Source organism: Homo sapiens, chromosome 4 (assembly GCF_000001405.40).
Source record: "Homo sapiens chromosome 4, GRCh38.p14 Primary Assembly".
Lineage (NCBI taxonomy): Eukaryota > Metazoa > Chordata > Mammalia > Primates > Hominidae > Homo > Homo sapiens.
The window spans coordinates 74,703,889-74,848,067 of record NC_000004.12 but is presented as its reverse complement, the minus strand read 5'-3'; the positions used below and the strand labels follow the sequence as shown (position 1 = coordinate 74,848,067).

General features: G+C 38.4%; 1 protein-coding gene and 1 long non-coding RNA gene across 7 annotated transcripts, besides 1 other annotated feature; both read left to right on the top strand.

The window, feature by feature from the left end:
• The first annotated feature begins 12,415 nt into the window (after positions 1-12,415).
• On the top strand, positions 12,416-16,948 carry LOC105377278 (uncharacterized). Of its 2 annotated transcripts, none has more exons than XR_938880.2 (3): positions 12,416-12,472; positions 14,165-14,318; positions 16,622-16,948. It is a non-coding gene; the product is annotated as an uncharacterized LOC105377278 (long non-coding RNA). The 2 variants fall into 2 exon arrangements; XR_938881.2 differs by lacking the exon at positions 12,416-12,472 and adding an exon at positions 13,210-13,325.
• A 36,596-nt stretch (positions 16,949-53,544) lies between these two features.
• Positions 53,545-103,309, top strand: BTC (betacellulin). Of its 5 annotated transcripts, none has more exons than NM_001729.4 (6): positions 53,545-53,806; positions 77,912-78,010; positions 92,092-92,209; positions 97,349-97,495; positions 99,919-100,028; positions 101,393-103,309. In NM_001729.4, exons 1-5 carry the CDS (start codon positions 53,743-53,745, stop codon positions 100,025-100,027), a joined length of 537 nt encoding a protein of 178 aa, NP_001720.1. In that variant the 5' UTR covers positions 53,545-53,742; the 3' UTR covers position 100,028; positions 101,393-103,309. The 5 variants fall into 5 exon arrangements, with proteins under 5 accessions (NP_001720.1, XP_011530513.1, NP_001303892.1 ...); XM_011532211.2 differs by having other exon boundaries at positions 100,746-103,309; NM_001316963.2 differs by lacking the exon at positions 97,349-97,495.
• Positions 93,564-93,623: a silencer, noted in NCBI's record as "silent region_15478". NCBI's record gives its function as "represses an Ori minimal core promoter by ATAC-STARR-seq in GM12878 lymphoblastoid cells {active_cell/tissue: GM12878}" and the evidence as "EXISTENCE:reporter gene assay evidence [ECO:0000049][PMID:35858748]".
• Positions 103,310-144,179: the final 40,870 nt, after the last annotated feature.

Below are 144,179 nucleotides of genomic sequence, written 5' to 3'. Positions count from 1 at the left end.
TTGACCTAATTTCAGTGTTATTGTGTGTCAAACAATAGGGGCTTCTGAGAAGATGGAGAGAGAGCTGGTTGGTGGAGCAGTCAGAACATATACATTTAGTGACTAAGTTTGCTGTCTTATATAGGCATGATTCATGGCGCCCCAAAACAATTATAATTGTAACATCGAAGATTGCTGATTATATAGATCACCATAGCAGATATAGGAGACATAAAAAATTAGAAATATTGTAAGAATTACCAAAATGTGACACAGAGACACAAAGTGAGCACATGCTGTTGGAAAATTGTGCCAATGGACTTGCTAGACACAATGGTGTCACAAACTTTTAATTTGTTTAAGAAACCCACATTATTTGTGAAGCAGAATAAAGTGAAGTGCAAGAAAAAGATATATGCCTGTGTTATCAGAGTAAGTCTAAAAGACAGTTAATAATCTTTATCATTCTGTTAAATATATAATACTCTAGCCAGCATGGCTTGCTTCACCAGCTTTATATAAATAACTGGCCTAATCTCTTTCCTTTCCAGCTTAATCACTGTAGCACCCAGGTATAAAGAAGTTCCTTTTTGATTGTTCCAGAATTCTGAGGGCTTATCTGGTTTTAAGAAGGCCAGTTCAGCTCTCATAGGCCAAGCAGAAAGAGAAACTTCAGAGCCTTGTCAGTCCACAAGCACCATTGTTGTTTTGCTTTCAACCCTATGGTGTCTACGTTGTTGACTGTTGGTTCTGAGTGGTCCCATGTGTAGGCACTTGCTCTGCAGCCACACTCTTGCTGAAGTATGTGTATGTTCAGCCTGTGGTCTTTCCCCATGCTTATTTCACAGTTCATATTCACATGGTTGGCTAGCGTTCTTTTTGTTATGATGCCACATAAGGAAGTCTAGGTAGTTGCTTTGGAGATATTTTCAGTCTCAGGCATATGCTGTGCTGGAATCAGCTTCTCTCATAAAACCTTAGGGTCTTATGTTCATCATGGGCTCACCCTTTCCTTTTGAGGAGTTCTCACCTCTCGTTTGGGTTATGTTCTAGCAGTAGACTTTGGTTAGGGCCACCTTGTCCTATCTGACAACTTTTCCTAACTAGAAATCTCAAACAGTAGAAGTTGTTAATTCACTCATGCAACAAATATCAATTTTGCACTTATTATGTGCTAGGCACTATTCTTAGCAGATTACAAAAGAGATTCTGTCTTCATCAACTTATTTTGAACAAAAGTGGAAAATGAACTAATAAAAAATCGAACACATAGAATATTACGTTGTCATAAGTTCTATGGAGAAAAATAAAGCAAGTATTGGGGAGGAGATGGGGGAAGCAATAGTTGCTATTTTAAATAGGGTAGTCAATGCAAGACTCATTGAGAAAGGGCTATTCATTGAAATGCTTGAAGAGGTTGAGAGAGTCAGTAATGTAACTATTTAGGGGAAAACATTCCAGGAAGAGGGAACAGAGATTAAAAACAAATCTCTGAGGTGTGAATGTGCTTTATGTATTCTGAGAAGAGCAAGGAGGCCAGGTTGCTGGAGCAGGGTGAAGGGGAGGAGTAGCATGAGCTGTGAGTGAAGAGGCAGTGGAGAGGTAGTAGGGAGCCAAATTGTGGGACTGTGTAAGCGTGGTAAGGATTTGGCTTCTACTCAGAGTGAATTGGGAAGCTACTGAAGGGTGTTGAGCACAGAAAGATACAATCAGACCTAAGTTTCCACAGAATTACATGGCTTCTGGTGGAAAATAGACTGCAAGAGGATGTAGGAAAAAAAAAAAGAACAGACTTCTCATTAACCCCAGTGGACTGAATATATGCATTTATCTTGTGTGTCCCCTGAAATTCCACTAAAATAATAGTATGTAAATAAAACTATTATAAACCCATAAGGAGAGAAAGAGGTGGGGAGAGAGAAACTACTTCAGCAGTCAAGATGCATAGTTAGATTAGATAGACACACACATATATACATATACATAGTCTTATGACTAACAGGTATACATTCTGAAACATGTCATTAGGCAATTTCTTCATTGTGGAAACACCCTAGAATGTACTTACACAAACCTAGATGGCATAACCTACTACTCACCTAGTCTATATGATATAGCCTATTGTTCGTATGCTACAAACCTGTACAGCATGTTACTGTACTGAACACTGTAGGCAGTTGGTAATACAATAGTAAGTGTATTTCTAAATATATCTGAACACAAAAAGCATACAGGAATGGATGAAATAAAAATTTTTCATCTCCATTATAATCTTATGGGACCACTGTTGTATATATAGCCCATTGTTGACTGAAACATCATGAGTCCCATGGCTTTAATGCAAAGCACATACAAAGTACTACCAGCCACTCTTCTTAGTGAACAAACCAGAATTTCTGCTAGTTTCCACTGACTTATATTTTGAAGGAAGGTGGAAAATAATTTTTTAAAAAATAAATACAGATCAGATCCTGAAACTTAATACAGATTTTGCAAGTTAGCATCTTTCAGGGGAGGATAAAGACCAGGAAACCTACTCACTCCAGAGAGCCCTAGAAGGGCTTAGGAGTTGGAGTAGCTGTTATTTCAGAAGTTATGGCAAGGGATGGGATTGGAAGTAGGGGAATTGATTGAAACACTCTATATGGAGCAAGTGGATCCTTCGATTCCTTCCTTTACCCTGAAAGGAAAGCATGAGTTTGTTTTCTAGAGAAATTAAACCTGAGGACATTGGTCATGTCAGAAAGTAGGTGTGAAAACTGGAAATTAAATAAATGTCTACCCACTGAGTGGTGAGTTCCACAATCCTCTTTTCCCAATTCTGCTTTCAAAAAGGTGCAGCCAGATGTACTCCCCCAGCCAGAAGTGTGAAAGGTTAGTGTCTGAAAGAAACTTCCATGCCTAAGAAGACCTGCAGATACTGCTGACATTTGAGAACCCTTGACCAACAAGCTCGCCCATTGTCTGATTATCCTGGAGTTAGCTGAGTTAGTCATTAAGCCCTGCCTGAGCATAGAGAGCTTCTGCTTGGCTGTTATTGAGTGTCATTGCTGTATGGAAATGAATGAAGTAGACCAGTGCTGTCGTGAATGGATTTATGAAGAAGTTTATCCTTAGTCTGGATGAGGGTGGATAGATGGCATCTTATTGGCATCTCCATAGTCAATAAGAGGGTGTTTCAGGGAGAGGAAGCCATAGGAATGAAAGGGTGTGCAGTTAGGACTATGAGGAGACCAGAGAGCCTAGAGCTGTAAGGTGCATTCCATAGAAAAGGGAGGGGGGAAACTTTGGATTGGTTTGGATGGCCAAATAATAAAAGGCTCTATGGGGGCTGGGCGTGGTGGCTCATGCATGTAATCCCAGCACTTTGGGAGGCTGAGAGAGTGGGTTGCTTGAGTCCAGGAGTTCAAGATCAGCTTGGGCAACATGGTGAAATCCTGTCTCTACAAAATAAAAAAAATACAAAAATTAGCTGGATGTAGTGGTGTGCCCCTGCAGTCCCAGCTACTCAGGAGGCTGAGGTGGAAGGATCACTTGAGCCCAGGACGTGGAAGTTGCAGTGAGTTGAGATCGCATTACTGCACCCCAGCCTGGGCAAGAGAGCAGGACTGTCTCAAAAAGTAAAATAAAATAAAGTAAAATAAAATGAAATAAAAGTAAATAAAAGGCTCTATGGCAGCAGTCCCCAACCTTTTTGGCACCAGGGACTGGTTTCATGGAAGACAATTTTCCCACGGACCAGGAGTGGGGGTGGGGGTGAAGGGTGAGGACGGTTTCAGGATGTTTCAAGCACATTACGTTTATTGTGCACGTTATTTCTTTTATTGTTACCTTGTAATATACAATGAGATAATTATACAACTCACCATAAGAATCAGTGGGAATCATGAGCTTGTTTTCCTGCAAGTAGATGGTCCCATCTGGGGGTGATGGGGGACAGTGACAGATCATCAGGCATTAGATTCTCATAATGAGTGCACAACCTAGACCCTTCCCACGCGCTGTTCACAATAGGGTTTGCCTTACGATGAGAATCTGATGCCACTGCTGATCTGACAGGAGGCGGAGCTCAGGCAGTAATAAGAGCAATGGAGAGTGGCTATAAATACAAATGAAGCTTTGCTCGCTTGCCTGCCACTCAATTCCTGCTGTGCTGGCCTGGTTCTTAATAGGCCATAGACCGGTACTGGCCCCGGGGTTGGGGAACCCTGCTCTATGGGCCACAGAGGAATTGATGCTCAATGTAATGTAGAGTTGAACGAACATTTTCTTTGAGCAGCCAAAGTGCTTGTGTAGACGTTGAGGGGGGAATGAATCAGGCATGTTTAATGTCCTAATAAGTTCAAACTCTAGTGAGGTAGAAAGATCCACAAGTAGCTGAGGAAAATTCAGTGCCATGTAAGCACTGTAAGAGGGCCAAGGTACCATGGTAGGGATTCACATAAGGTGCCTCTCTGAGTCTGGCAGTTCAGAAAATGTAACCTGAGGTTGGAGGTAGGGCTTGTACTAAGCTTTGAATGATGTTGTGATGGGAGGTTGAGAAGAAGGTATTCCTAGTGGAGGGGGCAACGTGAGTAAAGGCAGGGAAACATGAAGAAGTTTAGAGACCCATTAGATGTGCAGTCTCACTGCTGAGTATTGGAAGGGGAGGGGCAGGAGTTGGAACTCCAGAGGATATGGGGGTCAAATCAAGGAGAGCCAGCTATCATATTTAGGGGAAAAATGGAAAGCCCTAGAAGGGTTTTCGGAAAAAGAACGACATGGTCAGGTGGAAGATTAGTCTATGCAGATCCTGGGGAATGGATTTCAGCTGAGATTGATCTGGGGAAATTGTAATTATCTAGATGACAGCCTAAACAAGGCCAGAAGTAACACCAACAGGACTCACCAATGTATTAAACATGAGGAGCAGTATTATAACAGTCTGGCAGGGACCTGGGTCCAAACTCTGGCTCTGCCATTTATGCCCTGTGTCTATGTAACCTTAGACAAGTAGCTTTACCCTCGCTCCATATGCCTCAGTGGGTCATAGATTTCTTGTTCACGTTCCTGATTTTTTTTTCAAGCTTCTATTTGCCTTCCTTATACTGTTGGTACAATTTTCCTTATTGTCCCATATTCACCCTCAATCCTGAGCACCCCTCACATCTCTCCTTTCTTTAAACCCAGGCTCACTGACATACTGTTAAAGCAACAGGAGTTTCCTACTAAGCCTTCCCTTTCTTCATATGGATTCTTTGCAATCAAATGCTTAGAACTTCATTTCTTAGAGTTTATTTTCTAATGTTACCATTTCAAATATCTGGCTTCTGTAAACATCTTTGACTGTTGTCTGCACATGCACCCACTCTCTGAGAGATTCATAGAATTCGGGACACTCAGTGCCACATCCTGGACACCAGGAACATATACACTTTTTCTGCACCACCTGTGAGATGACCAGGGCAGGTTGGCATGGTGTTGGGTAGGAATGAGGACTCTAAGAGTAGTGAGCAAGAAATGTAACTTCAGGGAACACCCAGAGTGAGCTCATAATAAGGCACAGTCATACACATATGTGTGTGCTACAGAGTGTGTGCATGCATGTTCCCCCAGATATGTGCATGACCACATGCGTAAGTGTGGGTTTATGTAAAAGGATGTCTTGCCTTCTGTGATGGTTAATACTGAGTGTCAACCTGATTAGATTGAAGGATGCAAAGTATTGATCCTGGGTGTGTCTGTGAGGGAATTGCCAAAGGAGATTAATGTTTGAATCAGTGGGCTGGGAAAGGCAGACCACCCTTAATCTGGGTGGGCACAATCTAATCAGCTGTCAGCATGGCTAGGGTAAAAGCAGGCCGAAGAACGTGAAAAGCCTAGACTGGCTTAGTCTCCCAGCCTACATCTTTCTCCCATGCTGGATGCTTCCTGCCCTCAAACATCAGACTTCAAGTTCTTCAGCTTTGGGGCTTGGGCTTGCTTCCTTGATCCTCAGCTTGCAGACAGCCTATTGTGGGAACTTGTGATCATGTGAGTTTAATACTCCTTAATAAACTCCCCTTAATATATCTATCTATCTTATTAGTTCTGTCCCTCTAGAGAACCCTGACTAATACACCTGCCGATCCAGGATTTGGCAATTAGGTTAAATCTCTACATTGGCCCACATACCCTCAAATGTTATCATGTGTCCATGATGTGAATGGTGCTCCCGTGGTTGTGGCATACCTGAACATAACACCTGAACAGTGCACAATCTGAACATATGTACTGGAAGGAGAGTGGATTTTTAACATATCCAAGTAGGGGATCCTAACAAAGTAGGCTTTGGGGTATATTAGGTCTGATACTTAGCGTACAACTACTAGTTCCTGAGAAATAAAAATTATTCTAATATCCATCTTTTCAGTGATGACAGATCATGTGACAGATTAGACCTGGAAGCCCATGAGAAGTGTACGTGGACTCTTTTTCTCCACTTGGATATCTTTATAGTGTACATTTTCTCAATCGTGTTCAGACATTTTCAGAACTTGACAATCCCAGAGGCATTTACCCAGGTAGGTGAGTAATAGCCTGCATTTCTTAATTTAAGGCACAGTGATCAGAAAAGGCCTATGACCCCTAACAAAAAGTGTGGTCAGTGACCCGGAATCATGAAGCTTTGTCCAATCTCCTTGGTTGAGATAATTCAGTCCGAGATAATTCATTGCTTAGTGCATTTCCCTCTTGGCCACTCAGGGGCCACACCTCTTGGGTGCAGTCAGCTGCCTTTTGCAATGACTGTCAGTCTAGAATCATGAAACAGCTAATGACATACTGCTGTCCCATATGTTACCCGAATCAGCGTGACTTTAATTATTTCTCCTGGGATGAGTTCAAGGGCTCATACATTCTCAGAAAGCTTGGAATAAGACTGTGACTTAGTTGCAGCCAGACAGGGTGTGATAGATCCCTGGTAAAGCTTAGCAGCTGTGGCCTATCCGCACTGAAGCAGTGATGTGCACAGATGTTGCTATGGTGACTTCCATAACTCAGAGGGTGTGAGAATTTCGGGATTCCCAGGGGGAACGCTGTATTTTCTCACACCAGACTCTGTAACCTGGCATTCACAAGCCCTCAAATACAAGCAGTCCCAATTAAGATCCCTAAAATTCTGGTCCCTTGCTATTTATATGTAACAGCCATGTGAACTTTAATGGAGGAGTTTGTGTGTGTGTGTGTTATAAAAATGTGATGGGAATTTTCTAATATTTGTACTAATGTCTTACAAGGCAGAACATGACCCATGTACCCCATCTTATTTACTTTTCCTAGAATTATAAGTTTTCTTGGTATCTCATTAATCACTAGAAGTCTAAAATTTTATTCTCGTTATTGTTCAATTCCCACCTAAGAGTGAGAACATGCGGTGTTTGTTTTTTTTTTGTCCTTGTGATAGTTTGCTGAGAATGATGGTTTCCAGCTTCGGACAGAGGATGGGGAACATCACACATCGAGGCCTGTTGTGGGGTGGGGGGAGGGGGGAGGGATAGCATTAGGAGATATACCTAATGTAAATGACAAGTTAATGGGTGCAGCACACCAACGTGGCACATGTATACATATGTAACAAACCTGCACGTTGTGCACATGTACCCTAGAACTTAAAGTATAATAATAATTAAAAAAACCTCTCTTAATAAAAAAAATTTATTCTCTTTATACTCTGCTGCTACTGCCTTGCAACAATCTCAGCTTTAGTGTCTAAATTTTTTTTTATTATACTTTAAGTTCTGGGATACATGGGCAGAATGTGCAGGTTTGTTACATAGGTATACACGTGCCATGGTGGTTTGCTGCACCCATCAACCTGTCATCTACATTAGGTATTTCTCCTAATGCTATCCCTCCCCTAGCCCCCAACCCCCTGACATGCTCTGGTGTGTGATGTTCCCCTCCCTGTGTCCATGTGTTCTCATTGTTCAACTCCCACTTACGAGTGAGAACATGCAGTGTTTGGTTTTCTGTTCCTGTGTTAGTTTGCTGAGAGTGATGGTTTCTAGCTTCATCCATGTCCCTGCAAAGGACATGAACTCAACCTAATTTAATTGGTGTGTTTTACAAAAATTATTGAATACCTACTCTGTGTATAGAATTATACTTTATGGTTATATCTCCTTTATGAAAAAAATGGTATGGAAATAGAATTAATTTCTATTGAAGTGATATCTAGTGTTTTCTTGTGTAGTTTCATCATTGAAAATCTCTAAGTACCTTGAAAAATCAAAGGGTCTAATTAAGTAATGTGGATATGCAGAAACAATGTATATCAGTGTTTAAAGTCTTAAAAGAAAATTCTTTATCTGGTTGATAATAAATTGCCCCTGGGACCTAGACAGTCAATTAATCGAGAAACTAATTCATTCATTCAACATGTATTTATTGAACACTCTGTGCAGGGTGCAGGTCCTGGGCATACGTTGATGAATGAAACTAATTAGAGTTCCTCTTTTCATGAGCTTATGGTATAGAAGAAGAGAGAGAAAACATTGTGTAAACTAACATGAATATATAATTGCAACTGGAAAAATGCACGCAGGAATTAAATAGGGCAAAGTGGTAAAAGATAGCTAGAAGGCTACTCAAATGTACGTGAAATATCAAATGCAATTACATGTATGACTAAAAATAGGGCATACACAGAGATTTATGTCTAGAATGGAGAAGAAGGGCACTTTTGTATCTGTACTTCAGTGATACATACCTGGCTAAAGTCATAGTCATCTGCGTTCAGGGCCTGATGATTTAGTAGTTGAATGATATGGGTACGTAAGGAAGGGGAGATATCTATCTGCAGCTTCTTCTGGGATGAAAATGAATTTTGTTTTGTCACCCTGGGAGCAAGAGAGCTGACAGTGGAGGTGGGAGTGGGGGTGTTGAAAATGAGTCTACCTTTATCAAAGGTGCTGGGGAATGGCAGAGTTAAAGCATTTGCATAGGACTGATTCCTAGGAGAAAACTGGAGAAAAGGGAAGGAAAGCTGCATTTACTGTACACCTACCATGCGCCAGGCATTTTATACGTCATCTCACTTATGCATGGATATTGCTTCTATTTGGGAGATTAGGAAATTCAGGCACAAAAGATTAAGTAATTTGCTCAACATTTCATAGCCTGTGAGTAAAGAGTCTGGAATTCAACTCTTTGTCTGCCTGACTTCATAACTTTCTAGTCCCTGTTTTTTTTTCCCACTATCTTTATGCTCTCTAAGCCATAAACAAGCACAATCCCTGTGTACAGTTTACAAAGAAAAAGGGTGACAGTATAATAAATTTATGTTTGTATCTTTCCCATAAAACATTTTATTTACTCCTGTGTATACCAGTAGGTACTATAACAATTTAACATACTATCATAAAATGTCTTTAGATAGACCTTAGAAAATATAATGTAGAGAAACACCATATTCATGGATTGAATGATTTATATTGTAAATATGTCAATTTGACTAAAATTAATCTATAAATTCAGTATAATTCCAATAACAGTACTAGTAGGATCTATTTGGAAGAAAGCTGACCAATTTTTTAAATTTATATGGGTGAGCAAAGGTCTATAAATAGCTAAGAAAAATCAAAGAGTAGAAATTCGCACCTCTAGTTATATTTTATAATTAAAGTGGCACTAGTGCAGGAATAGAGAGTCCAGGAACAGATTTATATTTATTTGGATATTTATTACATGTCAGAGAGAGCATCACATATCAGGAAAAATTAGTTCACTATATGGAGAGAAATACATTTGGATTCCTTACACAACACTAAAAAATGGATTTAAGATTTAATTATACAAGATAAAACTGCAAAGCTTTTGTTGATCTAATGACCAGTTAAGCATTCTTAAATAAGACCTCACAAGTTCAAACACTAAAGATGAAAGAAAAAAGAGAAAAAAAAGAGTTTTACTAAATAAAGCCAAATTAAATATTTGTGTGTGTGTGTGTAATAAAGGACCCCCATAGACAGTTTATACTTGGAAGGGAATATTTCCAATACTAACAAGTGATTAATATTTAGTATATATAATACCCTTATGCAAATCAACAGGAGGGAAGGACATTCAAAAGAAAAATGGCAGAAGACATGAAGAGGCAATTCATGAAGTAGAAAACCAAACGATTGGTAAATACTTAAGTGCTCCCTCCTCCCCAAAAAGCTTCACCTAACTATTAGTCAAGTAAATACTAATTAAATGAGAAAGAGGTATCATTTGCCACACACCATTTTGTCAAGAATTAGAAAGTTAGCTAATACTAAGTGCTAGCAAAGGTATGTAGGACATGCAGCCCTCATGCATAGTGCTGGGAGTGACAACTGGTACATTCACTCTGGAGACCAATGTAGTACAACTCTATGAAAATACTCTCTAAGCAAGCAATCCCACATCTGGGTGTATATTCCAAAAAGAAACCTTCACATCAGACAGATCTATAGTTCTCCTCGTAGGTAAGTAAATAGCAAAAATGTGTACATAGATTCACCAAAAGCTTTGTTCAAGAATGTTTATATGGACACTATAAATAACAGCTGAAGACAATATATATTTCCAATTACAGTATATAAATAAATAATGATATATATTTATATAACAGAATGTGATAAAGCTATAAGAATACATAAACTACAAGTACAGACAATAGTAAGGAGGAATCTCACAAATATCATGTGAGGGAAAGAAGCCAGACCCAAGAGAGTATACACTGCATGATTCGGTGAAAAAGGGTCCAAAACCAGGTAAACTTAATCATTGGTGTTAAAGATCAGGATAGTGGTTACTCTTGCTTGAGAAGGAGGTGTCTGGAAGGATGTACAGAGGGCCTCTGTGAGGATCTGGTGGTGCTCCTTCCATGGATGCCGATATGCCTGTGCTCATTTTGGAGACTTCACTGAACTGTACATCTATGATTTGCATGCTTTTCAGTATGTATGTCGCACGTGAATAAAATTTATGTTAAAAATAATTACATATATAAAATACCATTACATAATCTTCAAGTACACATTTCAGTCTAAGTAACCATTGCCTAGCTAGAAAATTAGAAAATACTGATAATTTCCAATGATGTCAAGTAGCAGATTACATACAAAATACAGCAAAGTTGATGTCTTGCCAGTAGTTAGAGGAAGGCAGGTAGGTATGGGGGAAATGTGAGTAGGAATAAACTAATTGAGTGGGAAACATGAGGAGGATACACTAAAGGAAGGCCTGCATGGGCCAGGATTGATTGTGCATCATGAGCAGAGAGAAATGATTGATCCAGTTGTGTGTACCTGAGTGTGAAGGAAGAAAACTGTATTTATCAAAGCCCTATGAACACCAAGCTCTGAAATACAACAGAAAACAAGGAAGATACAGCCCCTGCCCTCAGAGACTTAATGGTCTTGTGGAGAGACAGACATTTTACAAATAAGAGCCCAAATAATAATGAATTAACATTCTGATAAATGAGACAGCAAAAAGATACAGGTTGCAATGGAATAAGAGGGAAGGAGAGAAAATGTCAAACTGTGCCCGCTTCTTCAGTAGACCTGGAATAGATAGGTCTACAGAATAGAAGAGTAAGGTAGGTGATCTGGGAAATGGCCAGAAATGTAGGAATGAGCTTAGGAGTGTTATTTGTACAGCAGAAGAGGCTGAATGATTCTAACTATAGCGTATTAAAACTTGAGGTATCTCTTGCCAAATGGGATTTCTAAGTACTTTATTTTAGACAACATTTAGATATCTGCCTATGGATTTTGCCAATATGGCAAAATGATTTCATTTTAATTTGAGGTTGGGAGTGGGCAAGATACAGTAGAGATACTATCTCGTTTAAATGGAGATTGTCTCTCCCTCGTCTGATTACTGAGTTTGGTAAATATAGACTCACAGTGAACTTTTTAAAAATTCTTGTCCAGGCGCGGTGGCACATGCCTGTAATCCCAGCACTTTGGGAGGCCAAGGGGTGGGCGGATCACAAGGTCAAGAGATGGAGACCATCCTGGCCAACATGGTAAAACCCCATCTCTACTAAAAATACAAAAATTAGCTGGGCGTGGTGGCACATGCCTGTAGTCCCAGCTACTCGGAAGGCTGAGGCAGGAGAATTGCTTGAACCCGGGAGGTGGAGGTTACAGTGAGCCAAGATCATGCCACTGCACTCCAGCCTAGGCAACAGAGCCAGACTCCATCTCAAAAAAAAAAATTATTAAGGAGACCGATTTAAAGTAATAACTGATTTAAAAGTTAAATATTTTCCTACCTCTTCACAGTATATTTTATGGAATTTTTCTGTAAAGTATACATGACTTGTGGTCATAATCTCAAAGTAGAAGCAAACACTAAAATGTGTAAGATGGCAATATTCCATTTAGGAGCACAGAATTTTATCTTAACCTCTGTGAATCTGTTTCAATTGCAGCAACATTAATGGACTGAAAATCCAAAGTCATTAAAAATGTCTGGTATAATGCAAGGTGTGATATGTGTGAGTAGTACTTAACAAACTGTTTCTGTAGAGATTTCATGGGTTGTTAAGCTGTGATATGATTAACAGCATCCAAAATAAGTACTTAGCTTTTCATGCTTAGAAACAATTTTCATTTGGTTATGCAGGGGTGATGGATCTATTGTGTGCCGATGCTTCTTAAGAAGAGTGAATAGGTAGAATGAACCTCAGTTCTTCCCTAGTTCCATGATTTTGTGATTTTAGGCAAGTGAGTTAACCTCACTGTGGATGGGTTTCGTCAGCTGTATAATCAGGAAGTGAGCCAGTAGCCATACTGCTGGGATGGTCTATTTGTTCATTTCAATGAGCCATCTCTTTCCCTAGTGATGTTATTCTTTGAATTGGCTTTCTTGATTACTTCTTTTCTAGTATTGGGGCACCTACTAAACAGAGAGAGCCATCTGAATGCTGCTGGATGCACATGAATCCAGGACTAAAGGGAATTACTTGGAGATACTTCCCCTTGAATGCAGCAGATCCTAAGGAAGAGCTCCTACTCCTTGCCGAATACACCTTGTGAGACAGCTAAGGGCTGTCCCACTTGGGTCTCCTTTCATGAAATATTTTGCTTCCAACTGCAGAGAGGGCAGTTATCTGATAGCCTCCAGTTGCAGCACCCTGAGGATCCACCAAAGCTTTTCAGCTGAGGCCAAGCTTTTTCTGGGCAATCCTGAAAGCACTGGCAGAATGGAATCCATAGGGCCAGGGTGCTTCTGCCCAGTGGTTCTGAGTAACTCATTGGGTTGGCAGAGCCTTGTCAGATCTGCATCACAGCCTAAGGCTGCCCCAGTCCAATGCTGCTTTCTCCTCCCTTTCTTATCACAGAGGACTGGTAAGCATCAGAGCTGAAAGGCTTTTTATGCCATTCCTGCTTCTTTGCGCTGTGTTTCAAGGGTATTCTTTCCCTCCACCAGCTTCCCAATGAACCTCTTGCATTTCTAAATCTGTCTCGGTGTCTGCTACCTGCAGAACCCAAACTGATATTCCTTTCCAGTGACTAATCAGTATGTCTACTGGATTTCATGTCCCTGTATCCTGCCTAATACAAGCAATGGTTACTTTTTCACTAATTACAATATTAACCTCACTCTAGTCTTCCCTCTCTATAAAGGTTTATTAAGAAAGCCAATCATAGATTTATACCCACTTTCTGAAAACACCCAATCCAGATCAAATCCCCACTTTCTTAAGCCTTTCTCCAAAGTCTCCTAACCCACAGCCTGAATCCTGTAATAGGTTCTTTCTAACACTCTTACTGAGATGCCCCACTGTTCCCCATGGTATACATTCCTCCCGGCCATGGAGATAAGAAATCCAATTTGTTTAGCTACAGGTGTATTCTTTGTGGTCTTTGCCTAGAGGACATTGAAAACAGTATAATTTATCTAAGAAATTACTATGTCTCCTGTATCCATTCATTTGTTCATTTATTCACTTATTCATCCCACAAACATTTTTTGAGCACCTCCTTTGTGCTGGAGACTGCTAGACACTATTGATTTGAGATTGACTGTATACTGCTGGCTAGAAAAGCCTGGCAGAGATAAGAGCTGCTATGTATTACATACTGATTATATGTCTGGCACTGCTCTCAATGCTTTATATAGGTTACCTATGTAAGGGTGCCTTACCTTAGCCTCCAAGGTGAGAATTGTTATTTCATTTCTACAGATGAGAAAATTCAGGCTCAGAGAAGATAAATCAACACAGCTGGAAAGTGGCAGAAACAGGATTTGCACAGCTTCAAAGTCCTCCATGAGTTCTTTCAAGGAGGCTGAACTCCCTGAAATCAGGCTGTGCACAAAACTGCCTCATTTTATTCCAAGTAAGGTTGGCCATATGTAGAATGAAAGAAAAATGATAGCCGAAATTTGTCATTTAAAAACCAGCTTTTTTTTTTTTTTTTTTGAAATGGAGTCTTGCTCTGTCGCCCAGGGTAGAGGGCGGTGGCACAATCTCGGCTCACTGCAACCTCCAGGGTTCAAGAGATTCTCCTGCCTCAGTCTCCAGAATAGCTGGGACTATAGGCATGGGCCACCATGCCTCCCTAATTTTTGTGTTTTTAGTAAAGACGGAATTTGACCATGTTGGGCAGGCTGGTCTTGAACTCCTGACCTCAGGCACTCTACCCACCTCGGCCTCCCAACATGCTGGGATTACAGATGTGAGCCACCGTGCCCAGCCAAAAAACTCAGTTTTTATTATTTATTTATTTATTTTTATTGAGGAGGGATTTGTGTATGTTCAGAACTATAAAATCTGTGGAAACACATCCTTTTTCTGTGTAACTAATGATAACGACTTCATTATCATTAGTATACCAACACAAAGTTTGTCATTATATTAATATTTTAGCATGTTAGTATATAATTAGTCATTATATTAGTTAGCTCAAGCTGCCATAACAAAACACCATAGGTTGGGTGGCTTTAACGACAGAAATTTATTTTCTTACAGTTGTGGAGGCAGGAAAGTCTAAGATCAAGCTCCAGCAGAATTCAGCTTCTGGTGAAGGTGCTCTTCTTAACCTATAGAGAGTCACCTTCTTGCTATGTGCTCATATGGCCTTTTCTTGGTGCATGGAGAGAGAGAGAGAGAGAGAATGCACAAGCAAGCTCACTGGTGATTCTTCTTATGAGGGCACTAATGCCATCATGGAGGACCCACCGTCACGGCCTCATCTGACCCTAATTCTATCGCAAAGGCCCTATCACCAACTATCATCACACTGGGGGACACGGCTTCATACGTGTGAATTTTGGGTGTTACAAACATTTCGTCTGTAACACATGGTCTCATCTCTGATGAAGCACCTGAGATTTTAGAGTATCTGTTTTACACATGGCACCCAGCGTTCACAGGGGTGTTGGGAAAAAGCCTGCAGAACAGAGTGCCCTTCAAACTTTCTTGTTTCTTCTTTCTAAATCCAAAGCAACTGCACAGCACCATAGATTCTGAAATTGTGCTGTATTTAGTGTGGGCCTTTCATGAATATTTCATAAGCAGTTCCATTTCCATGGGTGGTGAGGAGACCACTGGATAGAAGGTAGTGGCATGACTGTCTAACTCAGTTCCAGCTTTATTCACGGAATTGGGCAGGTTCTAGCAGCTAAATAGAAGGGAAAAGGTGAAGAAAGGGCAGAGCATTGGGCCTCTCAAATAGCTCTTGCAAATTATGTGATATTCTAGCCAAACCACACTCCTTTTAAATTCTGTAACTCCTAGTTACAAAATTCTCAAATTAAACATGTTAAATTATCTTTTTCTTTAATTTTAAAAATTAAAATTAAATACACATACAATGATATTTGTATGATAACATATATAAAACACAAAGAATAAGAATAAAATGAATACCCATAGACCCAGTTTGAAAAATGGAATATCAACATCATTTTTGACACTTCCTATGTGCTCTTTCTGATCCAATCCCTCCTTTGTTCTCTCCCCAAAAGTAATCACTGCCCAGAATTTTGCATTTTTAAAAATCCCCTTGTTTTTCTTCATAGGTTTTACTGCATATGTATACTAAAATCATATACTTTTAGTTTTACATGTTTTTGAACTATATAAAAATAGGAAACAAGACTTTCTTTAGCTATTTACTATGATTACATGTCCCATTTCGAAGTGTTACCAGAAACATAATTTTTAGAAAACTTCAAAGACATCTCATTTCAGAAAATGTTCTTTTCCTCTGCTTCTATTAAGTGTAAATTTGAAGAAAAAAAAGCAATAGCTATGCTGAATGTTTTTCATTGTAACTATCGACCCATCAAGTCCATGGGGTGTGTGTGTTGCAGGGGTGGAGGGAGGATGAAAGTGGGAGAGGAAGAGGGAAGGAGATAGGGAGGGAGCACACACACCTTTTCCTTGACTCTTTGCTTGTGAGATGATACAAGACCAATAAATCAGTGTTCCATCCCCCAGCCACAGAGGTAGGTTCAAGGGTAATCATATGACCCAAGTTAGGTCAGTAAGCATCAAACCTTGGCCTTTTGCCAGAACTATTAGGGAGGCACATTGTTTCCACTGAAAATACAATTACGCTTTATTTCTTAGACTTTTGAAATCATGTCTCAAATAATTAAAGAAACCAATGACTAACAGAAATTCTTGAGTTTGCAGGATGGCAAATAAGAAAAGAAACAACTTGCTGAAATGCTGCAACTCCCTCCACTTGTGAAATAAAAGAACCTGCTGAAATTGAACCAAGATGGCCACCAGGAGTTTGGGCAGAAGGAGCTTGTTGATGTCACAGCCTGAATTTCCACTGCATGTTTTATACTAACTCCCCTCACATTTGCACATGAAACCCATGAAGTAACATGAAGAAATAACTGTGCACGCTCAAGTACTTTCCAAACTTCTCCTTTGTTTCCACTAATTACCCAATAATCTCAGAATCCACCTCCTAACCTTTTCTAATAAAAATACTGCCTGAAAGCCAGCAGAGGGAGACAGATTTGAGCTTGACTCATGTGTCCTTGAGAGTTGACTTTCTTTCTTTTCTTTTAAGCCATACTTTTTTTTTTTTAAAACCATTTGTTATAGGAATAAAACAAAGATGTGTGAGACCTATATGAAGGAAACTGTAAAACTTTACTGAAATTCTTTTTTTTTCTTTTTTTTAAAAATTATACTTTAAATTCTGGGATACATGTGCAGAATGTGCAGGTTTGTTACATAGGTATACACATGACATGGTGGTTTGCTGCAGGCATCAACCTGTCATCTACATTAGGTATTTCTCCTAATGCTATCCCTCCCCTGGCCCCCCACCCCCGACAGGCCCCAGTGTGTGATGTTCCCCTCCCTGTGTCCATGTGTTTTCACTGTTCGACTCCCACTTATGAGTGAGAACATGTGGTGTTTGGTTTTCTGTTCCTGTGTTAGTTTGCTGAGAGCGATGGTTTCTAGCTTCATCCATGTTCCTGCAAAGGACATGAACTTATCCTATTTTATAGCTGTATAGTATTCCATGGTGTGTATGTGCCACACTTTCTTTATCCAGTCTATCATTGATGGGCATTTGAGTTGGTTCCAAGTCTTTGATATTGTGAAGAGCACTGCAATAAACATACATGTGCATGTGTTTTTATAGTAGAATGATTTATAATCTTTTGGTATATACCCAGTAATGGGATTGCTGGGTCAAATGGTATTTCTGGTTCTAGATCCTTGAGGAATCACCACACTATCTTCCACAATGGTTGAACTAATTTACACTCCCACCAACAATGTTAAAGCGTTACTATTTCTTCACATCCTCTTCAGCATCTGTTGTTTCCTGAGTTTTTAACGATCACCATTGTAACTGGGGTGGAGGGTATCTCCTTGTGGTTTTGATTTGCATTTCTCTAATGACCAGTGATGATGAGCTTTTTTCATGTTTGCTGGCTGCATAAATGTCTTCTTTTAAGAAGTGTCTCTTCATATCTTTTGCCCACTTTTTGATGGGGTTGTTTGTTTTTTCTTGTAAATTTGTTTAAGTTCTTTGTAGATTCTGGTTATTAGCCATTTGTCAGATGAATATACTGCAAAAATTTTCTCCCATTCTGTAAGTTGCCTGTTCACTCTGATGATAGTTTCTTTTGCTGTGCAGAAGCTCTTTAGTTTAATTAGATCCCATTTGTCAATTTTAGCTTTTGTTGCTGTTGCTTTTGGTGTTTTAGTCATGAAGTCTTTGCCCATGCCTATGTCCTGAATGGTATTGCCTAGGTTTTCTTCTAGGGTTTTTATGGTTTTAGGTCTTACATTTAAGTCTTCAATCCACCTTGAGTTAATTTTTGTATAAGGTGTAAGGAAGGGGTACAGTTTCAGTTTTCTGCATATGGCTAGCCAGTTTTCCCAACATCGTTTATTAAATAAGGAATCCTTTCCCAATTGCTGGTTTTTGTCAGGTTTGTCAAAAGATCAGATGGTTGTAGATGTGTGGCGTTATTTCTGAGGCCTCTGTTCTGTTCCGTTGGTCTACATATCTGTTTTGGTACCAGTGCCATGTTGTTTTGGTTACTGTAGCTTTGTAGTATAGTTTGAAGTCAGATAGCGTGATACTTCCAGCTTGTTCTTTTTGCTTAGGATTGTCTTGGCTATATAGGCTCTTTTTTGGTTCCATATGAAATTTAAAGTAGTGTTTTCTAATTCTGTGAAGAAAGTCAATGGTAGCTTGATGGGGATAACATTGATTTTGGGCTGAGACGATGGGGTTTTCTAAATATACAATCATGTCATCTGCAAACAGAGACAATTTGACTTCCTCTTTTCCTAATTGAATATCTTTTATTTCTTTCTCTTGCCTGATTGCCCTGGCCAGAATTTCCAATACTATGTTGAATAGGAGTCATGAGAGAGGGCATCTTGTCTTGTGCTGGTTTTCAAAGGGAATGCTTCCAGTTTTTGCCCATTCAGTATAACATTGGCTATGGGTTTGTCATAAATAGCTCTTATTGTTTTGAGATACATTCCATCAAAACATAGTTTATTAAGAGTTTTTAGCATGAAGGGGTGTTGAATTTTATTGAAGGCCTTTTCTGCACCTATTGAGATAATTATGTGGTTTTTGTCATTGGTTTTGTTTATGTGATGTATTATGTTTCTTGATTTGCACATGTTGAAGCAGCCTTGCATCCCAGGGATGAAGCTAACTTGATAGTGGTGGATAAGCTTTTTGATGTGCTGCTGGATTCAGTTTGCCAGTATTTTATTGAGGATTTTCACATCGATTTTCCTCAGGGAGATTGACCTGAAATTTTCTTTTTTTTGTTGTATCTCTGCCAGGTTTTGGTATCAGGATGATGCTGGCCTCATAAAATGAGTTAGGGAGGAGTCTCTCTGTTTCTATTGTTTGGAATAGTTTCAGAAGGAATGGTACCAGCTCTTCTTTGTACCTCTGGTAGAATTTGGCTGTGAATCTGTCTGGTCCTGGGCTTTTTTCATTGGTGGACTATTAATTACTGCCTCAATTTCAGAACTTGTTATTGGTCTATTCAGGGATTTGACTTCTTCCTGGTTTAGTCTTGGGAGGGTGTTTGTGTCCAGGAATTTATCCATTTCTTCTAGATTTTCTAGTTTATTTGTGTAGAGGTGTTTATCGTATTCTCTGATGGTACTTTGTGTTTCTGTGGGATCAGTGGTCATATCCCCTTTATCATTTTTTATTGTGTCTATTTGATTTTTCTTTCTTTTCTTCTTTATTGTCTGGCTAGTGGTCTACCTATTTTGTTAGTCTTTTCAAAAAAACACCTCCTGGATTCACTGATTTTTTGAAGGGTTTTTTGTGTCTCTATCTCCTTAAGTTCTGCTCTAATCTTAGTTATTTCCTGCCTTCTGCTAGCTTTTGAATTTGTTTGCTCTTGCTTCTCTAGTTCTTTTAATTGTGATGTTAGGGTGTCAATTTTAGATCTTTCCTGCTTTCTCCTGTGGGTATTTAGTGCTATAAATTTCCCTCTAAACACTGCTTTAAATGTGTCCCAGAGATTCTGGTGCATTGTATCTTTGCCCTCATTGGTTTCAAATAATGTATTTATTTCTGCCTTATTTTCCTTATGTACCCAGTAGTCATTCAGGAGCAGGTTGTTCAGCTTCCATGTAGTTGTGTGGTTTTGAGTGAGTTTATTGATCCTGAGTTCTAATTTGACTGCGCTGTGGTCTGAGAGACTGTTATGATTTCCATTCTTTTGCATTTGCTGAGGAGTGTTTTACTTCCAGTTATGTGGCCAATTTTAAAATAAGTGCGATGTGGTGTGAGAAGAATGTATATTCTGTCGATTTGGGTGGGGAGTTCTGTAGATGTCTATTAGGTCCGCTTGGTCCAGAGCTGAGTTCAAGTCTTGGATATCCTTGTTAATTTTCTGTCTTATTGATCTGTCTAATATTGATAATGGTGTGTTAAAGTCTCCCACTATTATTGTGTGGGAGTCTAAGTCTCTTTGTAGGTCTCTAAGAACTTGCTTTAGGAATCTGGGTGCTCCTGTATTGGGTGCATATATATATTTACAATAGCTCTTCATGTTGCATTGATCCCTTTACCATTATGTAATGCCCTTCTTTGTCTTTTTTGATCTTTGTTGGTTTAAAGTCGCTTTTATCAGAGGCTAGGATTGCAACCCCTCCTTTTTTTTCTTTCCATTAGCTTGGTAAATAATCCTCCATCTCTTTATTTTTAGCCTATTCGTGTCTTTGCAAGTGAGATGGGTCTCCTGAATACAGCACACCAATGAGTCTTGACTCTTTATTTAATTTGCCAGTCTGTGTCTTTTAATTGGGGCATTTAGCCCATTTACATTTAAGGTTCATATTGTTACATGTGAATTTGATCCTGTCTTTATGATGCTAACTGATTATTTTGCCCGTTAGTTGATTTAGTTTCTTCATAGTGTCAACGGTCTTTACAATTTGGTACATTTTTGGGAAAACACACCAAAAGGTACCGGGTTTTCCTTTCCATATTTAGTGCTTCCTTCAGGAGCTCTTGTAAGGCAGGCCTGGTGTTGACAAAATCTCTCAGCCTTTGCTTGTCGGTAAAGGATTTATTTCTCCTTCACTTATGAAGCTTAGTTTGACTGGATATGAAATTCTGGTTTGAAATTTCTTTTCTTTAAGAATGTTAATTATTGGCCCCCACTCTCTTTTGGCTTATAGGGTTTCTGCAGAGAGATTTGCTGTTGGTCTGAAGGGCTTCCCTTGCGTAACCCGACCTTTCTCTCTGGCTGTCCTTAACATTTTTTTCTTCATTTCAGCCTTGGTGAATCTGATGTGTGTCTTGGGGTTGCTCTTCTCGAGGAGTATCTTTGTGGTATTCTCTGTATTTCATGAATTTGAATGTTGGCATGTCTTGCTAGATTGGGGAAGTTCGACTTTCAATATAAAGCTTTTCTTTTCTCAAAAACCTGATGTCATAGTATTGACTTCTAATGCATTGGGCAGCGAGCCCCTTTTACTCCATAATACTTTTAGATGGTCACCGTCAATATAACCCAAATTATGTAGATAATCTTGACTATAACAGCATAATGATTTTGCTGAAACAAGGCAAATAAGTATAAACAATTTTAAAGAGCAGATTTTAATAACATAAAAATTTTCTCTTCATTTTATTACCCAATCACACATCACTAACTCACTCAGATTGAGCCACCATCTACAGAACACCCAGATTTGTGCAATAACAATTAAATTCAGTCATCCTTAGTCATATTCTAGATATAGCTTCACATACTTTTTAAAATTTTGTTGTTATGAATGCATATTTATTGAGATAGTAGGATAGAACATATTTTATTTGACAGCATTTTGGCTTGAGTTCTATTTTTATAATATTTGGACATATGAAGTATGGGCCTCCATTTTTACTTTTGCCCTGGGCCTATGAATTGTTAAGTCTAGCTGACTGGAACCGGTTTCATCACTACAGAATCCCTAAATTCAATCCTTAATTTTTCTGCAGTTCTTCCTCTTCATCTCCCTCTATTTCCGTTAGCATTTCCTGGTTTTTCACAAATTTAGCCATGTGTCTACTCCTGCTGCTTCTGGTGGCTTCCCATATGAATCTGTCAGGTCGTGCTGGCCCCTGTGATCACTGCTGCCTGTGCAGAGACATCGGGCTTCACCTCCGGAGGGCAGAGGCTAAAGAGGATTGTTTTGGGGGCACCAGTGTGTGTGTGTGTGTGTGTGTGTGTGTGTGTGTGAAAGAGAGAGAGAATTGGAAAGAGATGGGTATGGAACAAAGCTAGAAATAATGAAAAGAAAATGATGATGAGGAGATACCTTGAAGGAAGGAGTAAGTAAAAATAAAATGTACATATATACAAAATGATGATGGATGAGGATTTGTCTGTCTTAGAATTTCAAAGTGAAAAAAAAGAGCAGATGTGAGTGTAGGGTTTGGAGCATAATAACAAAGGTGGCATTGAGAGCTATCTCTACATCAGCAGTCATGGGAAGCTCACTTTTGGAATTGCAGATATTCAGACTCAAAATTTCTTTAACTTACAGAGCAAATGTTAGCCAATTTACTTTAACGGATAAAGCAGAATTTTACTTATATTTTAGCCAAAGCCCAGTCAGATTCATTAAGAGGGTATAACCACTGCTTTATGAAAATTTGACCCTTCTTGTCTTTCTCCCCTGCCTTACTTCAGGCTAAGATTCCTAATAATGTGAAATCCTCTCAATGAATTGGTCAAGAGAAGTATGGTCTCATCAGTCCAGATGTCCTTTTGAAAGACTTTTAATAATAAAAATCAGAAGTCGGCCGGGCGCAATGGCTCACGCCTGTAATCCCAGAACTTTGGGAGGCTGAGGCGGGCAGACCACGAGGTCAGAAATGGAGATCATCTTGGCTAACATAGTGAAACCCCATCGCTACTAAAAATACAAAAAAATTAGCCGGATGTGGTGACATGCACCTGTATTCCCAGCTACTCGTGAGGCTGAGGCAGGAGAATCACTTGAACCCAGGAGGCAGAGGTGGCAGTGAGCCGAGATCACGCCACTGCACTCTAGCCTGGGCGTCAGAGTGAGACTCCGTCAAAAAAAGAAAAAAAAAAAAAGGTCTGGGCAATGGCTTGGGTCTTCAGAACATCAGTAGGCACTAAAGGCATTTAAAGATGAAAGGAAATACCTACACTCTCTTCTTAACAGCTGTAGTCTCAGAATCAGCACTCTGCTTCATAAACAGAAATGGGGAGAAATGAGATAAAATAATGTTAATAAAAAAAGTTCAGGGGAACAACAGAAACAAGAGGAAATATACAAAGCAGGGGGTTGTGGAAGCATCCTTACATTGTCACCCTAGTGTTGTGACTCCAGTATGGGGACAATTAGAACCCCAATGAACACTATTCCGGGACCAGAGAAAATGTAATAGGATAATTATGCCGCAAACTATGATTGTTATGTTTAGAATTCCTGCCTAGGAAAGGAGATATAGGAGTGCATTGAGAGCTCTCCTACTGTGATCTGAGAATCAAACACCTGCATTAGCATCACCTGGGTTCTTGTCATCATTATTCTTGGGCCCTACCTGAGACCTACTGAAGCAGAAGCTCTGAGATCAGCGTCTGGGGATATGCATCTTAAACAAATTCCCCAGGAGGTTCATATTCACAATGAAATTTGAGAATGACTTGCTTAGAGGATAACTAAGAACACAGATATTATTTTACCTGCCTCCTAATATCTTTTCTTGTGTTTATCTCCTTGTGCTTTGACTGATGAGAAATCAAGTAGCACTAAAGGATTCCATGGTAAACTCAGAAAATCTCTGCGAAACAGAAGTTTACTTTCCTACTGTGTCTTCACGGAAGAAGCCAGCTTGACATATGGAGGTCTGTTTGAATATCCTCATTGACATGATCTTATCTAATTTTGAGTTTGAATAATTACAAGTTACAGACATTTATTAAGCTCATGAGCATGGAAGAGCAATGAATATAAGTAAGATATGATGAAGTATTTAGTAAAAATGCCAATATAAGCTCTGAATCTGTGATGTGTGGATAGGGTAACTACAGTCACCCTTATCTGTTCAATAAGGCCAAACTCAGCTGAGCTATTCATTAAAGCTGGATCCAGCTATGTAATGGTTGCATAACAGGATATTGAAATAGAAGCATCAGATAACTAAGTGACTTGTGAAAGAACACTGATTGAATTTGAAAAACGTAGGTGGCTGAGAACTAGTTGACATATGGCCAGATAAAAGAGGATTTAAGGGACGAAAGCACTTTTTGGAGAGAACGGTTTATGTGTTGTGAGCCCTACCTTCCTCCAAAGAAGAAGGATAGGGCTTTCCTTTTCATCTCAATGCAAGGGAGGTATTGCAATGGACTGAATGTTTATGTTCACCTGAATTCATATGTTAAAGTTCTGGCCCCCAAGGTGATAGTATTGGGAAATGGGGCCTTTGGGAGGTGATTAAGGTCACCCTTATGATAGGATCAGTGCCCTTACAAAAGAGACCGAAGAGAGACCTCTTGCCTTTCTGCCATGTGAAGTTAGAGTGAGATGTCCCTCTGTGCAGAAGCAGGCCCTCACCAGACATTGAACCTTCCAGCACCTTGATCTTAGACTTCCCAGCCTCCAGAAGAGTGAGAAATAAGTTTCTGTTTTATAAGTCACCCAGTCTGTGGTATTTTGTTATAGCATCCTGGACTGATGAACATAGGTGCTCTAAAGAGATCACTGAGAGTTTACCAAGATTACTATGAGTCACTGGTAGTTTCAGTGGTTCACAGTTACTATTTGGGGACCTTGCCTGAAAATATAGTGAGCAAAAGTCCATCTGCTGATGGATGAGCTGATGGATCAATGTTCTGGAATTTGCCTGCTACAACAGGGTTGCTCTAAAACATGCCCACGTGTTTCCTTTGCTTCAGATGTGCACCACATGCAGAAAAATTGCTGGACTAGAGTTGTCTTAGGTCCAGAAGACCCCCTGATGACCAAACAGGACTCATTTTTTTTTTTTTAAAGATGCTGAGGATATAGTCAAATTCCTAGGATCTAGGTGACTAAGAGAATAGAGATGTACCCTCTAATATCAAGAAAACTTCAGGGAGACCATCCTGATAATGGAAGTTTTCTGAACAATCAGTGAATGTGCCCAACAAAGGAAAAGCCAGCTCCTGTGATCTTCTAGGCTCTGAATGCTCTAGGCCAGCTTATCATCAGGCCAGTCAGGTGAGAACTTTGATGTCTTCCTTCTGTTTTCTCCTCTCACCCCCCACACCTCTATTTGCAAAGCCAGAGGCATCAGTAAGAGCAGCTGTCTGTTGAGGGAGAATATGAGAGAGGAAGGGAGGAGCCAACCACACTCTCTCTCCCCAGCTTCAACATTGCTTCTGGCAGCAAGATCTGGCTACAGGTGAAGGGAGAAGCCGCACCTTTGAATGAGGATGAGACATCCTGGATTTGAACCGGCACTTTGCTTTGTAACTTTAAGTGATCATCAGATTTCAAATTATTTTAAGAGACTTACAGGAATATAAAAAAGGTTTTGATTTATCATCCAGGAACAAGAAGAACAAAAGGAAACAAACAAAAGCAAAGACTGTAAGAGACAAGAAAAAAAATAAAGTAGCTTTGTAATTGCATCTCATGAGATGCTCTTGATTGGTGCAGTGGTTGTATTTGGTTAGTGTAGCTCTAGAAGTTTTGTGCTTCAGGTGTAGTTTGAACAACTTTTTCACTGTTAGTGTTATCCTTTTAATTTGATTAGTCAGGCTGAAAAATTGGAACTAAGGAGGATTTAGGTTTTGTAGAGCTTGAAGTCTTAGAGGTCCTTTTTTTAAAACAAAGGTTATGAAATTACAAGTACAAAATTGCCAGCATCCCTCTGAAATGCTTGAAAAATGTCCTTTCAAGTGAGTGGCCTTGAAGTTTGAGCTTCTGTAGCTTCAGAGCACAGTAGATCCACCTCTTTCTAGAAGTCAGCTTCTCTCTGCTGCACCCCATCACTAAACCATCAGCAAGGCTTGTGGGCTTTACTTTAAAAATACATCCCAAATCCCATTACACGATAATATCTCACTAACTCTCGGCCAGACCCACCCTCATGTCTCACCTGGACTGTGTGGCCGCCTCTGACTTGCCTCCTGAGTCCACCTTTGCCCCCTTTTGCATGTTCAATAGTCAGAGCTATCTTGTAAAAGCACAAATTAGATCCTCATATAATTTCTCTCCTCCAGTGGATTCTTATCAAACTTTGAAGAAAACCCAGAGTCTTTCCTATGTCTTAAGTGGTTTTATGTGACTTGGCCCCTGGCTATTTTCTGACCTCACCTCCTGTCATTCTCCCCCTTACTCACTGTGCTCCTGCCATGCTGGCATTCTTGTTCCTCAAACACACCAAGCCAATTTTCACCCCCATGGCCTTTGCATTTGCTGTTTCCTCTGCCTGGAATATCCTTCTCTTGGATTGTCTCAAAGTTTGAATTCCAGATTTGGTTACCAGGGCAGCCCTGGAGATATAGTTGAGAAAGTTCATTATTTTCTTAAACAGTAAGTAGCTGAGAAAGCTCATATTTCTTCTTAAGCAGTTTTTTCTAGTCTCTTTGTCTATAGGTGTGCTTGCTTAAAAGAACTTTAGATGGCCTGAGGCCACGGGAGCTTCAGGCCACTTCAGCAATTACAAGAAGAAGATAATGCCAGTGTGAAACAGGCACAAACCAGAACTGGGGACCCCTTGTTACCTTTAAGTCATTAACATATCATCATAATGTTAAAATCCCTGCCCATAAAGAAAATCACCACCTTTCTAAACATACGTTGTATGAAGAGGAAGGCTTGTTATCTGTGCCTGCATGTCTGGAATTCTTCCCTGCCTGTGTTTACATACCTCCTTGCCCCACATCTAACTCCTTAATATTCACTAGCTTCCCACACCTGGGAAGAAGGTGAGAGCAGGAGCTCTCTCCTTCTCCACTACTGGCCAGGAATACATTTGCTTGTCTTTTGTTCCTAATAGGGTATTCTTTCTTCGCAACAGATAGAAAGTAGAGGAAGAAGTCAATTTACTGGTGACAATTTCAGCTTCTCAGAAAGGCCTCCCCTGAGCACTTTTCCTATAGGTCCAGTCCCTGCTCACCCCATAACCTGATTTCAGTCTCTACTCGCCAGTGCTGCTTTAGTACCTTCATGGCACTTAATATGGTCTAAGATTGCGTTAATTCAAGTTCGTTGTGTATATCCCTGTATTGGCCAGTGTTCTCCAGAGGGACAGAACTAATAGGATAGATGCATATGAAAAGGGAAATTTATTAAGGAGTACTGACTCACGCGATTACAAGGTCCCATAGTAGGCTGTCTGCAAGCTGAGGAGCAAGGAAGCCAGTCTGAGTCCCAAAGCTGAGGAACTTGGAGTCCGAAGTTCAAAGGCAGAAAGCATCCAGCATGGGAGAAAGATGTAGGCTGGGAGGCTAAGCCAGTCTAGTCTTTTCACGTTCTTCTGCCTGCTTTTTATTCTGACTGCACTGGCAGCTGATTAGATTGTGCTCACCCAGATTGAGGGTAGGTCTGCCTCTCCTAGTTCACTGACTCAAATGTTAATCTCCTTTGGCAACACCCTCACAGACACACACAGAATCAATGCTTTGTATCCTTCAATCCAATCAAGTTGACATTCAGTATTAACCATGACACTTCCTCACTCTTCCATGAAGTAGCGACCTTGTCTTTTTAAATGCTCTATTTACATTTGATTTGAATCTTCAGTACACAAAAAATGGTCAAATAAATTTGTGAAATAAACAAATATAAGTCTTAAATACATTCTAAGATGGAGACTTTCCACTAATACAGAAGACTTCCTATCCAGCAGCCTTCACTGCATAGATTTCACTATAATGAAAGACTTCTTTAATTCTTCCCAGTTGATTATTAAATTAGAGGTGCCTAGAGGTTAGTGTGGAGAGAGCATGGAACTTGGGCATTCTAACAACAAGCATTTAAAACTGAGTGAGGCTCAACCTCCTTTCTCACAGAGTTTATATTCTATAAGGGCATAGATTCTCTGTGTCAAAGAGCCAAGTCCTCTGGGCCATCTTAGGACCATGATGGAGGCCAAACATTTCTAATGGGCTCAGAATTTGTCTGCTGCCCTTGGGACCAGAGTGTGACTCAGTGGTCATCCAGACCTGAAGAGGCTGTTCTAGAGAGAAGACCCTTCTGTTTATGTCCTCACCACCTAAACCTGTAGAGTCTGGTCATTCTGTAACCACCTGCTGGCAGGAAATGAGTTTGACAGCAATTTACCTATAACACCCAGATCTCAGTGATGATACCAGAAGGGCACATGACCACACAAGAAGGAGCCTCTTTCCTGTTGCTGCCTGATGCTGAAAAATCCTAATACACACTGCAAGTTGCCTACATCTACTGAGTGGCTACTGGGGGTAGCAAAGGTAAAGAATATTGAGTTACGTGATTTATCCCTGTGAAGACTTGCTGTGTTGCTATGGAGACACATCTGTATCCTAGCATCTGCATTAATGATCTACTAATAAAGAACATATATATGCTGAGGACAGAGAGAAAAAACAGTGGTCAAAATAATGTTGTATTAATGAGGGTGCTCCAAAGAAATAGAACCAGTTGGAGGATATATATATATATACACTCTTTATTGAAAATACACCTGGTCACTCAAGAGCTCTGATGGAGATGTACAAGGAGCTTGATGTTGTTTTCATGACTGCTGACATAACATCCATTCTTAGTCTATATATATATATATAGCCTATGTACATGGATATAGGCATACCTTATTTTATTGTGCTCCGCTTTATTGCACTTTGCAAATACTGCCCTTCTTACAAATTGAAGGTTTATGGCAACCCTTAATTGAGTAAGTCTATTAGTGTCCTTTTTTTTCCAACAGCATGTGCTCACTGTCTCTTTCACAATTTGGAAATGATTGCAATATTTCAAATGTTTTCATTATTACTATATTTGTTACGATGACCTGTGATCAGTGATCTTTGGTGTTACTGTGGTAATTGTTTTGGGGCACAATGAACTGCACTCATAGAAGACAATTAACCTGATAATTTGTGTGTGTTCTGACTGCTCCACTGACTGGCCCATCCCCCATCTTTTTCTGTCTCTGTACTCAAGCCTCTCTATTCCCTGAGACACAACAATAGAGGCATCGACAAATTAATAATCTTACAATGAGCTTGAAGTGTTCAAGGGAAAGGAATTGTTGCATGTTTCTCACTTTAAATCAAAAGCTAGAAATGATTAAGTTTACTGAGGAAGGCATTTCAAAAGCTGACACAGGCCCAAAGCTAGGCCTCTTGTGCCAAACAGCAAAGTTGCGAATGCAAAGGAAAAGTTCTTGAAGGAAATCAAAAGTGCTACTTTGATGAACACACAAATGATAAGAAAACAAAATAGCCTTATTGCTGATATCAATAAAGCTTAAGTGGTCTGGATAGAAAATCCAGCCAGCCACAACATTTTCTTAATCCAAAGCCTAATCTAGAGCAAGGCCATAACTCTTCAATTCTATGAAGGCAGAGAGATGAGGAAGCTTCAGAGGTTTAAGGAAAGAAGCCATCTCTATAACACAAAAGTGCAAGGTGAAGCAGCAAGTACGGATGCAAAAGTTGTAGCAAGTAATCCAGAAGATCCAATTAAAATCACTGATGAAGGTAACTACACCAAACAACAGATTTTCAATGTAGAAAAACAACCTTCTATTGAAAGAAGATTCCATCTAGGACTTTCACAGGTAGAGAGGAGAAGTCAATGCCTGGCGTCAAAGCTTTAAAGGACAGGCTGACTCTCTTGTTAAGCAATAATTCAGCTGATGACTTCATTTACCATTTTCAAAATCATATGACTCTTAAGAATGATGCTAAATCTACTGTGCCTGTGCTCTGTAAGTGGAACAACAAAGCATGGATGACAGCACATCTGTTTACAGCATGGTTTGCTGAATATTTTAACCCTGCAGTCAAGACCTATTGCTCAGAAACAAATTCATTTCACATTATTACTGTTTATTGAAAATGCACCTGGTCACTCAAGAGCTCTGATGGAGATGTACAAGGAGCTTGATGTTGTTTTCATGACTGCTGACATAACATCCATTCTTAGTCCATAGATCAAGGAGTAATTTTGACTTTCAAATGTTATTATTTAAGAAATACATTTTGAGATCTGGCGTGGTGGCTCATGCCTGTAATCCAGCACTTTGGGAGGCTGAGGCAGGTAGATCACAAGGTCAGGAGTTCGAGACCAGTCTGACCAACATTGTGAAACCCTGTCTCTACTGAAAATACAAAAATTAGCCTGGCATGGTGGCACGCCTGTAACCCCAGCTACTCACGAGACTGAGGCAGAAGAATCGCTTAAGCCAGGAAGCGGAGGTTGCAGTGAGCCGAGATTGCACCACTGCATTCCAGCCTGGGTGACAGAGCAAGACTCCATCTCAAATAAATAAATAAACGAATAAATAAAGTTAAAAAAAAGAAAAGAAAAAGAAATACATTTTGGAAGATGAAAGCTCCCTAGGTAGTGAATTATCTGATGGATCTGAGCAAAATAAATTGAAAACCTTCTGGAAAGGATTCATCACTCTATGTACCATTAAGAACATTTGTGATTCATGGGAGGAGGTCAAACTGTCAACATTAACAGGAGTTTGGGAGAAGTTGATTCTAATCTTTACGGATGACATCGAGGGGTTCAAGACTTCTGTGGAGGAAGTAACTGCAGATTTGGAAATTGAAAAAAGGCTAGAATAAGAAGTGGACCCTGAAGGTATAACTAAACTGCTGCAATCTCATGATCATATTTGAATGGATGAGGAGCTGCTTCTTATGGAGGAGTAGAGAAAGTGATTTCTTGTGATTAAATCTACTTTTGGTGAAGATGCAGTGGACATTGTTGAAATGACAGCAAAGGATTTAAAATATTACCTAAACTTAGTTGATAAAGCTGCAGCAGGGCTTGAGAGGATTGACTCCAATTTCGAAAGAAGTCCAATTGTGAGTAAAATGTTATTAAATATTATCACATTCTATAGAGAAATCTTTTATGAAAGGAAAAGTCAATTGATGTGATAAACTTCATCATATTATTTTAAGAATTGCCACAGATACTTCAATCTTTAGCAACCACCACTGTGATCAGTCAGCACTCATTAACATCCAAGCAAGACCCTCCACCTGCAACAAAATTTACAACTCCCTGAAGGCTTAGATGACTGCTAGCATTTTAAACCAATTAAGTATTTTTAAATGAAGGTATGTACATTTTTAAGAGTCAGAAAACAACAGATGCTGGCAAGGCTGTGAAGAAATAGGAATGCTTTTACACTGTCGGTGGGAGTGTAAATTAGTTCCACCATTGTGGAAGACAGTGTGGTGATTCCTCAAGGATCTAGAACCAGAAATATCATTTGGCCCAGCAATCCCACTACTGGATAAATACCCAAAGGATTATAAATCATTCTACTATAAAGACACATGCACCCTTATGTTTATTGCAGCACTATTGACAACAGCAAAGACTTGGAACCAACCCAAATGCCCAACAGTGATAGACTGGATAAAGAAAATGTGGCACGTATACACCATGGGATACTATGTGGCCATAATAAAGAATGAGTTCATGTCCTTTTCAGGGACATGGATGAAGCTGGAAACCATCATTCTCAGCAAACTAACACAGGAACAGAAAACCAAACACTGCATGTTCTCACTCGTAAGTGGGAGTTGAACAATGAGAACCCATGGACCCAGGGAGGGGAACATCACACACTAGGGCCGTCAAGGGGCCAGGGGCAAGGGGAGGGAGAACATTAGGAAAAATACCTAATGCATGCAGGGCTTAAAACCTAGATGAGGGGTTGATAGGTGCAGCAAACCACCATGACACATGTATACCTATGTAACAAACCTGCATGTTCTGCACATGTATCCCGGAACTTAAAGTAAAATAAAATAAAATAAAGAACATGAAAAGAAAGACACAATTCTACTGAATATTTAATAGTGTATGCAATATGGTATAAACATAACTCTCATATTCACAAGAAAACTAAAGAAAATGTGTCACTTGTTTTATGGTGATTGAGCTTTATTGTAGTAGTCTGGAACAAAACCCACAATATATTTGAAGTATGTCTAGTTGTGTGTGTGTGTGTGTGTGTGTGTGTGTGTGTGTGTAGACAGAGAGACAGAGAGAGAGAGAGCTTTATTACAAAGAATTTGTTCACATAATTATGGAGGCTGAGGAGTACCACAATCTGTCTTCTGCAAGCTGGAAGCCCAGGAAAACCATTGTTGTAGCTCCAATCTGAGTCTGCAGGCCTGAGAACCAGGAGAATCAATGGTATAGGTTCCAGTGCAATGTCTAAGTTCAAAAACAGTCAGGGAGAAAGAGGTATTTCTTCCTTACCCTACTTTTTATTCTATTCATGCCTCCAACAAATTAGGGATTGGAGGAGGCTCACCACACTGGGGAGGACAGTCTGCTTTACCCAGTCTATTGATTCCAATGTTAATCTCATCCAGAAACACCCTCATAAGCACACTCAGAATAATACTGAACCAAATTTGGGCACCCTGTGTCCCAGTCAAATTGACATGTAAAATTAACCGTCATACAAATTAAGGGGGAGACTTCTTGAGGAAATTTTTGAGGATGGTTTTGAAAGAGAAGAGAATTGTTTAAAGAAAAGTAATGAGGATGCAATACGCCCAGATAACAAACCTGCACATGTACCCCTGAATCTAAAATAAAAGTTGATTTTTTTTTCAAGTGGCGAGGAATTATCTCTGCCTTGAATGTCTTTCCAGAAGTCCTTCCTGCTTGTGGTTAGGCAAACTCCTCCCTTGTGATGTCCTCCGTAATCCTGATCACAGATACATGTCTACTTGCTGCCTTCTGCCTCTTTTCTACCTTATTTATACCTTTCTTTATGGGCAAAGTGCACCATTTTAGTCTTACGTCTTTACATGGCTCTCTACTCCCCTTCAACTGTTAATGTTTTAGGCAGGCTTTGTGTGTGGCACACAGTGAGTAGTTTCTGTGCCACAGAAGTGATTGCCAGCAAGTCAAGAGCAGAGGTTGCCAGTTAGATATATCAATCTAGGGTAGAGTTAAGGAATGGGGTCCTGGGTCACTCAGTCTAATTTAAATGCCAGGGATATGAGTAAGATTGTCTGGGTTCAAATCAGGGCTTGAGTTAATACATAAAACAGAATGCCTGACTATTATGTAGTAAAAATTCAAAAAATTGTAGCGACTCTAATCATTCTTGTTATTATTACTATCATTCTGTTTGTCAGATCTCATAAAAACCTTTGATTTACTTTTCTGTTCATTAATTACACTGTCTTTCTGAGAGCAGAGGCTAGTCTTATTTAATACAAGATGCCCAGAGCCTTTCAATATACTGGCACATAGTGGGTGCCTTCCTCTGACTGTTGAGTAATTTAATTGAATGTATCCAGGTGTGAAGGAGGTACTGTGAGATGAGAGGTCAGAGGCCTCTTTTGAACTGTTTGCTCCAGATGTGTATTTTGCTGGAAGAGTCTGGACAGAGGAAGCAGAGCTGTGCCAGGTGTGTTATAACACGTCTGGCAAGATAAACTGAGGGTACAACTGGATCATATTTGGGAGAAATTTTTCAGCAGTAGTACTATGGGCTTTTATTATTCCTTGTCTCTTGGCATACAATTTGAAGTTTAACTGACCTTCACACACAAAATCATAGTAATGAATTCAACTCATTTTTGAACAGAAGGTGATAAAAGTAATACTGTGCATCAGGAAAGTAAGAGAATTAATGAAGTAATTAACCTTAGTCAGCATGTTATATGACCCTGGCCCAAGGAACAGATAACAAAACAAGGAAAAGTGCCTGAGCCAAGAACTTAGTTTATGGTCAGCAGAAAAAAAATAGAGACACTTGAAAACCATGCTAAAAGGGTACTGATAGAAAAAAAAGCCTTATGGGACTAGTACTCAGCAACTGTTCCCATTGAAAGGAAGTGGTTTGAAATTTGGGCTAATGACAACCAGAGCATTGCAAGGACAGTTCTGGTAAAAAAACCATGCCCTCCACCCCCAACCTCAAACCCAATAATTCTTTTTTTGTTATTGTTCCCTCTTCTTCTTTTTCTTTCCTCTTTCTGGTTTCTCTCCTTGTTCCAACTTGAATATTTGATCTAGCATACAATATTAGAAGCTCTGTGGAGTCATCCTCTCATGAGTGATCACCCTTCCCTGGATTCCACACCTCTGCTGGCATGAGTCAAGAGAGACTCCCTGAAGTAAATGTAATTCAGGAAATATCCAGAAATCTGGGTGGTCCAGATATGACCCTCCTTCGACTTCCATGTTCCCATCAACGGATAGGAAGACAGTACCCCTGGGCTCTGTGTGTTCCTAGCTAGATCCCTGACCTTTCTCTACCTGTCTCTTTCTGCCTCACCTTTGTTATCTTCCGTGAGAGCATCATCAGTAGTCTCGGGTTCATTTGAAACACATAGGCAGAATATTTGACCTGGAGGAGCTTTGACTTTCTAAACTTTCTGCTGTTATTAGGTAGTATGGGAATCAGCATATCCAATAGACATCTTTCAGGCATTCCTATGACTATTCAACAATATAGATTGAGTATCTATAATCCATATGGCCTATTTTGCACTGAACATAATGCTGGGTATATGAGTAAGTTCTCTGCTCACATGTTGTCCACAATGTGGTCAAGGGAGATAGGCATGGAAACAAATGAAATCAATACAGTGACTTTATTGCTGAGCTAGAAATCTCTTCAGGATATACCAGGGGCACAGAGGAGGGAGAAATACCTTCTGCAAGGAATTGGACGGTTAAGAAAAGTTTCTCAAGTGAGGTGACATTCTGAAAGCTGAGAGGTGTTTACCAGGTGGAAAAGAGAGCACAGGCATTCAGATCAGCAGGAGATGTTTGGCTGCATGGCCAGGAAACTTTAAGTAGCTCAAATAGTTCAGTGTGTCCTGAGAGTGCACTGTGTGTGGGTCACTACTAGAGATCAGGGCTAAGGGATGGGCAGGGGCTGGATCATTAGATGTACCTGGCTAAGAAGTCTGGACTTAATTTGGCAGTGGGGAGATATTGAAGGGTATTCAGCAGAATGGCAACATGTTCATTAACTTGTTTATTCATTGTTTTATAGGATAAATGGGTATTAAATATGTTACATGCCAGGGATTCTTCTAAGCATTAAGGACACATCAATAAACAAACAGATAACAATCTCTGCCCCTGTGGAGCTTACTTTGTTACTGGGGATGGGGGATATATGTTATCAACAAGTAAATTATACAGCACACGTATGTTTATTGTGGCATTATTCACAATAGCAAAGACTTGGAACCAACCCAAATGTCCAACAATGATAGACTGGATTAAGAAAATGTGGCATATATACACCATGGAATACTATGCAGCCATAAAAAATGATGAGTTCATGTCCTTTGTAGGGACATGGATGAAATTGGAAATCATCATTCTCAGTAAACTATCACAAGAACAAAAAACCAAACACCGCATATTCTCACTCATAGGTGGGAATTGAACAATGAGATCACATGGACACAGGAAGGGGAATATCACACTCTGGGGACTGTGGTGGGGTGGGGGGAGGGGGGAGGGATAGCATTGGGAGATATACCTAATGCTAGATGACGAGTTAGTGGGTGCGGCACACCAGCATGGCCCATGTATACATATGTAACTAACCTGCACAATGTGCACATGTACCCTAAAACTTAAAGTATAATAATAAATAAATAAATAAATAAATAAATAAATAAATAAATAAATAAATAAAAATTACACAGCACGTCAAAAAGCCATATGTACCATGGAAAAATATAGAGGAGGTTAAGGGGTGTCAGCACTACTGGGGTAGAGGAAGAGTTGCAGTTCTAAATAGGGCAGCCAAAGATTGGAAAGAGATAAAGGAATAAATGATGAAAATTGTATGGGAGAGGGGAGAAGATGTCACAGGAAGAGGGAACTGCTGGTCCAAAGGATCTACAGTAGGAAGAGACTTGGCATGTGTGGGGTATCCTGAAGAGGCTTGAGAGGCTGAGTTAAGTAAACCGCGAGAAGTGGAGGTGGAGGTGACATCAGGAAAGTAAGGGAAAAAGGGTCATGGACTGTGCAGGGCCTTGGAGACCACTGTAAGGACTTTGATGTGTACTTGTAATGACATGAAGAGTTGAGAGAGAGAGGGAAAGAGAGCACAGACTAGTGACATAATCCAACTTGAAATTCAAAAGGATCACCTGGCCATTGGGTTAACAGACCAATTTGGAGTCTATTGTAATAATCCAGGGCAGGTGATGATGGTGGCTTGGACCAGAATGGTAGCAGCAGAAGAGATGGGAAGTGGTGGATTCTGGGTGCATCCAGATTTTCACTGCAGAATGATCAGCCTTAGAGAAGCATAGAAGATAAAATTTCATATGGGGTTAACATTTACTGAGAGCTTACTATGTGCCAGACACTAGTCTAAACAGTTTCTATGTAGTCACTCATTTGTTTTTCATAGCAATCTATAAAAGAAGGTGCCATCATTATTCTCTACTTTACATACAAAGGAAGTGAGGCAGAGAAATAATATTGGAGTCAGGAAAATCAGTTAGCAGACTATTCCATGCATGAGATGATAAGGGTCTGAGTTAAATAGCATTGGAAATGAAGTGGGAAGTCAGGCTGTGAAGGGGTGGGGGGTGGAGATTATCTTTTCCATCTTTAGTTATTTCCTTTTTTCTGAGCAGGACATTTCATAAGTCCCTATTAAGAGGGTGAAGACAGCTTGAATCTCTTCCCTGGACAGAAGGGCTTTTGGGAACATTTTCTCTGAAAAGCCATGAGAGACATTTATTGTTGGCAGAGCTATCATTTTGATTCATGAGGGAAAGTATTTTAGATGTTAATAAAGGAGATAGTTGAAAATAACTGCAGTGTAAATAATACCCTTAAACTGAGAGAAATGATGGAAGTATAAAAATTGAGAGAGTTGAGGGAAGTTTTTTTTTTATAATAAATGATTTAATTTCTTTTCCACAATATCTTCTGCTAAGCAAATTTCTAAAGAAGGGCATAATTTTTTTTCTTATCCCTGAGATGTTAGGCAATGACAATTTGCAAGTCTGGATTGACTTGAAGGGTTTTATTAATGAACTTGTCAGCCCTAAGGTGGGAGAAGATTATAGTGTGCTAGATTATATATTGGGTCTGGTCACAAAAGACCTTGATTCTGGTTCTAATGCTGAGACTTCACTTACAAAACTTATTTGTGTCTTATTTATAAAACAAAGGCCAAAGACGGCAATAGAGATGAATACTTCCCAAGCCTTATTGAGGATGAAGAAGATGTGAAATGAATAAAAGGTACATAATGAAAAATTAAAAACCCAAATTATAAATATTTGAAGGGAGAGAATTAAGGTTATTTAGTCACTGGTGTATTTTCTGAGGAATTTACCATTTTGACAAGGGATATAGCAGTTAGAAGTTATTTAGAAAAAAGGGATATAGCAGTTAGAAGTTATTAAGATTTATAAATATCATTTGTCATCACAGCTGAAAGTCTCAAAACAGCTTTTCAGTGTAGACTACATTTAAAATCTCATCCTTCACCTTCTTAGGGCATTGATTGAAGTTATTATAGAAAGAATCCTTCCTTTAGATTCCTTTGTTCCTGGGAATATTTACTCTGCTTAAATGCAGTCTTATGTTCTTATTATGGTGTCAAATCTCCATGTTGTGCCCTCAGCCATACATTTAAAAATATATTCTAGATGGCTTAAAGATGTTGATATGGACTGCATCAAAATTTAATGTGATCTAATTCACATTTAAGTGCTTTAATAATTGATATTAGCTTGTAATTGTTGATAGGCTACAGAATGCAGAAATTGTTAAATTGTGTCCCTTATGGCCAGTGATGATGAACATTTTTTCATGTGTCTTTTGGCTGCATAAATGTCTTCTTTTGAGAAGTGTCTGTTCACATCCTTCACCCACTTTTTGATGGGGTTGTTTGTTTTTTTCTTGTAAATTTGTTTGAGTTCATTGTAGATTCTGGATATTAGCCCTTTGTCAGACGAGTAGATTGCAAAAATTTTCTCCCATTCTGTAGGTTGTCTGTTCACTCTGATGGTAGTTTCTCCTGCTGTGCAGAAGCTCTTTAGTTTAATTAGATCCCATTTGTCAATTTTGGCTTTGTTGCCATTGCTTTTGGTGTTTTAGACATGAAGTCCTTGCCCATGCCTATGACTTGAATGGTATTGCTTAGGTTTTCTTCTAGGATTTTTATGGTTTTAGGTCTAACATTTAAGTCTTTAATCCATCTTGAATGAATTTTTGTATAAGGTGTAAGGAAGGGATCCAGTTTCAGCTTTCTACATATGGCTAGCCAGTTTTCCCAGCACCATTTATTAAACAGGGAATCCTTTCCCCATTTCTTGTTTTTGTCAGATTTGTCAAAGATCAGATGGTTGTAGATATGCAGCATTATTTCTGAGGGCTCTGTTCTGTTCCATTGGTCTATATCTCTGTTTTGGTACCAGTACCATGCTGTTTTGGTTACTGTAGCCTTGTAGTATAGTTTGAAGTCAGGTAGTGTGATGCCTCCAGCTTTGTTCTTTTGGCTTAGGATTGACTTGGCGATGCGGGCTGTTTTTTGGTTCCATATGAACTTTAAAGTAGTTTTTTTCCAATTCTGTGAAGAAAGCCATTGGTAGCTTGATGGGGATGGCATTGAATCTATAAATTACCTTGGCCAGTATGGCCATTTTCACAATATTGATTCTTCCTACTCATGAGCATGGAATGTTCTTCCATTTGTTTGTATCCTCTTTTACTTCATTGAGCAGTGGTTTGTAGTTCTCCTTCAAGAGGTCCTTCATGTCCCTTGTAAGTTGGATTCCCAGGTATTTTATTCTCTTTGAAGCAATTGTGAATGGGAGTTCACTCATGATTCGGCTCTCTGGCTGTTATTGGTGTATAAGAAAGCTTGTGATTTTTGCACACTGATTTTGTAAAAAAAAAAATTGTGTCCTTTATGAGACCAATAGACCACAATTTGTAATAAAAACACTTTAGAATTTATTTTATATTTCTTTAGGAGCAGATGAGCGTATGAATATTACAGAATATTACAGACCATAAATCAAAAGTACTAGTTTTAAATAAAGTTGCAATTAGAGAATAGTTTAGAACATAGGAAATTCTCAGCCATTAGTATGTTAATGAATTTTTAAAATTATTATTATTTTGCTTTATTTTTAAAATTTGTATAAGTTTAAGGTGTTCAGGTGCAATTTTGTTACATGGTTATATGGTATACTGGTTAAGTCTGGGCTTTTAGTATATCCATCACCTGAATAATGTACATTATACCCATTAAGTAATTTCTCATCATCCATCCCCCCAGTCCCCAAAATTATTTTTTCAGTGGCTGGTTTCATGGGATATTTAAGCAGAAATAATTTATTAATGACCATTTGGTCAGTTTAAAACTATGTTGAAGGAAGAAATCTTGACTTGCATTAGCATTTTAGGGCTGAAAAGACTGTTTGAGGTCCTATAGTCTTGGAGCATCCTAATGTCCAGTTTAGGAGGGAGATGAAATTATTTTAGTTTCCTTTACAATACACAGCATGTGCACTTCCAGTGCCAGGGAACTTACTATTTCCCAAGGGAGTCTATTTTCTCATTAAAATTTTAGACAGACTTTCTTATATTGAATCCAAACTCATCTGCCTCTAAGCGCTAGGTCCTTGTTATAACCACTGGGACTCAGCAGTTATGAATATAATTCATTCTCCACATGACAACTCTTCAAATATTTGAAGACATCTGTCATGCAAGCCACTTTCCCTCCCTCCTTGCCCTGTCCTGTCTGCTTAAGGCTAAACAACCCAGAAAGATCTGTCACTTGTGAAACAGAGGCAAGAACCCACCCCAGTCTGGTTAAGTTTAGCAACCTATCATTTATAAATACATGTTCTTCCCTTTTGGGATCACTAAAAATATATTTCTTTTCTTCAGTCTTTTGGAACTGATTTCACAGAGATTACCAAGAGCTTCTCACCAGCACCCCCCTTCCCCACTATCTTTGGAATGTGATCCATAGGAATAAAAAATACTCAAATTCATTAAGGGAGTTGAGAGCAATTTTAAAATCTCTACACGCATCTTGAGTTTTCATACTACTTCAGGTGTTTTTTTCCTGCTCCTTTTGTTCTCCTTGGTAGAAAAAATAAAATCACAATACAGGTGAAAAATTTAAAAATGTATGTGATTCGTGTATGTTGCACCATTGGCATAGAACAGGAGTGCTAGGCCTTTTTTTTGATATTTTCATTATAAACATAATTAGGGTAACCTTTCTGTGGTCCTGAATCATTTTCACACACCTCAGCCCCTTTTGATGCTATTTTAAGAGGTCTGTGACTGCCTTTAACTGAAATTGTTAATAATTACATAATTCGAATCATGTTTTCTTGAGCACTTTTAACTCTTGAAACATTCATTCACCTCTTTTAGCTTCTTGTGTCCTATTATTTTAACATGCCTGTTTTCCCTGATATGCTTTTGCAAGTCTGCCTTCTTTCAACTGAAGTTGCAGAGTGGACTCCAGCTTTCCCCTGTGTGGCCATCACTAATTCTAGGGTTGCATAGTCATTTTTCTTCTATAATTTATTTTGCCTTAACTGTATAACCAATTCCTCCTGTGAGTTTCAATTACAACCAAAGCAATAATTGTCCCATCTCCTCCTCTATATTGTGAAGAGATATGATTTTTCAGAAAGGAAAGTGAAGAATTCATTAGATACACTGTTGTTCCCAAATGCGGCTTTCAGCAGGTGGTCAGAAGGCTGACCTCACCCCACACTATTATTTGAGGTCTTCAAAGTCAGAGTCAGTGATTTACTACTAGGTCATTGGATTTGAAGTGTGTGTTCAGAGTTCAGAATTTGCACGTATGTAGCACATATAGCAAAGCTCTGCCACATTTTACCCACGTGATCTTGGGCGAGTTATTCAACTTCTGTTTTAGTTTTTCTCAATGGTGAAATGAGGATAACAATAGTATATAATTCACAATATATGTGGTGAACATTTAAAAAAGTTAATGTACATAAAGTGTTTAGAACAGTGCCTGGTACACAGTAAGCGTTCATTGTTGTTATTATACTAGCAGAGGAATAAGGCACTCACATACTCTTAACTGAAGGAATTCCTTCCCTACCTGTTAAGGTGACCTTCTATGGAATAGCTAGGTGGGCAGGAGCATCCAGTTTGTTCAGAATAAGTGTGTCTACAGTCTAGTGAAAGATGCTACAGGCAGAGGGCCCTCATAGATGATGTTTTCATTTGAGTAATAACAGCACTTCCTAATATAAAGCCTAGTACAAGGTAGATATTCAGTATATATTTGATGAGCTGGAATAGGGGCAAAAGTAGAAAGAAAATCTTTTCTTTCTAATGATTTTGCCATTATATAGGTTAGGAAACTATTTTTTATCTGGCCAGTAATTTGCAAGATATTTTCACAACAGTGTTACTTCTGATTTCTATCCCTCACCATCTCTTCCAGCCCCACTTTTTTTTTATCTTCACCCTGATACTTTCCACTGTACTTCATAAGGTCTGCTTTCAGGACCTGAGAGTCTCATACAGGTGTAAATCTCTACATCTTCTAACAAGGCTGCTTCTTTCTAATATACTCTTCCAGTGATTGCTACAATTGCACCAAATCTTGGGATAACTTTGAGGCTATCTTGTGCATAATTATAATAATGAATAGTGAATATTTGTTATGTACCAGGCACCATGCTACAAGCCTTTAATTTCCCATTTCAATCTTACAAGAACCCTATGAGTAGTTCTGTTATAATTTTCAATTTAGAGCTGTGAAAATTTGGGTTGGATAAAGCTAAGTAATTTGCTCAAGGTCACATAGCTGGCAAAAAACAATGCTAAGTTTTGAACCAAGGCTGTATCTTTACTTAAGATTTAAATTTTAAGATTATACTGTTCTCCTTGTTTAACTTTTTAACTTACTTTTCTTGTGATATTAGCACATATAAAGTAGTATTTTCTAAAAACTCCTCCCAATTATTTTTTTCCTCATGGGATTTATGATAATGCTTATGAATCAATTGTTGGTCACTTACATTACTCTCTAGGGGGTGCTCTGTGCATTCTTTCTTACATCATTCCAAAGGAGGAATGTTAACATGAGTCAAGGATGTAATGGAATCCTCACAGATCCACAATTGGGCCACTGTGCTAAGAGGAGGAGCAAATAGGGCAATGTTTGGAGAAGCAAATAGGGCAACATTTTCTTCATAGTACTGTGTATTTGCTTGGAGAGGGCTCGGAGGCATTACAGAACCGGAATATGATATGGGATAAATGAGGCAGACAGGATAGTCTAGCTTTGCCCTATGTCTAGGGAATGTGGCTCTCTTGTCCTTGGGCTTTGTCTTCTTACCTCCTCTCAAAACCTGATAAAATACAGAGAACAGGATCAGGATGTGACCTAGAGGAAAGGCACCAGGGGCAGGTATGACATTCTTTAGTGTCACTCTGCTTGGCTGATTGTAGGTTCTCCAGGAAAATTTGCCAAATAGAATAATGAAATGATGAACTAATTGTTCTGACAATTCAGGTGAACAGGAGTTTAGTGACACTTAGTGTTTTACTTCTACATCTATGTGTTCAAAGTACTCTTCTTTTTCTTGATAATGAATCTAGAAGCTGGGATGGATAATAAAATTTCTAATTTTTTATAGGTTTTTCAGAAATGTTGGTTCTTAATGGAAGAAGAATCAGTCATTGCGATTATTCTTGGTAGGTTCTCTAGATTTTAGTTTTCTTGATTTAGAACACCCCAAGCCCAGATGCATCCAGTTTTGTAGAGTCCTACCCTTTTTGTTGTAGTCTGTAAAGCTGTTCTAAGATTTCTAAGAAGCTTAAATGTTTTTCTATCATGATTGCAGTGGTAGGATGCCATACCACCAGTGTAGACCTCCTGCACTCAGGCTCAGGTGAGCAAGAAAAACATATCATGGGCCTGGAGGATTCCATTGTCACAATATGTGTCACCACCTTCCAGAATGGAGAACTGGTTATTGCATGTATGTGGTTACCTATAATACCTCCCCTACAATTTTATTTTACCTGCACTGCTTAACATCCCAAAAGAGAAATCTGGCCTTGTGTTAGAAAATTCTACAGTTCTAAATCACAGGATCTGAGAGTGAGACCAAGTTGTATCATGTACTCTCTATGTGTCCTCAAGCAAATAATTTAACTTACTTTAGCCTTAGTTTTTCCTCTTGAAAATCGGAGAAATAACATTTCACAGGGTTATGATGAAAATTAAATAAGAAAATATAGAAATAGATTTTTTGTATATTATTTCCATAGAGGTGCTTTGTGAAATTATTTAGTAGAAGATATAAGCACAATTGCAATGCTAATCAGATTTTACCTTCATAAATATGAGGCAGAGAGGAAAGGCAGGGTTTGCTTTCTTGAGGTTCACTTCTACCCAGGTCCTCAGGCCAGTGTTATATCACTGAGATTTGTATTTCTAATGAAATTCTACAGATATTTCTGCAAGAATAGAGGAGCAGAAAGAAATACTATAATGAAGGCCAAAGTGGAGTATAAACAAAATGGAGGGTAAGCAAAAATTGTCTCGGTTTTCCCTCCTTTGCCTTTTGCTGTGATTTTTTTTTCCCTTTCTTCCTACTCAGCACATTTGCCTATAGTAAGCTGACCCAGCTTTGAGTTTGATTTCCCAGCCTGTAGTCTTTAATGATACTTTATGCAGCAGACAGAAATTTCCTGTCATATCTCACTAAGTGACTGCCTATCTCTTATACTAAATTAGTTCATCTACTATTTAAAGGATGTTAATGTCTTAATGAGTTAGCTCTCTTGGATAACAACTTTACATTTTTTATGAGCTTCTCTAGGAAATATACTTAAGGGAGAAAATAATTTTAGTGAGAATTTTAGCAAACCAAAGAAGGGGATTTGAGCATATATTTTGGGCCATGGCTTGTGTTGTGGTTGAAATAACATAGCTGAGGCATCAGCCAGCTCTGCCAAGCGTGCCAGTCCAGACTAGAGAATGTCAAGGAGTTTATAATTTTGAGCGCCAAATGCCATACTTTGTCTGATATAAAATACTATTGTTTATATGATGTATCATTACTTTATGGACGTTAAGGAAACAATTTTTTAATTAAAAATTAAACAATGACAAATATTTTCTTATTACTTGGAATTTTAATTTTATCCTAATTGAAAGAAATATTTTAGATTTATACATAGATTATTATATACTGGTATTATGTATGCATAAAAAGAAATAAATAGGCAAATGTTAAATACGAAGTCTTACTTTTCCTAACTAGTTTTAACTTTGAATTATTGCTATTTTTGTTATTCCACACAATTTTTTTCATGCTTTTAAAGGTATTGGTGATATAGCATTACTTAAAAGGGTGTTCCATTTTGGTCTACAGGATTATTTGTTAAGCCTTTGAGAATATGCTGAAGGAATAACAACTTTATTGTAACTGCTGCGTGACAACATGGAGAGATGCGTCCTGATGTCAATGATGATAAAGCATCAAAAAGTGTGCATCTTAGAATGAACAAATTCTAAGTTAGTTATGATTGTTGGGGCTAACACATTTTCAATATGTATTTTTTTTCAATGCATGAAGCTAAAATGAGAAATAATTATAACACTTCACACTTGTTTACAACTTTACAGCCTCCAAAGCATTTCCCTACACATTATCTGATTAAAATTTCAGCCTAGAACCAACACTAGCAACAGCATCGTTATCTCTGGTGGTAGATGACATTTTTAAAACCATGTCAATGATGTTATTCTGCAAGTTTGTATTTACACACTTCTTCATTTCATTTACTAGTTGTGGCAGACTGCATGTCCACCAAAATCCATTCTCCCTTTTTTCCTGGTACAACTGGGCTGTATTTTCCAGGCTCCCTGAAGAGTTATGGCTGTGTGACTGAGTTCTAGTCAATGGAATGTGAACATACAAGGTATATACTACTTTCAGGCCTGGCCCATACAATTATTCAGTACATGCTCTCCCCTCCATTTAAACATTGGAGACATTTTACTGGGAGACAAATGTGAAGATGGTATAGCCTCCATCACTCTAGGTCTTTAAATGGCTTTGTAGTTCCTGTTATCCCCACCCTAAGCAGTTACATAAAAAAGTAATAAACATTGTTCTTTAAGCCATTGAATTCTGAAATTTATGTGTCATCATGTCTTAGCTTGCTTTTTTAATTAAAAAATTTTTAAACTTTTATTTTAAGTTCAGGAGTACATATGCAGGTTTGTTATGTAGGTAGATTGCATGTCATGGGGGTTTGGAGTACAGATCATTTCATCACCCAGGTAGTAAGCATAATTTCCAATATGTAGTTTATTGATCCTCACCCTCCTCCCACCTTCCACCCTCAATTAGGCCCTGATGTCTATTGTTCTCTTCTTTGTGTCTATGTGTACTCAATGTTTAGCTCCCACTTATAAGTGACAACATGCAGGATTTGGTTTTCTGTTTCTGTGTTAGTTTGCTTAGGTGAATGACTTCCAGCTCCATCATGTTGCTGCAAAGGACACAATCTCATTCTTTACTATGGCTGTGTGGTATTCTATGGTGTACATGTACCACATTTTCTTTATCCAGTCTACCATTAATGGACATTTAGTTGATTCCATGTCTTTGCTATTGTGAATAGTGCTGCAATGAACACACATGTGCATGTGTCTTTATGGCAGAATGATTTACATTCTTCTGGGTATACACTCGGTAAAGGGATTGCTGGGTCAAGTGGTATTTCTCTTTTAAGTTCTTTGAGAAATCTCCAAGCTGCTTTCCACGATGACTGAACTAATTTACATTCCCACCAGCAGTGTATGTGTTCCCTTTTCTCCGCAAACTTGCAGGCATCTGTTATTTTTTTGACCTTTTAATAACAGCAATTATGACTGGTGTAAGATGGTATCTCATTGTGATTTGCATTTCTGTAACTACTAGTGACATTGAGCATCTTTTTATATGCTTGTTGGCTGCTTGTAAGTCTTCTCTTGAAAAGTATCTGTTCATGTGCTTTGCCCACTTTTTAATGAGTTGTTGGTTTTTTGCTTGTTAATTTGTTTAAGCTCCTTATAGATTCTATACATTAGATATTTGTTGAATGCACAGTTTGCAAATATTTTCTCCCATTCTGTAGATTGTCTATTTACTCTGTTGGTTGTTGCTTTTGTTGTGCAGAAGCTCTGTAGTTCAATTAGGTCCAATTTGTCAATTTGTGTTTTTGTTGTAATAAAATCTTTACCAGAGCCTATGTCCTGTCTTAGCTTACTTTAACAAATACAATAGATCGAGTTGCATGTTTTCCTCCAATGTAACCTGTATTCCATACATGACTGCAATGAAGAGCAAAGGAAAAATAACTCATACTCTATTAAAACGTGCATTCAGCAGGTGGTAACAGAGATCCAAGTTGTTTTGGATTATAGGGCAAATATAAAATAATTCCATTAATTCATAACAATATAAATGAATGATTGAATAAATAAATATAAGAGAATAGAAAAATCTTTGCAAAAAATGCTAAATAATTTATGTTGATACTCCTCCCTCAGAAAGGTGGAGCATAACTCTCCACCAGTAAGTATGGGCTGGACTTAGTGATTTCCCTCCAGAATACAGTATGGGGAGTAGGAGGAGGTAAAGAATTACTTACTATGGAGAAACCTGACAAAATGAACTCAACCAGGTGACCAAGGTCAATATCAAGAATAGTTATCATGTTGACATTATTCACCCTTCATAAAATCAGTAGAAATGATATTTTATCATTGTGGTCTTCTTCCACCAAACCAGAAAAACCTAACCATGAGAAAAACCTCAGAAAAGACACAATTGTAGAACATGCTATGACATACCTGATGAGTACTCTTTGAAACTTTCAAGGCCAGCAAAAGCAAAGTCTGAAAAACTGTCACAGCCAAAAGGATCCTTAGGACAAATGACGACTAAAGGTAATGTGGTATCCAGGATGGGACACTGGAACATAAAAAAAAAAATTAGACAAAAACAAAGAAAATGTAAGTAAAATATGGACTTTAGTTAATAGCAATGCACTAATGTTTGTTCCTTAGTTTCAACAAATGAACCTTACTAAGGTAAGCTATTAACAATAGGAGAAACTACATGCAAGATGTACAGAAACTCTCTGTAACATTTTTGAATTTCTCTTTGAATCTAAACGTTTTAAACATAAAAAGCTTTATTAAAAAGAAAAAAGTGGCAGAGCTAAGCCTGTCTAATTCCCAAACCCAACTCTATGTTATGAACTGAATGTTTGTATTCCCTCAAAATTTATACATTGAAGCCCTAACCCCCAGGGTGACTTGGATATAGGATTTTTAGGAGGTAATTAAGGTTAAATGACGTCATAATAATGGAGTCCCAACCTGATAGGATTGGTGGCCTCATAAGAAGAGAAAAAGCGAGATCTCCCTATCTCTCTTCATGTGAACATGATGAAAAAAGGCCATGTGAGCTCACAGTGAGAAGGTGGCCATCTGCAAGCCAGGAAAAGAGACCTCACTAGGACTGAATCACCGGATCTCATACTTCCTAGCTTCTAGAACTGTGAGAAGATAAATTTTTGTTGTTTATGCCACCCAGTCTATGGCATTTCGTTATGATAGCTTGAGCCTTACTGCCTTTAGACCTTGATTCTAGGAGTTACTTTGAAAGTTGGACCAATCACTTGACTATGCAGACATCTATTTCCTCTCATTAAGATGAGAATAATAATACTGCCTGCCTATCTCAGCAGCTACTTTAAATTCAAATCGTTAATATATGGGAAAGTATTGTACAAATGTAGATAATTAATTCTTATTAAATTAAACGGATACTAGTTTTTCTTATCTCCCAAAAGCCTAAACATAGTAAATTTAGAGAGTAATGCTGGTTTTATTTTCTAAGGTTTAAACTTGTTTGCATTTGTGGATTATACTCCTTGGATCTCAAAACTAACTAGTTATGTGGACCATTATTAGGTGGTAATGCTGGGGACAAAATTATTAAAAGTATCTTACAGAGATTCATAGGGACAATAATAAGAACTTTCAATATACCTTAAAGACAAAGGACAGTAACTTCAGAATATTTTGTAAGCATGATATCATATTTTCTGCTAAGTCATTTCTGAAGAGTTTACATTAGTTTTAGCGTTTTAAAAATACTGTATTTATGGACAGATGGCAGGTATATATTATAGGGCTAAAGAAATATTTCCGAAAAAATTACACTATGAGAAATATAAAAGCAATTTAAATGTATCATTAAAGGAAGACATGTAGTTATCTCTGAAAAAATCTTAAATTCCAAGGATTGTTAGACTAAAGATATAACTGAATTGTTTGGGGGAATCATAAGGACCATTAAATTATTTTGAGGTTAATAACATGTATATTGATGTCACCTTAAAACAAAGGAAGGATGAGAAACGAAGATGATACAAGAGGTAGATTTCACCTTTTTTTTAACTCCTTTAACATATCATTCTGCATCTATGAAAGATTTTTTGAAGAATTATTTTAAGCTCATCCTCCCTCTCTTCTCCAGCTTTGCTGCTTCTCATTTCTTACTCTTTCCTGTCACCATTTCTCCTTACCAAGAAGTTGGGGGAAGGAGGGAAAATGACCACGTAAAGCTGTGTTAGTTTGTTGTAAACTCATTAAGCATTCATTATTTGGCTGGGTGCGGTGGCTCACACCTGTAATCTCAGCACTTTGGGAGGCCGAGCTGGGTGGATCACCTGAGGTCGAGAGTTCAAGAACAGCATGGCCAACATGGGGAGACCCCGTATCTACTAAAAATACAAAAATTAGCTTGGCGTGGTGATGCATGTCTGCAATCCCAGTTACTTGGGAGACTGAGGCAGGAGAATCACTTGAACCCGGGAGGCAGAGTTTGCAGTGAGCCAAGATTGCGCCATTGCACTCCAGCCTGAGCAACAGAGTGAGACTCCTCTGTCTCAAAAACAACAACAACAACAACAACAACAACAAACATTCATTTTTTGAGTTAATTTTTGAATTTATTTCTTTGCATTCTGGGAAACTAGGTAGCTCATTTATTTAAATCTTCAAATCACAGTACTTTGTTTATATTCAACACGTTTTTGTATCCTGGGTTACGTGCTATCTTGGTCTCTAAAGAGAGTTGAAGGAGGAAGGAGAAATAAAAAGGATGGAGAAGGTGGTCAGAGAGGTGTAAGGGAGGTGTAAGGGCATATGAAGAGGCAAAATTGTACCCAAATCCATGGAATTTTAGCTCAGTGTTACTTTCCCAGCAGAGCCTTGCTCTGTGCCTTTCTTTCTCTACTTCAACTATTAGTAAGAGAGGGTTAGTAAGGATGCCTTTTCCTACTGGTTCTCTCTATGTACCATGTAAAATTTTATAATGACATAACAACTATCAGTGGAACATGGTGGCTCATGCTTGTAATACTAGCATTTTGGGAGGCTGAGGAGGAAAGATTACTTGAGGCCAGGAGTTCGAGACTAGTCACATAGTGAGACACCCATCTCTACCAATACTACTACTACTAGTACTCCTACTCCTACTACTATCAACTATAATTCACTGAACAGTTTCTAATACACCAGATTTTTTCCTTGAAGATATGTATTATTGGGAATCATAAAAACTGTGCAAGTCATTACCATCACATTTTATCAATGAGGAAACTGAGGTTCAGAGAGGTAAGTAGTTTGTGGTTCAGTCATTGGGTGACACAGATCCAAATTGAACAGACTGAACAGATTCCAAAACCAATTGTACATAATATTCCAGCTCTGTTGTCCCACCTAGAGGAGTGTCTACCTTGCTGGAAGTCTGGGACCAAGTAGGAAGAGATGAAGCCACTGTGGCAAGGACTTTAGGAAGAGATGTCTAGGGCCACATAGGTGCTTTCTCACTTAGCCTACAACTAGGGCCAGCACAAAAGCCCAGATTTTTTAAAATCAGAAGTTACTTTTTGAAGTATGTTTCAATATGGCCAAAGAAAAAGATCATCATGGTGAACTGAAACTAACAGGTATAATGTCACAGAGACAATTATTTTTGAGGTTTAATAACATATGTTAAGCTGCCATTTAAAAGAGATAGCAAGTCAGCCGGGCGTGGTTGCTCACGCCTGTAATCCCAGCACTTTGGGAGGCCGAGGTGGATCTCCTGAGGTCAGGAGTTCGAGACCAGTCTAGCCAACATGGTGAAACCCCATCTCTACTAAAAAAAAACCACAAAAAATTAGCTGGGTGTGGTGGCAGGTGCCAGCAATCCCCAGCTACTTGGGAGGCTGAGACAGGAGAATTGCTTGAACCCGGAGGCAGAGGTTGCAGTGAGCAGAGATCACGCCATTGCACTCCAGCCTGGGGGACAAGAGCAAGATTTTGTCTCAAAAAACAAAATAAATAAAAATAAAAGAGATACAAATCAAACACATTGAGAAATACATATAAAAAGTGGATCCCCTAGACTGAAGAGGAAGATACAAGAAAGTAGGCAGGAAAAAAAATAACTACCTCCCTCAGAACAACTAGATTATAAAATACAATTACCTGAATACAACTTTTGAGCAGTGATTTTTCACTGATACATTCTTAGAAACCAATTCAGTAGTTTTAAATAAAATATTTGAAAGTTCTCTCTATGTAACTGTACCACTAATAATCTACAATGCATGATGCTTATCATTACTATAAAAATTACAATTTTAAAAATGCCTTTCATCATTTTCATTCACCCACTCTTATTAAATAAAGTTAATGGTCATTAGGAAATTTTCCTATACTACTGAATGCCTTAAAGCCTTCATTTGGAGAATACATGTTGGCCTAGAAGGAATGCATTCCAAAATTTTCCTTTCCATCATGGCGTGTGTCTGTTTATGTGTTGTGCCCTATATGTAACTACAAGTTTATTTTGTCCTGTCCAGAAGACGGGGAGGACGGTCCCAGCTGCAGGCTGTTCTGTGTGGGAAGAGAAAAAGGCTGATGCTTAAAGGCCCTCCAAAGGAATCTACTTAAGCCTCATACCAGATTTGGGAGGACTGGTTATACCTGCCTAAACCTGGCACAGGAAGAACAGCACTCAAGCAATTCCTACCTTGGGGTTAACTAGGAATACAAGTTTCACCTTGTGACTCTGGTGTAACTTTGGTTTATTTTTCTCTTAGTAACAGCTCAGCTTGCAAATGAAAGCACTGAGACGCAACTCAGTTACATGTTTGAGGACTCAGGAAAATCAATTCTTACCTTCCACTCTTCCAAATGTAATGGTTGTATTCCAGCTTTACCATGCCCCATAAGCAAATGACTTGAGAGAGAGAGGTGGTTGGGGGCTGGGGGAGAAAAAGAAGAAGGAGAAGGAGAGGGAAGAAGAGGAGGAAGAACAGAGAGAAAGAAAGTGAGGGGAAAAAAAAGAAACAAACAAAAAAAGACAGGAAAAGTCTCTTAACATTGAAGAGATTGGATATCCAGTGTCAGAAAATTTGGATTTTCTTGGGAGTACTTATTTTATTTATGGTGGTAAATAAAGCCCTCAAGGAAGGTTATTAATTTATCTGTCCTATTTAGTATATTAAATTATACTACTTCATATTCTAGTGGCCTGAAAAAGTTAATTTACCACTTGAATGGCATAAATGATGAATACTTACACCAAGTCCTGGAATTTTCCAATGCTCAACAAACATTTAGTACTTTTTGTTTAGGTCTCGCTTTTTTTTTTTTTTATTAGTATCTACGAAAAAGGAAAACAAAATTGTAGCATTCTGTTGGGGCTAACAGGACAGCTGTTGGCTAGGCTAAATGCCATCTTGGAGTAAGAGATACTTTAACTTAGGGCACTGGTGCTGAGAGATGGAGAGAATATCAGAAAAGAAAAATGCAGGGTGGAAGTGTTGAGAGGGAGGGAGATGATGTCAAAATCCATTGGCTTCCAGTGTTTCTGCTCTTTTTAGCTGGGGTGCAGTAACCTTCCATCTTACAACTTTGGGTTTCTTTAAACTTCATGCCTGCCCTCTCTACCAATGTTTTATGAGCTGTCATGTGGGACTAGAATGGGATTCTGAAAATTAAGAGCTGATTTTTATTCCACCGGATATATCAGTTGCCTGGGGCAGTAAAATAATTTAGTTTTGAAATGAAATGTTATTCGTGGGAGACAAGTGCACAACAATTTACTTAACTTAAACAGTAGGATGAGGAGGAAGAGGCAGACACCCAAACTACATTTCATATGTAAAATAAGGCTTACATGACTTTTGGATGCTATAGAAATAAAATTTCTGTACTGAGGGGCATAATTATCCACATAAATCTTATATGAGGAACACAGACCAGTACAAAAGCAGCTGTATCTTTTGGTTATCTTGGAGGCAATATATAACCACATAAGGTAAAATTGGATGCTGCTTGCTTTCTCTAAAAGCTGTGAGGATGTCTTTCTGTTCCAGAAATTGCTTAATGCAAGTAAATGAAAATATACTGAATACATGAGTAAATTCATAAACAGAAATACAAATGAAATTTCTAAAGTAGGTCCTGGTGAGCCCCAATTTTATGAATTATTAGAAGACAATGCACCCAGAAACTAAGACACTAGCTTGAAGACTTTTTTCATTTCTTTTCTTTTTTTTTTTTTTTTTTTTTGTTGCTGATGTTGTTGTTGTTGTTGTCGTTGTTTTGAAACAGTGTCTCACTCTTGCGCCTTGGCTGGAGTGAAGTGGCTCGATCTAGGCTCATTGAAGGCTCCATCTCCCAAGCTTAAGCGATCCTCCCCACCTCAGCCTCAGGGAATGGATGGGACTGCAGGTGCACACCACCATACCCGGCTATTAATTTACTTTTGTATTTTTTGTAGAGACGAGGTTTCGCTATGGCTTCAAGACTTTAAAAGGCAACAATGACTCTTTTGAAATTGCCTGCATTATCAAATGCCTGAAGTCAACCACAATGAATGGTGAGTCTGGTTTCTCCATGACACTAGCAATCCTCTGAAATAAAGGAAGTTAGAATTCCAGAACACGTTTGGGTCTCTGACTCTTCCTCGGTGGCTTCCAGGAGTTTAGGTCAGCCTGCAGGCCCGACCGGAACCCCCGACACCCCTCCACGCGGATTCTTTACATCTCCCTCCCTACCTTGTTTACGCCCTAGGGGGTAGGGAAATGAACAGTCAGTCAGGTGAGACCCAGCAGGGGGAGTGGTGAGCTGGTCCGAGGGCAGCCCGAATATGTCCCTGGGTGTGGGTATGGGTGTGGGGCAATTTGGGTGGGAGCAGCGTGGAGGCTCCCAGGACCAAGTCCTGCGCCTCTTTGGCGGGGTGTGTGCAGGAGGAGGGGGGATAAATAGGAGGCTCCCTCCTCCCGGCGACATTCACGGAGCCGGCCGGCCTCCCGCCCTGGGTGTTTCCCTGCCTTGTAGCCAGGGTGCCAGCCTGGGAAGTAGTTTCGTTTCCTTCTGCCTCCGGGATTAGTTTCCAGGCACCCTCTCAGGCGCCCGAGGCCCGGGAAGGGGGCGAAGAAGGAGGGAGACTTGTCTAGGGGCTGCCCGGCCCGGCAGAGCGGGGTTGATGGACCGGGCCGCCCGGTGCAGCGGCGCCAGCTCCCTGCCACTGCTCCTGGCCCTTGCCCTGGGTAAGTGGCCGTGCTGGGCACTGGAAACCAGGAGGAAAGTCTGGGGCTGGAGTCGCGGGGAGGGCGAACCCTGAACCGAGCTGGCATCTGGACAAGAGGGCGCGCTGGGGCTGGCAGGCGCGGGTTGGAGAACTTTGAAGGCTGGGAGAGCGCGAGGTTAAAGATCTGGCAATTGGGCACCTGGGGCTGCACCTGCTGGAGGCAGTCCCTAGACGCGTGAGAAGGCCCGAGGGCGGAAGCGATTCCGAGGTCCTCGCTGCCAGTGCTGCGAGCAGGCCGCCAGCTGCTGACTTGTGCGCACAGCAGAGGGCCTGGCGGCGCCGGCGGGCTGTCCACCGGGGTGAGGCGCTGTGCTCGCAAGTGAGGGTCGGGGGGTGGGGGCAGGGGCGAGCAGGGAAACCCACTAAAGAAGCTCACGTGGTAGTATAGACCAAGAAGCATATCCTGCAGGAGGCAGAAGAACGGGAACTCTTTGACTGAAGGTGTGATCACCTGGCGTTAGGGAAGAGTGCCAGCGGGAGGAGGAGTAGCAGGATGCCTAGAGCCCTCCAGAGGGTCTCTCCTGCCTCCTTAGGAGTCAGAACTCACAAAGCAGAGCTGGAACTTCAGATGTGGCTGGAAGCAGGCTTCCCCTTCCCCTCCACCGAGGGAAGGTAGTGAGAAGGCTTCTAAGTAGGAAAAAATCCCAACTCTTCAAAGCTTGCTCTCTGCATCATGGTCATTTTGCGGGGCAGAGAAGGGAAGGGAAACCAGTAACATTTTCTAATCTTAGCTGGGCTGTAGACACATCTGGGTTTGGAGCATTTATGTGGTAGGAGGAGAGTCTCCACAGCTGAAGTGTCACCACGATATCACTCCTACCTTCAAGCCTGGGAAGGGGACACCACAAATGAAAAAGAATGGGAATTCCTCTTATTGAGGAAAGAGAGGGGGAGCCTAAATGAAAACTTTCATTTGACTGTGTCCTTGGAGTAAGAGAGGTGGCTAAAAAGGTACAGTGAACTTGCTTGGAGGTGGATCAGACTTAGGACCAAGGTTAGAGAAAATAAACTTATTTAACAAACGCTGAAGAGGAAGGAGTCAGTAACAATTTAGTGGTAGAGTGAATGTGTACATTCATGAAGAAGAGCAATGGGGTTGAGACTTAACCCTAGAAATAGTACTGATGCTTTTGCCAGCATTGCTTGCAAGTAGCTGACATTCTCTTCCTCCACCGTGTCTAAACTATCCAACAGTCAAAGTATTCCCTGAGAATCTGTCGTAGTCAGCAAGGTGCTGAGGTATGTAGCAATGGAGGTGGGGAAAGGGCTCATGAGATTCCTAAAATAAAACATGATTCCTGCCCTAGAACTTGCACTGAATTTGGATATGCAAGCCCAGCAGGGTAACCTGTGGAAAAATTCACGGAATCAGAAAAGGGAGAAAGAGCTCAACAGCGGGGGCTGGAATAGTGGGGAAAGGCTGAATGGAGGACACGAATGCGTGCCTTGAGGCTTGGGTAGAGTTTGCAATAGTAGAGAGGAAAGAGGGAACAGAGACAAGGGAAAAAGCATTTAGTAAAGGGTTGGCGATGCGAATGAGCATGCTTTACTGGAAAGAGTAGAATTTCTGAGAGGCAGACAGATTATGAAGAACTGAAAAAGCCAGATTAGAATATTTGGAACAGAATCAATAAGCTATTAAACACACACCATCACAGGGCTTGACTGGGAGTGATATGATGCAAACAATGGTTTAAAGGTGATAAATCTGTCAGTGAGGTGCAGTATAGGAAGGGGGGGCGCCTGTGGGCCAGAGGACCTGATTGTCTCGTAGGTATAATCTGGGCATGAGCTACTTGGGGCCTAAATTAGGGTGATGTTTTAGCAGAGGTGTCATAGTAGAAATGACTATTGAAAGTCGATGGACATTCTTTCCCCTTTACTATCACAAAACTTGTCAAAAGACAGAAATGAAAATCAAAAAGCAAAACTCGAATCCAGTGCTATTGTACACTCAGGGTAACCTAAATGTACAACCGCCCTGTTAAATGATTGGCTTGGGAAATTGAATTTGGTCTCTAGATCCCCTTAAAGCTCTATTTCTTGCAAAATGCTAAGGAACGTAATTTGTTGGCATCGCTGTTTCCATTAAGTGGCCCTATTTCTGTCATACACACTTTACTTTTAAGTCCCCTTCCTAAATTATGTCACATGTTGTTCTATTTACTTTTTGAAAAGAATGTGAGCAATAAGATGCATGAGACACTAGTGTTTGTGTGTGTGTGTGTGTGTGTGTGTGTGTGTGTGTGTGAGATGGTGGAAATGCGATGAGAGTGGGCATTGAGCAGACATGAGCCCTGGTTCCAGCTCTACCACTTCATGACTCCGAGATGTCTGTAAGTTACAACTTTCTGGGCATTGTTTTTCTAATTTGTAAAATGAAGAGGTTTCATTAGATGGTGATGCCCTTTCCATGTCACATTCTTTTCAAAAAGTAAACAAAATAACATGTGATTTAAATTAGAAATGGCTTATGTCTATTACAAATGTAGATGCTCCTTAAATACATCTGGCATTTAGTAGATGCATCTTTACAGGATAATTTCCATTCTAACATATGCAAATTAGGTACTACTTTCTTTGAGAAATTTTATAAAGACAGAAGTGGGGTTGGAGATATAAAAAGAAGGTATACCATAAGCAGATTATATGGTACAAATACATTTAATATAAATATAAATTACACGTTTATGTGTTATCGATATTCTTTATATGCATTAATTTGGTTTAATTTTCTAAAACTGTTTAAAGGCATTTTCTAAGTCAGTAGAAATCCTGAGCCATTTAATCTTACTTTCTCAAAAAATGAGATTTTCCAAAATGGGCTCGTATTTCTCTACTGTATTTTCTTTTTCTTTTTCTTTTTCTTTTTTCTTTTTTTGAGACAGTCTCACTCTTTCGCTCAGGCTCAGTTACAGTGGCATGATCTCAGCTCACTGCAACCTCCGCCTCCAGGGCTCAAGTGACTCTCCTGTCTCAGCCTCTCGAGTAGCTGGGACAACAGGCACTCGCCACCACGCCCAGCTAATTATTGTATTTTTTGAAGAGACGGGGTTTTGGCATGTTGGCCAGGCTGGTCTTAAACTCCTGGTCTCAAGAGATCGTAGCAGATAAATATTTGTTGCTGAATTAGGTAGGGAGAGATAGGACATTCAAGTGCAGAATGTCCTGTCTAGGGAGAGATAGGACACTCCAGTGCAGAGACGTTGCGTTGCATATAACAGGAAAAACCAATACTGGAAACCATTTCTTTTGACTTATTTAAAAAGCATGTAAGCTCATCCTAGCTGTCTCCTACACCTTTGCTTTCCCTACTGCCTACCCATACATCTGTGCCATCCCTGGCTCTGGCTATTCTCTGACAGATTCTTGGACTCCTGGCTCTTCCTTGCTTCCAGGAAACCCTGCTTCTCCTAGCTCAGGGCCAGGCTAGCCTGACTAATAATGTTCAGTTGGTATTGGTCAGACCAGGTGCTTTATTTTGGACTGTGTCTGGCCTGTGTCACTCAGTGTCTATTCTGATTCTATTCTAGTCTGACTCTATCCTTGAATTTGTGGGTGACTCCTGTATATTCTCCAGTCTGCTTAGTGCACCAACACCTAGAGGATGCTCCTTTGGGCAGATGGAGAAGGGGTGACATCGCTTCATAGTCTCCCTGATAGAACCCACATGGCAATTACTGAAAATGGGTAAAAAGAGCATATCTTGAGGCAGGGTCATGTAGTGGTCAAGCCTGTAAACTCTGAACCAGACCTTTGGGGCATGGCCTCCTGGTGCTGTGACTTGCTAGCTCTGAAACTTCGGGCAAGTCTCTTAAACCTCCTTGGCCCAGTTTACTCACCTGTAAAAGCTAATAGTAATAGGACCAATGCAATTACGTGAATTAAATGCAATACTATGTAAAGCCACTCAAAATGTGCCCCAAACATAGAATAAGCATGAGTTATTATAATAGACAGTAGGAAAGCACAGGACAAATCATTCATTGTTATCAATACCTCTTAAAATTTTTTGACATTTTGATTCTGGATACTTCCCGAATGTCATCAGGCTCTACTAATTAATGGGAAGACTTTCTGTTGCCTTCATTTCTCAAATTCCTGCTCCCGCTAGTTATGAAATAGGTAATAGATAAAAATCCTCAAAAAAGTTTTATTTTGACTGGGTTTGTCAAAAAGGAACAAATGTAAAAAATAAAGCTGCAAAAGTAAAATGCATATCTACTTTTGAAAAAATAAATGCCTCTACAGATTCTTCTTCCTCTGCCAATTTTGATCCTAATTTCATGCAATGAAGAGCTTTACTGCACTTGCCTAGCATTGATATCAGACACAGAAGTTAGACTGCACTAGCAGAGTAAAATAAAATATTTAGAAGGTAATTTTAATATTTTAGGAAATCTCATGAAAATCGGGTTGTCAGATTTATTTGAATTATATAAATAATTGCCTTAATTAAAAATAAATAAAACTGTCATTTTAGAATAATGGATGATGATGCAATGTCAAAAGTTGTTTCTCTATAAGAAAAATACATTAATTTAGGAAAGTTTTCTTAGGACAAAATAATTTTTTCAGATGCTCAAGAACAGATAGCCATGCATAAATATTTTTATTCTATAATGGTTGCCTTGTAACATTGAGAAAGTTGCTTAAACTCCTTTTGTGTAATTTTCTCACCTATAGAATGTTAATAAAGATAACTATCATTTAGAGACACAGAATTATTTTGAGGATAAAATGAGAAAATGCAGAAAAAGATTTTAGAAGAATAATTGGCAGGTAATATTCAATGTATTATTACTATTTTAACTTTGTGAATATTCAGATAACTTTTCAATTATTTCATAGGTATTTGTCTAAAAAGAACTAGAATCAGTGTTTATTAAGCTAATTGGAGTGTTAGAGTTTGTACTTTGATCAAAGGAAACTGCCATAATAGTCACCACTATTATGGAGGCAAGCAAAAGGAAAATAGGGCAGGAATTTGCCCACCATGGCCATGCTTTCAAAAGTGCTTTGAATTGTTTCCTTAGAATGTAAGCTCCACGATGGCAGGGATTGTTTACAGTTATAGCCCAGTTCCTATGTATAGTAGGTGCTCAATAAATACTTGTTGAATGAATGAATGTCAGTGGGGATAGTCCAGGAAGTCCTTCTAGGTCAGTAGCTTCTCAGAGTGTATCACAGAGATCTTGATGTGAACTTTTGTGTTTCCTCACATACACACTCACATCCACTCCCTCTCTCCCGACACACACTTCCTAGCTTTGATAATGAAAATGTAAGAATCGCTTTCTCCCAGAACTCAGTATCCTATCTTTAATGTCTTCAGATTTGCTAACGATGACTTACTTTTGATACACAGCTCCTTGCCAAGATGGCAGCTGACTCTGGTTTTGCCAAATAGGCAGACCAGGTATGAGTTTTGTTCATGAAAGTTGGTTGCTGACTATCGCAATTAGCAAAACATTAACATATCCAAATGCATAACTCTTTTGCTCATGGCACGGTGCTTGGCAGGTTGATGAAAAGTACTATCATTATTTCTAAACACGTGATAGTGAGGAAGGCAGACCTAAAAATTTTTACCATGTTAAATTTTACCATTTTAAAGTATGTCTAATACTGTTTACAGTGTGTCTAAAACTGTATTAAACATTAATGAGAAAAGTCTAATTGTAGGCCATTGTCTTTCTAGAAAGATTTACATAGAATAGAAATGTTCATTCCAAATGAAACATTGTATAATAGTTCAATCCTTAAGGAAGTTTAAATTGCATCGTACAGATTAAATATGATCTCAGAAAAGGATAATTTATTACAGGCTGGAGTGATTAGGGGAAAATTCACTAATAGTGACAATTCTTCCTTGGTAGTGGTGAAGGAAAAAATGGGAGAAGAATTAAAAGGTGGACAAATTAATAGCTACCATTTTTTTTGTGTAGCACTAAGACTCAAATATCTCAAACAAAAAGTTAATTTTGTGCAGTTCTAAAGGAAATATTGTCTGGATAAGAACATGATTTCCAAAATGAGGGCATTAGTCGGAATCCTGAATTATTGATACAGTTCTATCTCTGCAGGATATCCTAGGAATTGGAGGCAGGGGGTTTTGTAATTTAGACAAATTCATGCTTTTTGTTACAAGATAGACTTAAAATATTACATGGTTTCCTATCTGGGGAATTTGTTAAAATACTCTGGAAATATCTAGACTTCCTTTTACCTTATTCCCTACAGCTGGGGGACAAGCTGGCCCCACCTTTTGTGTAAGGTCCAGATGAGTGGTTTGCTGGTTTGCTTCATGATTCTTTTTCCCTGTTCCCTAATCATGTATTGCTAGGCTTTCTTAGGTTGGAGATGGCTCGTAATCAGGAGGTCCTCCAGGTCCATCTTAGAGTAGCAACAGCACCTGGGAAAAAAAAGACTTTACGTATGTGGGAACTAACACTGTGAAAGATTAAGTAGCTTCCCTAAAACATAGTATATGCCTAGAACTCAAATTCTGATCTTTTTGACTCCATATGTGCTTTCAACCCTACCCTATCCTGCTTTTATGCTTATTGATCTTAGGCAGTGCCAGACCCCAGCTGATACTGGATCTGCAAAGAATCACACATAAGTTGGTCAAGAATGCTCACAAGTCAAATTTAAGAGGAAAGCAATTGGATTAAAATTCATATGTTTTATATTGCTCAAGATGGCTAACCTTTCCAGATATATTTATATCTTAAAAAAAATCTTAGTATTTCAACTGTATATCTAATTGTTATAATTTAAAGAAACAATGAAAGACCTTTTTAGATGGTTGGAGGGAGAGGCAATATTTAATCTTAATTCACATCAATTAAACAAGGTCAAATAACCATGAAATGCTTTCATTTATTCTCTACATTTTCTTTCCTGAGGATATGTAGTATGTTACTTACCTGACTCATAGACTAGAGGTATTAATTACAAAATGGGGATGGGAAGTTTAACAGTATTCATATTCAGCCTCCTTGTTTTAAAGTGATGAGCTAGTTGCATAACAGGATGAACTACTAATATAACATTTTCGTCTTCGCAAGACTGTGGATTCATTCACTTGTTTAACTTTATTTAGTTTTTGAAGAGTTGCATAAGGAGTGCCTGACACATAGTAGGACCTCAAAATGTATTAATTAAATGAATGAATGAATGTAAGTGGCTGTTGGTGGAAGATGCCCAGCCAGTAAAATAACAACAGGTTAAGTAAAAAAAAAAAAAAATTGTATTTCTTGTTGGCAAAACACTGAGCCCAGATTCAGGGATGTGGTAGAAGGACAGGTTTCTCCATCCCTTATTATATGGGACTTGCTGCTGGCAGTGCTAGAGATTCTTTCACAAAAGGCTTTTCTTTTTCCCATAGCATTTCTTCTATTTCTCATGTTTTGTATTGAGGATTCAGACTGCTACATGTTTGGTTCAGGGCAGATTTTACTGGTCGAAATGTAAACTTTTAAAATAAGTGTCTAAGTTGGGGAGGGAAGGGCAATGGACTCAGGACACTCTCCAGTGGTTTATTTAAAAACACCCTTGAATTCTGTGAGATGTCAGATGATTTTCTCTCTTGTGTGATTAGAATTGTTTTCAACAGAAATGGTTTTCATTAATGGCGAGTAATCAAATTGTTGTATTCATGGGTTTATGTTTAGTATTAAAAAGAAAAACAAACTTTTGGCGGCTCCTATAGAAATGGAGATAGCTTCGCTTTGGAGGCTGACTGCAGCCTGAGTTGTTAGTGTTGAGAATCTCTAGCTTATTTAGTATTACATATAACGATTTCATAACAATCAATTGTCTGAACTCTTTAGTGGTTAAATTTAAGCACATTACACACAGATCTTTGTTCTCTAATCTTTGGAGTGAGCTGCATGGTCCAGGCCATCCTAGAATAGGCGAGAACCACTTCCCTCTGTCTTCTGGTGCAGAAAGCCTGTAGCACCACCAGGAAATTGTCATCAGAGCTGAATTAAGCACTTTCAGGACACTTACACTTGACTTGTTCACGATCACCTTCCTACTGAAATGCCATCTGAGTTTCTGACACTCAACTGGTCTCATCTCAGGGTGACAGACACAGGATGTTACTACGTATTCAGGTATCTCCTTGACCTTCTCTATAGAATATCAACATAGTTACTTACATTTTGGGGAAGCTTTATAATTGTAAAAGCATTTTAATACCCATTATCTCATTTGATCTTCACAATAAAAATAATAGCAGAACAGTTGTGTAATATGTGCCAGACACTGTTCTAAGAGCATAATAATTCATTTCATCTACATAACATTCATCTAACACAGGAGCTAGGTTGATATCATTATTATTCCCATTTATAGAGTAGGATATGAAACACAAAGGGATTAAGCAACTTGCCCAAGGTTCTGGCTTTAGGAGAACTATATGTGTGAGGTGATAGTTTTTTCTTAGTCCTGATAAATTTACCACAGTGATATGAGATGATAACATTAGAGGAAGCTGAAAGTGGGTAAAGGGTGTGTGAGAATTCCCTGCACTTTGCAACTTTTCTGTAAATATAAAATTGTTCCAAAATAAAAAGTTTACTACAAAAAAAGACACTGCAGGAAATTCCAATTACTAGCCAGTTTGGCTATTCGTCTGCTTAGAATGTAGGGCTTGACACATCAAAAATCTAGAAAGATCTCAAGTTAACAACCTAACATTTCAGCTAAAAGAACTAGAGAACCAAGAGCAAACAAACCCCAAAGCTAGCAGAAGACAAAAAAATACCCAAGATCAGAGCTGAGCTGAAGGAGACAGAGACATGCAAAAACCTTCAAGAAATCAATAAATCCAGGAACTGGCGTTTTGAAAAAATTAATAAAATAGACAGCTAACTAGACTAATAAAGAAGAAAAGAGAGAAGAATCAAATAAACACAATCAGAAATGATAAGGGGGATATCACCACTGACCCACAGAAATACAAACAAACATCAGAGAATACTATAAACACCTCTATTAACATAAACTAGGAAATCTAAGATAAATGGATAAATTCCTGGACACATACACCTTCTCAAGACTAACTCAGGAAGAAATTGAATCCCTGAACAGACCAATAATGAGTTCTGAAATTGAACCAGTAATCAATAGCCTACCAACCAAAAAAAGCCCAGGACCTGAAAGATTCACGGCTGAATTCTACCAGAGGTACAAAGAAGACTTGGTACCATTTCAACTGAAACTATTCCAGAAAATTAAAAAGGAGGGATTACTTCCTAACTCATTCTATGAGGCCAGCATCATCCTGATACCAAAACCTGGCAGAGATACAAAAACCAAAAAAGAAAACTTCAGGCCAATATCCTTGATGAACGTTGATGCAAAAATCAACAAAAGACTGGCAAACCAAATCCAGCAGCATATCAAAAAGCTTATCCACCACGACCAAGTTGGCTTCATCTCTGGGATGCAAGGTTTGTTCAACATATGCAAATCAATAAATGTGATTCATCATATAAACAGAACTAAAGACAAAAACCACATGATTATCTCAATAGATGCAGAAAAGGCCTTTGATAAAATTCAACATCCCTTCGTGTTAAAAACTCTCAATAAACTAGGTATTGAAAGAATATACGTCAAAACAGTAAGAGCCATATATGACAAACCCACAGCCGGTATCATACTGAATGGGCAAAAGCTGCAAGCATTCCCCTGAAAAAGCAGCAAAAGACAAGGATGCCATCTCTCACCACTCCTACTCAACATAGTATTGAATGTTCTGGCCAGGAAAGAGAAAGAAATAAAGAGTATGTAAGTAGGAAGAGAGGAAGTTGAATTATCTTTGTTTGCAGATGACAGGATCCTATATGTAGAAAACCCCATGTCTCAGCCCAAAAGCTTATTAAGCTGATAAGCAACTTCAGCAGGCTCAGGTTACAAAATCAATGGGCAAAAATCACTAGCATTCTTTTTTCTTTTTTTTTTTTTTTTTCGAGAGAGAATCTCTCTCTGTCAACCAGCCTGGAGTGCAGTGGCACTATCTCAGCTCACTGCAACCTCCGCCTCCCAGGTTCAAGCAATTCTCCTGCCTCAGCCTCCAGAGTAGCTGGGATTATAGGTGCCTGCCACCATACCCAGCTAATTTTTGTATTTTAGTAGAGACAGGGTTTCATCATGTTGGCCAGGCTCGTCTCGAACTCCTGACCTCAAGTGATCCATCTGCCTCGGCCTCCCAAAGTGCAGGGATTACAGGAGTGAGCCACCATGCCAGCCTAATCCCTAGCATTCTTATACACCAACAACAGTCAAGCCAAGAGCCAAATCAGGAATGAACTCCCATTCACAATTGCTACACAAAGAGTAAAATACCTAGAAATATAGCTAACAAGGGAAGTGAAGGACCTCTTCAGGGAGAACTGCAAACCACTGCTCGAAGAAATCAGAGAGGACACAAACAAATGGGAAAACATTCCATGCTCATGGACAGGAAGAATCAATATCATGACAATGGTCATGCTGCCCAGTGTAATTTATAGATTCAATGCTATCCCCATTAAACTACCATTGACATTCTTCACAAAATTAGAAAAAACTATTTTAAAATTCATATGGTACCAAAAAAAAAAAAAAAAAAAAAGAGCCGAATAGCCCCAGCACATTCCCAAACAAAAAGTACAAGGCTGGAGGCATCATTCTACCCAACTTCAAACTACACTGCAGGGCTACCGTAACCAAAACAGTATGGTACTGGCACAAGAACAGACACATAGACCAATAGAAGAGAATAGGGAACTCAGAGATAAGACCACACAGATACAACCATCTGATCCTCAACAAACCTGACAAAAACAAGCAATGGGGAAAGGAATCCTTATTTAATAAACGGTGCCGAGAGAACTGGCTAGTCATATGCAGAAAATGGAAACTGGACCCCTTCTTTACACTATATACAAAAAATAACTCAAGATGGATGAAATACTTAAATGTCAAACCCAAAACTATAAAAACTCTAGAAGAAAATCTAGGCAATAACATTCAGGACATTGGCATGGACAAAGATTTCATGACAAAAACACCAAAAGCAATTGCAACAAAAGCAAAAATTGACAAGTGGTATCTAATTAAACTAAAGAGCTTCTGCACAGCAATAGAAACTGTTATCAGACTGAACAGACAACCTGCAGAATGGGAGTAAAATTTTGCAATCTATCAATCTGACAAAGGTCTAATATCCAGAATCTACAAGGAACTTAAGCAAATTTACAAGAAGAAAACAAACCACCCCATTAAAAAACAGGCAAAGGACACGAACAGGCACTTCTCGAAAGACATACACGTGGCCAAGAAACACATGAAAAAGAGCTCAACATCACCGATCATTAGAGAAATGAGAATCAAAACCACAATGAGATACCATTTTCACACCAGTCAGATTGGCTATTATTAAGAAGTCAAAAAACTACAGATGCTGGTGGAGTTGCAGAGAAAAGGGAATGCTTTTACACTGTTGGTGGGGGTGTAAACTGGTTTAACCATTGTGGAAGACAGTGTGGCTATCCCTCAAAGACCTAGAGGCAGAACTACCATTTAACCCAGTAATCCCATTACTGGGCATATACCAAAGGAATATAAATTATTCTACTATAAAGATACATGCATGCATATGTTCAGTGCGCGGTATTCACAATAGCAAATATACGGAATCAGCCTAAATGCCCATCAGTGATAGACTGGATAAATAAAATGTGGTACATATACAACACGGAATACTATGCAACCATAAAAAGGAATGAGATCATGTCTTTGCATGGACATGAAAAAGTTGGAAGCCATTATCTTCAGCAAACTAATGCAGGAAAAGAAAACCAAACACCATTGTTCTCACTTATAAGCGGGAGCTGAATGATGTGAACACATGGACACATAGTGGGTAACAACACACACTGGGGCCTGTCGGGGGATAGGGAGAGCATCAGGAAGAATAGCTAATGGACGTTGAGCTTAATACCTAGGTGATGGGATGATGTGTGTAGCAAACCACTATGGTACATGTTTACCTGTGTAACAAACCTGCATATCCTGCACATGTACCCCTGAACTTAAAATGAAAAAAAAAGAAAATAGGGCTGGAAATATACCTGAATCATTTCACTGATTATAATTTCAGGGTCTAGCATAGTGCCTGGCATGCAATAAATCCTCAGTAAATGTTTGATCAAATATTGATTCCATGGATGTTTTGTGAGACTATGTGACATTACAAAAAAGAAAATGACTGACTTTTTTGGTCATGTCTGTGACTGAGACAAAGTCATAGAGATGGAAAGCAGAATGGGGGCTGGGAGGAGAGGCAAGTAGGGAGTTATTGTTTAATGGGTATAGAGTTTTAGTTTTGCAAGATGAAAAGAATTCTGGAGATGCATGGTGGTGATGGTTGCACAATGTGGATGTATTTAATGCTACCTTAAAAAAGGTTAGGATAATAAATTTTTTGTTATATGTATTTTACCATGACAAAAAAAAGTGAAAAAAAAAGACAGAGGTAGATTATTTGTGGCACACATATTTGTGGTGTGGGAGTCAGAAAAAGAGCTGGCAAAGTTGAGTAAAAAGGAGAGAATAAGCCAGGAAGCCAACAATGGGGGTGGATTTTAGATGGAAGATTTGGGAAAGTCAACCATATCAAATACTCTAATGTGGATGTGAAGGAGGATGAGGCTAAAGAAGAGGCCACGCTTGAGTGAGCTATGAGGAAATTACTGGTGCTCTTGAAAGACAAGGGATAAGAGATTGTTGGTAACTGAAGCCACACACACACACACACACACACACACACACACGTGACGAGAGAATAGAAATTGGGGTTGTGGATGGAAAAGAGACAAGCTTTGGCTTATGAGAGTCAACTTCAAATATGTGAAAAGTCGTTTCAACCAAGGTTTCCCCTGTATAGTTCAGAGAACACAGCTTACATTAGTGAACTAAAATTCCAGGAAGGCAGCATTTGGAAGAAATTTATTCCCCAAATGGAGCTTGGAAAAAAGTGGAGCCAGATGCCTTGGGATGTGGTGAGCTTCCCCTGCCTGTACACACATGTGGTCTGGATGGTACATAAATGGAGTTGTGTAAAGGTGATTCCTAAGCTGGGTAGGGAGTGGGCCATGACCATCAAGTTTTCTTATGTTCTTATGAGTACAGGATGATATTACTGCACTTTGGCAAGGTTTTTGAGGTTGAAAGATAGAATTTCAAAATACGAAACTCTCACATTGTGCACATGTACCCTGAAACTTAAAGTATAATAATAATAAAATTAAAAAAAAAAAAAGAAACTCTCAGTAGACTTCCCTGGGAAGGACAGAAGACTCAGGCCACTTGGAACCTGGGAAACCAATAACGAAGAATTTTTAAAAAGACAATTGAGCTTTTCCCCCAAAATTGAATTCAGTAACTGTGTTCTCTTATGGTCCTCATCTTGGAATATAGCACCAATCCTATGCCCCAGGCTTAGTTTTTGCATTAAAGACATTGCATATTTCATATTTTACCATCTATTAAAATAAGGATGACGGACTGATATCTTACTATGAAGGGTAAAAATAAAGCACAACTACAATAGGTAAATGACATTGACAAAAAATTCAAATATTGTTACATCGGGAGATAGTTATTTGTAACATTGCCATCCTGTGATAGAAGACTTCTGTGAGGAAAATCCCTGCTCATTTTTAGGTAAATGACAATCATCATGTAATGGAGGGTCAGAAGAGTGATTGTAAGTTTGGTTGAGATGTGAGATGAGACTACACAAAATAATAAACTTCACTTCCATTTGCCTTTGCAGAAACATAACGAAGAATACACACCTCATTCTTAGTGATTTCCACACAACATTTGTCTTCGCTGTTAAATACTTAGTGAGTGGTTTTCTATACTAGTCAGATTCTTAATTGGGAATCTGTCTTTCAGGATGTGGTGGGCAGTCATTGAGAAGCTTCAACTGGCAATATGTGTTGTGACTATTTCTTAATGAGTCTTCTTTTCATAGGCCACACAATGAAATCAATTGAATTATTTCATAGTCACACAAAACACACCAAGAAGGCCATTGTTTCTTAATCCTTTTTTGTATAATTCGTCACTCCAGCTGAACAGCTTTACTCATTGTCTCCCAAAGACACCAAACTCATTTCTATGTCATTTCCTTTGGTCCTCAGTTTCTAAGTTCTTCTGTGAAACTTTTTGATTTTTCCAGCTTAACACATTGCCACTTTTTGGAATTCCAAGATAATTTATGTTCTAAACACCTGATACCTAAGATATTCTGCCTAATATTTCTTTATTTATATTCCTAGTCTCTGCAAATGGTTTTATTGATAAAGATGATAACAAATTCGATGCTAAGTTGGGTTGGCTTACTCTAACTCATTTAAAGGGTTTAAGTTCTGGGGCTTTTTCAGGTTGGGTGAGCATCTACTCTGAAATCTTATGTTCTTTTCTTTACCATTATTAAAGTTTGATGACTGTTTCCTCATGGGTCAGAGACCATGTTATCACTAGATCCAGAAACCAATGCCACAGTTTCACCTCACTTTGCACTTGGATAATCCTCCTTGAAAACAAATTGTCCTTTTTCCTTGGTTCCTTCACCTCCTCTCTTTGAACTACTATAGAAATTCAGTGAGCCTAAAACTTTTCATTCAAATTGTCACAATGCCTAACTGCCTGGTTTGGCCTTATTATAAAGGAATGGGAATCAAAAAGTCAAGTTTTGACAACTGACGATTTCTGAGAAACTAGCTTCAGATTATTTTGGAGTTCCTATTAAATTTAGTCATTCAATCAATTTGTCACAGATTTAATAATGGTAATAGTAAAAAAAAGGTTGATTTACTGGCAAAGACATTGTCGTGTTGACAGTTTTCAGATACCTGAATTAGTTTGTGTATGACAGGTTGTTAAATTACTTTCCCTTCTGGGCTTTAAAAATATAAGGTTGTGAAGTACTTTTATGAGTTAAAAATTGTATTATCAATCAGTTTTAGCCTTTCCTAAACACCAAGATATTATTTCTACCATTCAGAATAGAGTTTTACATTGGAGGAAGAAGGAGTTCATATTTTATTTTTCTGAATTTGAATGAACATACACTATTTGTAAAGACCCTCTTCTTTTTTTCTTTGCTCCTGTCTCTGCTTCCCATGCTGGCCCTGAAAACCCAGAAGCCTGTCTTTCAGTTTTAGAGAATAGGCAGTTCTCCAGATGATGTGATTTAAGAAAACTTGGAAAATTCCTCTGTCCTGGAAAATTGTTCCCCAGGAGATGTCCTGATGCCCAAATTGCTCACTGTGTTGGGACACAAATATTGTGCACCTCCTAAGAGTCTTTCAGCCACCTTCATTGTCTCTTGGTCAGCTCCTCCCCATGCCAGGTTGCTCCACTTTGAGACTTGGATAAAACACCATGTCCCAGGGCATGAGTTCTGGCCTCTCTGTCACCAAGGGGTCAGAACTGAGGGAGTTCATACTCAGTGGGGTGAATTTTGACCAGTGGGAAATTGGTGATGAAAGTGATTGGGTCTGATACATTCTTCCTCCTTTCATTTTTTTTCCACTGGACTGCTTCAAGGTATGAATTTTTTTCTTGAGCCATTCATGTGGCCTACATACTAGTAAACATGCTGTCTGAGCAAATTTCTGTGTTTCTCTGCATCTCACTTTGGAACTACACACTGCATGATAGGTGCACACATTTTATTGTTTTGTCCCTTTCTTTGCTTCGTTTCCTTTCTTCCTTATTCTCACTACCCCAAGCTTGTAACTCTCAAATAAAGTGGTAATCCCTTAGTCTGTACATTAGGTTCTGCTTTCTAGGAAACCCAGATTGAGGCACTCCAGATTTTAGAGTGTTTCTTTTGAGTTAAATAATTTCTCTCCTTGAAGGTCTGCTTTGAAAGCAAATACATTTAGAAACAAAAATCTGCTCAAGAATTATGTTCTCCTTGGGGCCATGTTAAAGCAGAATGAGGACAATGGATTAAAGGAGGGCAAAAGACAAGAAGAAGAAAAGATAGAAAAGGAGTTAACAAAAAAGGAGAACGCTGTAACATTACACCCATTTCACAGTTTTCATCTCAGCTAACCACAAACTCAGTGTTAAACATTATTTTCACTCCCTATTTTTTTTTTCAAACTCCACGTTAGATAGGGTCTCTTTTTGGACTTGGAAATTACTCTGTGTATAGTATGCATATTTAAGATTCTGTTTTCTTCCTGACAGTGAAGATGTAATAAGAAAGTTCCCCAAATGCTTATTGCTTTTACTCCTAGTGTTGATTTCAACTTAAAAACTTTAATTTTATTTTTTAAAAATTAGAGATATGATTTATAATTCACTTGATTTTTAGTTATTACTATGATCTGACTTTGTCAGCTATATTTGTATTATTGAATCATTTAACCAACCAACTGAATCAGTAATCCCAACTGACATAAATGGTATGCTGAGTCACTGGCAGAACTCTACTGAAAACACAAAGAACTATGTATGTAGAAGGTGTCATATTTCTATTAATTAGCTGAGGCATATTAACTTCAAATTTCTTCCAAAAATTAGAAAGAAGGAACATGCAGAGAGGCCAAAATATAGTTTTGTCTCATTAAGTACATACAAAAAAGCATACTGTAGAAGGTATGCATATATATGTGTATTCATCTTTCATAGTTTATATCAGAAACATATTTTATACACAGTGAAATCACACCATAAATGTAGAAATTTGTCAGTATCCACTTATGAGGCTGAGAATCTAGTTTTTTACCAGGGTAATTTAAATTTTTGTTCTTTTACTTCTGGTCACTTAACAGCTACTATTTTTTGAGCGCTTACCCTGTGCAAGGCATTACCTAAGTTACAAACGCATAATTTCTACCCTCCACCTTCTTTTCAGCACACAGCTACATTTTTACCATGGCTATGTAAGTTAGGTATTATGAGCCTCAGTTTACAGAAGAGGACCCTGAAGCTCAGTGGTTGAGAAACTCAATCTTAATTATAAATCTCGTGCATAAAAGGTAGATCTAGGATTCAAAAACAGCTCCATCTGACCCTAAAGCTGCCTTTTCTCCGTTACTCTGCACTGCTTCTCTTTAATGTAAATAAAATGATAGAGGTGCGACAATGAAATATTCTTCTAATTTCTGCTTATGTTCATAGGTTGATACATTCTTCTTTGACTTAAAGCTGGATTTTCTAATGAGACATGGAATGTGATTCTGATCTTAAATGATATGATATGGCAAGGAATCACTGGATTTAGTATACATAAGTAGAAGTTTGGAGTGTATCTAGGAAGATGTCCTAAATCATCAGAATATAAATGAATGGACATTTTGTGATATTATATTTATTTTTAAAATACAAAATGCACTTGGCTCTAAAAATGGAAAATTCAGCTCAGAGATGAGGCAAATACAACGCACATGACTGTTTAAGTTGGTCATGTATGATCTTTTTAAATAGTTGACCCAGCTGGTGTACTACTTACCTCAGCATTAGCAGTGACTTTGAGACGGCGTGTCATGCTCCTTGTCAGGCTGCCTCTTTTTGAATGCTTGTATTGTTTACACTGACTTCATTCCCCATGCTGACTGATGGGGATAATACTTTTAATACATTCTGTAATATTTAACTTGAGAATCTCAAAATGCATAAAAATAAATACAGCCTTGATTCACTGAAGTACAATTGGATTTCTTTTCCTTTTGTCTTTAATTTTATGAGTGGAGTTGATATTTTAAAACTATCCCCAGAAATAAGGACTAATTTCTAGTCACTTAGCAAATGCAGTTAACATTAGTTTATTTTGTTTGTATTGCTTTAATGCACCTGAGAAATTCTTCAGGTCCTGCAAAACAGGGAGGTATGGATAATAGGTTGAATGAAAGGATCAGACAACAGATTGTGAAATATTTGAATGATAGGTGAAATCTGACCCAAAAAACATTTAAAAGGAAAAAGTGTAAAAACTATTTTCTTAAGGTAAAAAAAAAATGCCACAAAACAGAGCTATAGCAATGAAAAAAAGAAACCATAAATATATTGCTTTCCAGCAGTATAAAAAATAGAGGAGCTTCATTTTATGGTAAGGAGAATAAAACCCCAGTATTAATGTGATAGGCAAAAAGGGCTGATATGCTATGGGGAGCTCCCAGTGTAGGGCCTGAAAGCCCCACTTTATTCTGTCTTTGCCAGACCCTGTGGGATGGCACTTTATTTTGACTTTGCATTTAGGACAGGACGACAAGGCTTATGAGGGGTCTTGATGATACCATAAAATATGATTGAAAGAACCGGGATGTTTAGCTTGAAGAAGTGAAATTCTTTCAGGAAGACTTGATAGCTGGCTTCAAATATATGAGAATCTGTCAAGGAAAAGAGAGCTTAAACTTATTTTAGGTGATTCCAAGGAGCAGAGTAAAATAACAGGAAGGCAAAAACCAGCTCAATATGAAGAAACATTTATGGAGCTTTAGAAGTAGGTGTTTAATTTTTTTGAATGAATGAATGATCATGATTGAAAGAATTGATGAATAGTCTCCTTGAAATGGCATATTTCGGAAGAGATTGAAATTTCTGTACTGAAATTTTAAATACGGGCTTGAGGAACTTTCCCAGGGGATGATTTCTGGGGAGTTGAGAGTTAGTTGGTGGGAAATTTTAATACTTTTAGTTTTTACTAATTCTAAATTTTAACATAACCTATGATCTTTTTGAGTGGAAATCTTACTGTGTTTTCTACAGCTGAGTATCATATTTTCCTTCATCTTCTTTAAAATACAATTCATGCTTTCCCAGATAAAGATGATTATTTTAATAATGTACGTTCCTTTAAACTTTCTTATTTCACTGGATTTTCAGAATTCTGCCCTTAATCAGCATTTTCTTTTCACATTTCCTTTTTTGAGAAGTCTATTCTCATGGAATTAAATTCCAGTTTATTTTCCATGATTCCCCAAAATAGAACCTGCAGCTTGGCTTTGCTCCAAAGTTGTGGATCTATACCTCATCTACTGCCCTCTAGATGAGCCACAGTCATCTCAAACTCAGTGACCCAAACTGAATTCCTCTCTATGCTCAACCTGTTTCCCTTCTTTATACCTTGTATCTTTGTGATTGGTACCACAATCCAGACAGTTATCCAAGCGGTAAACTCTGGGGTCATCCCAGACTCCTTTTTTTCACTTCCAGTCACCAGGTCTTTCATATTTGATCTGTGGCTATCCCTCATAGGCCTTTCTTTTTTCTGCATACCTGGTGCTATCATCCTGGTTTAGGTGTGTCTGAATCACCCATGCTGATATTAAAGTAGTCTTTTCAAAATGGAAAAAAAAAAGATGATTATGTTGCTTCTCACTTAAAACTTTTCAGTGGTCTCAACTTAGCTGCATAACAGAATCCCAACTAATCAACATGGCATTGAGACCTTTGGTTGCCTACGTGCTTGCCAGCCTCCTCTTCCATCACAATCCCCACCCACCCTCCAAACAAGCAGGAAAAGTTGTGCTGTTTCATGCCATGTCTTTTAACAAGTTATTCCTTTTACTTATTACAAGTTGTTCCTTTTTTTTTTTTAAAGAATGCCCTGGTTAACTACAACTTTATTTGTCCTTTTCTTAATAATCAGTTATGTTTTTAATAAAGTGATAAAAAATCAGATAGTACTAAAAGGCTTATAACAGTAAATAGCAGATCTTTGCACCATACTTTCCTGCCTCTCTACCAACCACTTTTGACTCGTTTTGATGTTTCTTCTGGTATTCAAATGTTTACTGCAATAATTTCCTTATAATGCAACTTCTTGACTTGTCAGGCTTAGACTTTATCTGCTGACCTTATATTCTCTCATAATTCCAAGACCGGTACTCAAAACATTCAAGAACTGGCAGAGCACACACTGATTAGTCACAACCAGTTATCCCATATGGTGTATGTGGGCTAATTACTGGCCCTGAGTTTCTGAACATATTTTGTTAAATTATCAATATTGACATTACTATGACCACATAAATATTATCCACTGCTGAAACAATTAACACATTATGATTGTTATCTTGCTTACACTTTTTTTGTTTTTGTAAAAGTTATTAACTGATGCTTTTAAAAATCATTTATTCCTCATTAAGAACTCATGGCAAATCTCAATTTCTCCATGAAGTCTTTGCCACTAGGCAGAGTTGATTCTCTATCCTATTACTTCTGCATTATCATCGTTGTTGTACATATTATACTGTACCTTAAAGATTTGTGTGTCGGGCCGGGCTTGGTGGCTCATGCCTGTAATCCTAGCACTTTGGGAGGCTGAGATGGGTGTATCACTTGAGGTCAGGAGTTCAAGACCAGCCTGGTCAACACAGTGAAACCCCATCTCTACTAAAAATACAAAAATTAGCCAGGCATGGTGGCAGGCACCTATAATCTCAGCTACTTGGGTGGCTGAGGCATGAGAATTGCTTGAACCCAGGAGGCGGAGGCAGCAATGAGCCGAGATTGCACCACTGCCCTCTATCCTGGGCAACAGAGTGAGACTCTGTCTAAAAAAAAAAAAAAGTTTGTGTCTATCTTACCAGAATGTGATCTCCTTAAGGTTAATGATAATACCTGTGTCTGTTATCTTAGAGCCTTCAGTGTCTTGAGTCTTGCACCAGTGTCAAATACATCATGCTTAATAAATATTCATTGAATTATGAATGGAGTGTCCTTTCTCTTTATAGCAGCCTTTATTGTTTAGTAGATAGTTTTGTGAGCATTTATCTGATTTCTGAGTCTCTTTTTACAGATCACAAACTCAAATACCTGTTAGGGCCTGAGTAGTTAAAATAAATAAGTGCAGGAAGCCTCATGGGTTCTGGGACACTTAAAGGGGTCACCTGCTTCTTAGTTGCAGCCAGCTGTTGCTAGGAAAGCATTTCAGATCTGTCTTGCGAGACCTTCCACTATTTCAATGGAAGAAGAAAACTCAGGTTTAATATGAACTGCTTTGATTCAATTATTAAAAACTGTGCAGGCCAGGCAAATGCTTCTTCAGGCTTGCTTTGGTTCACACCCACCAACCTGTGACCTGTAGGTTGCTGGGGTGGGCAGGAAGAGGAGCAGCTCATGCTCTGCTTGGTTTGGGAGCTGGCTTGGCTGAGGATACCTCCGCCCCAGTACTCTGCCTCCACCTGTGAGGACAGCAAACTCCTTTTGCCAACTGACACCAGCATGTGAAACAAAGCTTAGCGGAAGGAGCCTGGGCCATAGCCCCCAGCCTGTGGGGATGTTTGAAGGCCTCAGCAGGGTTTCAAAGGAATTAGAACTCCCTCTGTGAGCAGAATTGGAGAATAATGGGTTAAATTATAAGTGATAGTGAGAAGGCGTGCAACTGGACTGCAAATTGTATATTATGTGCCAAGCCACGTGCTCTTTTTAAAAATAAACTTAAGTTTTACAATAACCTCGAGAAGGAGATACTACCATCCTCAGGTTGCAGATGCGGAATCTCTATGAGATTTAGAGTTTTTTTTTTTTTTTTGTTCTCACCATTAGAAGAAATTAAGGTCTCCTATTACTGCCCATGAAGAAAGCCCATGGATGGGATTTTAGAAATGAATTAAACATATTTTATTATTTTCCAGTAGAAATTGCTCTTGGGATTTTTGAATATAAAGAGTTTTTTTCTTGTTCGTTTATAGATTGATTCACTCAGTCTTTTAACATTTGTTGAATATTCATTAAATTCTGTATTAGGCACCAGGATTACAAAGATGAGTAATATAAAATTCCTGTGCTTCAGAAGCCCTAAATGATTGTTTGTTTCTATTTGTTCTAAGTGTGAAGGAAAGGGCAGGTGCTGGGAGTAAACGTGTAAATAATCTAGAAATTTGGTAGCCAAATTGCAATTCACAAGAGAAATACATGAGTCACTCCTTTTTTCTTGTTGCAACAGATAAAATGTGCTTTTAGAAATATTAGAAAGTACAAATAAGGAAAATTAAGAAAAATGTTGACTTAAGGAAATTGTGAGCAACTCTCTATTTACTTATTCACCTTTTGACTATATGGATAGGTTTTTACACTTATCACACTTAAACTCACATACACAAACAGATGAGTACATACTCCCACAAACAGATCACGCTATATTATTATTCTGTGGTCTGCTTTATTTAGGAACACAAGATGTTCTATTCATGTTTGAATATCATCTTTTAATGGCTGAATAGTATTTTATTGCATGAATTCATTCAATGTACTTAATCCTCTGTTGTCAGTTATTTAGGTAATCTACATTTTTTTTAAACTCATGCCATTTTGCAGCTAAATCTCTTTATTTATCCTGAATTATTTCCTTAGGAAAAACCATTAGCCATGTAATTACTGAATTTAAGACTTATACATTGTGTGTGTATTTGCTTTTATGTTTTGTATAGTGCTGAATTGTTCTCAAGAAAAGCAGTACTAATTTACCCATCACCAGTGGATTTGAGTTTCCATTTCTCTTCACTGTTACCCATGTTAGGTACATTTCTTTCTTTGAAAACATGTTCCAATTAGATAGGTAAAAAAGAGCCTCTCTTTCAAAAGACCCTTTTGAAAACTCTTGACCTTTGAACTTGCTGGCCACTGTTGCTTTCTGGTACAGTAGTAGCACTTTGTGTTATGGTTAATTGGCTCCACAACTTGGGGGCAACTTGAGGATCTAGCGATCTAGCACATCCTATTCACCTGTGTGTTCCTGTATGTTCATGAATGTTTGTTGAACCAAATTGAGTTGGAGAACATACATAAGTTTAGAAATCATTAGATGTATAAATTTCAATACAACTGGTGGACAGGCTACTTTATTCTTGTCAGTTGCATAACAATAAGTAATTTTTATTGCACATTGATTACCTACCAGCACCGTGTTAAGTGCTTTTCATACTTATCTGGCAAAAACAGCTCTTAAACTCAAGACCAGCTAATTCCTAAGCCATCTTTCTCTTCCTTGACTTTCCTCCCTCCTCTTCTTTCTTTTTCTATTCTTCCCTCCTATTATTATGGACATGTTTAAACATATACGAACCAGAGAGGACAACATAATGAACCTTGATATACCCACCATCAGCTTCAGCAATTATCAATATGTGGCCAACCTTATTTCATCCATGCCTTTTCGTCACTTCTTCGTATCCTCCTTCTCATGTTGGATTATTTTAAAGCAAACCCCAGATACATCAATTTTATCCATAATTATACACACACACACACACACACACACACACACACATACACGATATAGACCCTGTTTTGTAACCTAAACCACAATATCATTATCATACTTTAAAATATCTATAACAATTTTTTAATATTATCTAGTGTCCAGTCAGTGTCAAATTTCCCTGATTATCTCAGAAGTGACCTTTTCTGGTTGGTTTGTTTGAATCAGTATCTACACAAGGACTGCACATTGTATTCTGAACCATTCTAACCACAGCATGGCATTCTTCTCTCCCTCGTAAAACATGTGGCCCGTCCTTCTCAGAAACAGAGATTCTTAGCTAGAGGAGCCTAAAATTTTTAAAGAATTCTCATGGATCAAATATCTCCCCAGAAAGAAGCACATTCAGTTGTTAACACCTGAGAACGCTGGCTCTTTGTGGAATGGAGAAGGCACTTTGCTTGCCGTGCAGGTTCACCATTCACTCTCCCTGGAAATTCATCAGTAGTTTCACTCAGGGACTGGGAATTCAGCTGCTCTTACTTCTGCTTTTGTTATAAGGCTCTTTCACAAGCTATGACCAAGTTTCCTCCTTAAGATCCATAGTTAGATATAAGTGATGGTGGCTTGAAAATTCATTCTTTAGCAATGAGCTGAAAATGTGCAGCATGCTGGCCTCTGTATCCCTTCCTGGGAGTGAGTGACTTGGAAATGGAAACCATAGTCTTGTTATTTTCATAAATGGGTGAAATGGGTGATGACTTTGATAGACTGTTTCACAATAAGCAAATTTTCATGTTTGATTTTGGTTCTGTTTTGAATTTGAAGGTCTAGTGATCCTTCACTGTGTGGTGGCAGATGGGAATTCCACCAGAAGTCCTGAAACTAATGGCCTCCTCTGTGGAGACCCTGAGGAAAACTGTGCAGGTAAAGTTTAACAAGTTTTATATTCAAATCTGAGTTTTAATTTTCTGATAATAATAGTACTCATAATACTAGGTAAACATTTGAACATATATTAAGGTACCAGTCACTGTGCTAAGTGCTTTATATACAGTAATTAATCACTACTCACAAGAGCCCCCTGAGCTAGATAATATTTTTTATTTTATTTCAAGGAGAAACCTACAAAGATTAAGTAACTTGCCAAAGGTCATACAGCTGGAAAACAGCAAATCTGGAATTCAAATGCAGGTCTTTCTGATTCTAGAGCCTCCAGTCAGCCACTATATTTTGGGTCACAGATGCATGCTCCAGACTCTAGCATGTGATGTCTTGGACTGGATTCAGGAAAAGCTGACATATTCTACCCAAAGTTAAATTCTTTTTTTCTTTTCTATTTCATAGTTAAAAGAAGGGAAGAAGGCAAGGATTTTACATATTTTACCTTGGAGATGCTTGAATTAGTGTTCTCAAACTTATCAGTCTAAGGCAGTATTTGGCCTTAGTAAAGGTTTTAGTGAAGGCCTTAGTAAGAGTTTTAGGCTTTGTGGATCATGATGTCTTTGTCACAACTACTCAACACTGCCACTGTACTGTGAAAGCAGTCATAGACACTATGCAAATGAATAGGCTTGGCTCTGTTTCAGTAAAACTTTAGTTAGAGAAACAGGCTGTGGGCCAGATCTGATCCTTGGACTACAGTTTGCTGACCCCTGGTCTAAGGTTATGTTTGTTCTGTATAGATTGTTTGTTCTGTATAGATTGTATGTTCTGGTCTTCTACAGGGGTTATTTCTGACTTAAAAAAAAGAAAACAAAACACAGACCAATTAAAAAAGTGGGGTGCAGTAGAGAAGAGCCTCCTGTATTCCCTGGAAACTTCTATGAACTGGGAGTATGATGACTTGGTGCAAACTGCTCCTTTCCTAGCACCCTCGGGAAGTTGTAACAGAGCCAGGAACACACTGAGCAAGTCTTCCTGATGTGAGTCATCAGTTCCAGCCCAATTTTCCCCTTTCATCCCTCACAGTAGTGGGTGGTCAGAAGGTGCTCATCGGCTGTAAAATCTAATGGTGTCTTAGGTCATGTTTGGGTCTTGTCATCCATGTAGGCAGAAGAACAAGGCCAACTTTATGTGTTCATGTGTTTTTCTTCAGTCTGGTTTCAAATGTCTTCAATGATGGCATTTTTTCACATTTCCCTTGGGAAATTATCCCATAATTTGATGACAGACAATGTTCAAAAATCTTCCTCATCATCATCCTAAATGTGTTTTCTAATTTTATTTTTATTGTAGTAAGAACATTTAACATGAAATCTACCCTTTTAACAAATCTTAAAGTGGACAATACAATATTGTTAACTATAGATTAGCAGATCTCTTCAAATTTATTAATGTTGCACTAACTGAAACTTTGTACACATTGAATAGCAACTCCCCAAGCCTCCAGGAACCACCATACTACTATCTGCTTCTATAAATTTGGCTATTTTAGATGCCTCATATAAGTAGAGGCATTCATATTATATTTGTCTTTCTGTGACTGTCTTATTTCACTTAGCAAAATTGCTTTCAGGTTCATCCATGTTGTCACAATGGCAGTATTTTTCTCTTTTGTAAGGCTGAATAATATTCTATGGATGTACTACCGTACTTTCTTTATCCATTAATCTGTCAGTAGACCCTTGGGTTGCTTCCACCTTTTGACTTTTATGAAATAATGCTACAGTAAACATGGGCATACAAGTATCTAATTGAGATCTTGATTTTTATTAGGTTATTTGTTTCCTTGTTATTGAATTGTGAGAGTTCTTTATGTATTTTGGATATGTGTAATCAATATGTTTTGTATAGTGCTAAATTGTCTTCAGGAAAAGCAGTACTAATTTACCCATCAAAATGGATTTGAGTTTCCATTTCTCTTCACTGTTATAACTTCTAACCCTATCTCTGCACAGCCCAAACTCTGTTGTTTCTTTTGCTGTGAAGAAGCTTTTTCATTTGACATAGTCCCACTTGTTTATTTTGCTTTTGTCACCTGTGCTTTTGGTGTCACATCTAAGAAATCATTGCCAAAACCAATGTCAAGAAGTGTTATCTTACGTTTTCTTGCAGGAATTTTACTGTTTCGGGTCTTAAATATAAGTCTTCAGTCCATTTTGAGTTGATTTTTGTATAACAAGCGGGTCCAATTTCATTCTTTTGCATGTGGATATCTAGTTTTCAAACATCATTTATTCAAGAGATTACCCTTTCCTCATTGCGTATTGTTAGTACCTTTGCTGAAGATCAGTTGTTCATATATTCATGGGTTTATTGCTCGACTGTCTATTCTGTTCTATTGGTCTTTATGCCAGTACCATGCTGTAGATGATTTAAAAACCAGGAAGAACGATACCTCCAACTTTGTTCTTGCTCAAGATTGTTTTGGCTATCCAGGGTCCTTTGTAGTTTCCTTTGAATTTTAAATTTGTTTTTCCATTTCTGTAAAAAAAAAAGTCATTGGAATTTTGATAGTCAGTCTGTAGATCACTTTGGGTAGTATGGAAATTTTAACAATATTAAATCTTTTAGTCCAGAAAAACAGGATGTCTTTTTATATATTTTTGTCTTCCTTAATTTCTTTAATTAATATTTTATAGTTTTCAGTGTGCAAGTCTTTCATTTCTTTAGTTTATTCCTACGTGTTTTATTCTTTTTGATGCTATCGTAAATTAGCTTATTTTTTACTTTGCTTTTTGAATAGTTCGTGATTAGTGTGTACAAATACAACTGGTTTTTCATGTTGATTTTGTATCCTACAACTTTTCTGAATTTGTGAATTAGTTCTTACAGTTTGTGTGTGTGTGTGTGTGTGTGTGTAGTCTTTAGAATTTTTTATGTATAGGATCATGTCATCTTCAAACAGAGATGAAATTATTTCTTTTTTTCCAATTTAGATTCCTTCTATTTTATTTTTTCCTAATTGCTCTGGTTAGGACTTCCTGCGCTATGTTGCATAGAAGCGGTTAGACTGGGCATTCTTGTCTTGCTCCTGATCTTGGAGGAAAAGCTTTCTAATTTTTTACCATTAAGTACCATGTTAGTTAAGGGCTTTACATATAAGGCCTATTATTTTGGGGTAATTTCCTTCTATTACTAGTTTGTTAAAAGTTATTATGAAAAGGTGTTGAATTTTGTCAAAATGAATTATGAATGAGTCTATATTAATTAAGGACATTGCCCTGTAGTTTTCTTTTCTTATAATGTCTTTGTTTAACTTTGGTATCAGGGCAATGCTGGCTTCGTAAAATGAGTTTGGAAGTGTTTCTTCCTCTTCAATTTTTTGAAAGAGTTTAAGAAGGATTGGAATTACGTATTTAAATGTTTGATAGAATTCACTAGTGGAGGCATCTGGGCCCTGGCCTTTATTTGTGGAGGTTTTAGATTATGACCAATTTCCTTATTAGTCATAGATCTGTTCATATTTTCTGTTTCTTTATGATTCAATCATGATTGGTTGTTTCTAGGAATTTATCTGTTACTTCTTCGTTATTCAATTTTCATGGTAGTCTAATATAATCCTTTTTATTTCTGTGACATCAGTTTTAAAAGTACAAAAAATAGAAAAAGCTTATAGAATAAGATACAAAGAAAATATTTTTGTAGAGCTGTACAGTGTGTTTGTGTTTTCAGCTGCTATTACAACAGTCAAAGGAAAAATTAATTTAAAAGTTTATACAATAAAAAAGTTACAGTAAGTTAAAGTTAATTATTGAAGAAAGAATTTTTTTATAATACAAATGTATTGTAGCCTAAGAGTACAACATTTATAAAGTCTGCGGTGGTTTATGATAACGTCCTAGGCCATCATGTTCACTCACCACTCATTCACTGACTTACCTAGAGCAGCTTCTAGTCTTGCAAGTTCCTTTCATAGTAAGTGCCTTATACAGATATACTATTTGCAAACTTTTATATCATATTTTTACTGTACTTTTTCTATGTTTAGATATAAAAATACTATTATGTTATGATTGCTTACAGTATTCAGTACAGTAACATGCTGTATAGGTTTGTAGCCTCAGAGCAATAAGCTATACCATATAACTAAGGTGTGTATAGGCTACACCGTCTAAATTTGTGTAAGTACACTCTATGATGTTTGCTCAATGAAAAAACTGCCTAATAATGCATTTCTCCAAACATATCCCTGTCATTAAGTGATGGTTGACTATATATCATCCTTTCTGGCCTACAAGGTTTCTGCTGAGAAATCCACTGAGTGTGATGGAGGTTTCTTTGTGCGTGAAAAGTAATTTTCATCTTGCTCCTTTCAAAATTGTCTGTTTATCTTGAACTTTTGACAATTTGATTGTAAGGTGTCTTGGTGTAGATTTCTTTGGGTTTATGTTTTTGAAATTTGTTGGTTTTCTGAATATGTATGTACATTTCTTTCCTTAGATTTGGTAAGTTTGGGGCATTATTTCTTTGAATAATCTTTCTGCCCCTTTCTATTTTCCCTCTTGGACTACTATCAGATGTATATTGGTCTGCCTGTGTTATGGTGTTTCATAAGTCCTTTAAGCTTTTTCACTTGCTAAAATTCTTTTTATTCTTTTTGCTCCTATGATTGTATAATTTCCAATTATCTGTCTTTAAGTTTGCTGATTCTGTCTTTCGCTTGACATAGTCTGCTGTTGAAGCCATCTGTTGAATTTTCCAGCTTAGTTACTGAATTATCCAGCTTGAAAATTTATATTTGATTTAAAAAAATATTTTCTATCTCTTTGTTGAAAATTTCAATTTGTTCATGTATTGTTCTCCTGTCTTCATTGAGCATCTTTATGATAATTTTAAATTCTCTGTCAAATAAATTATACATCTTCATTTCATTAGTGTTTTTTTTTTTCTTTCTTTAGGATATATTTACCTGTTCCTTCATTTTTCTTAACTTGCTGTGTTGGTGTCTGTGCATTAGAGAAAACAGCAGGGACAGGTAGAAATAATTGATTCATAGTGGCAATTTCCCCCATACTGTTCTCATAGTAGTGAATAAGTCTCACGAGTCCTGATGATTTTATAAATGGGAGTTCCCCTGCACAAGCTCTCTTGCCTGCTGCCATGTAAGACATGACTTTGCTCCTCAATCACTGTCTGCCATGATTGTGAGGCCTCCCCAGCCATGTGGAACTGCAAGTCAATTAAACTTCTTTCCTTTATAAGTTATCCAGTGCTGGGTATATATTTATTAGCAGCATGAGAACAGACTAATACAGCATCTTCATAGCTTATCTCCCACTTATAAGTGAGAACATACACTATTTGGTTTCCCATTCCTGCATTACTTCTCTTAAAATAATGGCCTCTATCTCCATCACAGTTGCTACAAAAGACATTATTTTGTTCCTTTTTATGGCCAAGTAGTATTTCATGGTGTATATAAACCACATTTTCTTTATGCATTCATTGGTTGATGGGCTCTGTTTTCTAATTTTTTATGTACTACAAATAGATGTGGTTTTTTATGTCTCTCTAACACCCTTTGACAAAAAGAGGGGTCTAAGGAAATCCTTGAACAGAATAATCCCCAGTCTCTCATTCTAAGCCATTTTGTTGTCTTAGGCAGTTTTCTGCTTCCAGCACCAAAATTTTCATTTTGGTCTATGCCCATCAATGCAGACCTTCCCATCACACGTCTTCCATAGTAACTCAGTGACAAGTTGCAGCCTGCCTGGTCTTAGCGTGCCACAGGTCTAATCACTCATTGTGTAAAAGCCAGTTTCCCACAGTGTAGAGGCTACAGTATATGGTCTTTATTTTTAATTTTTTTAAATTCAAATACTCATTTTTGCATTATTTGCATAATTTTTAGCTTTTACATTTATCTCTAATTTTTCCTCTGGAGGATCACTGAGGAAGTAGTTATTTTTGTTCACCCACTCAAATCCATAATTTTCTCTGAATTAGTTGTAATTTCTTTTCTGAGACTTGGTCTGGGGACATTCCCAGATAATTATTTTTTGGTGTATTTTCTGCTTTCTTTAAAATTTATTATTATTATTTTTAATTAACACAATAATTATACATATTTACAGGATACAGTGGGCTGTTTTGACACATGTATACAATGTGCAGTGACTAAATCAGGGTAATTAGCATGTATCTATCACCTCAAACATTTATCATTTTTATGTGTTGAAAATATTCAAAATCTTCTCTTTTAGTTATTTCAAAACATGCAGTAAATTATTGTTAATTATAGTTACCCTACAGTGTTAGAGAACATTAGAACTTTATTTCTCCTATCTAACTATAATTTTGTATCCTTCAGCCAATCTCTGGCTATCTCCCCACCTCCTCAGCATCCGTGAAAAGTGAAATTTATTAATCCCTGATTCTTTTTTTCTCACTACTGTTGTATGTTCCCTTTCTCTCCCATTCAGGAGGTTAAGCCTGCATTTATAGATCTTATAAATATTTTAGTAAAATTATTGTAAATATTGTAAATTATTTTACAATATTAAATGTAAATGTATTGTTTACAAATAATAAATGTAAGAGCCGAAAACTATGCAAATAAGGCAAAAATGAGTATTTGACTTTAAAAAAATTAAAAATAGAGACCATATACTGTAGTCTCTACATGGGGCAAACTGGCTTATACACAATGAGAGATTAGGCCTGTGGCACACTAAGACCATGCAGGATGCAACTTGTCACTGAGTTATGATAATTTTAAGAAAATATTATTTGTAAATTATTTTGGTAAAGTTATTGGCATAATTAAAATACAAATACATTAGTGATTTGGTGGAAGATCACTTTGCTTAAATATCACAATAATAATATAATGTCAAAAAATTATTTAGTATTTTTCTGTATAGGATATAGAATTTTTTCGGGCAAATGGGCTTAAAAACAGTTATACATTTTACTATTTGAGAAATATTATCTAGAGATGGAGAGAAAACAGACTTCAACATGTCTATGTGTGGACAAATGTTGAGAAATCAATGAGAAACCAGAAATACAGAGCAAAAATGCTTAATTATTTCTTTGGTTTACTCTTCTTCTCCTAGTAGCCTATTAGAAAACAGAAACAAAGCAAACAAAAAATCTCAAGAACACAATTCCAGAGGTGTTGAAAATCAGTTGATTTGATTTTGAAAATTCTAATTAAGGATTGAGCTTCTTGAAATTTTTGTGGCATTGAGTAATGTTATTTATGTTACCACTGTCCTTTCACATTATCAGGCTAAAATAACTGCATTACCTTAAAACATCAGGTAAAATTAATAGGTAGACTATGCTAAATATAATTGAGCTTGATCTCTCAGTATCTAAGGTAGATGGGTCTACTCTTATATGATGGTCACAATAGCATTAATTATTTAAATCAATATTTTTCCCCTTTCCACCCTCTTTCTCATTCTCCTTCCCTCTTCACTTTTTTGTTTCCTTCCTTCCTTCAGCCCTCCTTTCCTTCCTTTATTTGGTGATTTATTTTATTATACTTTATTCCTTTGGCGTATAGCATCATCATCAACAAGTACACTTTTAATAAAAAGATAGCATCCATCATCTATTTATCTCCTACTATGTGCCAAGGACTGTTCTGAGTGCTTTATGTATATAAATTCATTTAATCCTATGGCGTACCTACATTATTCCCTTTTTCAAATGAAGACACTGAAGCACAGAGAGGTAAAGTAATTTGTTCAAGATCACACAGTAAACAAAGTAGCCTGACATGAATTCAGAGACACCATCTCTCTAGAAAGTGTGTTGTTAATCACCAACCTAAACTGCTTAGAATCACATGGGAAGATCAAAATGTGGAACATGTGAGAAAAATGCTAAAAATAATAAGAATAACAATTATTTCCTGAAGGCAAAATGCAAATGAGAACAGTGGGTTCTTGAAAAATAAATAAATACGGTGCAGGAACAGATCTTATGTACTGACTGTATCATTTTCTAACTTGGGTGATGCATTCATTCATCTTACTAATATTTATGAGCACCTACTATGCAGCAGGCTGTCATCCAGGTGTCAAGGATGCAAAAATGAACAGTGGTCAAATATGAAGTCAGAAAGGTAACAGAGAAAGAGAGGTAATGAGTAATGTATAATAGAGCCTTGCCAAGGAGTATAAGGCCTTCAGGTTTTTTCTCTGAGTGAGTTTTAATGACATTACTCTGGTTGTTGTATGCAGACTTGATAGTCAAGTGGGCAAAGGCAGAAGGAAAGAGACTAGTTAAAGGTGTCGTCATAGAAGCTATTTCCAGTCTGAGATGCTACTGGGCTCAGACCAGGGTAGTGGAGATCGTGAGGTTATTCTGCATGTATTTTGAATGCAGCCGGCAGGGTTTGTTGATGCATTGGATGTAGTGTAAGAGAGAAATAAGTCAAGATAATTCCAATATTTTTGGCTGAAATAATAGAAGAATGGATATGATTTACTGAGATAAGGAAAGACCAAGTTTGAATGGGAAAATCAAATATTCTATTTTGATAGTGTTAAGTTGAAATGCCAGTTAGATATCCAGGTGAAGATGTTAGTTGGACAGTTGGGAGTGAGGGATGATGTAAACTAGGATGTAAACTAAATTTAGAAATTGTTATCATAGAGATGTGTTTAGGACAGGAGTCTTGATGAGCTTACCCAGGAAGGAGAAGAGATGAAAGAGTATCCAGCCCTGCTGTATTTGCAAAATTTTAGAGGTTCAGGGAGGCGAGGAGGAGCCTGCAAAGGAGAATGAGCCATGGATTCATCATGGACACAAGAATTCTATAGCATGCATTCTTGGAAAACGAGAAAGATAAGTTTTCTTCCTGTCCCTTCATTTTCATTTGCCTCCAGCCATGAATATTTTTAAACATATGCAAAGATACCCATGCTTCAATATTGATTCTTTTTTTTTTCCTCCAAAGGGATTAGATGAAAAAGGGCAGCTCTGGGTGAAGGCCCATTCCTATAAGCTCAGAAATGGTTGGCAGGGCCCTCCTAGTTAAAAGACATGCTAGGCCAGGCGCATTGGCTCACGCCTGTAATCCCAGCACTTTGGGAGGCTGAGGCAGGCGGATCACGAAGTCAGGAGATCAAGACCATCCTGGCTAAAACGGTGAAACCCCGTCTGTACTAAAAATACAAAAAATTAGCCAGGCGTGGTGGTGGGCACCTGTAGTCCCAGCTACTCAGGAGGCTGAGGTAGGAGAATGGCGTGAACCCGGGAGGCGGAGCTTGCAGTGAGCCGAGATTGTGCCACTGCACTCCAGCCTGGGCGACAGAGTGAGACTCCGCCTCAAAAAAAAAAAAAAAAAATGACATGCTAATCTGTCCATATCATGCTACTGAACTCCTACATAAGCAAATTCTAGTAGCTCAGAAAAAGTTAACATGTACCTCTGTGAGATGTAACGTCCCCTTTCACTTTTCTGTAGGAAATGTCATTGGATGCAAGACAAATGAGAATCCTCAATTTAAATAAATTTTCAAAGTTTGTATTTCTTCAAGGACACTGTGAATTTACATTTCCCTGACCAGAGATAGCTGGCAAGATAAAAAAGAAAATTAACTTTAAATATCTAAAACTTTCTTCTTCACATTTTGGCCTAAGAAATTTGTAAAAGGAGGAAATCCCTACTGGGAAGATGCCTGGAAGCCAAGGAGTAAAATAACAAAGCCCTAGGCTCTACTTCCTATATGTGTGGGAGGATGAATTTATAGTTGTTTTTCTTCCTCAGTCTCCTTGTTAAGACCTGAGACGTCTATTTCAAAGTTTAGCCTTTCCCTTTACATTTGTACATAGAGATTTAACTATGCATCTAACTACGGAGCTGGAGATACTATAAGGCTATAACCATTGTAATAGGTATTACAAAAAAGCACTGTAATAACAGTTGTAGTATTGATTGCCCTTTGAGTTGACTTCAGAATACAGTAGCTGATATTAATGTCATCTACAAAATTATTGAATACATTTGGATGAACACTGTTAGAATAAATAAGCAAAGGTTTTATGAAAGATACACCTAACGGATCTACTCTGAAGAGTTTTAGTCACAAAGGCATCACAATTGTCTTGAGTACTAGAATCACATAGAGACTAAGGAACTATCCTATGTTTAATCAAAACATCCGTCAAATTGAGGAAAATTCCATATGGAAACTAAGTCATTTAGGTGTCTGCCATATTCCTCCACTTTGGCTTAGCCCAAGGGAATCTAGTACGTCTCATGTAACTTCCCATATGACCCAAAGAGGATGACTACTTCTTGTCTAATTGCTGTGTGATCTAAGAAAGATGTCCTTACTTCCGATTCCTTTTGCAAACCCTTAGAGTTAGGTTTTTACATCCACTGACGTGCAGTAACCCTAAAGGTTTCTTTTTTTTTTTTTAACTTAAATGTCATGTCTTTATTTATATTTATACTTTATTTATACTTTATCTCCATTAAAGTGACATTTATTTTAAAATATATTTTAAAATTATTTAATTGGTGTTTAGCATCTTCGGAATATAGAGTCCTGTGAAGAAATTGGTATATATTACCTGTGGTGCCCATCCACTTATGAGATTGTGTTGCAGCCTGGTCCACTAGTGGATGTACTTTTCCAGTGAAATTCTCTGGGACAGGGGCATATTTTGTTTTTGGCAATTTGAGTTGGAAAAGGGTAATGTGGGAGGAAAAAAATCGATTGTGTCCCACCACCTCTAGGACCAGAGGGATATTTCTGGTTGCTACATTGCTACATTTTCAAGACTATGTCATTCACTTTACAGCAGAGAAATACGACACTTAGGACCAATCCCTATTTTGTCATAGGATTAACTTTTCCTTCTTCTTGATAAATATCTCTGGAATGGATGGGTATATTCCCCCTCCCGTGCCCTATATTATCAGGTCTCATGATGGGCAGAAAACGCTGGGTTCCATAGTTCAATATTTAGATAACATGAACTTGATGAATACTGGATTATAAGGCACTGAAATTTTAGGTGCCGTTCAAAAAAAAGAATGCTGATAAGCTTTCTCATTTTCACAAGGGAGAGACCAGCCCATCTGGGTTTGTGTATGTATGTGTGTATGTGTGTGTGTGTGTGTATATTTATGTGCATGTGTGGCAGTATGTGTGATTTATTTTTCTTTCAGGTTTTAAAGCTCCATAAAGAAATCGCTGGACATTTTCTGCCTGGTGGCATGGAAATGTTTTAAAATCTAAATAATGCTGGGAATATTTAAGAGCATGCTTACTTGGCAAAGGAGAGAGCTCTGTGAGCGATCAAAACAGGACCTGGCAAATATTTCCTTGGCATAGATTTGTGCTGCTTGGATGAACGAAGGCTGATCAAATCACTGCATTCAGCAGCTGCTGGTTAATTTGCTTTTTGGTATCACACTCTGCATGGTGTTTATCAAAAGTCTGGGTGCATTTAAAGGGGCACAGCAACTAGAGAAATAAAGTTTAGGATACATAGCCAAATGACTTTGATATTTAAAGGCCGGTATGCTTTGCAAATCTGGAAAAATCTTTCCAGTTCATACAAGATCTGTCATTAAGTCTTCTGCCTCTTGAGTTAATCTCCTTGCCCTCCCTCCCCTTCGCCCAGACTCACATTGTATGTGTCCGCCCTGGTTTTCTCTTTGCCCCCACTAAGAGCCCAGTCTATACTCTCTTATATAATATGGTGACAAAATGGTCCACAGTTTAAAGTATTTTTATGTATACCATTTAATTTCATCCATAGGAATCATCTTCAGCTCTCTCTTGCTTTGTGTTTCAAGTGTAAACACTTCAGCCTACTGATATCTGAGATTTCTAACTTTCATTCGCAGCCATTCTTTGCTGTTCCCCTTCAGGACCCTTCCATTCCAGTGAAATCTGCCTCCCACTGCCTGCATTAGACCTGCATATTCTTGACTCTGTGCCTTTGCTCTTGACATTCTCCATAACTCAATTGCTTGTTCACCTCCTCTAAAATCTACATTTTCCATACATTTCTCTTTGATTAGGTCAGCATTCTTCATACTTATATGAGATTGCTGTTAGAATTGCCAAGATTTTAAGATTCTGGGATTAACTCATTTACTGAGGAGTTTACTATCCCAGGAATTCTGCTATGAACTTCTACATATCCTTTGTATCTGCACCTCTCAACAGACCTTCAATGTAGATGTTATCATGTCTATCTTACAGATGAGGAAACAAAGGTTCAGACAGCCTAATCAGCTTGCCCAGACTCATACAGCTAGTGAAAGGCATAGCTAAAAATTAAACACGAATTTTCTTTCTCCGAATCCAGTGTTCTTTCTACTGTTTCCAGTGTACTAAAACTATTATCTGGTTATGATGGTTGTTTTTACCGGTTAATTGTTTATTCTTGTTTTTTATTTATTCTATTCTAGCAATTTAAATAGTAAGATAAGGTATCCTTTATTTCTTCGATGTTTTCTAGTGCCTATTATAGAGCTCTGCAAATGGAAACACTCAACGAATGGAAGTTGACATCAATTGATTTGTCAAAATACAGAGGTCTTTGCCTTTGATACATTTTGCAGTTATTTCTGGAAGAAATTTCAGTCCTTCTGATGAGTCTCATTGGTTGACATGTATCAAGCAAATATCTGGCATGTAGTTCAAGCAGTCAGCATAGGTGGTTATCAAGTCACCAATCAAACCAGGTTAGCCAGTTCCTCAGTGAGATTCTGCCATCCCCTGAAACTCTGCACTGTGACCTGGAATCACAGGAATTTGCAGTATTTAGATCATCCTAAGTCCTTTGAGATTCCTCTCTCTTGTGGCCTGGGGCAATTATATGTACCCTTTTCATAATATTAATTAAGATATTTAGTAGTCATTGCTATTAATAAAATGATTATTCAATGTCATTGGGATGCCAGGTGCCATACCAAACCTAGCGTGACATGCTCTTCTGACATGAACACACCATGGTCCTCCTGGCTCCACAGGCATCTGGATCCTGCAAGCTGTTGGTTATACCATGAACGTGGAAAGTTTGACCCTGGGCTGGAGCTGGCTTGTTAGTTGTTTTCTGTTTTCTGTGGGTGTGGGCATTATGTCCCTTGTAAGTTAACATACGAAACAGCTAGTTAGTATTTCTGTTCTGTTTCTCTTGATTGTTATTTACTGAAATTTTACATGTCGGTGATGGGGAAATGGCTACATATTACTATTCTCAGGTGAAAAATTAGGCAATCAATTAGGCCTTTACCTAAAAGCATAAGGCAAGGAAGTCAGTTCAGGAATGAAATCCAGAGCATGAAGTTTTCAGTATTTTCCTCCTCCTTCAGAGCAGCAGAACGAATTCATGGGCCAAATGAGAGACACAATTGCCCACGGAGGCAGGTGTGACTTGTGGATGCATCAGGCTGAGAGTCGGTGACAGACACCTGGTGAGCAGCTGGCTCAACAAATGCCAGAGTGTATGTGGCAGTCAAGAACGTGGACTCAGTGGCAGACTGCCTGGGTTTGAGTCCCAGTTTTTCCACTTTCTATCTGTGTGATCTTGGAAGGTGACTTAGCCTCCATGTATCGTGCTTTGTGCATCCGTAAATTGGAGATTGGAGTGGTTCTTACCTCACAAGGCTATTATGAACATTAAATGAATAATATACAAGAAGCAAACAGACCAGCATCTAGCACTCAGGAAATACTATGTAAATGTTTAAGTTAAACAACCAAAACCAAACCCCAAAACCAACCAAACAAAAAACCTCTCTTCTCTAGTGTGGCTCTGATAACTTTCATGGAATGAAAGCCTTCTCTCTTATTATACTTGTGTTTTACCCTTTAAATGACACTAAAGTTTCTGAAAGGTAGGTTGAAGTCAAATCTTAATTAAAGTAGGAAACATTCTGACCATAATCCCCATTGTCCAATGTCTAGAGCTATTTTGGAGTCACAAAAGTCTGACTTTTATCCCAGTGCAGAGAGAAAGAAAAATGAGAGATTCAAACATATTCTACAGAGAAACTGGCAGCAAGATAAGAATATGATTCTATTTACAAGTGAATATTTAAAGAGAGTTGATTTATTGAACTTTTTCTCATTTTCCAGCTACCACCACACAATCAAAGCGGAAAGGCCACTTCTCTAGGTGCCCCAAGCAATACAAGCATTACTGCATCAAAGGGAGATGCCGCTTCGTGGTGGCCGAGCAGACGCCCTCCTGTGTGTAAGTGGAGTGTCCTCAGCCAGCAAGCAAAAGGGTGCAGAATGGTGCCCGCCTGGGTCTTGCCAGGACTGGAAAGTGTGAGCTAACCATGCCATCTGTCCGAACACAGTTCTGCCTGGTCCTGCCCCCAGCCACTTGTTTAGGGGCCCACTCAGCAACTACTTATGGAGAAACTGACGCACACTTTCCTCCTGAAACATGAGTATGTGAGAGTCCAGCTCCACTTCTGGGCTGGGCAGTGTCCTCTGATTTCTTGCGCAAGCAGAACTGATTCTTTTTGGCTCAAATAATCTCCTGGGTGGTTCAAATGGAAATGAATTATTCTGGCAAGTGTTTGGTGGTTTATAGTTAGTGTAAATACGAGGAAATTCCTGCCAAATTAAGAGCTACTTTTGTAGGAGTCACTTAAGTAGAAGGAATTAGTCCTATTTATAAATAAGAGATTAGCGAAGCCTGTTTAGTATAGTGGGGAATTGGGAGAAAAGTTTTCTTTTCAACTCTTTGTATTTGAGCCTAGCTCAATTTTACTCAGGCATACACAAATTTCTTTTTGCATCTTTTAAATATGTGTTTTCTTCTAAAAAGATATCCCACTAATGTGCTTCCTGGGACCTTTCCTTAGAGAAGTGGGAGGAGATTCTTCAAGTGCAATTTTGACTTAAAGTTCATAGAATGTTTATGTTCTTCTGCACAGTTGCCCCAGTATATAAGTTTTCTTTCCATAAGTATCTCAGAAAAATGATTCCAAATCCTAATTTTGTGGAAACTTTAAGGGTCATGAACTTTTTAAAAACTTAAATATATTTAATTTAAAAAGGAAATATGCGTGGATAATACATGGAGGCAGATAACAATTGCTAATGTAAGAAAATAAGGAAATGTGTGTGTGTGAGTGTGTGTGTGTGTGTGTGTGTGTGTGTTGAGAGGGATAGATCTAATTTTTTAAAAAAATTCATTTAATTGCTCCCTGGCTTGGAAGCACATATTGAATTTTAAAAATATTAATGATCTTTAACCCAATACATTTCCCTAATTGGTTCCTATGTCTGCAGATTTATTGTTCTTAGATATTGCTGCCCTCTAAAATGAAAACCACAGTGTGTAATCTACCTGCCTAAGATCAACACATAGATTGTTCCCTTCAATGTAAAATTTAAACTCGTTTTCTTAGCCTTCATAGATCATCTGATCCTGGCTTAATTTTCTAGCTGTATCTCACCATATTCCTAAGTGCTTTTCTAAAATTCTACATTTCATTTCATGATTTATTATATAAGCTCTTCTTGTAGCCCAGAAAGCTTATTCTTGCTATGGTTTAAGATGCACTGCACTCATCATCTCCTTGTGGACCCCTTCACTGACTTCCTCCTTCTCAGGCATACACTCAGGTCTGAGTTAGATGTCCTTCCCCTGTGATCTAGCCACACCTCTATGAAAGCTCTTATCCACTGGAGCATAACTGGTGGTTTCTTTAAATGTGCCTTCTGTGACAGTGAGCTCCTAGAGGGCAGGGCTCATGGCTTATTCATTTTTGTATTTCAGTGTCAAACACAGTCCTCAGAATTTACTAGGTGCACAAGAAATGACTGATGCTTGAACAAATAGTGCCCCTATTACAGTCCATCTAATGCTATACCAAATTTCCAGACCAAGGCCTTAATCTGAATGGAACATCTTCTTAGTAGAGGAATAATACACAGTCAATGGGAAGCAGAATATCATAGCAGACAGGGCACAGATTTTGGAGTCAGATAGACCTAAAGTAAGATTTTGCTTTTGCCAGTTATAAGCAGTGTTAACAATGGGTCAGTTACCTTTTCTGAGCCTCAGTTTTATCATCTGCAAGAGAGAGTAATAATACTGTCCAGTCAAGTGGTGAAGATAGCAAAATAATAAATGCGAAAACACTAATTGTGGTACCCAGCAAAGAGCAAGTGTTTCATAATTTTTAAAGTTCCAACTTTTTAAGAACATATTTAAGTATGCCATAAATAAAAAGTTCCCACTTTTTAAGAACAATATTTTTTTTTTCTTTTTTTGGAGAGAAGGTCTTGTTATATTGCCCAGGCTAGACTCAAACTCCTAGGCTAATGTGCCTCTCCTGCCTCATCCTCCCAAGAAGCTATGAGATGAGTGGTAGATAATCAACCTAGGACTGATGTTTCAGGTGATATAGCACAGATTCAGGCAAAACTCTCTTGCCATTGGTGATAACACTGTCTTGAGGAACCAGAAGTATCTCCTTTTCTTGGGATCATGGGAGTTTGTGGGTTCTTGTTTTTACATAAAAAACCAAAGTGTGTTTCAAATAATGCAGATCTTCTCCTCTTAGTAATCTTCTCAGTATTTCCTTTGAAAAGGGACAGTTCGTTTCCAGATACATAATTTTTATTTATACATGCAGCATAGCACATTTACTATGCAGTTAAGAGCATGAACTTGAGAGCCAGACTGCCTGTTTGAATCCCCATTCCCTTAACTTCTCTGTGCATCAGTTTCTTCATCTATAAAATGGGGTTAATGATAACACATACCTCAAAGGTGGTAATAAGGATCCAGTTAATATTCATAGATCTTTTACAACAGTTTCTGGTGGTTATTTCAGAATAGTGATCCCAACGCCCAATTTTGCATTGCCCTTAAGGATCATGAACATCTTTAAAAATTATTTTTGATTTTAAATAGTATAAGATGCTTATTAAATAAAAACCCACTTAGTCACCATTTAATAAAAAAACTTAGAATCTGCTCTCTTTGCCTCTTCTTCTCCTACATGAGAGATACACTCACTGAAAATAAACACCAGCTGATATGTTATTGGTTTGCTGAAGGGCAAAATAACATGAGAACCACTATAACCAGCTATGTTAAGGTTTGACCTTTTAGCATGGATTCACTGGGGTACAACTTACAGGAAGTACTGCTTACTGAGAAATTCAATTAAAGCATTGTTAAGCCACCAATCCCACAGCATATAATTAGAAAAACATTCTAAAAGAGTAGAAAATAATTGCCATGCATTTTATGGACAAAGCTATTGTTTAAAAATACCACATTTAGTAAATTTGTTAGAGGAATATTTAAGCTAGTTGGAAAAAAATATATTTGTAAGATTTATTTCCAACCTTATAAAAACTCTGAAAAATCTCCCTCGTATACATGCAATTAAAAGTGATTCCCGGCCAGTCACGGTGGCTCACGCCTGTAATCCCAGCACTTTGGGAAGCCGACGTGGGAGGATCACGAGGTCAAGAGATTGAGACCATCCTGGCTAACATGGTGGAAACCCTGTCTCTACTAAAAATATAAGAATTAGCTGGGCATGGTGGCGCGCGTGGTTTAGTCCCAGTTACTTCGGAAGCTGAGGCAGGAGAATCGCTTGAACCCGGGAGACGGAGGTTGCAGTGAACCGAAATTGCGCCACTGCACTCCAGCCTGGCTACAGAGCGAGACACCGTCTCAAAAAAAAAAAAAAAAAAGTGATTCCCCCATCCCTAGTTTTGGTCTTATGTATGACAGATTTTTGATATCTCAAGATATTTCTAAGCTCTCTTCCTGTAATTTTGACCTCAGAATGAAGATACTTAGCTATCTTGCAGGAAGCAATTTTCTTTCATTCATCCTTGGGTCCTTTTATAATAGATGCCTTTAGTTGTCTTTTCTCCTTTGCTTGCATTAAGCCTCACCTTTCAAGTGATGGCTGTTACTGAGCTTGTTTTTTTGTTTATTTGTTTTGAAGCACTGTCTCAGCTACAATATTGGCATTAAGGGATCTCTTCACTTGAGAAATACAGGCTTTGTGAGGATTAACTGCCTTGGCTTTTGTCAAGCATAAGCTATAGAACAGCCCAGCCGTAAATCCTTTCTTAAAGGAAAATGGGGTTGCACAGAAGTTTTCTAAGGAGCAGAATTTAATCTTTTTGACCTTTGAATAATTATGTATATGACCAGTATCACTTTGTGTTTTAACTTCATTTGAAGCATTCTCTTAAGGAAAATATTTATTAATATTTTTGATTACTATTTCCCTAATATTAATAAAGGAAAATGTTTATTAATACTAAGGTACTAAGGTTACAACAGATAATTTTGGTTAAAATGTCCCCAAACTTTTTATGTACCTTAATTCTCTGATGCAGTTCAGATAATTCTATGGGGAGTACTCAAATCACTGAGTTGTTAGCTCCCTGGATGTTACTCAGACAAGCCCCAGCTTGGTCAAGTGGATGCATAACTGTAATCTCAGATTAAGGACATCTGTTTATGTTAGATGTATCCTAAGGCAGATTGACAGAAAGCTGAGAGAATGAGGGAAATGAAGAGAGACTGTTGATTTCTGGTCATTCCCTTGAAGAAGGCCATGGAAAAAAGGGAGGGCATTTAGAGGAGAGTGAAGGGAACGGTGAACAGATCTGCAAATGTGGTTTTAGGAATCAGATAAAGGAGCTAAAGAGGACAAGACTTATGTGTTTGCAGGGATGTAATGAAGGAGGCGGCGAACAGAAGAGTAATAGAAGGGCATGACCTAATCTGTGATGCCCTCAAGCAGTAGAACTAGAATCAACGGGTAGAATTTACAGTGGAGGAAAGACGAAAGAAATTCTGTAGAAATAACACTTATGGAACATTCTCTCTATCTAACGTTTATGGAACATTGTGTTATGAACTTTCACATGCATTAGCACATTTGATCATATAAAACCATACAATTTTTATATAATTTATAGGAGAGCATGAGAACATCAAAACTATTTGCATTATCCTGTGATGAAATGGGAAGTCCTGGGGATTTTTGAGTTCCTTGTCATGGAGTTATTTAAGCACTGGGAATTTTATCCTCCTTTCCTTTTTGAATTCAGAGACTAAAATTTTAAAATACATTTTAGTTAATTGTCATCATCCTTGTGTATTTATATTAGACATATCAATAATGTCTAATGATCAAGTGATGACAGGTATTCAGCAAAGCAAAAAAAAATTGAAATTACTGGTCAACAAAGTAGTGCATCTTTTTTTAAAAAGGGAACTGTGTTCTTTATTAATTTCAAGTAATGAGAACTGTTAATTTCTTCAGAAAAGAAGTAGAGATTCTTAAAAGTCTTGCAAGTTTTACTTCCTTGCCCTCGTCTTGTTTTATAGCTGTGATGAAGGCTACATTGGAGCAAGGTGTGAGAGAGTTGACTTGTTTTACCTAAGAGGAGACAGAGGACAGATTCTGGTGATTTGTTTGATAGCAGTTATGGTAGTTTTTATTATTTTGGTCATCGGTGTCTGCACATGCTGTCAGTAAGTATTTTTAAACTTAATTTTAAGTAAATCTGAGAAACAGTATTTGCTCATAGTTTTTCTTCTTTTCTTCCTCTTTACATTCTCTTTTGCTTTTTCTTTGATTCAAATAAATTTACTTTTTGAGCTTTGCCATTGTTGATATAGAAGTATTCATAATAAAACACATAATACATGATTTTTATCATTTACTGAATAAAATTGTTGTAATTTAAAATAAAATTTGTATAGTAGGCTACATAAGACTTCTATTTTCTAAAACTGTACCATAACACAGTAACATTGAAAGATAAAAACAAAAATTTGTTTTTGCTTTGCCACATTAAAATAATAAACTTTATGTGTAAACCATGTTACTTTGTTTTTCCTTTTACTTTCTATTATATACCAGAACTTTGAAAATCAGGAAACATCCTGCTTTTTCTCTGAGACAGAGTGGCTTTGCACAATTTTTATTTGTATTTATTTATTTATTTTGAGACAGAGTCTCGCTCTTTTGCCCAGGCTGGAGGGCAGTGGTGTAAACATAGCTCACTGCAGCCTCAAATTCCTGGCCTTAAGCGATCCTCATACCTCAGCCTCCTGAGTAGCGGGGAATACAAGTGTGTGCCACCAAGCCAGGCTTTTTTTTTTTTTTTTTTGTGGAGACTGGCTCTCACTATGTTGTCCAGGCTGGTCTTGAACTCCTAGCCTCAAGTGATCCTCCCGCCTCAGCCTCTTGAGTAGCGGGATTACAGGAGTGAGCCACTGTACCTGGTCCTGGGACAATTCTTAATTAAATTAGTTAAATTAGTTTCTTTTTGGGAACTTTTTTTTTTTTTTTTTTTGCAGAGCAGGACTAACACCAAGTATGCTACCAAAAACAACAACAACAACAACAACAACAAAAAAAACTATCTTATTAAAGTGGTATCTTTTTGTCTTGAGAAGCTTGCCCAGATTCCTAAACTCTTGCATCTACCCTTCACTGTGGTCCACACATAAAGAGGGTTCTCGTGATTCCTTTCTTTGCAATGTGCTAGGGAAAAAAGCACTACGGTAGAGGGAGTCTTTGATTATTTATTTATTTATTTATTTATTTATTTATTTTGAGACAGAGTCTTGCTCTGTTGCCCAGGCTGGAGTGCAATGGCGTGATCTTGGCTCACTGCAACGGCGTGATCTTGGCTCACTGCAACCTCTGCCTCCTGGGTTCAAGCAATTCTCCTACCTCAGCTTCCTGAGTTCAAGCAATTCTCCTACCTCAGCTTCCTGAGTAGCTGGGATTACAAGGGCCCGCCACCACACCCAACTAATTTTTGTAGTTGTAGTAGAGATGGGGTTTCACCATGTACACCAGGCTGGTAACTCCTGACCTCAAGTTGATCCACCTACCTCGGCATCCCAAAGTGCTGGGATTACAGGCATGAGCCACCGCGCCCGGCCAGAGTACTTGATTTTTGTCTCGGTTCCTCCATTATGTATCTTTGAGAACCTGGGTAAATTTCTTAACAACTATGAACTTTTATTTTCTGTAAAACAAGAGTGTTAAACCAAATAATCTGTCAGATACTTTCTAACTATAAAATTGAAAGATATATTTTTATTTTACCTACTTTAAGGTAGGAAGAAATATTATGCCAGGTTTAGGGCAGAGAATCAGTTGGGCAAAGCTGGGAAACGGCCTATTTTGTTATATCAACTTGGAGCTGCACTTTAGGAAAACAGTAATGCAGTCTGGAAATCTAACACATTTCTTAATGTATCTAGAAGCTCAGTTAATATATCCAAACGCTGTGTCACTCTTGTTTTTCTTATGCCTGTTTCCAATTTGTACTGTTTCTTTTACACTACGTGTACACTACATAATACTTATTAGTCTATTTTGTAAAATAACTTGGCCTGAAAAATTTTCTTCTGCTAACTAAACTCCATCAATATAAGTGACATTTTTTCTATTTAGATAACTATATTCTACCCACACTGTTGCCTATTATACCTATCATCTGAACCTAGAGAAAGAGATGGGTTAAGAGAGAACCCTAATTTTTTTTTTTTGTGACGGAGTCTCACTCTGTCGCCCAGGCTGGAGTGCAGTGGCGCAATCTCGGCTCACTGCAAGCTCCGCCTCCCGGGTTCACGCCATTCTCCTGCCTCAGCCTCCCGAGTAGCTGGGACTACAGGCGCCCACCACCACGTCCGGCCAATTTTTTGTATTTTTAGTAGAGACGGGGTTTCAGCGTGGTCTCAATCTCCTGACCTTGTGATCCACCTGCCTCGGCCTCCCAAAGTGCTGGGATTACAGGCGTGAGCCACTGCGCCCGGCCTAGAACCCTAAATATTTTTTTAAAAAAAGAAACCTGATCATAGGATCTCTTGATGGATAATTTTGTGTTCGCATGAACTACTAGGCCCATACTAACTTCTAACACGTATTTTCCAAGCCCTCTTCGGAAACGTCGTAAAAGAAAGAAGAAAGAAGAAGAAATGGAAACTCTGGGTAAAGATATAACTCCTATCAATGAAGATATTGAAGAGACAAATATTGCTTAAAGTAAGTGAGATAAACTTGCTGATAGAAAACTATTCAGGTGACATTTAACTGGTTAGATTGGGCTTACTTGCATCTACTAAATCATTCATTAGAATTTGATTATATTTAAAAACATCTAAAAATAAATCAATGGTTTTTTTCATAGAATCTGAAGCCAGATAAAATACTTCCTCATATCTTTTTTCTGCATGTTACCACAGAGATAGGCATTCTAATTCTGCATGGTTGTGGGGATATTTATATAATTTTTTCTTTCTCATTTTTGGGCACAGGAAAGAGGTATTTTAATATAGACACTTCACATTGAAAGAAAATAACAATAGCAATAATAACTACATATATTGAGCATTTACCACAATGCCAAGCACTGTTACAAGCTCTTTAAATGTAGCATCAGTAAGGATTGTTCAGGAATCACAAATCTTCTCAGATGATCCAATAGAGAGATTGTAATGCAAGAACCATGGATCAAGGTTAAGAAAAGGTATACTGAGTCTCCCTGAGCTTGAGAATTGTTGGGAGCTGTTGCCCTTCCTCTACAGGAAGGGCCAAGGTAAATATTACCTTAGCATTCAGAGGCACATTGGAGGAGGGTCCCCTAGGCAGGAGCTGTGGTTGTGGAGGGAGTAGCCACTGTCAGATATAAACAAGGACAGAGGGAGGAAATAGGGGAAGAAGTATTCCAAACTTTCTCTCCTTTCGCCTTCGGATCTTCAGCAGGTGCCTCCTACTAGCTAAACCCACCAGAAACCAGAGGGCAATGGAGCCCTGGTGATGGAATCTGAAGTGGCCAGTCTCCTGGAGACAGAGCAGGGCAGAGAAAGGCTCCAAGAAGGCACATGACGCGTAACTAGCACAACAAAGCAGGATAGTTTTGGTTGTAATAACATAAAATCCAACTCAAACTGGCTTAAAATGAAGGCAACGTATTGGCTCACATGAATGGCAGTCCAGAGGTAAGGTGGGCTTCACACTTGTCAAACCAGAGGCTCACACGTAAGGAACCAGATTATTTCCCTCTTTCTGCTCACTATTCTGAGTTGGCTTTCATCCTTGGTCAGTTCCTCTTAGGTCCTAAGAAAGGCCAGTAGCAATTAGGGCTACAAGCTTCCTCGTTTACATCCAGTATGAGAGAGTAGTGTCTTTCCACAGCTCAGTTGTACAAAGAATCTCTTCCAGAAAATCCCAGCAGCTTAATGGGGTTGGTAAATGCTTGACGAGAAATTATATGTGCTCCTAACTTATTACAAAAACAACATTATTGAATTGAAAACAAAATGGCTGGCTCTGGATTTTTAAATTATTATTATTATTGCATAGTCCATTTCTTTTAAGTGATGTGCTGTTATTTTCTTCATTCTCAGAGGCTATGAAGTTACCTCCAGGTTGGTGGCAAGCTGCAAAGTGCCTTGCTCATTTGAAAATGGACAGAATGTGTCTCAGGAAAACAGCTAGTAGACATGAATTTTAAATAATGTATTTACTTTTTATTTGCAACTTTAGTTTGTGTTATTATTTTTTAATAAGAACATTAATTATATGTATATTGTCTAGTAATTGGGAAAAAAGCAACTGGTTAGGTAGCAACAACAGAAGGGAAATTTCAATAACCTTTCACTTAAGTATTGTCACCAGGATTACTAGTCAAACAAAAAAGAAAAGTAGAAAGGAGGTTAGGTCTTAGGAATTGAATTAATAATAAAGCTACCATTTATCAAGCATTTACCATGTGCTAATAAGTTTGAAATATATTATTTCCTTTATTCCTTTCAGCAATCCATGAGATAGCTATTATAATCCTCATTTCCTACATATGGAAACAGGGCCAAAGAAGTCAAGTCAAATAATCTAATCCAGATTTAGAGAGTTGGAGATTGGTAGAGACAGACTAGAAATCAAGATTTATCTAAATCAAAATCTATGCTCTTAACCATCATTTTTGTTAGTCTGAATCGGTGCAACCTAACTCAATAATATAACCCAAGGTTTTATACTGAACTGTGTTTTGGTATGATTGTGAGATGTCAAGACCGTCTTCCCACAGGCACACAGAATGAGAAATCCTGGCCTATATTGCTGTTACCATCATGCTTTCTATAGAATTGGCTTTTATTATGTTTCTTTGCTCCTTTATAAATTCTCAATGATGTGACTACATTTTTACATTATTAAAGCAAATAGATTGGCCCCATAACTAGGGAAATGAATAGAGATGGAAAAGTAAATGCTTGGCATTCCTTAAGCCCTGGGTAAGTGTTTATGCTCAATAAAATATAAATAATATTACTGAAAGAGGCTGTTTATATGGGAGTAATGGTCAGTGACAACACTGGAGAGACCAGGTAGGGACCGGTTGTGACCATATCCTCATTTATGTTCTTGATGACAGCATATATGATTGCTCTCAGGTAAATTTTGATGCAGTAAATTCATGACCATAACATCTATTACTTGGGACCATCTTGCCAAGTGCTCCTTTACTCCATGAAATATTTAATAAACACTGCTTTAAACCTGGAAAAGCACAATCTACATTTAGTGAATATTTCATAGAATATTTAACTTTTTACATTGATTACGTGGTTCACTTACAAAAATCGATGGAAGATGCCCCCCAACTTGTGCCTGTCGGCCAAGCAGCTTCTTTTTTAGAATCTTTGCAAATTTTACTTTGCAATGTAGATTCCATAGTGAAGTGGAGAATTCAGACAAATGCTGAAATCGCATATTACCTTCTAGCATCCATGGTGTTTTGAGTGAAGCTGGGGCTGTACTTACATATGATACATAAATAGCTCCCCTATTAGTAAAAGCTAAGCCAAACAACTGATAATTTTCAAAATCTATTTTTTCTCCTGATTTAATGGTCATACTTGAAACACAATTATATCCAACTGATCCATGTTGTATATGCCTTATTTTCAAAAGTCTCATTTAAGCTCATTCATGCCCTTTCTCTTATGTAGTCTTCTTCGATACGAAAGGAGCTTGGAATAAATATCCATTAGAGCTTTTAAAAACACAAAACAATGCTTTAATGTTTCTTTTTTCCTGGACTGAGTTTGGCTGACCAACAAAATCTCTCAAGCCATTTTGTTTTGATCCTAAAATATCAATGGTGGCTCTCGAAATTTGGTAGATCTGATATCAAGAAAGAATTTCAAAGATTTTTATATCTTTTCAAAATGTATTTTATAGTTGCTTTGCATACACTAAATAACTTTGTTTATGTAAACTGTCAATATTATCATGTAATAAAATAAATTTATTTTTAAAACAAAGTAAACGTGTGGTTACTTGGGAATTTTTTATTTTACCATGAATTACTAATGAAAATAAATTTGAACACTATTGCTTTTAAACACCTTATGCTTTGTAAACCCTATCCATTAGTGTACTTGAAAGAATCCATCCTGACCATGTGTTTTCTTTAGGAACTAAAGCATCTGGGAGTGTGTTGGACATCTATGGGACTGTCTTGCCAATATCCTGGCCATATTTTTGAACTCCACCTCCAGCTGCATTTGATTGGTCTGAGGTGGGCACTTAATAAACTTGGGCCAATTAGAGTCATTCCCAGAGAAATTGGAAACTTGAACTGAAGTCAGTCTTCTTTGGGTTCTTGGGGTGAAAAAATATGCATTTTGAAGCTATTGGCAGTTACCTTTTGCTTCATGTGGAAAAGTAAAACAAAGGAATCTGGTCAGCATATAGCAAGAGAAGATTTAAGCAAACGCTGAGTGAAAAACAGAGAAAAGGCACAAATTTCCCGACAGAACATGAGTCCTGATTACAGGCATTCTCAGAGTTTAGCACCATTCCTGTCTATGGGCACGATGAGACATGTTAGTGTCTTCATAATAAATTCTTCGTCTGTCTTAAGCTAGTTCTGTTTGGGTTTCTGTAACCTGGAACCAAGATCCTTACCAACTCAGGTGCATCCTGAGATTGTGGACAATGGTTTCTTAAAGAGGAAACGACATCTTCTGTAAAACAAAATATCAAATTATTATTTTCAAATAGTGTCTTTTATCATATTAAATGAACATTTCCAGCAACAGCATTCTGTTTGCACCACACAGACACTGATGGGAGCATGGAGAGGGAGCAGGGAGTTCAGCAAGCATTGATTGGGCACCATTGTATTTCTGGTCCTGTTCCACCCACTGTGACAAATGCTAAGAAGGAATGACTCTTAGAAGTTTAGAGTTTCTAAGTGGGGGAAACAGCTACTCACTGAACATTTCAATGCAATTTGTTGCTCTGAGAGAAGCTCAAGGTATTAAGGAACAGAGAGGAGTGTCACTTAGCCCTGCTTAGTAAGAATCAGGGAAAGCTCCTGTAGGAAATTACATCTGAACTGATGATTGGCTCTGAGAAATAAAGGCCTCTGTCCCAAATCTTTGGTAAGCTCAAATATTTCTTTTTTCTTTTTTTTGGAGACAGAGTCTTGCTGTCCCCCACGCTGCAGTGCAGTGGCACCATCATAGCCTCAACCTCCCAGGCTCAAGCAATCCTTCCACTCAGCCTCCTGAGAAGCTGGGACCACAGGCATGTACCACCATGCCTGGCTTTTTTTTTTTTCCTTGAGAGGGGTCTTCCTATGTTGCCCGGGCTGGTCTTAAACTCCTGGACTCATCAAATATTTCTTAAGTCTTTCTCAAATTCTACTGAGTTCCTCTGAAAGCACCAGAAGTGGAGGGACCAGGAGGTGGTGCTTCAAGGGAACAAGTGAAGAGAAAGAATCAAGCCTTCATCCCTTGTTCCAGGCTGTCCTGGGCATAGCAGGGTAGAGCATGTGGGCACGTGAGCTGTGAGAGTAGATGTTTCTGGTCCCAATGATGCTATCTGATTAAGTGATGTCCTGAGGTGGTGGGGAGAGATTTTTATAGTTTCCTACAGTTAGTTATTTAGGACTTTCCCATTTTCCACTTTATTTTATTGCCCATGGTAAAAGCAAGTCACATTGAGAGTGGAGTAAAATGTTCCAGGTCAAATAACCTTATTTAGATAAGACCCTGTTTGTGCAATATTTAGTAAATGAAGTCCAGAACATATTTCAAAACCCATGGCTTTAAGACTCAGCTATAGCTTTAATGAAATCTTCATTTGAGTATATTGTGAATGTACCTTGTTATGCCTAAACATATTGGGGCACTGCTTTCATTAATTAATTCATACAAAAATATTTATTAGGTTTCTGCTAAATGCCAAGTACCTTAGGTGCTAGGGGTATACCACTTGCATAAAATAATTTAAAAAACCCTATGACCTCATGAAGCTTATCTTCTAGTGGATTTAATCTTTCATAGCATGGAATTTAAAACAATACTTATCCAAGAAGTTATCTTATACTGAGGACATTGCGTCTAGACTTTAACTTAAACAAGTGTCTTAGAGCATAAAACTCAAGATGAACTCATGGAAGATCTCAGTATATCATAGGTTTGGCAGGTTTTCCTTGACTGAATAATTTTCATATTTTAATAATGATTATATAGAACAAACAAAGTATAACTATGTTTTTGCTGTCAAATATTTATTTTTGCTATGCTTAATATTGGTGCTACATTTGGACATCTGCTCTTCTTCAAAACATCTTCTATGCTTCAAAGCATTTTTCTACAAAGGACCCTGTTCCCATGTGATCATCTTTGTTAACTAAATGTTAATGCCAGAACATAATGTGCAAATAGTGTACTCTTGCCTGTTTGCTAATGTCGTTGGATCCTAGGAATGTGTATCTTATAATAATATCTAAGTGGAACTTCTGTAAGCTCCTAATTCTTCCCCAGGATGTGTCAGCTATTAGTGTTTGAAGCAGTCTGAAATTTTATATGAGGAAACTGTATAAACTATACAACTACAGAAACTATACTAGTGATTATTTTCAAGAGCTGAATGATGGTTTTTGGAAATTTAAAAATATGGCCTTCAATATGTTTAATCAAAAATTATAGTCAGTAATTGTACTCAAATAGAAGTGTTAACAAAACATGTTTTTAAAGAACTTTCCTTTTATATTTTATTTTTTTATTCAAGTTTAAATTACAAGAAAAAAATATGCAGCAGAGGTACTCAAGGCTTGTTTTCTTTATTTTGTTTCTAATCAATTTATTTTAAAAATGTCAAACAAAATTATTCACAAACATGGAACTCTAGTGTTGCTTTCTCTAGCAAGTATAATTATTCTTCCAAGATATATGCAGAATAATAAAATATTCTGAAACTCTGTGATCCAAGCTAAATAATGATTTACAGTATTTTGGGCTTTAGTAAGAAGTGACAGAAAAACTTGTATCTCTGACTTGTTCTCTAATACCATTTTTGAAATACTACAATATGTAAATTAATTAAAATAAACTTGTTTCTAGCACATTCTTTTTTAACATTCTAAGAACATTTTGTTTATCCAATGAACCAGAGCTAGCAATTCTAAAAAATCATTTACACGGTGTTTTTTGTTTGGTTGCCTGGTTTTTGTCTGTTTTACTCTTACATTAAAGATAATCTGGTCTCAGGTGTTGTATCACCATCACTCTGCCTCCTAACTTCAACTGGACTTCAAAATATCTGAGCTCTTAGCCAAGCCAGTGCTCCTGATAATTCTGTGACTGCAATAGGGATAGGAGAAATTTGCTACTGAACTATCATAATACAAAGGTGATGGACATAGGATCTTTTATTCAGACAGATGTAGGCTTCAATTCTAGGTCTGCCACTTACTGTGAGGCCCTGGGCAAGTTATTTAACCTTACTAATGTTTTTGTCAGCAAAGTCAAAATAAATAATAAATAAGGTGGGTTGAGAGACTTAAATGAGATAAAGTCAGTAAAATGCTCAGCTCAGCACGTGGAATATTTTAAATATTCTCTAGGTATGGGCTCAATTGATGTTAATTATTATTACTAAGATCAATAATCATAGCAATGATGATAGTGATGATGATGATAATGATATTCTCTAATTACTTCTGTGGAAAACAAGAAATTATTTTCTGAAGTTGAGTCACTGCACTGATACATTGAAAAGTTTCTGTATTTTTTAAGAATTCATGATCCCTGTGGAAAAGAGTGTCTTTCTATTCCTATTAGAACAAGTTATGTTTAGGTGAAGAATTCCAGCTCAGTGACTAGTCCTATGAAATTACTTCATTTTTCTCTCCATATTCTTCCTTTCTCCCTTCCCAACTCCTTCCTTAAAAGCCCCCAATGAGAAAGAATAAGGAAGAATCACTCTAAGACTATTGAAAATAACTGAGAGCCCAATAATTTTCAAAATTATGCTGAGACAGAGATATGATAGATATTTTTGAAGGTGGAGTTATACTCTGCACTACTTGTATGTTCAACATTAAGGGAGATTTTAAAAATAACTTGGGCAGGGACTGGGAATAACCTCTGCTATTTGTTACTCACAATTGGCCTGCTCAGTAAGTATTACGATACCGTCTTCTGGATGATAAACCTTATGCTCAGGAAGCGTAAGTACCCTGCTAAGGGTCATACAACTTGTAAATCACACTCATCTGCCTCTCAACTTTGGCATCTCCATCTTGAAATGAAAGTACACTGGAATTATCTATCTTCTAGATGAAAAGAAAAAGAAGCTTATTGTTCTGGACCCTGCCAATAGGCTAAATAAATGATTACTGAAACTATGTATTTGACAGATCTTTAAAACATTTTAAATATTGAAAAACTGTACAAGAACAGAAGAATCTGAGAATTTTATATCAGTCAGATGATTGTTTTTCTATTTAAAGAATTAAAGCTTTCAATCAGATTTAACAGGCTTAGCAAATATGAGAAAAGAACATTGAGTACAACATATAGACTGAGCAGTAGAGTTTGCACCCTTGCCAAGGGATGCTCTTACTGAAGAGTAACACAACTCGATGGGATCAAACTATTTTTCTCAATCAACACATGATATGAAGAAGTTGACCTCTAGGAAAGTATCTGGATGTTCCTAAAGCTTTTGCAAATAGTAAAGTTTTATACACACAAATGTAATTTTAAAAGTTTTATACAAATAGATGTAATTTAAAAAATCTGTTTATTGATAATCAAAATTAACTCCATAGTGCTTGAGTCTCTTGAATTCAATGTCATGTCATTAATTTAGGCCCCACCAGTCTGCAAGTTGTCACCAAGGCACTAACTAGGTAGATGTTTACCTTCATGATAATTAAGATGTAGTAATTTTTTTAAACTCATAGGGGAGATATTATTGTTATAAACGTTTCCAATACATCGAAAGTTATACTTCAGCAGCAGCAGAGTCTTCTTAATTTTGGTGTGGTAATAAAATCACCTTACATGACATCTGTAACATGTTTAAAATCAAACTCATTATTTTTGTAAACTACCTTCAGGTTCTAATTTAATTATTTAAATATAACTGAACACTGACAATGGGCACATACACAAAAGTGTTCTAAGTGCAAGGGGAGAGTTAAAGGAGATTAAGAGACAGTGCATTTTTTTCAAGTGGGAGAAAGACATATACATAAATAGCTATAATAAAAGGCCAAATAGTTCATTCATTCATCCAGTGAATATTTAGCATCTATGGTATGCATTACGCAAAGTGCTAAAGGGAAAAAGATGAACTAGACTCAGTTCATGCTGCCAAGAATTTTGTTCTCCGTTAGAGATGAGAGTTTTACATGAACACACAATACTTTCTAGTATAGATTATAGACTGAAGGGATTAGAGAACACTTCTCTGAAGAGGTGGTGTGTACCTAGACCCGAAAGAATAAATGAAATGTGATTGGCAAGTATAAGTGAGGAGACGTTCAAGTTCTGGGTCAGTTCAAGAACAGAGGAATTTTCAATTAATTGAGAAGTGGTGAATGCTGCTGGTATAAATCAGGTGCCTAGCCCAAGAAATGTCCTGGTGCAATGTTCATACAGATAATGATGAATGTAACAAGTGCTCATTTTGTTATCCAAATGACTGTCTGCTTCCACATACAGTTAATTCTGTCTATTGGACAAAATACTCTTTGGGATTTTATGGACAGAGTGGGTGTGTATCACCAATTTCACAACATATGGAGCATATCATGAATCATAGGCCTTATGTAAATTGATACTCAAGAATACAATTCGTTGCCAACAGTGTCATGCCAAGCCATATTGGAGCTTGAGGCAAAAAGGAAAAAATATGTTCCTCTTAAATATACACATCAAAATACTCTCCTATATTTTGAACCAACTAGAAAATGTTAGTAAGCACTCTATAATCAAAAAACATGACTATATACATAGTCATGTTTAAAATTACATCTATGTGTATACGTACATATAAAGCCTTTCATTGTCCACCCTGTTCACATACTTTTGTCAACCCTCATAAAACTTGGTGTCTCACAAGCTTCTGGGGACCTGATAGCCACAGGCCAGGGAACTGCAGGCTGATTGGAAACAGACTGTTCACATTTCATAATAATGCAAGGTCGTAAAACAAATAATCATTGCCTGTCTTTATCTACAAGTTTGATATTTTGTTCACTGTGAATTTTTAAAAAGTAATTTAGATTTTTTAGAAGATATCACATTGAATATTATTTACCTTGACTCCTGAGTTTTTTTAAACCCTTAAATTTTGGGCCAGAGCAAGTGGGTACCTCACTCTTCATACTCTGATCCCAGACCTGGTTGTTGACAAAAGGAAGGATGGGAGAGTAAAACTGGCAGGCTCTATATGCAGTTTTCCATAAACAAACAAAATATCCACTAAAATCTAAAAAAATTACATTTCAATGATTCCCACCAACACTCTGGAGATTTCATACAAAGTCCTTTGGATTGAGTTTTAATGTAAACTCTAGTCCTTGCTAGTGATATGAGTTCTAGTAAAGAACATAAATTTACCCAGGCTCTGTTCCTTAATCTGTAACTTGATATAATGTCTTCCCCATGGGTTGGTGTCCAGAGTTTTTATGAACTTCATGGATGTGTGACCTCTGCAGCCCACAGCCTCTGTATAGGGATGACACTGTAATTGAAATTCTCAATAATTTTTGAACAAGATTCCTAGCATTTTCATTTGGTACTAGATCCCCCAAATTATGTAGCTGGGCCTGGCCATGGCAGAGTACCTGAGATACACTATGCACTCAGGAAGCCCTAGTGGGACCAGCTGTATTGTGGTTGATTTGTGGACACATGTTTATGAGTATTTTCCCTGTTCTCAGCACATGAGAACCTGGAATTTAAAGAAAGCATTGCATTAGTTATGGTCCTTGCCTTCTGTGCAGGGAAACCAGAATGGAATGGAAGGAGAAAATGGAGACAATGGAGAATACCCTCTCCCTTCCCTGTTTCCTGGGTTCTTTCCTAATCAAAGTTCAAACTCCTTAGGTTCTCCTGCTGTCTCACAAGCTTAGTGGCCTTAGCCATACCTGTGTCAGGATGCCTATGTGTTTTCACAGAGAGAGATGGCTTTGTCTTGGGGTATGCTGGTTTCTTCCCTACCCACTCCCCAGGCAAACACGGAGGCCTTCGACTATACCCCTATTAAGTATCTGATCAAGCAAATCTTGCCGTTAAAGGGATTTATTCTCTGCCATGCCCCTTGAGAGATATCTGTATCCCTTTTATTAGTGAATTTTTAAGTCTATTTTTTGAAAACCATTACCTTGGCATTATTATGTTAGGCAAACATCTCTGACTCCCATCCCCCTCCCCTTGAGTTATATTATAAATCACTTTATCTTTAATATAGGCCACCTTAGGAAAGCAGAAAGTCGAGTCTTAATTGTATTCCCCTACAGGTCTTTAGACAAGATCCATCCCAGGAGGAAAGAGGAGATGGATCTTGTCTATTGGTAAAAAAAAATCTATAAAACGGATGAGAAATTAATAGGTGAGAGAGTAAGTGAAGAATTCCATTTGAAGAGAACAGCCATTACAAACAAGATCACATGGGTTTGTAAATGTATGGCACATTTGTAATATGCTATATGGAATAGTGTTGCCAGATAAAAGAAAGACATCCAGTTAAATTTGAATTTCAGATAAACAAATATTGCAGTGTATGTTCCAAATATTGCTGCTTATCTGGGCATCCTGTATTTTTATTTGCTAAATCTGACAACCCTCACATGGAATAGTAGATTATGGGATGCAAAGGGTCATATGCTTAAAATGAGGCTGTCTGGCACCTGATATGTCATGGCAAGTTTTCTTGCACTTTACTGAATGGCAAAGACAAGGTTTTGAGCAGGCTAGTGACGTGATAAGATGCATGGTTTAGGAAAATAATTCTGCAGGCATTATAAAGGGTAAAATGAAAAGTTGAGAGATGGAAGGCAGGGGAAATGACAGGAACTGGAATTGAGAGGTAGAAATGGAAAGGCTGTAATATGCTCAAGATGTTTTGGTCAGAGAATCAACATGATTTTGCGATCTGTTGAATTTGGAGATGTGAGGGAGGCCAGACTCCTTGAGAAGACTGTTAGCTCCAAACTGGTGACCAGCAAGTTCTTGGTGTGATTATTTGAGATATGGATTAGAGGAGGAGGAGCTGACTGGGAGTGGGCACTTGGATGCCATAGTAAAGAAAATGACTTTGGTTAAAAAAAATAGACTTGAGTACACTGGGGACATCTCTGTAGAGACATCCAGCAAGCAGTTGGGAATGTAGCCCTGAAGTTCTTGAAAAAGTCTTGGTAAAGAAAAAACAATCTTGGGCAGGGAAAGATAAAGTAAAGAAATCACAACTTCAAGAAGAATTACCTGAGAATGTTGGAGATGGACTAATGGGACCAGATACTGAGGTCATGAGGAGAAGCTGAGAGGATTTGCAGTGTCTTGATTTGCAGCAGTAATGTGAATGTGAAAATGGTGAGATAAGGGGTAATACCTAGATATACAGCAAAAGAAAGAAAGCATCAGGATTTGACATTAGGTATGGTTAGAAATAAAGCAGAAAAGAAGGAGACATAGGTAACTTCGATGCTGTGGGCAACGGAAACTGGGACATAGAAAAGCCGTGCTCATGACAGCAGGAATGAGGTGAGATGGAACCAATTTTACACTGCGCATCCATTGAGTTTCAGCTTGCCTATGAAACATCAAAGTTAAGATATCTTGCTAGTATAAATTATACATTTGGGTTGAAAATGTGGACTTTGAAAAGGAGTGTAACCATGTTGAGTAAATGGTATTTTGAAGGTATGAATATAGAATAGGAATCTTAACCATCAGAGGTGCTGTGTGAATGCCTGAAAAAAATGCCAATTTTTGTGTATGTTTTGATTTAAAAAGCGTAACTCACATTCTAAATTGGTTGTGCAGGAAAAGGAAGTTCAATAAATTAATTTAGTCCATTACTAATCAGTTTTTCTCTCCTGAATGCTCATCTGCTAGTAAGGGGAAAATTAAAACAATTAAATGTCCAATCTGGTTTAAATTTAGCCTATTTGAGAAATGTGAAAAGTCCCTTTCAGCAATTTCCTAACTTGCCGGGAATCCAAAGCATGGGCTCTCCGAGAATCTGCATCTCCTGTTTCTCTCACTACCATGGTACGGAGGGGATGAAGAAAGGGCCTCACGTGGGTCTTCAGATTGTTATGGCAGGTGTCCATAGTTATTCAAGAACATGGTCCCTCGCCCACCTGACTGATGTGCAGTTCTGTTGGCCTTGAATGCTGAACTCTGAGGTACAGGTATGATCCCAGGGAGCAGTGCATCCTGCCCTTGCTGACTTGACTTCTCTCATATCTCACTGGCTCTCAGCTCATCCTCCATCCGGCCTCTGTCTATCACAGCCTCTGTGGTGTTTGCTCACCTTGCCATTTGGCCTTTTGTGGCAGGGCAGGCCACATGGCAGGGTGTTTAGTTATCAACCTAACATCCATACCACATAAGAACTGAGGCATGCAGGGTAACTATGCTTCCTCATTGGCAATAGCTGACTGTTATGACCATGGGAGACTGGCACAGGGCTGTACGCTCAGTGAGGCAAAAGAAGAAGATGAAAATGTGGAATTAACTCCCTTCCCTGCCTCTTTCCAATACATGCTCATGTGAATTTTTCTGTGAATTGAATGTCTGTAGGTTGATCAGAATCTCAAAGTGATCAGTTCTCAAAGTCATCAGTTATGCTTTCAAGTGTTAAGGACCTCCATAGAGATAGAGGCAGAAAAGTGCAGGTAAAGCCTGGAAGGAAGAAAGGGGATGAAACAGAAGGAAAGGCTGGAGTTGGGAACAGAACAAAAGAAGTTCAATGTAAGGAAAATCAAAGCAAAAAAGGAAGGAAATGAGCAGGACAAGGTGATCTGTGGTAGCACATGACACTGAAAAAAAGTTGGAGGTTTATACCAGTCAGAAGCAATGATCCGTTCTGTAGAAAATATGAAAATATTCACTTTTCCCTCAGTCTACAGATGGTCCCACTTGGAGTAAAGCATGAAAGAGTCAGCTCTCAATAGGTGCCTTAAAGTATATGAACAAGTATATGCTTAACTAGACTGATATAACTTAGAGAACTCCTCCGGGAGGATTTAGGAGTGATAGCAGCCATAGAGGGATGGAGTGGTGAAAATGATGTAAGATTTGGATATACTAACATGTTTTGTAAATACTTGGCTGCAAAGCCTCTGTAGGGTTAGCTGACCAGTCAAGGGAACTGGGTATGTAAGTTTTGGACAACCTTGTTGTTATAGACATCTCTGATGGCCAAACTAGAAACTCTCTGCCTAATCATATCAAATAGTATGATAGATGATGGTCCTCATGGAGTGTAGAAAAGAAGAAATTGGGTAGCAAGAATTTGTCAGTGTTTATTCAGCACTGTCTATGTGTCAGGCTTCTGGCCTCTGCAGATTCCACCTGGGTGACCTGAGTTATTTGCTATACACGTAAATTTACCACATTCTTTTCTGCATTTCCCTCTGCATTGCAGGGCAGAAACCTGGAACCTTTTTTTCAGAATCCTTTTCCTCTTATAGTTCTAGATTACAATCTTCTAATCTGCACAGTATTTGGAAGGTAGAAGAGAAGGTGCCATTCTCCAGCTGCAGTTGTAAGCTGTTATCTGAACAGATGGCAGCCATATGGTTTGCAGTGGTTTCCAGGTGTGTGCCTGAGAATCACATGCTTCTAGCTGTAGCTTTCCTGACCTTTGATTCCCTAGCTTTTCCAAAGGCTGCATAGGCCTCTAATGCCCTGCAGTACAACTCTTCTACGTGGAGACCTAGGGAGATTCTGTTTCCCTGATGGAATCCAGAGTGAAGCATTGGAGCAGTGTTGACCCTCAAAAATATTGACTTCATTTTGCTTTAATAATCAATAATTAATAATTATTAATAGTAATCTAATTATTATTATATTGCAGACACACTGATGCCAAGAAAGGGATATGCTAGTATCTTGGTTTGAATTCACCTAAAAGAAGGCTTTGAGATGAGTACTTGGAAGAAATTGTTTATTTGGGAGCTAGTTCCATGATACACATGATGAAATGAGGCAGAAATGGGGAAAATGAAGTGGAGAAGCCACTGAGGGTATGTTAGTGAGATAATTACCTCTGTGGACAGCTGAGCTTAATTCCACTTGAATCTACCTGAGGAACTGTGAGATTGCCCCTAAGAAATATTCCACCAAGGCTGGTGTCAAGATGGAGTATTTATTCACATACACCTGTTCCTCCATGGCTGAGGGTTACCCCCGGGGGTGACATTCAATCCCCTGCACCTGTAGGGTCTCCTGCTCACAGGTAAAGAAATGCTCCTCTGTGTTGGAAAAGGCCCTCAGGCAGAGAGGCAGAGAACTTGAGGTGGGGAAGGGGAGTTTCTGGGTTTGTGGCACCGACGTCAAGGCCCCTGTTGTACCATCGGCATATGGCTTCCCTACAGGTCAGCCAGCCTCTTCTACTTCTGTGCAGTGGCAGAAGCAGAGGTCAAAGTGCAGAAGGATGAGGGGGTGGAGAGAGGAGTGAGTGCAGACAAAATGCCCTAGGAGTGTGAAGGCAAGCACTGAAAATAGCAAGAATTTAGCTAGGAGCCTCAGGGGAGCGTCACACACACTCGCGTTTATTCCCTTCCATCCTCTCTCTCTTTCTCTCTCTCCTCCTCATCTTCTTGATAATAATTTATGTTTCAGATAATGCATACAACAGAGTTTTAACTCAGTAACTTTTAAAGACTTTAGTCTAAGAGTTCCCATAACATTAAACAAGATTCCTTCTTCTAAATGGCCTCTCTCTGGACTGCTTCTTCCCCCAACCCCCATCAGGCTGAGGGAAAGCAATCACCTGCCTTCAGCAAATACACATAAAACTGCTCAGAAAATATAGGTTGCCTTGGAAACCAAACCAAAAGAGAAGAGAAAGGATGAATATTAAGGATTTGTTAGGCCTTAATGCCTTATTTTTCCCAAATCTGAATTTTCTTGGCCTTTGAAAAAGTGAACCACAGTCCCCTTTCAGGCATATACCAGGTGAATCCTAAAGTCACTCCTAACCCCAGGTTTCTACACATTTTAGTGCTTTTTCACCAACCCTTCTATCTCATTTTCTCTCTTCCAGGAGACTGTAAGAGAACCATTGCAAATAACCCCTGGTGGCGCCTGCATTGACAGGAGTGCTGTGGTGGACAGCACAAGAGTTTGGAGTCAGACAGACCTGGGTCTGACTCAACTCTGTTGCGATATTTTTCCATCAGCATTTGACACTGACAACTTATTACATAGGGGCATCTTTTTTTAATATTTATTTAATTTTTTCTTTTTTTGAGATGGAGTCTCGCTCTGTCACCCAGGATGGAGTGCAGTGGCATGCTCTCAGCTCCCTGCAACGTCCGCCTCCTGGGTTCAAGTGACTCTCCTGCCTCAGCCTCCCGAGTAGCTGGGATTACAGGTGCCTGCCACCATACCTGGCTAATTTTTGTATTTTTAGTAAAGATGGGATTTCACCATGTTGGGCAGGCTGGTCTCGAACTCTTGACCTTAGGTGATCCGCCTGCCTTTGCCTCCCAAAGTGCTGGGATTACAGGTGTGAGCCACCACATGTGGCCAGGGCATCTTGACTATTTATTTTATAAGTTAAAAAGCTCTCATTTTGCCTTATAAAATGAAGAGGGCTTCAAGGTCCAGGGCATTTTTTTTTGTCTTTTCATCTTACTGTTTATATTCAAATCTGAGACTTATTTCTTGTTATAAGCATGATTTTCTTAGTGCTGTAGTTAAAGTATTGTAACACAAAAAATTCAGTTATGCAAAATACACATACACATACAACCCTTTTTATTTCCCCATTTATTTCTCCACAGCTCAGGACTATCTCAGAAAATTAGTCTTTACTGATTTGGAAAAGAACAAGGCACATTATTGCCAATGGCAATATTATTATGTCAATTATCCAAAGGTCCTTTCTTGAAGTTCGAAGATGACGTTTTTTACCTAGGCTTGGGGAGGCCTCATGGAGCGAGTTTGGAATCAGAAAATGTGTGTTTGAGTTTCAAATCATGCAGTTTGTTAGCTAAGTAAACTTGAGCAGATACTTACACTTTTTGAGTCTCAATTTTCTTAAAAGTCATAGAATGATTTCTAAATGCCTAATGGAACAGTTGTGAGCTTTCTTTAGTCCTAATAACAGCTAACATTCATGGAGCATCTACTATGTGCCAAGAACTGTTTTAATGCTTCCCATAGGAACTCATGCAAGCCTCCCAGCAATCCTATGATAGTTGAAGTAGTTAAGGTTACCCTGATATTATCTCGAGGAAGCTAAAGGACCTGGGTGAATGCCTCGCCCAGGATCACACAGCTAGTTAAGTGGCAAATGCAGAATTCAAATTCAGGAAGCCCAGCTCCAAATTGTTACCACCAACAGAAAATACTTATTAAGTACTTACCAGGTACTATGTTAAACATCTTATAAAAGAAATCTAATTCATTCCATGGTATAGGTATAATGATTTATATCCCTATTGTGCAGATAAGGAAATAGGCTCAAAATCTGAGCTCAAGGAACTTGTCCGAGGTACTGTAATTCACAAGTGGAAAATGTTTCTTTTGCTTATCATATCGTTTCTTTTGCTTATAATATCACCCTCTCCTTTGTCTGGCTAAATGCTCATCATTTTTCACATCTCTATTTAAATTTGCTTCTTTTGTTTGTCTTCCCTGATAGTCCTACACTAGGCTAGACCTCCGTTTATATGTAGTTTTAGTAATCTGTATATTCTCTTTGTAGTAGCTACTATATTTTGATTTAGTTGTCTTTATGTCCCTATTTGGTAAATACCTGCCTCTCCCACAAGTATAGTTACATGGAGACAGGAACTATATCTATTTCTGCTGACCAGTTTATCTCTAACACTTAGCATGTATTAGGTATGCACCAAATATTTAATAAATTAATGCACTTTAAACTTTCTTAGATTGATGCTGATAAACATTAGAACGTAAACTGGACAAAAGGATTTCCATGCTGTATTTCTGTAAAGAATAGTGATAGGAGTCTTGAGAATAAAAATGGAAATGAGATGAACTCAAGGGAAAGTCAAGACTCTACTATGAAAAAGGGTTTGATTTTTAGGAAGATGAAGATAAGTGACCCATCATTTTAAGTGGAAAAAAAATCCAAAACCCAGACTTAATTTAAAACTGTGTTGGCAGGAACAACAAGGGTACTGTCCTTCCTGCTTAGACTTGAGAGTAGCTGAATGTTTTCCTCCTATTTCAAACCACATTTTTACCGCTGCTAGCTTAGGTAAAATCATATCTTTCAGAGGTAGATAATGTTTTTGTTCTCATTGAATCAAAGATCATTTTGTAGATGAGGAAATTAAGCCTCCGAAAAATGCAATGATTTATTCAAGGTTACAATTTGATGGTAGAGCCAGACCCATGACCCAGGTCTCTTTGTACTAAATCTGGGGAAAAGAGGGGGTTGCGGGGGAGACAGAGAGAGACTGACAGGGAGAGAGAAAGCACTCAGTAAACAATTATTAGAGGGTGTGACATGCGAGCTATTTTGAATGATGGACTGCGTGGTAGATTGAAATTAAATGGCCACAATCTTTTGCAGTTCCTTCCATCAAGAGACGGAGTCAATTTTTCCACCTCTTAAATCTGAGCTTAGCTATGTGTTTGCTTTGGCCAATGGGACTTGAGCAGTGCTTGCACACTGGGACTTGATACCTCTTGTTGCTGGGACCCCTGAGACCATACCTTACAAAGACACCTGGGCTAGTTAACTGAGGGTGAAGAATAATTTGGAACATGACCTGAGCCATCCAAACCACTTTGAGAATTGTGAGCTAAATGAAATGGTTGTTGTTGCATGTCATTATGTTTTGGGATGGTTTGTTATACAGCAATAACTAATTGACATGAGTTGTTGTACAGTGGGATGCTTCCATAACAAAACCTAAAACATATGACATTGATTTAAGGATTAGGTAGCTGGTAAAGGTTAACAAATTAGAAAGGAAACTGTTAGAAACTGCTGGTAAAATGTCAAAATGAAAAAATGTAAGTGGTGACCTGAAACTGCTACAGCAGGTTGAAACAAAATGGACACCAGTATGATGTGGCAGCAAAACTATTGGCAAAACTGTTACCATAATAACTTGCAAGATAGAATGTACTTAACTAACTTGTGGATGTGGAGAGGAAAACTTCCAAGCAGAGTGTTGAAAGTGTCAATTAGCTTCTTCTAGATGAGTATGATAAGTTATTTCAAGAAAGATAAAAGGTAAAGAAATAACTGTTCAGTTTTAGATAGAATTTAGAGGAAATACAGGAGTCTTAGAATTTTCTGGATTGGAAAATAAAATTCTCTCATCTCTAGTTTCTGCAACTAGTATAAGATCCTCAAAATGAAATAAATAATTAATGCAAAATACAAAGTTCAGTTATACAATCCTTTATTAAGACTTCTAGAAATTTGTTAAGATTTGTTGAAATGTGTTTAAATTTAGTGTATAGTAGACCTTTCAGTTAGATAAAAGAGTTTCTAAGACTCTTATAGGCATTCTGTCACATTCTGTCACATATCTTTCAGTTAGATAAAAGAGTTTCTAAGACTCTTATAGGCATTCTGTCACAGCAGCCAGGCACACCCTAAATAGAGACAGGTATGTCAAAAAAGAATTGTGGAGAGTCATGAAGTGGACTCAACTTAGAATCATCACAATCTCCCAATGTTTTTAAAGAGAATCGCAGGGCAAAAGCACTGTAAATTTGGACAAAAATGGACAGGAATGATTCAAACAAATTTTTGCTGGGTTCCCAAATTTTTACAAGTAGAAAAGAAGCAATCTGAGAACACTTCTCAGTTTCAGACATGTGTCATTTCTTATGGAAAATGAAGGACATCTCAGATGGTGAAAACAAGAGTGTAGGGAGTGGAACCAAGAAAGAAAGGACATTGGGGGAGGAAACCACTCCCTGGGAGCAGAATTGCATTCTAACCAGGGATCATTCCTTGTGATTCTGTGTGGAAAATCTGACAGTAAATATCCAGTTGGACTTCAGAATTACTACTACAAAACAGCAACTACTGTATGTCTGTCATTTCTTTTCTTTTCAAATGAGAATCTCTGTGATGATTATTTTGTCCCTACTTCAGCATTGCATGTTAGGAATGTAAAGAGCAGATATCTCTTCTTAAGTTTGAGAGGTCTCTGGGTCAAAAGGAAGTGTCAACATGTGACACGTGAGGACCCTCATCCACATTTGAAGAAGATACAAATTGCAAGATATTAGCTCTTGAGACTGCTGTCATGTTGGATCAGATTTTGAGGCAGTCGTAGATGCTCAGTGTATTTTGCATTGTGAATAATTTAAATAATTTAAACCAGAGAGTGGACTGTGGTAAATTAAGACAAAATAGACACAATATTTAGCAGTTTCTCTCATTAAGAGGTAGAATTACTTCTCAACCCCTTAAGTTGTGGATTTATCTACGTGACTCGCTTTGGCCAGTGGCACACTGGAAAACATGATACAGGCAGAGGTTTGAAAAGTTCTTGTGCATTGGAGTCACTCTTTCTTATTCTGGGACTGCTCCATTTGAAAAGAATGAACTGGCTTCCTGTAAGACGAGATCTAATGTGAAGAAAGTCCCATCAGTCTGACAACTCAGAGGATCATGAGCTAAATACAATGGTGTTGTTTTAAATCACTAAATTTTGAGGTGCTTTGTTATGCAGCAAAAGCTAACTGATATTGGTTGGATTTGCACAGATATACAGAAGATGAGAGACTAAGGAGTTCCATTTCTATCTTCCAATAAAATAGCATTAATGGAATAACATCTGTTAAGATAGTGCAAAGAGATCTATGTGCTATAGCAGCTTTTTTCCCCCTCCAGTTTATAAATTTAACTAACACACAAACAGCTACACAAGTCCAGAAGGTACAGAGATTTGCATCAGCTGTTAATCAAGGCCTTCCAGTTAGGATTGTGTTGTGAGATAATCCATTTGGAAGAAAGCTGAGGCACCAAACCAATTTATAATCACATCCATGAGATAGTCTAGAGACAGAAAGTGTACTAAATGAAACAATAGAAAGAAATTTTATTCATTCATCAAACATTTTACTGGGTGCTATATCTGGGCAAAGAGAAACAATATGTGATTCTACTAGGGTATTGTAATTACAACTTTAAAAATTGCTTTCCAAGGCATTTGTTATAATCTGAAGCTCTAACTAAAAGGCTGAATAACTAGGAAATAACTCAAGAAAATAGACCGAAGTATATGTTGGTAGTAATTTCACAGTAAATTTGGTCTAATAAAAATTTCACATGGATTATGTCTTAATTGACTCTCAACCACTGTGACTCTTCGGAAGATACATGTCAGAGAATAAATGTTACATCTTGCTAATTTTAAACACAATTACAATATAATGTCTAAAACAAAGCAAAGACTTTTATCTGCTTGTTTTGCAAGTTGAAATAGCATTTTTAAGTTGAAATAGCATTACAGCTATTCATAAACTTTCTTTTGTTCCCTCTAATACAGATTTCTTACATTTTTGCTATGTAAAGTGCTTAAAAGACATAGGCAAAAAATAATTATTCTTAATTTTTTTGCATTTAGAGTCTGAATCATTTAAATCACTTTTTAGAATAAACTTTACTTTCAGAACAGTTTCAGATTTACAGAAAAACTGTGAAAACTGTGTAGAGAATTCTCATATATCCTCACACCTAGCTTCTCCTGTTATTTTCTTATGTTAGTATGGTTCAAATTGTTATAACTGAAAAACCAATATTGATATGGTATATCATCTAAAGTCCATGCTTTACACAGATTTCCTTAATGTTTCATTAGTGTTCTTTATCTGTTCTAGGTTCCTAATCAGAGTGACATTGCATTTTGTCCTCATGTCTCCTTAGACTCCTCTTGGTTTTTTGTTTTTGATGACCTGAGAAGTTTTGAGGAGTAGAGGTAGGGTATTTTGTAGAGTGACCCTCCATCGGTATAGGTCTGATGTTTTTGTCATGATTGGATTGAGATCACAGGTTACTGGGGAGACCTATAGAGGTAAAGAGCCATTTCATATCAAGGTTACCAACCTAAGTTGTCATTATTGATGATAACCCTGATCATCTGCCTGTGGTAATATTTGTCAGATTCCTCTATGGTAAAGTTATTCTTATTTTCATCTTTTTCCTATTTTTGGAAGAAAGTTACTGTGTGTATCCCACACATAAGGGGTGGGGAACTATGCTCCACCTTCTTGAGGGTGAAGTAGCTACATAAATTATTTGAAGTTATTCTCAATGGAATATTTGTCTACTTTCCTCTATTTATTTAATAATTTATTTATATCAGTGTGGATCGTGAATATTTACTTTATACTTTGGGTTATAAATAATAATTTATTCATTTTGCCAAATTATGCAGCTATGGCCAGTAAGAGTTCTTTCAGTTGATATCTGTGTCCCTTTGACATTTTAACTTGACACATTCTCTCTCTTGTTTTTTCTTTTCTTTCTCTTTCCATTTGTTTTATTCATGATCTGAAAATAAAAAATCACATGTGATCTCAAATTTTGCTGTTTGAAGATAAAGTAAGTCTCCTGGGAACCTAGGCAGAAGTTTTTATGCATCCAGGGACAGATAAGGAAACTGTTCTCAGTTTTCTCATATCTAAGTTGAGGGGACTGATTTCAATATAATTAATAATCCTACCATATTTAAAGGTGTCATGAGTATGATTTTTGGTCACTTCCAGGCTGTTGCTAACGAATGTCACAAAAATTGTGAACTAATTTATTTTGTTATGGTTTTCTTTCCATTCTAGAACTTTGTCTTGGCTTTCAGAATACTTGTTAGAACTGGAGAAGAGTTTCAGGCCATTCAAATTTCTGTTGTTTTATGATCTAGTGAAGGCCATTTCATAAATGAAGTGCTCAGGATAGCAAAGCTGGCCAGTACCTTTAAGCTGTAAAAGAGATGTTATCTCACATCATGGCCATGTATCAGAGAGCTGTGTGTATGCATGTATGTGCATATGCATATGTGTGTGTGTGTGTGTGTGTGTAAGGAGGGATCTTTAAGTAGAACTTCAGAGCAAACATTTATAAAAGATACATATGTATTTACATATTATAAAAATATAAAATATTTATATTTATAAAATATATATAAGTAAATTATATGCATATATATCTAATAAATATAAATCTATAATAAATATAAATATATAATATATACTTACATATCAAGGATATATAATTTTATATATAAATCTGATCCTTTATATATCTATCTGTACAAACACATACAGACACACACATATCACAGAAGAAGAAAATGTAAAACCAACTGATTGAAACTCCTCTTTCCAGAATGAGTCATACTACGGCAAGTAAACAGGAATCTTTTGCATCTTTGTGAGGCTGTAACATGATTAAATCACGGAGTATCTCGCCTTTCCTTCCCTCTGGCTTGGCTTGGCATCTTCAACTTTTTTCCTTCTCCTGCAATCCAGGGATGTTCCTTTCTTGCTGAAGCTGGCAGTTTGGACTTTTGTGATGAAGGATCTGGAGGACATGGAAGCAAGGGGAAAAAGGAAGGGGTTGGCTAGAGGCAATCAAGGGGTTTTCCAGGGAGACTGGGTAAGAGAAGCACAGTAGAAAGGATGTGAGAGAAGTGGGAGGAACAAAAAGGTGGGGCTAAGAAATACTCTCCTGGCTTAGGTACCCGTTTCCCATAATGTGAGAAATATAATTACTTTGAAATTCCTTTTTGCTGTTGGAGTGTGTTTTGAGTGGTGATATGTTTTGGCTCTGTGTTCCCACCCAAATCTCATCTTGTAGCTCCCATAATTCCCACGAGTTGTGGGAGGGGCCTGGTGGGAGATAACTGAATCACGGGTTGGAGGGAGTGGTCTTTCCTGTGCTCTTCTCGTGATAGTTAATAAGTCTCACAACATCTAATGGCTTTAAAAACAGGAGTTTGTCTGCACAAGCTCTCTCTTTGGCTGATGCCATCTACATAAGATGTGACTTGCTCCTCCTTGCCTTCTGCCATGATTGTGAGGCTTCCCCAACTACGCGGAACTGTGAGTTCTCCATTAAACCTCTTCCCTTTGTAAATTGCCCAGTCTTGGGTTTGTTTTTAACAGCGGCATGAAAATGGATAATACAAATGGCAATGCTGCTTGGTAAACAAACCACATAATTAGTGGCTCTGTAAGTGTCACAAAAGTTTCAGCTCTTTGCAAGGAAAATCAATGGGCTTACTGGAGGAAGTCTCGAGAATTACTTTGGAATTGATCCTTTTTTCCTTGGAAGTCAGCATTAAGGCATCATTGACATGATGTTACAAAGACTGGAATTGTACTGCAGGGGCGCAGATTGGAAATCCCGTGAGGATGGGTCTTTACCTATTCTGATAGCTGATATGTTGGAGGAGTTACATACATCTTTTTGGAATGAATGAATATTCATTCCAAAATATTGAGTAAATAGGAGAATCAGTGTATTCAGGATCTGTTTTAGGTCACTGATCCATACTAATTGAGGGCAGTTTCTCTATAGAATGGTTCTCTGGACCAGTCCTAGGGAAATATATAAGTTTGTTGAGAGAGAGAAGCAGCAAAATATGTGGAAGTTTAGAGATGAGAAAAAAAATGAAACTATATGAGAAAATAAGGGTGTTGGTGATAGAGGTGGATTATTTGCCATTCTTATCTATAACGCATGACATTCTTAACTGGACGTAAGAGAAGGAGAAGAAAATGCATGTATTTGGGGTCATCAATCTCATATGTAAAAACGAAATAATACTGTCTTTCCTGTAACATGAGGACTAGGAGAAATGGTTGTTGATGTAAATAATTTATGCAGCCAAAAAACACATGAAAAAATGCTCATCATCACTGGCCATCAGAGAAATGCAAATCAAAACCACAATGAGATACCATCTCACACCAGTTAGAATGGCAATCATTAAAAAGTCAGGAAGCGGAGGAGGAGCCAAGATGGCCGAATAGGAACAGCTCCGGTCTACAGCTCCCAGCGTGAGCGACGCAGAAGACGGGTGATTTCTGCATTTCCATCTGAGGTACCGGGTTCATCTCAATAGGGAGTGCCAGACAGTGGGCGCAGGCCAGTGTGTGTGCGCACCGTGCGCAAGCCGAAGCAGGGCGAGGCATTGCCTCACCTGGGAAGCGCAAGGGGTCAGGGAGTTCCCTTTCCGAGTCAAAGAAAGGGGTGACGGACGTACCTGGAAAATCGGGTCACTCCCACCCGAATATTGCGCTTTTCAGACCGGCTTAAGAAACGGCGCACCACGAGACTATATCCCACACCTGGCTCAGAGGGTCCTACGCCCACGGAATCTCGCTGATTGCTAGCACAGCAGTCTGAGATCAAACTGCAAGGCGGCAACGAGGCTGGGGGAGGGGCGCCCGCCATTGCCCAGGCTTGCTTAGGTAAACAAAGCAGCCGGGAAGCTCGAACTGAGTGGAGCCCACCACAGCTCAAGGAGACCTGCCTGCCTCTGTAGGCTCCACCTCTGGGGGCAGGGCACAGACAAACAAAAAGACAGCAGTAACCTCTGCAGACTTAAGTGTCCCTGTCTGACAGCTTTGAAGAGAGCAGTGGTTCTCCCAGCACGCAGCTGGAGATCTGAGAACGGGCAGACTGCCTCCTCAAGTGGGTCCCTGACCCCTGACCCCCGAGCAGCCTAACTGGGAGGCACCCCCCAGCAGGGGCACACTGACACCTCACACGGCAGGGTATTCCAACAGACCTGCAGCTGAGGGTCCTGTCTGTTAGAAGGAAAACTAACAACCAGAAAGGACATCTACACCGAAAACCCATCTGTACATCACCATCATCAAAGACCAAAAGTAGATAAAACCACAAAGATGGGGAAAAAACAGAACAGAAAAACTGGAAACTCTAAAACGCAGAGCGCCTCTCCTCCTCCAAAGGAACGCAGTTCCTCACTAGCAACAGAACAAAGCTGGATGGAGAATGATTTTGACGAGCTGAGAGAAGAAGGCTTCAGACGATCAAATTACTCTGAGCTACGGGAGGACATTCAAACCAAAGGCAAAGAAGTTGAAAACTTTGAAAAAAATTTAGAAGAATGTATAACTAGAATAACCAATACAGAGAAGTGCTTAAAGGAGCTGATGGAGCTGAAAACCAAGGCTCGAGAACTACGTGAAGAATGCAGAAGCCTCAGGAGCCGATGCGATCAACTGGAAGAAAGGGTATCAGCAATGGAAGATGAAATGAATGAAATGAAGCGAGAAGGGAAGGTTAGAGAAAAAAGAATAAAAAGAAATGAGCAAAGCCTACAAGAAATATGGGACTATGTGAAAAGACCAAATCTACGTCTGATTGGTGTACCTGAAAGTGATGTGGAGAATGGAACCAAGTTGGAAAACACTCTGCAGGATATTATCCAGGAGAACTTCCCCAATCTAGCAAGGCAGGCCAACGTTCAGATTCAGGAAATACAGAGAACGCCACAAAGATACTCCTCGAGAAGAGCAACTCCAAGACACATAATTGTCAGATTCACCAAAGTTGAAATGAAGGAAAAAATGTTAAGGGCAGCCAGAGAGAAAGGTCGGGTTACCCTCAAAGGAAAGCCCATCAGACTAACAGCGGATCTCTCGGCAGAAACCCTACAAGCCAGAAGAGAGTGGGGGCCAATATTCAACATTCTTAAAGAAAAGAATTTTCAACCCAGAATTTCATATCCAGCCAAACTAAGCTTCATAAGTGAAGGAGAAATAAAATACTTTATAGACAAGCAAATGCTGAGAGATTTTGTCACCACCAGGCCTGCCCTAAAAGAGCTCCTGAAGGAATCACTAAACATGGAAAGGAACAACCGGTATCAGCCGCTGCAAAATCATGCCAAAATGTAAAGACCATCGAGACTAGGAAGAAACTGCATCAACTAATGAGCAAAATCACCAGCTAACATCATAATGACAGGATCAAATTCACACATAACAATATTAACTTTAAATATAAATGGACTAAATTCTGCAATTAAAAGACACAGACTGGCAAGTTGGATAAAGAGTCAAGACCCATCAGTGTGCTGTATTCAGGAAACCCATCTCACGTGCAGAGACACACATAGGCTCAAAATAAAAGGATGGAGGAAGATCTACCAAGCAAATGGAAAACAAAAAAAGGCAGGGGTTGCAATCCTAGTCTCTGATAAAACAGACTTCAAACCAACGAAGATCAAAAGAGACAAAGAAGGCCATTACATAATGGTAAAGGGATCAATTCAACAAGAGGAGCTAACTATCCTAAATATTTATGCACCCAATACAGGAGCACCCAGATTCATAAAGCAAGTCCTCAGTGACCTACAAAGAGACTTAGACTCCCACACATTAATAATGGGAGACTTTAACACCCCACTGTCAACATTAGACAGATCAACGAGACAGAAAGTCAACAAGGATACCCAGGAATTGAACTCAGCTCTGCACCAAGCAGACCTAATAGACATCTACAGAACTCTCCACCCCAAATCAACAGAATATACATTTTTTTCAGCACCACACCACACCTATTCCAAAATTGACCACATAGTTGGAAGTAAAGCTCTCCTCAGCAAATGTAAAAGAACAGAAATTATAACAAACTATCTCTCAGACCACAGTGCAATCAAACTAGAACTCAGGATTAAGAATCTCACTCAAAGCCGCTCAACTACATGGAAACTGAACAACCTGCTCCTGAATGACTACTGGGTACATAACGAAATGAAGGCAGAAATAAAGATGTTCTTTGAAACCAACGAGAACAAAGACACCACATACCAGAATCTCTGGGACGCATTCAAAGCAGTGTGTAGAGGGAAATTTATAGCACTAAATGCCTACAAGAGAAAGCAGGAAAGATCCAAAATTGACACCCTAACATCACAATTAAAAGAACTAGAAAAGCAAGAGCAAACACATTCAAAAGCTAGCAGAAGGCAAGAAATAACTAAAATCAGAGCAGAACTGAAGGAAATAGAGACACAAAAAACCCTTCAAAAAATCAATGAATCCAGGAGCTGGTTTTTTGAAAGGATCAACAAAATTGATAGACCGCTAGCAAGACTAATAAAGAAAAAAAGAGAGAAGAATCAAATAGACACAATAAAAAATGATAAAGGGGATATCACCACCGATCCCACAGAAATACAAACTACCATCAGAGAATACTACAAACACCTCTACGCAAATAAACTAGAAAATCTAGAAGAAATGGATACATTCCTCGACACATACACTCTCCCAAGACTAAACCAGGAAGAAGTTGAATCTCTGAATAGACCAATAACAGGCTCTGAAATTGTGGCAATAATCAATAGTTTACCAACCAAAAAGAGTCCAGGACCAGATGGATTCACAGCCGAATTCTACCAGAGGTACAAGGAGGAACTGGTACCATTCCTTCTGAAACTATTCCAATCAATAGAAAAAGAGGGAATCCTCCCTAACTCATTTTATGAGGCCAGCATCATTCTGATACCAAAGCCGGGCAGAGACACAACCAAAAAAGAGAATTTTAGACCAATATCCTTGATGAACATTGATGCAAAAATCCTCAATAAAATACTGGCAAACCGAATCCAGCAGCACATCAAAAAGCTTATCCACCATGATCAAGTGGGCTTCATCCCTGGGATGCAAGGCTGGTTCAATATACGCAAGTCAATAAATGTAATCCAGCATATAAACAGAGCCAAAGACAAAAACCACATGATTATCTCAATAGATGCAGAAAAAGCCTTTGACAAAATTCAACAACCCTTCATGCTAAAAACTCTCAATAAATTAGGTATTGATGGGACGTATTTCAAAATAATAAGAGCTATCTATGACAAACCCACAGCCAATATCATACTGAATGGGCAAAAACTGGAAGCATTCCCTTTGAAAACTGGCACAAGACAGGGATGCCCTCTCTCACCGCTCCTATTCAACATAGTGTTGGAAGTTCTGGCCAGGGCAATCAGGCAGGAGAAGGAAATAAAGGGTATTCAATTAGGAAAAGAGGAAGTCAAATTGTCCCTGTTTGCAGACGACATGATTGTTTATCTAGAAAACCCCATCGTCTCAGCCCAAAATCTCCTTAAGCTGATAAGCAACTTCAGCAAAGTCTCAGGATACAAAATCAATGTACAAAAATCACAAGCATTCTTATACACCAACAACAGACAAACAGAGAGCCAAATCATGGGTGAACTCCCATTCACAATTGCTTCAAAGAGAATAAAATACTTAGGAATCCAACTTACAAGGGATGTGAAGGACCTCTTCAAGGAGAACTACAAACCACTGCTCAAGGAAATAAAAGAGGACACAAACAAATGGAAGAACATTCCATGCTCATGGGTAGGAAGAATCAATATCGTGAAAATGGCCATACTGCCCAAGGTAATTTACAGATTCAATGCCATCCCCATCAAGCTACCAATGACTTTCTTCACAGAATTGGAAAAAACTACTTTAAAGTTCATATGGAACCAAAAAAGAGCCCGCATTGCCAAGTCAATCCTAAGCCAAAAGAACAAAGCTGGAGGCATCACACTACCTGACTTCAAACTATACTACAAGGCTACAGTAACCAAAACAGCATGGTACTGGTACCAAAACAGAGATATAGATCAATGGAACAGAACAGAGCCCTCAGAAATAATGCCGCATATCTACAACTATCTGATCTTTGACAAACCTGAGAAAAACAAGCAATGGGGAAAGGATTCCCTATTTAATAAATGGTGCTGGGAAAACTGGCTAGCCATATGTAGAAAGCTGAAACTGGATCCCTTCCTTACACCTTATACAAAAATCAATTCAAGATGGATTAAAGACTTAAATGTTAGACCTAAAACCATAAAAACCCTAGAAGAAAACCTAGGCATTACCATTCAGGACATAGGCGTGGGCAAGGACTTCATGTCCAAAACACCAAAAGCAATGGCAACAAAAACCAAAATTGACAAATGGGATCTAATTAAACTAAAGAGCTTCTGCACAGCAAAAGAAACTACCATCAGAGTGAACAGGCAACCTACAACATGGGAGAAAATTTTTGCAACCTACTCATCTGACAAAGGGCTAATATCCAGAATCTACAATGAACTCAAACAAATTTACAAGAAAAAAACAAACAACCCCATCAAAAAGTGGGCGAAGGACATGAACAGACACTTCTCAAAAGAAGACATTTATGCAGCCAAAAAACACATGAAAAAATGCTCATCATCACTGGCCATCAGAGAAATGCAAATCAAAACCACTATGAGATATCATCTCACACCAGTTAGAATGGCAATCATTAAAAAGTCAGGAAACAACAGGTGCTGGAGAGGATGTGGAGAAATAGGAACACTTTTACACTGTTGGTGGGACTGTAAACTAGTTCAACCATTGTGGAAGTCAGTGTGGCGATTCCTCAGGGATCTAGAACTAGAAATACCATTTGACCCAGCCATCCCATTACTGGGTATATACCCAAAGGACTATAAATCATGCTGCTATAAAGACACATGCACACGTATGTTTATTGCGGCACTATTCACAATAGCAAAGACTTGGAACCAACCCAAATGTCCAACAATGATAGTCTGGATTAAGAAAATGTGGCACATATACACCATGGAATACTATGCAGCCATAAAAAATGATGAGTTCATATCCTTTGTAGGGACATGGATGAAATTGGAAACCATCATTCTCAGTAAACTATCGCAAGAACAAAAAACCAAACACCGCATATTCTCACTCATAGGTGGGAATTGAACAATGAGATCACATGGACACAGGAAGGGGAATATCACACTCTGGGGACTGTGGTGGGGTCGGGGGAGGGGGGAGGGATAGCACTGGGAGATATACCTAATGCTAGATGACACATTAGTGGGTGCAGCGCACCAGCATGGCACATGTATACATATGTAACTAACCTGCACAATGTGCACATGTACCCTAAAACTGAGAGTATAATAAAAAAAAAAAAAAAAAAAAAAAAAAAAAGTCAGGAAGCAACAGGTGCTGGAGAGGATGTGGAGAAATAGGAACACTTTTACACTGTTGGTGGGACTGTAATCTAGTTCAACCACTGTGGAAGTCAGTGTGGCGATTCCTCAGGGATCTGGAACTAGAAATACCATTTGACCCAGCCATCCCATTACTGGGTATATACCCAAAGGATTGTAAATCATGCTGCTATAAAGACACATGCACATATATGTTTATTGTGGCACTATTCACAATAGCAAAGACTTGGAACCAACCCAAATGTCCAACAATGATAGACTGGATTAAGAAAATGTGGCACATATACACCATGGAATACTATGCAGCCATAAAAAATGATGAGTTCATGTCCTTTGTAGGGACATGGATGAAGCTGGAAACCATCATTCTCAGCAAACTATCACAAGGACAAAAAACCAAACACCACATGTTCTCACTCATAGGTGGGAATTGAACAATGAGAACACATGGACACAGGAAGGGGAATATCACACACTGGGGACTCTTGTGGGGTGGGGGGAGGGGGGAGGGATAACACTGGGAGATATACCTAATGCTAAATGACGAGTTGATGGGTGCAGCACACCAACATGGCACATGTATACATACGTAACAAACCTGTACGTTGTGCACATGTACCCTAAAACTTAAAGTATAATAATAATAAAAAATAGTAATAATTTATGGGACCAGGCACCATAAAATGTAAAGATATTTTTTTCTTATAGTTACTATTAACCAGTCTTATTTTTCAATTTGTCTTATACAAACCAACAAAAATCCACATCTTATTTCTTTCTAAAACAAAAATCTTATGTGAGTTAATGTACATAACAGATAAAAGCTGAAGGGTGTGGAACTTGGGCTGCCCCTAAGCACATGCTCAGAACCCTCCAAATGCCACTGAGTACAGCATGGAAACTGCCCAACTGGCCCACGGCTCTGATTTCCAATGATGGGAACTGAGGGTCAGAGGCAGTTCATGGTTCACTGAGAAACCCAGTTCTCTTCTGGAGTGTGTCTCAAGTCAGTGAAATTGGTTTCTGTCTTAGCAGGGTAAAAAACATTGTTACATGATTGTGATTTCTCTGATCTCAAGAAAAATGCTTAGTCTTTTCTTTTTTCTTTTTACTTAGCTTGGCTGTTTCTCTTCTCACCCTGCCCTGCTTCCTTCAGTAATTAGTTTTGGAAAGAAAGAACTCACATAGTAAAAATGACCTGGAAACTCAAATTAAAATTTTTTTCTTGCCCACATGGATTTGTGTGATTCATAGTTGCTTTAAACCCGTAGAAATGTGCTTGCACAAATTAGTAACAACTTTTCATAAACAGACTTCATTGTTCACTGCTAAACATATTCCAGTCAGGCTTTAATTGAAAGGAAAGATATGATAGGAATCTATCTCCATGGCAGAAATGCTTTAAAAGTACTTTATGCTTCTGCAATGATCTGTGACAGCTTTTGAAGATGTTTGGGGGTTTGTGTTTCACAACTACCTAGGGAGATGAGAGAGAAGAAATAGAAAGGACAGAAAGCTAAATATGTGGATTTTGAATGATCAGCTTACATGGCTACAGCTGGGTGAGTCTTCGCTTAATTATATGCAGAGGTGAAACTAATGGTGCTGTGATTATGAAACTGAAACTGGTTAGGAAGGTAAATTACCTCTCTCCGTGTGTAACTTGCCAACCTTGTGGATTAGTCTCTACCTGAATAGAAGACCACATGTAAGGTCTTGATAAGAATAATAAAGACTTATAGTTACGTAGAATTAATCTTGAGTTAAAACAAGGTTCCTCGGGCCATCTCACAAGTCTAAGGGAGACCAAGCATCAATGTTGCTGTAGGCCAGGCATGGTGGCTCATGCCTGTAATTCCAGCATGTTGTGAGGCCGAGGCAGGTGGATCACTTGAGGTTAGGAGTTCGAGACCACCCCAGCCAATATGGTAACAGAGCAAGACTCTGTCTCAAGAAAAAAAAAAAAAAAGTTGTTGCTGTTTAAATGGTATGTTTTGTTAGAAAGTGTTAGAAAGTGTGTCAGCACTGATTTGCTCAGTTATACCATGATAGAGACCTTAATAAGCCATACTCTATGGTGCTCTTTGCTGCTGTAGTGACAGAGTAAAGGGGGGGCAGTCAGTATGTCTAAGGAACCAGGCCGGCAAATCTTAGAACAGGTTTTGGGCTCAGTCAATACAAAGGAGGCTTCTTTGATGGCAAGTAAGCACTGAAGCAAAGTAACTGGGGTCCAAGATTCCATGTTCGAACATAAATAGAAACTAAGTAAATTTAGGGTGTTCCTCTTTATTTCTATTTTTTTCTGATTTGAGAGGGGATTATTGCTTATTGTTAAAAAATTCAAGATACACAGAAAAGTATAAGATGGAAAAAATTGTTCCATGCCACAAGCCAGCTGTAATGTCAAAGAGATTTTGACATTCTGAGATTTTGACATTCTACTTATGAGATTTTGACATTATACCTGTCTACTTGTTGTACTTGGGATTACCTAAATACATTTCATAACTTGGACAGAGTTCTTGTGAAAATACTAATTAATAGTAAAGCTGGGCCAAAAAAAGTTATTCTCATCAAAAGTACATTTATTTTTTCTCTGGCCATGTGCTTAATCTCCCTATTCTGGTATGTGGGAGGGAGGGCAATGCATCTGTGGTTAAACAATGAAATAGCTGTTACTCCCAATTACTTAAGCTGGCAGTTAATTAATCCAACTGGGAGTGTTTCCAAGTAATTAGAGAGCATCTCAGGACCCACAGACTCACGAACATGTTAAGACATTAATATTCCTAGTATCTTTTATTTTTAGAGGCTTTGCTTTTCACCATATCAGATATATTAAAATATAACCACACTTCCCATATTATGTATAATTTTTGGCTGTTTAATTTATGAAAGAATTTTTATAAAGTTGGGAGTTGTTAAGAGTTGATAGTCTTATGGTGTGAAGTTCATTATGTTATTGTTATGATAGCTGAGCTGCAGACAAGTTGGCATCTGTGTTAGTTTTCTATAGCTGCTGTAACAAACTGGGTGGCTTAATACAAGTGAAATTTATTCTCTTGGAATTATGGAGGCCAGAAGTCCAAAATCAATTTTGGCTGGCAAGATGGCCGAATAGGAACAGCTCCAGTCTGCAGCTGCCAGCGAGATTAATGCAGAAGGCAGGAGATTTCTGCATTTCCAACTGAGGTACCCAGCTCATCTCACTGGGACTGGTTAGACAGTGGGTGCAGCCCATGGAGGGTGAGCAGAAGCAGGATGGGCGTCACCTCATGTGGGAAGTGCAAGGGCTTGGGGAACTCCTTCCCCTAGTCAAGGGAAGCCTTGAGGGACTGTGCCATGAGTAACAGTGCATTCCAGCTCAGATATTGTGCTTTTCTCATGGTCTTTGCAACCTGCAGACCAGGAGATGCCCTTGGATGTCTACACCACCAGGGCCCTGGGTTTCAAGTACAAAACTGGGCAGCCATTTGGGCAGACATCAAGCTAGCTTCAGGTTTTTTTCATACCACAGTGGCTACTGGAATGTCAGCGAGACAGAACATTTGACTCCCCTGGAAAGGGGGCCGAAGCCAGGGAGCCAAGTTGTCTGGCTCAGCAGATCCCACCTCCATGGGGCCCAGCAAGCTAAGATCCACTGGCTTGAAATTCTCGCTGCCAGCACAGCAGTCTGAAGTCAAATTGGGAAGCTCCAGCTTGGTGGGGGGAGGGGCATCCACCATTACTGAAGCTTGAGTAGGGATTTTTCCCCTCACCATGTAAACAAAGCCACTGAGAAGTTCAAACTGGGCAGAGCCCACCACAGTGCCACAAAGCTGGTGTATCCAGACTGCATCTCTAGACTCCTCCGCTCTGGGTGGGTCATCTCTGAAAGAAAGGCAGCAACCCCAGTCAGGGGCTTATAGATAAAACTCCCACCTCCCTGAGACAGAGCACCTGGGGGAAGGGGCGACTATGGGCGCAGCTTCAGTAGACTTAAACGTTTCTGCCTGCCAGTTCTGAAGACAGCGGTGGATCTCCCAGCACAGCGCTTGAGCTCTGCTAATAGACAGACTGCCTCCTCAAGTGGGTCCCTGATCCCTGTGCCTCCTGACTGGGAGGCAGCTCCCAGCAGGGGTCAACAGACACGTCATACAGGAGAGGTCCAGCTGCCATCTGGTGGGTGCCCCTCTGGGATGAAGCTTCCAGAGGAAAGAACAGGCAGCAATCTTTGCTGTTCTGCAGCCTCCACTGGTGATACCCAGGCAAACAGGGTCTGGAGCAAACTCCAGCAGACTCCAGCAGACCTGCAGCAGAGGGGCCTGACTGTCAAAAGGAAAACTAAGAAACAGAAAGGAATAGCATCAATGTCAACAAAAAAGATGTCCACACAGAAACCCCATCCAAAGGTCACCAACATGAAAGACCAAAGGTAGATAAATCCATGAAGATGAGGAAAAACCAGCACAAAAAGGCTGAAAATTCCAAAAATCAGAATGCCTCTTCTCCTCCAAAGGATCACAACTCCTCACCAGCAAGGGAACAAAACTGGATGGAGAATGAGTTTGACGAATTGACAGAAGTAGACTTCAGAAGGTGGGTAATAACAAACTCCTCCAAGCTAAAGGAGCATGTTCTAACCCAAAGCAAGGAAGCTAAGAACCTTGAAAAAAGGTTAGAGGAGTTGCTAACTAGATTAAACAGTTTAGAGAAGAATATAAATGATCTGATGGAGCTGATAAACACAGCATGAGAACCTCATGAAGCATACATAGGTATCAATAGACAAATCAATCAAGTGGGAAGAAAGGATTTCAAAGATTGAAGATAAACTTAATGAAATAAAGTGTGAAGACAAGATTAGAGAAAAAGGAATGAACAAAGCCTCCAAGAAATATGGGACTATGTGAAAAGACCAAACCCATGTTTTATTGGTGTACCTGAAAATGATGGGGTGAATGGAACCAAGTTGGAAAACACTCTTCAGGATATTATCCAGGAGAAATTCCTCAATGTAGCAAGACAGGCCAGCATTCATATTCAGAAAATGCAGAGAACACCACAAAGATACCTCTTGAGAAGAGCAACCCCAAGACACATAATTGTCAGATTCACCGAGGTAGAAATAAAAGGAAAATGTTAAGGGCAGACAGAGAGAAAGGTTGTGTTAATCACAAAGGGAAGCCCATCAGATTAACAGTGGATCTCTCTACAGAAAGCCTATAAGCCAGAAAACAGTGGGGGCCAATATTCAACATTCTTAAAGAACAGAATTTTCAACCCAGAATTTCATACCCAGCCAAACTAAGCTTCATAAGTGAAGGAGAAATAAAATCCTTCACAGACAAGAAGATGCTGAGAGATTTTGTCACCACCAGGACTGCCTTGCAAGAGCTCCTGAGGAAAGCACTAAATATGGAAAGGAACAACCGGTACCAGCCACTGCAAAAACATACCAAATTATAAAGACCATTGAAACTATGAAGAAACTGCATCAACTAAAAAGCAAAATAACCAGAAAACATCATAATGACAGAATCAAATTCACACATAACAATATTAACCTTAAATGTACATGGGCTAAACACCCCAATTAAAAGACACAGACTGACAAATTGGATAAAGAGTCAAGCCCCATTGGTGTGCTGTATTCAGGAGACCCATCTCATGTGCAAAGACACACATAGGCTCAAAATAAAGGGATGATGGAATATTTACCAAGCAAATGGAAAGCAAAAAAAAAAAAAAAAAAAAAGCAGGGTTGCAAACCTAGTCTCTGATAAAACAGACTTTAAAACAACAAAGATCAAAAAAGACAAAGAAGGGCATTACATAATGGTAAAGGGATCAATGAAACAAGAAGAGCTAACTATTCTCAATATATATGCAACCAATACAGGAGCACCCAGATTCATAAAGCAAATTCTTAGAGACCTACAAAGAGACTTAGACTCCCACACAGTAATAGTGGGAGACTTTAACACCCCACTGTCAATGTTAGACAGATCAATGAGACAGAAAATTAAGAAGGATATTCAGGACTTGAACTCAGCTCTGGACCAAGCAGACCTAATAGACATAAAAGAACTCTTCACTCCAAATCGACAGAATATACATTCTTCTCAGCACCACATCACAGTTATTCTAAAACTGACCACATAGTTGGCAGTAAAATACTCCTTAGCAAATGCAAAAGAATGGAAATCACAACAGTCTCTCAGCCTACAGTGCAATCAAATTAGAAGAAGGATTAAGAAACTCACTCAAAAACATACAACTACATGGAAACTGAAAAACCTGCTCCTGAATGACTACTGGGTAAATAACAAAATTAAGGCAGAAATAAATAAGTTCATTGAAACAAATGAGAACAAAGGCACAATGTACCAGAATCTCTGGGACACAGCTAAACAGTATGTAGAGGGAAATTTACAGCACTAAATGCCCACATGAGAAAGGGGAGAATGATCTAAAATCGACACCCTAACATCACAATTAAAAGAACTAGAGAAGCAAGAGCAAACAAATTCAAAAGCTAGTAGAAGACAAGAAATAACTAAGATCAGAGCAGAACTGAAGGAGATAGAGACATAAAAAATGCTTCAAAAAATCAAGGAATCCAGGAGCTGGTTTTTTGAAAAGTGTACCAAAATAAAAAGACCACTAGCCAGATTAATAAAGAAGAAAAGAAAGAAGAATCAAATTGACAAAAAATGATAAAGGGGATATCACCACTGATCCCACAGAAATACAAACTACCATCAGAAAATACTAAAAAAACCTCTATGCAAATAAACTAGAAAATCTAGAAGAAATGGACAAATTCCTGGACACATACACCCTTCCAAGACTAAACAAGGAAGAAGTCAAATCCCTGAAAAGACCAATAACAAGTTCTGAAATTAAGGCAGTAATTAATAGCTTACCAACCACAAAAAGCCCAGGACCATACAGAGTTACTACCAAATTCTACCAGAGGTACAAAGAGGAGCTGGTACCATTCCTTCTGAAACTATTCCAAACAATAGAAACAGAGTGACTCCTCCCTAACTCATTTTATGAGGCCAGCATCATCCTGATACCAAAACCTGGCAGAGACACAAACAAAAAAGAAAATTTCAGGCCAATATCCCTGATGAATATTGATGCAAAAATCCACAATAAAATAATGGCAAACTGAATCCAGTAGCACATCAAAAAGCTTATCCATCACCATCAAGCCGGATTCATCCCTGGGATGCAAGGCTGGTTCAACATACGCAAATCAGTAAACATAATCCATCACATAAACAGAACCAATGATAACAACCACATGATTATCTCAATAGATGCAGAAAAGGCCTTTGATAAAATTCAGTGCCCCTTCATGTGAAAAACTCTCAATAAACTAGGTACTGATGGAACGTATCTCAAAATAATAAAAGCTATTTATGACAAACCCGCAACTGATATCATACTGAATGGGCAAAAGCCAGAAGCATTCCCTTTGAAAGTCAGCACAAGACAAGGATGCCCTCTCTCACCACTCCTATTCAACATAGTATTGGAAGTTCTGGCCATGGCAATCAGGCAAGAGAAAGAAATGATAGGTATTCAAATACAAAGAGAGGAAGTCAAATTGTCTCTGTTTTCAGATGACATGATTGTATATTTAGAAAACCCCATCGTTTCAACCCCAAATCTCCTTAAGCAGATAAGCAACTTCAGCAACGTCTCAGAATACAAAAATCAATGTGCAAAAACCACAGGCATTCCTACACACCAATAATAGAAAAACAGAGAGCCAAATCATGAGAGAACTCCCATTCACAATTGCTACAAAGAGAATGAAATACCTAGGAATCCAACTTACAAGGGATGTGAAGGACCTCTTCAAGGAGAACTACAAACCACTGCTCAACCAAATAAGAGAGGACACAAATGGAAAAACATTTTATGCCCATGGATAGTAAAAATAAATATTGTGAAAATGGCCATACTGCCTAAAGCAATTTATAAATTCAGTGCTATCTCCATCAAGCTACCATTGACTTTCTTCACAGAATTAGGAAAAAACTAGTTTAAATTTCATATGGAACCAAAAAAGAGCCTGCATAGCCAAGACAATCCTAAGCAAAAAGAACAAAGCTGGAGGCATCAAGCTACCTAGCTTCAAACTATACTACAGGGCTACAGTAACAAAAACAGCATGGTACTGGTACCAAAACAGATATATAGATGAACGGAACAGAACAGAGGCCTCAGAAATAACGCCACACATCTACTACCATCTGATCTTTGACAAACCTGACAAAAACAAGCAATAGGGAAAGGATTCCCTATTTAATAAGTGGTGTTGGGAAAACTGGCTAGCCATATGCAGAAAACTGAAACTGGATCCCTTCCACACACACTATACAAAAATTAAGTCAAGATGAATTAAAGATTTAAATGTGAGACCTAAAACCATAGAAACCCTAGAAGAAAACCTAGGCAGTAGCATTCAGGCCATAGGCATGGGCAAAGACTTCATGACTAAAACACCAAAGCAGTGGCAACAAAAGCCAAAACTGACAAATGGATCTAATTAAACTAAAGAGCTTCTGCACAGCAAAAGAAACTATCATCAGAGCAAACAGGCAACCTAGAGAATGGGAGAAAATTTTTGCAATCTATCCATCTGACAAAGGGCTAATACCAGAATCTATGAGGAACTTAAACAAATTTATAAGGAAAAAACAACCCCATCAAAAAGTGAGTGAAGGCTATGACAGACACTTCTCAAAAGAAGACATTCATGCAGCCAATAAACATGAAAAAAAGCTCATCATCACTGGTCATTAGAGAAATGCAAATCAAAACTACAATGAGATACCATCTCATGCCAGTTAGAATGGCAATCATTAAAAAGTCAGGAAACAACAGATGCTGGCAAAGATGCGGAGAAATAGGAATACTTTTACACTGTTGGTGGGAGTGTAAATTAGTTCAACCATTGTGGAAGATAGTGTGGTGATTCCTCAAGGATTTAGAACCAGAAATACCATTTGACTCAGCAATCCAGTTACTGGGTATATACCCAAAGGATTATAAATCATTCTACTATAAAGACACGTGCACATATATGTTTATTGCAGCACTATTCACAGTATCAAAGACTTGGAACCCACCCAAATGCCCATCAATGATAGACTGGATAAAGAAAATGTGGTACATATATACCATGGAATACTATGCAGCCGTAAAAAAGGATAAGTTCATGTCCTTTGCAGGGACATGGATGAAGCTGGAAACCATCATTCTCAGCAAACTAACACAGCAACAGAAAACCAAATACCACATTTTCTCGCTCATAATTGGGAGCTGAACAATGAGAACACATGGACACAGGGAGGGGAACATCACACACTGGGGCCTGTTGGGGGGTGGAAGGCTAGGGGAGGGATAGCATTAGGAGAAATACCTAATGTAGATGACAGGTTGATCGGTGCATCAAACCACCATGTCACATGTATACCTATGTAAGAAACCTGCACATTCTGCACATGTATCCCAGAACTTAATGTATAATAGTAAATAAATCAATTTCACCAGGTTAAAATCAAGGTGTTGACAGGTTTGTACCTGCTCTGGGAGCTACCACAGAGGATGTTCCTGGACTGTCCCAGCTTCTGGAGGCTGTTGGCATTTTCTAGTTTGTAGGTATATCTCTTCATTCATTGTCTCAATCTCCACATCACCTTCTTCTCTCTGTGATAACTTCCTCCTCTGTCTCTCTGTTCTATGGACCCTTGTGATGGCATTTAGGGCTGGCTCAGATAATCCAAGAGTATCTCCTCATCTAAACATCCTTAACTTATTTCTGCAAAGATTTTTTTTTCAAATAGGTAATATTTATGGATTCTGGAGGTCAGTGCTGGATATCTCATTCAGTCCACTACAGCATAATATTATGCTTTGTAGTTAACTAAACTTTTATCAATTTTGATTTAGTAAGACTTTTATTTGCATATGCCAGTACCAATACATTTTTCCAGGTCTCAAACTTTCCTGTGAGTCCTTCAGAAGCTTTTATCCTGGGCACCTTGCTCATAATGATAGAGACTTTCTCCCTACCTAAAGCAAATTTGATTAAAAGAAATCGCATCACCTATAGCTAGAGCAGGTGTTTTCTTTTTTTAAAAAAAAACTTTTATTTTAACTTCAGGGTACAAGTGCAGGTATGTTACATAGGTAAACTGGTGTCACATAGGTAAACTGGTGTCATGGAGGTTTGTTGTACAGATTATTTCATCACTCAAGTATTAAGCCTAGTACTTGGGTGATGAATTACTTAGTTATTTTTCCTGATCCTCTCTTTTCTCTGACCCTCCATCCTCTGAAAGTCCCCAGAGTGTTTTGTTCCCCTCTATGTGTTCATGTATTCTCATCATTTAGCTCCCACTTATAAGTGAGAACATGTAGTACTTGCTTTTCTTTTTCTGTTTTACTTTTCTAAGAATAATGAACTCCAGCTCCATCCATGCCCCTTCAAAGGATATGATCCCATTTTTTTATGGCTGCATAGTGTTCCATGGTGTATATGTACCACATTTTCTTTTTCCAGTCTATCCTTGGTCGGCATTTAGGCTGAGTCCATGTCTTTGGTGTTTTTCTAAGAGGTATTTTGCAGAGGGAATTGCTAGGATGCGTTGGCAAAGGAGGAGACTTCTGTCTACAGAGTTCTTGAATTTCATATTTCTGTGGCAACAAATAAGAGAATTACAGAGAGAGTGAAATAGTTAATGTTAACTACAGCTCAGACAGAGAAGCATTAAACTTTAAACCTCAAACTTTAAGCAGATTGTTCCATTTGCCAGCTCTCAGGGGCTTACTGTGCTGCCAGGCACTATACACAGTCCTTTTTACTTACTAGTTCCACTGCTCAGACAATTTCTTCAAATGACGTATAATCTCTTCTTATAGATGAGGAAGCAAGGTACAGAGAGGCTAAATAATTTGTTCAAAGTCACCCAGCAAGTGGATGGCAGAGGCAGAATTTGAACCCAGGTCTGTTTAGCTATAAAGCCCAACTTATCTTGTATGTACTATGCTGTATCATTTCAAAAAAAATACATAAAGCACATGACAAAGAAATTAAAACTGTAGCCTAAATCACAAAAGATTATAACCAGAATAGAGGCTTAACCTCTGTCACCCCAACTTAGTTTTCATTCATTCTCTGAGATAGGGAAACAATAGTCGATACCATTACTTGAACTACAGATGTGTGTGGTTATTTACTGTTTGATAGGACTATATATAATTGATTTCATTATATAAGTTTTGATCTTTGCAACTAAACTTTTTCTGTAATCTTTAGTCTTTGAGTGTCTTGAATTAGAAAGAACTTGCTCAGATACCATTCATATCCAAACTTAATGTATTCTGTTAATATTAACAGTCATTATCACTGTGCCCATAGTGGATGAGCCAGGAAAACCATTATCTCATACTAAAGAATTTCCCAAATGTTGGAATCTTGTTCAATAATTATACATTTCTCTGTGCTATTTACTATAGTATTATTTACTTGATATTCCTTTATTTCCTGTGTTTTAAATTCATAGTTATTTAAAAGGCAACTATATCACTATCGTAATTAGAATATCAGCATCTCTATAAATAGAAGGCAAACAACAAATATTAATGCAACGAAAAGGAAACAATATTTTAAAATTCTGGATAGATAGTATTAACTGCCCATGGAAAAGGTTTTGGACTTGCTTTGTTATTGTTAGAAAGGGAGATGAGCAAGTCTTTGAGAGCTGGTAAATGCACAATGGCATTGACCCCAAATTTCCTCCTTGATAAAATCTGAGGATTGAATGAAATTCTCATTCAATCCCAGCAAAAGGAGTAATTTTCTCACTAGATAATCAATATACTTATGTATGTGTTGTGAACCACATGAACACATCTTGCTATCACCCGTGACTGTCCTCCGCCTTGTGGTATCAGGCTTGAAATTAAGATTCAGCATTATGTGCTTCTTTGCCATCTGAAACTGGGAGAGTTTTTAATGGCCTAATCACAAGCTCCCCCCTCCTCCACTCTACTCCTGTGGATAAAGTCCTCCAGCCAAACAACACTACTTACCAGAGGAACCAGGCACAGTGTCTGTTTATCCCTCAATAGCAGGCTTTAATTCTGGGCCTGCAACATTATTAAAACAAGCCAAGCACGTGCTTCTGCAGGAATCAAGGGTCACCTCACCCTCTTGGTACTACAAAGCCTGCCTCCCACAACTCTGCTTGTTCACTGTGTTCCCAAATGCAACTCACCCCGCCGTCCTGAGTGGAGTGCAGTGTTCTTCCCCAGTCTGTGCATCTATGTGACTGATAAACTGCTGGGATATAATCTGCCCAGTGCTGGGCGTTGTGTGTTCTGCCATCCCTATAATTCCAGGGTGGGAATGCCTCCCTCACCAATGGAGTGAAGAAGAGACAATCAAAACATACTCCAGTTTGGGAAATAGTGCCATCCTATAGAATGGCACCCAAGCAGATCATCTTCCTATTTATAGGATCCCACTCCTTCCTTAAAGGAGCACCAGATCATCACTGGAACAGAAAGACTACTACAAGTGTCATTTGGGTAGTAAGTTCTTGAGATGAGGGAATCTTTTATCTCCTCAAGAGTCTTCATTTAACCTTATGAAGAGAAACAGTGAACTTGGTTTGGCACGCCATTGGTAGGTTTTTATCTACAAGGTCTGATGTGAGGACTTTTTATGCAAATTATCTTTTCTTATTGTCCTGCCAAAGTAGTTTTAACTCCTGTGAGCCCAACACTTAGCATTAAAACCTCTTATTTTCCAAAGATGACTGACAAAATGCTAAAAGTTGTGCTGTATGCAGTTAAAAGCATAGATTCTGGATGCTCAGGAATCAGACTGCCTGGGTTCAAATACAAACCACTTATTTGCGTGTGTTTGGGCAAATTTCTGAACCTCTCTGAGCCTCAGTTTTCCTACTAACAGTACCTTTGTCATGGGATTTCAGTGAATATTAAACGAGTTACATAGAAAGAGCTTAGAATAATACCTGGTACATAGCAAATGTTCAAGAAATGCTAGCTATTATTACTAGAGAGGCAGCAACACAGTATACCTTTAACACTTGTTAAGTAAGAACCAGAGGCAGTAAGAACCTGAGGAAAAAGGAAACTTGACATGCATATACTGAGGGGAGTATGGGCATAGGGTACCATCCAGAGCTGCTGGGACACTGCAAGGGAGGTTTATAGAAGACAGAAGGCTCTGGGTGCCTGGGAAAGGAGGAAGAAATATGAAACAGGCAAAAAAGATGGGTGCAAATAAGCTTCACCACCCTTATCATTTTCATGCAGGCTGGCTTGTCATTCCACATATTTGGCATTCAAGAAAAGATGTTGGTTACAAGTTTAACAGATTGACAGAATTTTATGCTGTCTTCCTTCTCTGATGCATTCTTGCATCCTCCCTTGCTTTGTAGTTACTTCTGTGCATATAATTTTCTACTAGTTTTTAACCTCTGTAAGGGCAAGAAATATATCTTCTGATTTTTTTTTAATTTCCCACTGAAAGTAGCACAGTACCTAGCACAAAGAAAGGAGATAATCAAATACATGTTGAATTAATTGCTGTG

Bases quoted from the DNA above. Each gene is read 5' to 3' on its own strand.
- BTC (NM_001729.4), top strand. From the start codon at position 53,743: ATGGACCGGGCCGCCCGGTGCAGCGGCGCCAGCTCCCTGCCACTGCTC. The intron at 92,210-97,348 runs GTAAGTGGAGTG...CTTGTTTTATAG, and splicing joins GAGCAGACGCCCTCCTGTGT to CTGTGATGAAGGCTACATTG. The intron at 97,496-99,918 runs GTAAGTATTTTT...GTATTTTCCAAG, and splicing joins GGTGTCTGCACATGCTGTCA to CCCTCTTCGGAAACGTCGTA.